Source organism: Hibiscus syriacus, unplaced genomic scaffold (assembly GCF_006381635.1).
Source record: "Hibiscus syriacus cultivar Baekdansim isolate YM2019G1 unplaced genomic scaffold, ASM638163v2 tig00112471_pilon, whole genome shotgun sequence".
Classification (NCBI taxonomy): Eukaryota; Viridiplantae; Streptophyta; class Magnoliopsida; order Malvales; family Malvaceae; genus Hibiscus; species Hibiscus syriacus.
In genome coordinates this window covers 294,856-418,797 of record NW_024063340.1, presented here as the reverse complement: position 1 = coordinate 418,797, position 123,942 = coordinate 294,856, and the positions used below count along the sequence as shown (strand labels likewise).

General features: G+C 33.8%; 9 protein-coding genes, 1 long non-coding RNA gene and 4 pseudogenes across 13 annotated transcripts; 8 read left to right on the top strand and 6 right to left on the bottom strand.

The window, feature by feature from the left end:
* Nucleotides 1–4,187: 4,187 nt before the first annotated feature.
* LOC120179948 (zinc finger protein WIP2-like) lies at nt 4,188–6,196 on the top strand. The gene is made up of 2 exons (XM_039185397.1): nt 4,188–4,699; nt 5,622–6,196. Exons 1-2 carry the CDS (start codon nt 4,241–4,243, stop codon nt 6,069–6,071), a joined length of 909 nt encoding a protein of 302 aa, XP_039041328.1. The 5' UTR covers nt 4,188–4,240; the 3' UTR covers nt 6,072–6,196.
* A 2,182-nt stretch (nt 6,197–8,378) lies between these two features.
* On the top strand, nt 8,379–9,557 carry LOC120179887 (F-box/kelch-repeat protein At1g57790-like). The gene has a single exon (XM_039185351.1). It carries the CDS (start codon nt 8,379–8,381, stop codon nt 9,555–9,557), a length of 1,179 nt encoding a protein of 392 aa, XP_039041282.1.
* A 2,207-nt stretch (nt 9,558–11,764) lies between these two features.
* Nucleotides 11,765–17,707, bottom strand: LOC120179886 (chaperone protein dnaJ GFA2, mitochondrial-like). Its single transcript, XM_039185350.1, has 13 exons — nt 17,531–17,707; nt 17,345–17,428; nt 16,710–16,769; nt 14,614–14,657; nt 14,463–14,515; nt 14,302–14,376; nt 14,124–14,219; nt 13,547–13,638; nt 12,886–12,957; nt 12,478–12,534; nt 12,317–12,365; nt 12,040–12,106; nt 11,765–11,916 (listed from the first exon to the last, which is right to left on the bottom strand). The coding sequence occupies exons 1-13, from the start codon at nt 17,705–17,707 to the stop codon at nt 11,823–11,825; spliced, it is 1,020 nt and encodes a 339-aa protein (XP_039041281.1). The 3' UTR covers nt 11,765–11,822.
* A 147-nt stretch (nt 17,708–17,854) lies between these two features.
* On the top strand, nt 17,855–34,392 carry LOC120179935. Its single transcript, XR_005521655.1, has 3 exons — nt 17,855–17,935; nt 30,811–30,814; nt 34,306–34,392. It is a non-coding gene; the product is annotated as an uncharacterized LOC120179935 (long non-coding RNA).
* Nucleotides 34,393–36,926: 2,534 nt separating this feature from the next.
* LOC120179974 (O-fucosyltransferase 20-like) lies at nt 36,927–39,248 on the bottom strand. Of its 2 annotated transcripts, XM_039185417.1 has the most exons (4): nt 38,503–39,248; nt 38,145–38,403; nt 37,786–38,069; nt 36,927–37,697 (listed from the first exon to the last, which is right to left on the bottom strand). In XM_039185417.1, the coding sequence occupies exons 1-4, from the start codon at nt 39,078–39,080 to the stop codon at nt 37,202–37,204; spliced, it is 1,617 nt and encodes a 538-aa protein (XP_039041348.1). In that variant the 5' UTR covers nt 39,081–39,248; the 3' UTR covers nt 36,927–37,201. The 2 variants fall into 2 exon arrangements, with proteins under 2 accessions (XP_039041348.1, XP_039041347.1); XM_039185416.1 differs by having other exon boundaries at nt 37,786–38,403.
* A 6,145-nt stretch (nt 39,249–45,393) lies between these two features.
* On the top strand, nt 45,394–49,111 carry LOC120180004 (probable serine/threonine-protein kinase DDB_G0280111). 3 transcript variants are annotated; one of them, XM_039185441.1, is made up of 8 exons: nt 45,394–45,599; nt 46,104–46,592; nt 46,837–47,002; nt 47,090–47,140; nt 47,247–47,429; nt 47,561–47,645; nt 47,845–48,512; nt 48,622–49,111. In XM_039185441.1, exons 2-8 carry the CDS (start codon nt 46,129–46,131, stop codon nt 48,985–48,987), a joined length of 1,983 nt encoding a protein of 660 aa, XP_039041372.1. In that variant the 5' UTR covers nt 45,394–45,599; nt 46,104–46,128; the 3' UTR covers nt 48,988–49,111. The 3 variants fall into 3 exon arrangements, with proteins under 3 accessions (XP_039041372.1, XP_039041373.1, XP_039041371.1); XM_039185442.1 differs by having other exon boundaries at nt 47,842–48,512; nt 48,625–49,111; XM_039185440.1 differs by having other exon boundaries at nt 47,842–48,512.
* A 5,994-nt stretch (nt 49,112–55,105) lies between these two features.
* Nucleotides 55,106–56,490, top strand: LOC120179953 ((R,S)-reticuline 7-O-methyltransferase-like). The gene is made up of 2 exons (XM_039185404.1): nt 55,106–55,929; nt 56,003–56,490. Exons 1-2 carry the CDS (start codon nt 55,132–55,134, stop codon nt 56,300–56,302), a joined length of 1,098 nt encoding a protein of 365 aa, XP_039041335.1. The 5' UTR covers nt 55,106–55,131; the 3' UTR covers nt 56,303–56,490.
* A 788-nt stretch (nt 56,491–57,278) lies between these two features.
* On the top strand, nt 57,279–63,768 carry LOC120180003 (annotated as a pseudogene).
* A 588-nt stretch (nt 63,769–64,356) lies between these two features.
* LOC120180002 lies at nt 64,357–73,078 on the bottom strand (annotated as a pseudogene).
* A 1,715-nt stretch (nt 73,079–74,793) lies between these two features.
* Nucleotides 74,794–95,758, bottom strand: LOC120179991 (protease Do-like 7). Its single transcript, XM_039185431.1, is given in 27 exon segments — nt 74,794–75,297; nt 75,432–75,480; nt 75,482–75,541; nt 80,426–80,583; nt 80,778–80,990; nt 81,139–81,370; nt 81,474–81,549; nt 81,635–81,651; nt 81,653–81,803; nt 82,739–82,844; nt 82,912–83,094; nt 83,364–83,828; nt 87,535–87,653; nt 87,656–87,696; nt 88,265–88,317; nt 88,498–88,578; nt 89,618–89,725; nt 90,281–90,346; nt 90,443–90,499; nt 90,594–90,659; nt 91,628–91,717; nt 92,598–92,723; nt 93,486–93,522; nt 94,254–94,312; nt 94,516–94,650; nt 94,951–95,021; nt 95,431–95,758. Coding segments are annotated over 27 exon segments (3,282 nt in total). The 5' UTR covers nt 95,717–95,758; the 3' UTR covers nt 74,794–75,120.
* A 1,986-nt stretch (nt 95,759–97,744) lies between these two features.
* Nucleotides 97,745–99,504, top strand: LOC120179961 (annotated as a pseudogene).
* A 9,718-nt stretch (nt 99,505–109,222) lies between these two features.
* LOC120179957 (transcription factor MYB20-like) lies at nt 109,223–110,415 on the bottom strand. The gene is made up of 3 exons (XM_039185405.1): nt 110,170–110,415; nt 109,929–110,058; nt 109,223–109,839 (listed from the first exon to the last, which is right to left on the bottom strand). Exons 1-3 carry the CDS (start codon nt 110,300–110,302, stop codon nt 109,314–109,316), a joined length of 789 nt encoding a protein of 262 aa, XP_039041336.1. The 5' UTR covers nt 110,303–110,415; the 3' UTR covers nt 109,223–109,313.
* A 1,840-nt stretch (nt 110,416–112,255) lies between these two features.
* Nucleotides 112,256–112,552, top strand: LOC120179885 (protein SOB FIVE-LIKE 3-like). The gene has a single exon (XM_039185349.1). It carries the CDS (start codon nt 112,256–112,258, stop codon nt 112,550–112,552), a length of 297 nt encoding a protein of 98 aa, XP_039041280.1.
* A 974-nt stretch (nt 112,553–113,526) lies between these two features.
* Nucleotides 113,527–115,983, bottom strand: LOC120179992 (annotated as a pseudogene).
* Nucleotides 115,984–123,942: the final 7,959 nt, after the last annotated feature.

Here is a 123,942-nt window from a genome sequence, read left to right as displayed (position 1 = left end):
CTTGTGGAGTCATTGATGTGAGTTGTTTCGAGAGAACCGGTTCAAGTGGTAAGGGCCGCCCTCGAAAGGAACTTCTCGCCGTTGCATCAATACAATATTTGTCCAATAACTCAATAGTGGCTTAGTTACTAATCAACTTTAACTGTTGCGCTGACCCTATTAACCCGGGACTGGAATAACTTTGTTTGTATGGGTCGGTTTTTTTTTTTTTGTTAAAGGAACAAATTTATTCAAGTCGAAACTTAATTTCAGACTCATCCGAAAGATTACCGCAAAAAATCATAAACAATAAAAAGGAGAAGGGGGAGGACAGTCATGAACTGAAGCATGAGAACTTTTAGTTATACTAGTTTTAGTTGTTGTTAAAATATTATATTTTTTGTCTCGATCATAGATGAATTTGACTCTGTAAAAATGAGAGTTCATCTTAATTGATGAAAATATTATATTTTGGATTATGTATTTTTTCTATAAATTTAGTTTTTTTTATAACTTTTAGTTATACTAGTTTTAGTTGTTGTTAAAATTTTAAATTAAGATTATATATGTGAGGTATATTTCTATTAGATTACTTTTTTTATTATATTATATTGACTCAATCAATAATATTTTTTCTGGATTCCCCATTGGTTTATATAACATTTGTATTAACATATCAATGTGTTTATTATTTTTTTTAGAGAAAATTTATAAAAATATTTTCTTTAAAATTTTAAATTTGAAAAGAATTCTTCGCCTTTATATTTATATGCATGGTTAAGTATTCCTTATAATTTGAAAGTATATTGAATGTATATTAATCGATATTATAGGATGATTTTTCTACGTTCGATGAGCAGCGATGAGCATTACTAACGACGAGTACTATCAATTTAATTTTTACAAATTTAAATTTTAAAGGACTAAACGTATACTTATAAATTAGTTAAAAAATTAAATATAAATTATTTAAAATAAAGGATAAACTATACTAGTGACCATCTAACTATTGCCCCTATTCATTTTGACCAATATTTTTGAAATTTTGTCAATAAGGTCACTCAACTATTTAAATGCATTCAATTAAGCCACTTGCCATTAATATTTAATGGAGAAGTTGATGCGACAGTTAAAATATTTGGTATAATTACACATTTGGTCACTACCACTTATATATTCTATCAATTTGGTCCTAATTTTAATAAATTAAAATAAACCTAACCTCAAATCAAATTGTGTCATGTATAATGACTCAAAATTTAACTTTTCATTTTAATTTATTTTAATTTTAAAAGTTATGACATTTTCTATATTTATAACAAACAAAATTTATAACAAAACTTTTTTTCTAAAAAATTGAATAACTCAAGCAATAATTTATGATATTAAATTTAAAGCAAACTAAATTTATCGCCCTTTTGATATAGGTCAATCTATTGGAGCAAAAGTTTCCATGCAAAGTGCATCGAGAATCTTATCAGTATAAACTTTTATTAAAGATATGGACATAAAATTTTATGGTAGAAGATGAATTTTTAAAATTTTAAAAGAAGACTGTGTCAAACATGAAAGAAATATATGTCACATTTTTCTATTAGAAATTTACCGGATAAAAATTTCTTAGTTTTGCAGGTTAGACTATATAACCCTTTTCTAGTAGAATGTCATTTACAAATAGTAGTAGGATAAAAATTTTGTCCATCGAACTTTATGTGCATGGGCTAATCAACTATATTTTCTTTAAAACCAAAAGAGGTTATGGTACCACTGACGGGATGCTTCTGAGAACCATAAATGAAATTTCTAGTAAAAATTTTGTTTTGTTATAAATATAGAATATGTCGTAACTTTTAAAATCCTTTAAAATTAAAGATTTGAGGGTTAAGTTTATTTTAATTTATTAAAATTATGACCAAATTAATAGAATATGTAAGTAACAGTGACCAAATGTATAATTATACCAAATATTTTTAACTGCCACATCAGCTTCTCCATTAAATATTAATGACAAGTAGCTTAATTGAATGCATTTAAATAGTTGAGTGATCTTATTGACAAAATTTTAAAAATATTGGTCAAAATGAAAGAGGCAATAATTAGGTGATCACTAGTATAATTTATCTTTTATTTTAAATAATTTATCTTTAAAAATTTAATTAATTTATAATTATATGTTGAGTTCTTTAAAATTAATTTTTTATAAATTAAAATAATAATAATCAATCATTAGTAATATTCATTGTTGCTCGTCGAGCGCTTTAGAATTTCCTATTCTATTTCCATAACTTCGTCCCTTTTTACTGTCATAGGACACATGGCATACCTTAGCGATTGGTGTAATTTAATTTCTTCACTCTTATACTTGGCTTATTGCATTCTTACCCATTTAATTATTATGAGATTACAAATAAGTCCTGTTTTATTTTAAAAATAATAATTTAATAACTCAATTAAAATATTGTCACTATCGTATTACTTCACCGTCAAAATTAAAACAAAAGTTAGCATAATACAATATAATAATAAATTTAGTCCTTAAAATTTATATATACTGTCAATTCAGTTATAATTTGTAAGAATTTAATAAATTTAAGCTTTCATATTTTAAAAATCTATCAATTTAGTTTTTGTTTGTGCCTCAAAGTGTTTGTTCTTCTCCTAAATTATTATATTACTTTCATGTTGCTTAGAATTACTCGCAATATCTAATATGGTGTTGAATTTTACCAACAGAGTCACCATGTTTATTATTTTGTGACACACAAGGTAGGAGAGTAGACAAAATATTTATGGAATGGCAAAAAGGCATGAGAGGTTTTGGACACTTCTGAAAAAAAATAATGTGGATTTCGTATTATATTTTCTTTTAATGTGACATTCCAACTTAGAAAATAAATTCAATGTGGTCATTTTACCTATGTTTTCCTTAGTTGACCGTCACAATATTGACGTGACGGCCCATAGTGCTAACGTGACAGTTTATATGTATTGTTCGAGTTATCAAAATAGCTTACCTTTCATGTCATCTGCTACATTATCAATCATCGTGGACTGTCACATCAATATCGTGGATTGTCATGTCAACGACGTAAACTGTCGTGTTAGCACCGTAACGATCAATAACGAAAAACGTTGGCCAGGGAATCACATTAAGTTTATTTTCTAAATTAAACGGTTTTATTAAAAAATAATACAAAATCACATTGATTTTCTTTTAAAAGTATATGAGCATCGATCTCATACCTTTTTGCGAAATTTGATTTGTGTTGTACACTTAGAGGATACAATCTTTTACGCTTTATCGCTGCTTTTAGAAGCACTGTATGGGTTATACCCGTTGTTATTTTTTTTAGACATAAGTTTTATTAAGCATGTATTTTGTAAGGTTCCAAGCCCAACTTGTTCAACCATATAATTGAATAATATTCATTGATGGAAAGCTTATATAAATGACGGACTCAATTAATTTGACATATCTCAAAAAATGATTAAAATGATGGATTTTTAAATATATTATTAAATTTATAATTATTCTTTGAATTACTACTATATTGATAAAATATATTTTTTATCTCATTAAATTTATCTATTTTAGATTTTAAAATTGTATCATTCAAAATGTAATATTAAAAAGATCAACAAATAACGACATCGACGTTTTTCTTTTTATCTCTATTTTTCCCATTCTTTTATACTAATCAAAACAAATCTTTCATATCTCTCAATTATTTTCTGAAGATAATTTTGTTATTTCCTTCATTTATACAATTTGACATGTTGTCAAATTTATAAATAAAATTATGTGCATAATCAATGTGAGACAAAATTAATGGGACAAGAAAGTATAAATCTTGGAGACTTAAACCAGGCTGCATTAGACGTCCGTTTTAATTTTATCAATAAAATGATTTATTTATAATAATATTTTAATTAAATTACTAAATTATAATTTTTAAAAAAAATATGATTTGTTTGTAATCAAACTAATAGTTGAACCACCTAAAACCTAGTTTACCCTTTTGGTTTTACCATTCTTTATGGTTGTAGCTTTCACCTAGCTAGCTAGCTAGGTAGCATATTAATGACAAAATTTACTCTTCTCACACAACCATGAAGACTTGAATTTATAAATACGTGTATGTATATATCTTATATATATATATATATATTGAATGCGTGTTTCATCATTCCAGTGGCCAGAGTACAATCAATCCCACTTTATAGATTTCCTTTTTTTTTCTTCTTCAACAATCTTATAACCATGACAGATCCTTGTTCAAACCTCTTCACCGGAGGAGGCTTCAACTTCGTACCTCTAAATCCCCACTACACTGCTTGTTTCATTACTAACAGATCATCTTCCAACATGGAGCCCCAAAGCTCACCTCCTCTCAAACAAGCTCTTCCTCTCATCAATTACCTGAGCAGTGAGACTGAACCTTCAAGCAGTTCCATGGAAGGTGATAAGAGCCTGTTGTTCTCAAACGCTGGTGCGGCCGATGATGAAGCTGAAACTGTAACCCTAAACATAGGGCTGCCTAGCCCTATCTCCGATCGGAGGGTAAGGGAGGTCTCCCCGGCGGCTCGTGGTGCAGTTTCTGGGTTTCCATCAAGCAAGGGACAGTACTGGATCCCTACACCTACTCAGATTCTGGTTGGTCCGACACAGTTTTCATGTCATGTCTGCTGCAAAACCTTTAACAGATACAATAACCTGCAGGTATGCCGCGTTGCATGGGACATGATCCGCAAAAATTTCCTTTATTTCCTTCTTTTGTCATCGTTTTCTTTTGATTGTCATTCATTGCCCTTTTCTTCATATCTCATCTTAATTAAGTGGATTAAAGCCTAGGTTTAACATTAGCTTTCGCTTTTATTAAGTACCCTTTTGCCTTATTTGCAAACTTATCCATCGTGTTGGACCAGGAAATACTTGACTCGACTCAACTCGGTAGGTTTAGGTCATTAGGATAGTCATGTTTCCAGGAAAATGTTACCGTTTGCTTATTGGGAAACTTTGAAGAGTGTGCAAAATATAGTTTAATTGCAGGAGTGAAGAGATTTTCCAGCAGGGTTTCAGACTTAGGTGGTCATTAATCTAAACGCTCCAGTGATTCGTCATTTATCTAGTCTGCAAAATGAAACACCCTAGATTTGCATCCCAAACAGACAAAACGCATTAATCTGACACTCGAGCATCGAAATTAGAGACCTGTAATTATTACATATTGCATTTAGGGTAAATTACATGAACTAAATTGTGTATACTTGATGTTATTAAACTTTCAATTTCATTAGTTATAATATTAAATTTTACTTTTAACTTTAATTATATCTTTCTTTTTTTCATTAAATTTTAACGATACATTCTTAAAATTTATTATCTATACCATCATTTTAAATATCAACGCTCATTGTCTAAACGACATTGTTTTGCCAAAGTCATCATACCGTTTGAATTTTAACAACCCATTAACATAATTGAAGCTAAAATAAAGTTGAAAATTCAATAATATAAACCATATTCCACCTAAAATTCATCATCGATACTTGGTGTATTTGACCTTTGCAATTAACAAAGGCATGTCATGTAAAATTTACCAAAACTTTCGGATAAGCACGCGTATGCACCTATTGTGCAGATGCATATGTGGGGGCATGGATCACAGTACAGAAAGGGACCAGACTCACTAAGAGGAAGCCAGCCAACAGCCATGCTAAGACTCCCATGTTACTGCTGTGCATCGGGCTGCAAGCACCACATCGATCATCCAAGAGCAAGGCCGCTCAAGGATTTCAGAACCCTCCAAACCCACTACAAACGTAAACATGGGGTCAAGCCCTTCGCCTGCCGGAAATGCGACAAGGCGTTCGCTGTGAAAGGCGACTGGAGGACACACGAGAAGAACTGTGGGAAGATCTGGTATTGCACCTGTGGGTCTGATTTCAAGCACAAGAGGTCTTTGAAAGACCATATCAAGGCCTTTGGCCCCGGTCATGGCGCGGTTGGCATCGATTCTTTTGACGATGATGATGAACCGGGGTCCGAATTCGAGCTTGAATGTGAGTCTTCATCATCTTTCATAGGTTAACTGGCTTTTGCTCACATTTTTCTTCCCCGATCCCCTCTTTGCAGACATCACTAGCCATCCCCATGGTGATTTGCTTGTTTGTGTATATACATGCATTGAGTGTGTGTTTACATGTTTGAAGAAAGAGAGACGAATATATATAAAACATGTGTAATTATATATAATTACTAAGTTTTTTTTTAATCCTGTATGTTACTCTCTACTATAGTTGTTATAACACAACGTAATGGTCGCGATGTTTTTTAAGATTGTCGTGATATAATTATTTAGGTTTATATTAACAAATAAATACCTAGAGTATATCATCTTTTTTATTTGGGTACTTAAAGTGTTTTTTAGTTAAAATAAATACTTAAAATTATCTTTTTAGTCAAAATAAGTCCTTAAAGTATTTACTCTTTTCGTCCAAGTATTTAAAGTATTTTCTAATTAATGTCACATGTCAATTTTTTTGAACTTAGATGAAAAGGATTGAATAGTTTAAATATCTATTTTGACATAAAATATCACTGATACATATTTTGACTAAAAAATAATTTTATATATTTATTTTGATTAAAAAATTATTTTTGACACTTAAATAAAAAATATATATTATAAGTACATAAACCAATTATTTATGACATAACACAGTTAACAAATAAAATATTCAGACATCAATTTAAAAAAAAACTTGTAAAATTCAAGGACTATTTTTTCCCTTGTAAGCAAAACAATGTAAATATTTTATCATACCTTAGTTCAGTGGTAAAGTTTATTTTTATTGTCAAGTTTCGTCATTTTAAATATAGATTTTATTTTGACCTAAATCCTATGGATATATATGCAGGGTATGCTTATAATATGTAAAATTAATAAATTCTACATTAATTTATAGTCATCAGATTTAAATAAATAAATGATTAATATTTAATTAAAATTTATAACTCATATATATATATATATATTAATTTACAATAAAATAATCTCTCTCTTTACCCCAATCTTAAAGTCTAAACCTAAACCTCAAAATCTCAAACCTTAAAACTCACATCATAAACCATGAACACTAAATCTTAAACCTTAAAATTCTAAAACTTAAATCTTAAACCTTAAATTGTAACTCTAAAAAATATAATTTTACTGTGAGTTAAAGAAATATTTTAACTATATATATATATATAAAAGTTAGGATGCATTTAGAGATTGAGTATAACTTTTAATTTTACATCTTTTTAGGATTATTAGATAAGGGGAAATCAATGACTGAGATTAATAGTAGAAAATGAAAATATAATCACTGCAAAAAAAAGAGTTAACCTATGTCTTTAATTTAATCTCATCCAATAATCCTAAAAATATGTAATTTTTTTTTAGTTTTACACTATATAATTGGATCCTAACGTGCGCGCGCATGCACATATAATTTTTAGTTTTACACATTTTTTTAGGGAAATTAAAGGCTGAAATCAACTCATTATTTTTTCAATAAATATATTCACATTTTCTATTGTTAATCTCGATATTTGATTTTCCTCATCCAACGATCATAAAAAGGTGTAAAACTAAAAGTTTTACACTGCAAGTGTAACTAGATCATGCCCTTAAATTTAATGTTATAATAAATTCATTTTTTAAAATTAAATGTAATATTATATCATTTTAAATTGAATTAAATTTAATATTATATTATTTTAAGTTTAATTTAATATTATAATATTTTGAAAAATGAAATTTATTTAAAAAATATTAAACTTATTTTTATACATATTGAATTCAATTTTAAAATATTAAATTTATTATTATTTTAAATCTTATATTAATTATATTTTAAAATATATATATGGAATATATTTATTTATAAACCAACAATACAATTTGTTTAAATAATTTCAGTGTTTATATATTCTCTAAAAAAATAAAGGTACCAAAGAGAGTACAAACTAAAATCAACTACAATCCGAGGGCAAAAACCCATATTATTATTATTGTTATATTTACACATTATGCATTATTGATGCTGATGAATATACTGTGATGTTTTTAAAACAATCGTAATTTCGTTGTTGTTAAAGGGAGGATTAATAGTTTTAGAGTTATAGTTATCTTGTACAATTTAACCTTTTTAAAGCAAATAGATTTCTTACCCAATTTGATAATAGACTTCCCAAATGGCTTTGGGAACAGAATTCTTATTTAATTTGATAACGGGCTTCTTAAATTGTTGAAGGCATGAAACTTTGTAAAGTAGGATGGATTTATGTGTGTGTTTTGAGGAACACAATCTATTAAATAGAGTTAAGATCATTGCAGTTGCTGATTAGATCGATGTCCATGGAAGGAGTATCCGTGGATGTTGTTGCTGAGGGGCAAAAAGAAGATGAAGGCAAGGTTTTACAAAACAACAAAGAAGAAAGAGATTGGTCTGAGCTTCCCAATGATATCGTAGAGTACATTGTGGGGAAACTTTATTGGTCGGATCGAATCCGAATTCGAGCAGTTTGCAAGACTTGGCAGCGGGTAACACTTCAGTGCATTCCAACCATTGATAAAGCTGCATGGCTCATGTCATACCGATGGCTGCGATTACACCAAAGTAAGGGATTGATTGGTGAACATAAGCTTAGAGACACATCGTTGGGCAAGGTGGTATACATTGCCAAAGATATCGAGGGAAAAAAGCCGAATAAGTCTTGTGATTATCAATGCGTAACTAGTCGATACGGTTGGGTTCTTTTCCGGAAAAATGAGCTCGGCTTCTTTCAGAGATTCCACTTTTTGTTATACTCCCCCTTCACCTGTGAGGTTATTGAGTTGCCGACGTTGGATGTAGGTTACTCTGTCCACTCTGACTACTTGACGGCCACCTTTTACTTGAGCTCAAAAAGTTCGGAGTGTCTAGTTTTCAGTTTGTATGTAGGTAAAGGAACAATCGGTGTCAGCACTTGTCGGCCCGGAGACGAGGGTTGGAAGACCTACAGCTTCTTAGAAAGTAAACCGATTGATTGGATTCGTTTCCCATTGGGTGCAACTTATTTAGGTGGATGTTTTTATTGTCTCTTTGCTGCTGGTGCTCTAGGTGCATTCTATATTCGTCGTCAAGAATGGAAATTACTCACAAAGTCGTGGTCGGGCTCACCACGTGATGCTCATGCTCGGTATGTTTATGGCGAATTAGTGGCAGTTCCTAGGTTCCCATGTATGCCGCATAAGCGTCGAAGAGTCATGAAGTTCGATTTTTCGGCCAAGCGTTGGGTTGAGGATTTGAATCTTAAAGAGACGGTACACACTGATCTTAGATTCGTATCAAGTTCTGAACCTTTGGGAGAGTCATCAAAAGATCATAATCTCTATGCTTATCTCTATTCAAAAAAGGATCATAATCGATATACTTATTTCTATTCAAGACGCTTTACGTCACACAAATATAATGGGAGGAATATAATATTGATCGAGCCTCCTCTCAAGTGTGTTTGGAGAAGACATCACTTGCTTAATCATATCTAAATGTAAACATGGTATACAAAGTTTTTGTTTTATTAGGTCAGCTCTATTTGCATTCTTTTAAGCTTGTCGTGTTAAACACTGATTTTAAATTTCATTTTTTTAAGGAATTGATTCTGTTATTTTTACAAATTACTTTTAGTTTTCATGTGCATCTGAATGATCAACTTAAATCAAGTTTCCCCCCTGTAACCATTAGTTTTCATCCTATTGATTAACTAATACAAATTAGATATTGTAGAGGTTTAATATGAAGACGATCCTTCAAATTCCCCCCTTCACGACGTTATGATTTAAATCTCTAATTTTATTTAAGGTATTTAGTGTCTCGTCCAACTAGATTAACTAGTTATTAGTTATCTCTCCTGTTTTATTTGGTGATTACGTTAGAAGACCCATCCACTTGGCTCCTATTTAGAACTTTAACCATAATTATAGAGATGACATCCACTTAAGTAAATTAATCTATACAGTTCAATCTTAGCCACTGAAGTAAATTAATCTATATCGTTCATCGTAAGAAGAACTAAATAGAAACTTGGCATTGTCTAATCATTGATCTATACCATTTAAGTGCATTAGACAACCCTTTACTTCTTATTCCTGTCATCGTCTCTTCATTCACAGTTTCTCTCGAAAGTATATTAACATGGAAGACAATAAATTGAGCTGGGTACTTAAGGAGTCGAGTAGACTTCATCTTTGTCAACTTATAACCAGAACAACTATAACAACACAATATATTGTCCTCATAACAGAAATTATGCAAAGTTATTAATCTTCTATTTAATTCAAATGTTTATCAGTTATTGAAAAGATTTAGTATATATATAAAATTTTTATCGGCATATAAATTAAATATTTTTTTTATAAATTTATTAAAATTTAAGTGTTCAATATAAATATATTCACCAAATACTTAAATTAGTCGATATAGGATTGATTATTTCTTTCACAACTCAATTTTGAATTGATTTTTAATCTATGTATTTTTTAGATTTTTTTTAAAATTAGCATATTTGATTTGTAAAATGCTGAAACCATAAGAGACCATTTGCGTAATTAACCCTTCAAACTTCAAAAGAATAAGGAAGGAGGCCAATAAAACTGGCAAGGTTCGAAATGCATACTCATTGCTGTGTACAACGAGCACTTTTCTTGATCATCTCATTCTCGTTTTCATTTGTACAAACAGAAAATGAGCTTAATTGTTGGTTCCTACAGTAATTATCTATTGTTTAGGAATAATTTGAAAAGTTTGGTAAGCCACATCAAAGTTTACATATGATATGAGAGATCTCTCTCAATTCCTACCACTTGTATTAGGTATTGAATTGTTCTTTATTGAAAATATTTTGAGGCTTCTTGAACAATGAGAGGAAACATTACATAAAAGTTATTTTGTGGAAAAACCTGTTGAGAATATTTTTGATGGTTCAAGCACAAAATATCATAATTCAAACAGAAGAAGAGCTTGCTGCAATGACGCGCTTTTCGTCCGACGACAAAAGGTGAGCAATTCAAAGTTTTGGTGACGAATGTAAAAATATACAAAAGATTTATATTTTGCTGCATTAACCATGAATCTCATAAACATGAGACTAAAGGACTATATTGCACAACTTGTCAGCTGCAGATTTGCTTGGTGCATATGTTGTTCTTAGGGTCTTGCCTTATGCATATGATGTTCTGATGGCTAACGTTTGTAATAAAATTAAAAGAAAAATCCAGATTAATGTGCCTTTTAAATGCTTAATTTCCACTATATAGATTAAGCTTTTTAGTTAATTTTAGTCTTTCTCCCGCCTTAAGCTTAGTTCCTGTCAAATGCGTACAGTAGATTCCATCTCCATCTCTCAAATACAAGCTTCCTTTATAAAGGTGCATGCTGGAGGATCACATCTTTATGGTATTCTTCAGTAGATCACTAAGAGAAATTGCTCCATTCAGGTACATAGCTGTTTGTTTTCAATGCTCATTTGCTATACTGTAAAGACCACTAGTAGAACTTAACTGGACAAATCGGATCACATTGTTATATAGCTTCCAAGAGAACAAATGATGCCCTCAACCTATACTTGCAACACTTTGGATGGCTTCACCCAACATATACAGAGGCATTTTCTACCTACTTCAATGTTATACCTAAATAAATCATATACAATTTATCACCCATTAGATTTCAAAATGATGGTTCAATTTCTTTAATCTTTGTGCCAAACCCAGCAAAATAGAAACGACTGTTGGTCATTGTGGTCCTCTTCTTCTTCAGCCAGATGCTCCAGCGGCACGCTTGACATCTTCGCCTTGCTCTTCTCTCGAAAACTCTTCGATTAATTCGCGTTGTCTTGGGGTCAGATTCTTGTACATAAATCAATATTGAGTGATTCGCTTTCAATTTTGAATATGCTCTGGACTCTAGTACAATAAAAACACGGATAGGATGATGGAACAACTTGAGATATATTTGGCATATAACACTTACTTTGGAATGCTAACATTGAAGTGCACATATTGATCACCAAATGAGTACGAGTTCCTTGTTTTAATTCCTGTTACCAATCATACATAAATTGTATCAAAGAGACCGCAAACTAAAATCAACTACATTCAGAGGGCGAAAACCATATTTATTTATAAAATGAGGCCCTTTATGAGGAAGCCATTTTCAGAAAACTAAGTTGAGATTACTGAATAAGTTAACAGATCAATGATATTTTTCTTTTTTCTATATCAACTTAAAAATAAGCATTCTTCCCCACCTTTATTCTTCAAAACCGCCTTCTGGCCAGGTTGAGTGCCAGGGCGAACCTGCAAATTGAAAACAACATAGATTCAGCAAAATAAGCATTCACTATAACTACAAGAAATGAATAAAGATCAGTTACTATGCTTTATATCAATTATACTCGATCCAACAAACCTTAAGCACAACACCACCAGTAAGTGTTGGGACCTGGATGGTTCCTCCCAAGATTGCCTGCAGAAAAAAAACATGGGGAAAATTTCAAACTAAGTCAGCTAAATCAGATGGAAGGACCAGCCTCACCAGGAGGACATATACAAAAGGCATACTGAAGCAAACAACAGTAAGAGGATATGATCCTAGATTTGATAAAATCATTTACTTAGAAACCTCTTAAAAAAGAAACGCACACCGATAAAAGCTAAAATAGTTGTTTGGCACTGTATGAGCATTTAAATCAGAGAAACATCCCATGGAAGACGGGCAATTACGTGAATTGTGCCATCAAATATAGGCATTGTTCAATATCACAACGAGTGTGGAACTTAATAGGTTGGTTGAAGAATAGTAAAATTCCAGTTCTACCTGAGCGACATTCAAAACAGCATCTACTTGAATATTGGCACCTTCTCTACGAAAAACTGGGTCTTGCCGGACCTGCAAATATAAACATGTTCAGTTGAGGGTCTTTAAGAAATGAAAAATAAAGACACTAGGTCATTGCCCAACTGCAAGGGTAAAAGACCAAGAACAGTTGCCCAACAAAAAGACAGTAATTTTAATTCATATTTTCAATCACAACTATCTTAAACGACCTGCCCGCAGCACACAGCATATTGACTGCTTTACCATTGTTGCCAGAATTGAAGCATAGCCAGATTCTATCAATGGCATGAACTAAGGGTTACCATATACTGTGTGACATTTGGTCACGTTTCCTAGTTTTAAAATGTGGTCCCTACCACTGCATTCTTTATCAGTGCACTATTCTTTGTACAAGTGTAACTCCGATCACCAGAACAACCGTCGATGCCAAGTTCATCCACCATTCGCCATTTTTGAAATAAGCAAAGGAAAACACCCTTGAAAAATTCAATATCTTCTATAATTCTATTCCATTTATTAAACAAGCACGTATTGAGATTACAAATAAATTGGTTTTAGAAGGCTCAAATTTTTTCAATTATTTCCTTTGCTTGAAGCTAAGCAAACGGTCAAAATATCAGAAAAGGACTAAACTGGTTACCTTAATGATTACATAAAGATCCCCGGGATGAGTTCCATCGGGATCAGCTCCACCACTTCCATAAACCTTCAATGTTTCATTGTTATCCACACCTGAAAACAGGACATAACCTTGAGTCAATCATATCATAAAACAAAATTCTAGAAGACCATGCATTTCGATAATAAATTTGAAAAATGATCATGATGACACCACTTTGTTGTTTTTATTTCTGACATTGAAAATGAAAATGCAAGTTCCCAATTCACTGTTACAGTCAGCAAGCATGAAAAAGATGAATAAATAAAACATGAAGAAAGTTATCAGTAACTGCAGTTTCTCTGGTATCAAAGGCGAAAAGGAAATGTTATTGAAATTATCGAAGGCAGCATGTTGCATGTTAATTTGCTCAACCTACTCATTAGATGTAAGTTTCCATGCCTTCAGTTCAGGTCCGCATAGGATTTTTTGGCTTAAAAAGTCACATATCCACATTGCATGACACTCGATAGATATCCCCATGAATCATATAATGCAATACATGGCAAGTTAAACCATTACCAAAGCAAACACCAGTAGACATTAGCATTGTAAGTACCTGGCATTACGTCCAATTTGATTGTTTTTTGTCCTTTCACTAATCTAGATCCATTGCATGAATTCCCGTCATGATAATCCCTAGCCAACAGAGGAGCTGAACCCAGAAGATAGAGATCATAGCATGGAAGAGAGAACAATAATGCATCTCTAAGAACAATCATGCACTTGTACAATACCAGTTCCATGAACCGACCGTGTTGCACCCAAGTTCAGGTTAAAAAGTCCAAAACCCAAGCTGTTTCTAGCGTTATCTGTGCATTCACAAGCATGTAATTCATGAATTTTCAACACAAAAGAAAGAAAATAAACTGTGAAAAATGTGAGATTAGTAGATTACCCAATTGATGAGTGTGATTTCTAATAGGATTGCCAAGTTTGGCAGTGAAGCACCTAAAATTCCAGCAATTAGAGTACTCAAACTATACCTCTTTTCCAAAGTAGGCGCCTAAACTATTTTTTGACTCATCAATGTGTCTAACGTTACAAACGTTATCCATTTAGGTGTCTGGACCGTCAACGGTGTTAATTTTCCCTGTTAAGTGACATGTGTCATAATCTAGTGATTTTGAAATTTAATTTTTTTTAAAAAATATTAAAAATATTAGTATATTTATAAAAAAAAATTAATTACTCTTAAACTATGAAATAGCCACAAATCCCTAAAATCCCCAAATCCTAACCTTAACCAGTCGTTGTCGCCTTTTCCGACCACAACAACCGCCGCCGACATAGCCCCTACCATCCTCCTAGTCATATGCCATTGTAGTTGCCGCCGATTGGTCATCGGAATTTGATTTTCAACATAGGGTTCACAAAATATAAAACATCAATTCGTCGTTGATCCATCGTTGTTCAGTCATGATTTCATAGGAGTTTTGGTCGACAGGGGAGAAGATGTCGAGTAGAGCTTCATCAACGGCAAAAGGCGGCGATCGACATAGGTTTAGAGGTTGAAATGAATGTTTTCAAAGTCATGGGTTTATTTCAAATTTTGTGTTTTCTTTTTCTAAAAATACATAATTTTAATTACCATAGTGTGAAACGTGTCACTTAACGGGACAATTAACACTATTGACGACCCGAACACCTAAATGGGTGACGTTTATTACGTTATGCACCTGGATAAGTCAAAGAATAATTTAGGCACATATTTAAGAAAAGCGGTATAGTCTGAACACTTATTTTGGTATTAATCCTATAAAAAAAAACATGCTTCATTTGTGCTTATGTTGTCCTAAAGATTTCCGGTGCAAATTTTTTATGAATCCATTGAATTTCGCTTCACAAAGCAAAGAGTTTAGAAACAAAATGACAGCACATAGATATTTTGTTTGGTGTTGTATACTTTTTATGCCATGTATATTTCCTCTTGGATTTAATAATTTTTTTTTTCAAAAAAATTAATTTGATTATAAAAAATAAATTATTTTTTATATCAAAATCATTATCGGATATTATCTTCTTTAAAATATCAAGAAACTATAAAATTTACCTCTAGTGAATATATATTACTTACTTCAATTTGAATACTTATTGTAAATTGATTTTTTTTATATAAATTTGGGGTGAATATAAGATAATATATATTAAAGACTTTCAATTATTTAACAATGAACACATATATCTCAAACATACGTAATGCTTGAACTTGATACCTCGAGATATAACAACAAGTCCATTAACCATTGAAATCATTTGGTTCGTACTCATAAATAAGATTAAAATATCATAATTTTACTTAATTATATATATATATGTATGTATATATATATATATATATTACAAAAAATATTTTAAAAAATAACATTAATTTACCTCTTATTTAATTCAAGTATGTGAACCAAATACTACACTATTAACCTCAATTGTAATGTTTACGAGTCAATATTTTATTATAGCTTAAAGATCAGTTTGATATTGTTTTTGAAAAGTAACTTTTAAAGATACTATAAAAAAAGTACTTTTAAAAATAATTTTAAAAATACATTTTAAAATTTAATTATTTAAGATTGATGTTTAAAAGTAATTTTAAAAAGATAAAATATCAATCATAGACAACATGTTATTAATTAAAAATATAACATTTATGTTATATTTACACTTATTAATAATATGATATATAAAATATATCAACTTAAATTATAATAAAAATATAAAATTATTTTAAGATAACTCACTTAACATTTGAATTTTAAGATAATATTTTAATTATTCTGATTTACCATAATCATTCATTTAACATTTGAATTTTAAGATAATATTTTAATGATTCTGATTGAATCATAATCATTCATTTAAAATCTAAAAATATAATTTGAAAGATATATATTTATCCTTTTACCCATTTAAAAGAAAATCATGTTTGCTCAAGTCACTCTTCTTTCGCTGTTGTTTAGCGGCTGACGGTGATGGTAAGTCGTTCCCATACTCTGGAGGCGCGTCTAGAGGTCATTTTTCATACTCTCGAGTTCCTTTTCCATTTTCTGGAGGAGCGTTTCAATATTCTGGAGAAAAATGGCATTTGTCATCTTGCCTTCTCTGTTTAATGTGTTGACTAATGACAGAGAGGGTTTATAATTATAACCTGATAATATTCTGGAGGCGCGTTCCCATACTCTGGAGGCGCGTTCCCATCTTTTAAAGCCTACAATAGAACAAACGAAAATTGATTCCATTTCCCCGGAGGTGTAAATTAACCGGGCATTCAATGGACTATTCGTAAATCGTTCGTATAACGATCATTTATTAAGTTAAATAAATTAGTATGAACAAAACTTTTATATTCATTTAATAAACGAATGAACACGAATAAAAATGTGTTCGATTTGTTTATATTTACATATAAGCTCTTTTATAAGCTCGATTATTGACCTATTTATAAGCTCGTTTATCTGGTTCTTCCTTTTTTTTGCATTTTAAATACTGGTGGAGATAAGGATTAAATTGAACACATGATAACCTTTGGAGTACAAAATGTGAAGCCTAAGGAGATTAAGTATCATGTTCACATAAATTAAGCTAACATATTTCTAAATGTTAAACGAGCTAAGTGAGAATATATTAAAAAAATAAACAAACGAATATGAAAATATTTAACAATAAATAAACGAACACAACCTTAGAAGTTCAAACTCTTGATTTACACCCCTGCCTTCAGACTTCAGTCTCGGGAGAGATTAACCATGAAGAACACAACAATCCCAGGAGAGAAAAACTTACCTCATAAGCCTCGTAAACTTGTCGAAATTTCTTCGCAGCATTGGGATCATCTTTATTTACATCCGGATGAATCTTTTTCGCTAGCTACAGAACAAGAGAATATGAATCAAGAAACAAGGATAAACAGATGATAGGATCCTGAAATAGAACCAAGGGTACAAACAAACACAAACGCGTTCAAATTACCTCGAAATAAGCTTTCTTTATTTCAGAGGCAGTAGCATTCTTGCTTACACCAAGCACGTCATGATAATCCCTAGCCAACAGAGGAGCTGAACCCAGAAGATAAAGATCATAGCATGGAAGAGAGAGCAATAATGCATCTCCAAGAACAATCATGCACTTGTACAATACCAGTTCCATGAACCGACCGTGTTGCACCCATGTTCAGGTTAAAGAGTCCAAAACCCAAGCGGTTTCTAGCGTTATCTGTGCATTCACAAGCATGTAATTCATGAATTTTCAACCCAAAAGAAAGAAAGGAAACTGTAAAAATGTGAGATTAGTAGATTACCCAATTGATGAGTGTGATTTCCAATAGGATTGCCAGGTTTGGCAGTGAAGCTCCTCAAATTCCCAGCAATTAGAGTTGTCGTAACCGGTTTTCGTCCGGGCACGAAATTATTTATTTTGGGGGGAAAATCGATGTGAATAAATGGTTTTGAAAATAATTTGGGAGTCGCCATCGGCCTTTTGGGTCAGGTAGGTCGATTACCTAAAAATTATCTTTTAAAAGAGTTTTTAATAAAACATCAGTTAAAAGATGAACTGATCTGCGTTTTAACCAAAAATTCGTTCTTTTTAATAATAAAAGGGGATTCGTGGTCGATTACGTTTAGGGAAGTATTAGCACCCCTACAACGCCCAAAATTGATACTTTTTAATTATAAATTGTCTCTATTATTAAAAATTAAAAAAAATTCAAAATATATTTAATTTAAATTTATATTATTTCAAAATTAAAAAATATTTAAAAATATCGGAAAAGAACTTCTAGGTGCCTTAAGACAGCTCTTTTCTTCAATATTAAAAAATAAATAAATGACAAACATTTTTTATGACAAAAATTTATTTTAATATAGTAAGATATTTATTTATTCAAAAATATCAGAAAATGGCTTCTAGGTATCTTAAGACAGCTCTCTTCTTTGATATTAATAAATAAAAATATATTAAAATTTTAATATTTTAAATAAAACTAAATTATAATTTTTATAATATTTAATTTTTTAAAATACCAGAATAGGACATCCAGTTATATTAGGACTGCCCTTTTCTTTGATATCGAAAATAAATAAACATTATTATTTAAAAAATATATATATATTTATATGACTAAGATAATAATAATAATTAAAGCAATAATTAAAATATAAAAGTAATAACAAAATAATATTGTAATTAAATAATGATCAAAATAAAAGAAATTCAAAAATTATAAAACTAAATATAAAGTATTAAAAATAAAGATAATAATTCGAAATATTATGAAAGATAATGATTAATAGTGTAATTTAACCTAATTAATTAATACGTGATTAAAATAATAATTAATAAATTATGAGGGACTAAATTTGATATTTTCCTAAATATATATAAATACAGTTAATGGTTAAAATATAATAAAATAAAATTTAAACACTAAATTAAAATGATTAAAAATCAATTTCAGTGACTAAATTGCAAAGTTACAAAACTGATGGACTGCGGAAAGGGTTTACCCTTTCTTAAATTACACAGATACTCCTCCCCCTTAAACGACGTCGCATGGATGAGGGTTTATAAACCCTAAACCGGCTGGCCCTTCGGGCCAACCATTCATTTCTTCATTTTATCTTCTTCTCTCAAACAGAGAGAAGATTTCTCTCTGGCTTCTCTCTAAAATTAGAGAGAAGCCGTCCCGGTCAGCCACCGCTGTCGGGCTCCGATTGCCGCCGTGGCCGGAAATTACAAAACCCACCCAAATCAAAGCCCCTATTTTTCTATATCTAGATCTAAGGTTATTTTAGCTTAAAACCTTACCAATCGTCGTAGATCTAGGATATTTCTCTTCGACGTTTCGGTTCTGTGATGACTTGTGGAGGCTATCACGACGGCGATTTCCTCGGTAAGTCTCTTTTTCTCTTCTTTTGATTTGTATTTTCTGGGATCGTTGGTGTAGTTCTTGCTTTGTTGGTTGCTGTGTTCTCTTTCTCTATCTTTTTTTCTTTTTTTTCTGTTCTGTTTTTTGTTGTTCTCTGCCGTCTGTGGCTGTCTGTTCTCTTTCTTGCAGGTGGGGTGGCTTTTATAGCCACCACCGAGGCTCTCGTTGGACCGGTTCCAGAGATGAAAGGCCCGGTGAGTCACCATAGCTATGGTGGTGACTCACCATAGGGCTCAACGTGGGTAGCTTCGTGACGTTCTGGAGTGTCGGCAGCAGCTGTTGGACCACCTGGACTCATCGGAGGCGGCTGGAAGCATCTAGAAACGGCTGGCTGCTAGGGTTAGAAACCCTAGGGTTTCCCATCTGGAACTCTTTTGGGCCGTTGGATCTTGCCAGATCCAACGGCTGATGATGTTGACGGCGGCTGGGGGCTAGGGTTTGAAAACCCTAGCTGAAACCCTAAATCAGTTTAGGGTTTCCATTTGGGTATGGGTCGGTTCTGGTTGGGCCTGGTATTTGGGCTTGTAAATGGGCTTCCAGTTTTGTAATTATTTATTAAATAATAATAATATATAATTATAATAATAATAAATAATAATAATAATATTATTATTATAATAATAATAATACTAATACTAATAATAATACTAATAATAATAATTTTAATAATAATAATTTTAAAAAAAAAATTGATGTCTACAGCTGCCCTCTTTGCTCATCCTTGTGTTAACAAGAATAGAGCAAAGACGAAAAAGACAATAATTTTTCATTTGGCTTCTTTTGAGCAGGATGGAAATGTTGAAAACATCAGGCACTGAAGGGCTTACAGATGACCCGAAGGTTTTTGAAAACATCAAAAAACTCCCGAAGGCTTTTTGGAAACATCATGCACTGAAGGGCTTACAGATGACCCGAAGGTTTTTGAAAACATCAAAAAGCTCCCGAAGGCTTTTTGGAAATATCATGCACTGAAGGACTTACAGATGACCCGAAGGCTTTGAAAACATCAAAAAGCTCCCGAAGGCTTTTTGGAAACATCATGCACTGAAGGGCTTACAGATGACCCGAAGGCTTTGAAAACATCAAAAAGCTCCCGAAGGCTTTTTGGAAATATCATGCACTGAAGGACTTACAGATGACCCGAAGGCTTTGAAAACATCAAAAAGCTCCCGAAGGCTTTTTGGAAATATCATGCACTGAAGGACTTACAGATGACCCGAAGGCTTTGAAAACATCAAAAAGCTCCCGAAGGCTTTTTGAAAACATCATGCACTGAAGGACTTACAGATGACCCTGAGGCTTTGAAAACATCAAAAAGCTCCCGAAGGCTTTTTGAAAACATCATGCACTGAAGGACTTACAGATGACCCTGAGGCTTTGAAAACATCAAAAAGCTCCCGAAGGCTTTTTGAAAACATCATGCACTGAAGGACTTACAGATGACCCGAAGGCTTTGAAAACATCAAAAAGCTCCCGAAGGCTTTTTGGAAACATCATGCACTGAAGGGCTTACAGATGACCCGAAGGATTTGAAAACATCAAAAAGCTCCCGAAGGCTTTTTGGAAACATCATGCACTGAAGGACTTACAGATGTGAGAAATAGTTTACTAAGTAAGAAACTATGGAAATTGTTTTCTTACTATTCAACAATTTCATTTTAAGAAAAGATTGAATGAGAAACTATGGAAATCGTTTTCTTATTATTTTTCAAAATAACATGTTGATTGGGTAACATGCCCCAATCTCAAGATAATGCTCATTTTTGTGGCGTTGAGTCCATCTCTTTTTCAAATGTTTGCATGATTCCTGTATTTACGGTTTTGAATACCTTCTTTTTGTAAGGTATTTCTTACCATGAATCTTCTTGTTATTCCGAAGATTTGTAAAACTTCATGTTTGAATGCACTCAAATGTATCAATGTAATGCATTGTCTATTGTGCAAATGATGTTCTTATGAATGCATGAATTTTGATGCAATCTTCATTTGACTTCAAATTGGTGAACTTGGTCTTCCTTCACTTCATCATTTATTTCCAGGGTTACCTCTGGATATCAGTGTAGCAACTTATGCTATCAAGCTTGCATTTCTGCAGAATCATCTGATCAACTTGTATCGTGGTGCCTTCTTTGCTTCATTTAAGTCTTAGAAGAAATGTTTCATTTGTGGAACTCTTGTCGTAGTCAAAATTATGACCCTGATGCCCCATTTTGTCTTGGATAAAACCAACTTTATTTGCTTGGACTTGTGTAGAAATCCCATAAAGCTTTCATCTTTGAAAAGAGAATCTTTCATCTTTAAAAAGAGAATCTATCATCTTTGAAGAGTGTAGATATAGATATGCCTGACTCAGCAGGGATTAATTAGGAGAGTAGAGCCTGTTCTAATTTGACTCTTGAAACATATCACAAGGAAGATTTATTCCAATTCCTTTCATGTCTCCACATATAATCAGATCTCGAATAAGGCAACTTGGACCATATCATGTCGAGATGCTTAACAACAACTTGTCGTTCAACCTTAGTTGGCTCCACTAGTTTCTTGTTGTCAAAATTTTCAGCTCTCCTTCTGTGGAAAGAAGTCTTCATTATATCTCACTTTTAATCTTGAAGTTGAAGAAGACAAAATTCATCTTGGGTCCATAAATGGAAACCATATGATTGCAACACTGGTTCAACACCATAATCACTGGTTCATAAAACATTTGACAACACATTCATCATCTCATGTGGCTTCTGCTTGGATTGCCGGTCAAGAAACTTCTTTGCATAGTGTTTAAAACTTTTGTATAATGTCACAAGACCATTTGAGAACAAAACTCCATGGGGATTCAAGTGTGATGTGGGTATGACCAAAAAGTTGGTCAATTTCTTAAGATATGCTAGTGTTGAATTGAATAGGAGACACTAACTGATCTTGATATCATCTCAGGTAAAGACAAATGTGATACTGATCACATTTTCTTCTATAATGATCTTTGTAGGAAGTATAAACAAATCAACTGTAGGATCTATGTACAGAAAGATATCCGTGTAATTTTTGCTGCTGGGGATGAGACGCTCATGATAAAACCCAAAATGGAAAATCAATTTATCTTGGCTGGTAATGATGACCCCAGTAATAAAAGGAAAGGGTAATATAATTAAGTCGAGCTTCTCTCTTCAATGTCATCAATTAAGCAAAACTGATGTGAAAAACAGCTTCATAATCCCAGCAGTAATGGTTGAAACAACTGCCAGAAATCTCAAAGAAATATTTTCAATTATCACTGATACAGAGAATGCAAAATTCAAAGCTAAGACCTTGAGGAACTGAACCCTGGATCGAGTAGTCTGCCTGAGGATCATCTTTATTTATGCAACCGTAATGTAGTTTATCAAAGAACACACTGTCATACGGTTAAGAATATTAGGTTTTTGAAAACATACTTGCTGAGTAACATTTGTTCAACAACATGATCATAATGTAACTGCCTGATGAACGAAGCAATTATGTATAGTCAGTTCGACTGTCACTGTTTTACCATTTTCATTCTTCACACCTTTCTGTCTTATTGGAAATATTTTTTTCAAGTCAATGATCTTGACACAGGATGATATAGGCCTTCAGCATGTCCCAACATTGGCTAATACAAGTGTTCAAAATGCATCAACAGTTCTGATTCTGATTGAAATGGGTTTTCAGCATGCCCCAGCATTTTGCTGATAAATATTCAGAATATTTCAACATTTCTGATTCTGTTTGAAAAGGGTTTTCAGCATGCCCCAATATTTGCTTCTTGTTAATATGAGTCTTCAAAATACACCACATGGATCTGTCTGAAGTGAGCTCTAAAATGCCCCAATATTGGCTGATACAGATGTTAAAAGTGTGCTCAACATTACTTCTTGTTGAGATGAGCCTACAAGAATGCCCAAATATTCATATTGCTGTGAGCCTTCAAAATGCCCCAATATTCTATTTCTGGTTGAAATGGGTCCTCAAGATGTCCCACATGAAACATTTCTGTCTGAAATGGGCTTTCGAGATGCCCCAATATTCTGCTTCTGGTTGACTCTCAATGTCTGTTTGACTTGAATATCATGATCCCCACGAGGTCTAATTTTGACAATACACTGTTGTACTTGTGGCTTTATTCATGCCCCAAATCTGTTTATCTTGAATACTCTCATTCTGATGTTACTGAACAGCAATGTTGTCAAGTAACTGGAGAAATTCTCTTTATGTTGTCATAAACTTAAGAAGTACTCAATCATTCTAACAGAAACGTCTGAGATATGTGTCTTCTGAATGAGGTGACCATTTTCTGTATCTGGAGGGATATAGTCAGACAGTGAAGTAAAAATAGCTTGGTAATCCGTTCCAGGCTGACACAGTGGCTTATCATCTTTCAGTGAAGGCCATATCTGAAATATACTTTTCTGTGGGAGAGAAACCAATTTATGCAAACAATAATCTGATGCAATAGCAAGACTACATATACAATGGTACAAGCTCATCAAAAATCCGCACCCATGCAACATGTTGATTCTGATAACAACTCATCTGATTATGAAACGATCTTTCAGGATGATTTCACATATATTGATAGTTCTTCTGATATCGAGGAAATCATGAATTCTGATTCTGATGAGGAGAGTAAACTGTTATACTTGACAAAAATGGGATTCTCAGAGGCTGAAGCTTCAATAACCATGGAGAGATGTGGTTCAAATTCATCAATTGCAGAATTGACAGATTTTATATGTGCTGATCAAATGGCTAAGGTTACTGACGCACTTCTTATGGTAGAAGATAGGAAGCCATTATGCAATGATCCCAATTACAAACAAAGGCGAAACTTGGGCTATGATTTGTGGAAAAAGAAGAAGCAGAGGAAGCTTGAAAAGAAGCTTCTTAATGAAGATGATCATGCAGTTCATCTTTCAATTCCAATGATCGGTTCTGAGGTTCCTACCGAATCAGATCAGATAACTCAAAGAACACTTCCAGAAGATGCTATTGGGTCTCCTTATTTCTACTATGAGCAAAATTCATCTTTCAAATCCAATGATTGATTTTAGAGTTCATACCAAATCATATCAGATAATTCAAAGAACACTTCCAGAAGATGCTATGAGCACATTGTCTTCCAAATTCAATGATTGGTTCTGTGGTTCATACCAAAACAGATCAGATAACTCAAAGAACACTTCCAGAAGATGCTATGAGCACATTCCTCTTCCAAATTCAATAACTGGTTCTGTGGTTCATACCAAACCAAATCAGATAACTCAAAGAACACTTCCAGAAGATGCTATGGGCACATCATTTCTACTATGAGAACGTGGCACTTGCTCCAGTTAATGTTTGGACTGGAATATCACAGTATTTATTTGATGTATAGCCAAAATTTGTAGATTCGAAGCATTTTCATGCTGTTACACTGAAAATAGGCTATATTCATAATCTGCCAATTGAGAACAGATTTCCTCTTATCTTGTTTTCTCCATGCACTATACATGATATTTTTCCATTGACAAAGAAATGATAGTCTTCATGGGATCCAAGAACAAAGTTGAACTGCTTACAAACATGTACAAGAAGTTCCAGATTGGCAGAAAGGATCTGTAAGGCTCTTAAAGCTTTATGACGATGAGCTACCTTCGAGTGTCCAGAAGTATGTTCTTGATGAGTACCGAAAATGGAATCTGGTATGGGTTGGAAGAAATAAAGTTGTTCCACTTGAACCTGATGAGGTAGAAATGCTTCTAGGTTTCCCTAAAAACCATATATAAGGAGCTGCTAGAGACATGTTCTCTGGTGATATCAATGTCCTGTCTCTTTTTTTTCTTCTGGGATCATAATGCAGAGGCTGTCTTCTACTGTCTTGGCATATTTTTGAAAACAGATGTGCAAGAACTGAATGATGATCGGTTGGAGCAATTGATGAGTAGATTTGTCGAATTCGACCTTGTTGTCGGTGACATCCAATGTAACAACCTTACTGGAAGAAATAAACATCATCAGGATAAAATAGAAGATTTTTGCTGATGCATTTTCTTGCAATGACTACCACAATGACTGTCTCTTCTGCTGCTCCAAAATACACACTGTCTTATCCCACTCTTCCCTAACCATGGAAAGGTTTATTTGATGGTAAAACTGGTTATCTCAACTTTTGGAATCCTGCACGGCATACAAATGTAGAATTTGTTCCAATGTCTTATTCTGTGCCATAAGTCCTCAAATTCAAATTCAGCAATCTTCTGAAGGACATAATGGGTATCCTCTTAACAAAGAAAGTGATCGGCATAGAAGAAGTATCAATAATAGATCAAGACTTGAGCCAACATCACGGTATAACTAGAGTGCAAGTATTGACTTGTTCATTCCCATAATACATCTTACTGGGACCTATATCTCTGTGATGTAATCTGCCAGAAACATGGATTAATGGCTAGGGAAAGTAATTTGTCTGGTGATGCTTATCGACCTCAACATGAGATAATCTTTCTTGATGAGTTGATAATAATGTCATAGGGGAGTGTCACAAGTTCAATTATCTAGACTTTCTGGCTTCTTGGACCATTTGCCTTAAAAAATGTGAAGTGATTCATTATTCTGGCCTCGTTCATTCTTTTTCTACTACAGAGGTAAAATAAGCAACAATTGCTTCAAGGACCTTCTTCATTTGAGACTGTCCTGTTTGAAAATGTTTTTTTCCTCCTTTGTTTATTGAAGAATGAAAGACTTTTACAAAGTATTGCCCTTCTTAGGTTCACAATAGAATCAGATCATAAACAATGAGTTTAATAAATATCAAATAAATCAACTACACTTTTAAATCATTCAAAAATCATAGTCCTATGGCAAGTGTCAAAATTATTGACTGATTTGAGGTGTAGGTTGATTTTGGTAAAGTAGGTTCTTTCAAGTTGGTTCAGTATGTCGCTTCGGGCTTCCACTAACTTGAAGAAATGGTTGTTATGCCCATCTTGTAGAGATGCTTCTTGTTTCCCTATTCTCAGGAACGTCTTTGGGATGTGCGGTGCTTTATTAAGAGCTTAAGATCGTCTCTTATGTCATTGTTGCACCATTCATTATTCGAGCCGCCTTTTTTTAGGTTTTCAACTCGAATCCTCCTTTGGTTTCAAGATGTTATTTAAAAATTTACATCTTGAACCCCCCCTTTATCATTTTTCATATCATGCATTAAAGATTTTAAAAAAAAATAATTTTTGCAAATAAAAATCAATCTTGGAAGGCGGAATGAATTCTAAAGATATCATCTTTTACTTAGAAATCCATGTATGATTAGAATGGACTTTTCAGGTACGTAACGTAGGCCATGGCTTATGGTTAAGAAAGAAAGGAATAAAAGGCCCAAATAAGTGTTTAAGGGTAATCAAACCAAGGGTCAATTCATTCTTATGCCATCAATCTTGCCTTGCTTCACTTGGATCTGCTTTGTTGGGGATTTTTCCATCATCTGGATCCCTCTAGACTGTCAAATTTTGGATTCATTTCCAATTTCTCATATCTTCAGCATTTCTTGCTCTTCTTGTTTGTACTTGATCAACCTTGTAACTTGAGGCTCAATAAATCACCCATCTTGATTCAATTTTCCTTTTTTTTTTCTTCTTTCTTTGCTGGATGAGTATAATACTTCAATTGCTTTGAGCACCTCCTTTTCCTTTTGCATTTTGGAGGTTTTCCATTATTCTTGATTGGATTGATCTTCAAGCACTCTGTATTTGACATACTTTGTAGTTCAAAACTTTCATGACTTCATGGAAACTTGTCTTCGTAATAAAACTGTATTGACAATCTTTATTCTTGTGAGCCAATATCTTTTACCTTGCCCCCCAATGTAGAGGGTGATCCTTGGTTAGGGTTGAATTAGAAGAAACATTATTCAGGCTCAAATGGGGATAACAAAGGATCTATATATATATATATATTATATATATATATATATATCTATATATATATATATATATATATATATATAAGGATAAATGAAACAATGTCGTTCATCATCTCATACACAGAAACCTTTGTAAAAAAAGGTATCCACAGGGGGATGAATATTCAAGATTAACTTTATTTACATGAAAAAATGTAATTAATGCATGATATATTTATTTCAATCAATCACTTTCCCCTTCTTCTTTGAGTATGCCCTAATCACTCGAAATTATCATCAATGAGTTGGTCCATGATGCCTCATCTCGTCTCTTCTTGCAGTAAAATTCACGAATAGTTGAAAGTTTGGTTCTTTCGAGGTCTTTTGGTTTATGATGGTTTTGTATTTGGAAGGACAAATGTGTGACTTATAAAGTCATGTATATGGTGGAAGGTTGTATCATCAATCAATCGACTCTACTCGAGAAGGTAAACATCTAGAGTTGGTGTCTCAAAAACAGGTGGAGACATTACTTCAGAATCTTTGTAGTGTCAGGATTTGGTTTTGAGTAATTGGCATTGGATGGGATATTAAAGATATAATTTTACCACTTGCCAATAGATCTATAACTATTGAAAAATTAAAAGAACATTTAATCTACTTGATACTCAATAATCTCAAGATTAAAATTTGATTCCTTGCTCATAACTTTAATAAGCAACACAAATTTATTTATTGCACAAAAGGTGGAGGAAGGAAAAAAAACAAGTTCAAACAAGATGCTGAAAACAGAAAGTACTACAGTGGTAGATAACACTTCCACTTATTTATTTTATCATGCCTCATTATTCCTATAATGTTGGGTATGTAATAGGATCAGGGTTCTTTTCTTCATTCGCCCTCCCATTTTTTGATCATTTCTTTGTGTCAAAACCCCTTTGTCAACAAGCATCTCAATTTCTTTTAACAGTGGCCTACAATTGCCTGTAGAATGCCCCTTTACCCTAAAGTGGAAATTACAAACACTATTTTGATCATAGCTATGAGCAGAAGGGTTTGATGTCACTTTAGTTGGTCTTGGTGTGATATATTGGCCTTTAACCAAATGAGGATACAAGTCTGAAATAGAAGTTTGGAACACTTCCAAAGTTTTTCTTGATCGCTTGACTTTCTTTGGTCGATCCGAACAATTACTTGCTCTTTTTCTTTTGCAGTTGCGGGGATTCTGGATGCGACATACATTCACATCATCAGCTTTCACTTTTTGATTCGTTGGGCTCTTGGATGTGACTTTTGAGTTTTCTTCATTGATTACATTCTCAATTAAATCTCCACTTGTCACTAGATTCTCGAATTCAGTTGTCGGATTTGCCTGCATCAATTCGAAGAAAGGTAATGGAAGGGAATCACGAACATACGTGATATTTCTTCTTCTAACATGGAGGTTGAACTTGTGCTGCCATTCCTCTCCATCTTAGGGCATATTCTTGAAATCTTTCATTGGTTTTCTTCTTTATTCTTCGAAGATCCATACGTGTTGGAGCTAAGCCTTTAACATACCGATATTGTCTCAAAAATGCATCAGCTAAATCTACCCATCTCTTGATCTGTTCTTGGGTCAACTGATTGTACCAGACTATTGTTGGGCCAACAAGACTATCATGGAAAGAGTGAATTAATAGATCATCAGAACTCAAATATCCTTCCATTTTTCTACAAAACATTCTCAAATGGATTAAGGGACAACTGGTGCCATCATATTTCTCAAAATCAGGCATTTTGAATTCATGGGGAATAATCAAATCTGGAACCAAGCTAAGCTCTCTTTCTTCTAATTCTTTGTGGGAAGTATCAACACATTTCATATTTTTGATTGCTTCATCCATCTTCTTGAATATTTCCTCATATTGCGAATAATGAACAAGGCTATTCTTTGGGTTCAATTGGGATGCCCCAGAGGGTTTTACCATTTTTGACTCTTCAATCTGACAGCATGGTTGCTCTTTATAAATTATCTCTTCTTTATCAGATGTCACATACTGAATAATTTGATTTGATCCATCTGGTACTGAATCTGATGTTTCTTTCCTTATATCCGGAGGTAACCCTGTCAATTGTTCTGGCCACTGGTCTTGTAGTCCCTTATAAGATTGCTCCATTGTTTTCATGATGACAGTAAAGTAATATGAATGAATGACCTTGGTTTTACTGTTACAAAACCTTTCATTAATTATTAACACGTTTTTATAATTAAAGTACATGACAGTACTTAAATAAAAATGTGAAAAATGCATAAATGGAAAAATAAGAATGCCAAATGTGCAATTCAAAGATATAAAAAGTAAAAATACAAAATGTAAATGCATGTATGAAAAGGTGTTACTTAAGAGTGATCATTTTAGAACAGATTTCATTGAACACAAAAGCTTCAGTACATCAATCAAAACTTTTATATGTAGGGGACAACTTTCAGTTCTAACTTCAACAAAACTTTACATATAGGGAATAACTTTCCCATTTTCTTCTCTAAAACTAAGTTAGTTTATCAGCTTATGGGCCATATTGCTTGTCTGGACTGCAGCTTCTTCCATGACATTCTGGTGTTCTTTCATCTTCTATGTCAATTCTTGGAGTTGATCATTTTCCTTTGTGAAAGAACATTTGTGTTCAAAAAGTTTTTTGACAAGATCTTCATGTAGGTTGCAACTCTTTTTCAGTTTGGTGACCCCTGCTATCCACTCTTCTGGGGTGTTTCCTATACCAGCATTTTGAAAGGCTTGACTGACCTTCTGGAAGTCTTCATGTATGGTTTCCATTTTGGTGCTCAATTTATCGTTTTCAACCTTCAAATGACGTATTTGAGCTTCAAACCTCAGCAAATCTTCTTCTCTCTGGGCGCCCCTACTGATATTCTTACATTTGAAGACTTTTGGTATTAATCTATCAGGACCCTCGGTTACCCAACTAGGTCGATCATTTACCATAAATTGTAAGGTTCCATGATCCAAAATACTTTGGACTTGACGTTTGAAGGCAAGACAATTCTCGATGGTATGTCCTTGAGCTCCGGCATGATATTCACAATGAACATTGATGTCATACCAATTCGGATATGGAGGTTGGAACGGTTTTATGTAATATGGAGCCACTTCTCGTGCTTCAAGTAACTTTTCATACAACTCTTTATATGATATGGGGATAGTATCAAGATGAGAACCACCTTTTATCTTGGATTGAACCTGAGTTTTAGACATCGGGAGCAGACCAAACTTTGATAATTTCTGATTACATGATTTTTTCTCTTCTCTGGGAGCTTGTACGGTCGTCACCATTTCTTTGGTATCTCCAGACAATTTGTGAATACGAATAATGACTGTCTGTAATTTCTCAAATTGGTTAAGAATCGAAATCCTTTGCATATCTGAAACTGCAGAGTTAGGTTTATTGAGCTCTCTCTCTTTCTGTGCTGGAATCTCTTTTCCTTTGGCCAAAACAGATATTCTATCCATCATCTTGGTCATCTGCTCTCTTATTTCTCGTATCTCTTTTTGCTCTTCAATGGTCATATGATCTTTGGGTGCATAGCTTGCTTCTATCCTCAGAGTTTCCTCAGGATGTCTTTCTTTGGCCGCATCATATTTTGTTTGATCATAAAACTTTTTGTCCATTTACGATTTCTTTCCAATATGGTGAACAGTCTTTCAAGTCAACACCTTTTTTTTATGATCATGCAATGCAAACAAAAAACATGAGAAAAAAATAAACTAGTTAGTACCAACTAATGAAAAAAATCTATCTATCAAGGTATAAATCTTAACCTCATGCTTTCTAGTTCCATGCTTTGTTTGGAAAATTTAACCTAACTGCATGATTTCTAGTTCGCATACATTTATTCAGGGAGAAAAAAATAATAATAAATCAAATAAATTAAAAGCTAGAGCTTATTTCTCCTTTGTGTACACCTATGAACAGAGGTTCAGTACTGTCTTAGTTTAGGTGAATTTCTAGGGTTTATTATATGCAGAGTTTCAGTTCTAGGAGTAAAGGTACTCGAATTGTTCTTGTTGATGCCCCCTTGGGCTGTCAAACCCTCAATCCTAGTCCACTACAGACTTTAGCAGATCGAGTTCAATTCGAGAGGACACATTTCTCTATACCTGACACGGAGAATAAATTCTCACGAAGACATAGAGCATATGAACCCCGAAAGTTACTTGCTAGGTCTGACACGGAGAATAAATTCTCACGAAGACGTCGCTTTCACTTCCACTTAAAAGGGACAAACTCAATTATAGAGCTTTATGTTATGCAATGCAAGTATTGTGTGTGAGGAGAAATGTTCAAACCTTTGACAGAAAAATAAATAACGAAATAAAATACTTACAAGTAAAATGAAACATATAAATATTATGAAAATAATAAGTAAATATAAAAATTTTGAAAAGAAAAAAAATTAAAATTTAAATATATGAACTTTTAATTTTTAATTAATAGAGACAATTTATAATTGATTTTAAAGTTTGACCGGTCCCCAGCGGAGTCGCCAAGCTGTCGTAACCGGTTTTCGTCCGGGCACGAAATTATTTATTTTGGGGGGAAAATCGATGTGAATAAATGGTTTTGAAAATAATTTGGGAGTCGCTATCGGCCTTTTGGGTCAGGTAGGTCGATTACCTAAAAATTATCTTTTAAAAGAGTTTTTAATAAAACATCAGTTAAAAGATGAACTGATCTGCGTTTTAACCAAAAATTCGTTCTTTTTAATAATAAAAGGGGATTCGTGGTCGATTACGTTTAGGGAAGTATTAGCACCCCTACAACGCCCAAAATTGGTACTTTTTAATTATAAATTGTCTCTATTATTAAAAATTAAAAAAAATTCAAAATATATTTAATTTAAATTTATATTATTTCAAAATTAAAAAATATTTAAAAATATCGGAAAAGAACTTCTAGGTGCCTTAAGACAGCTCTTTTCTTCAATATTAAAAAATAAATAAATGACAAACATTTTTTATGACAAAAATTTATTTTAATATAGTAAGATATTTATTTATTCAAAAATATCAGAAAATGGCTTCTAGGTATCTTAAGACAGCTCTCTTCTTTGATATTAATAAATAAAAATATATTAAAATTTTAATATTTTAAATAAAACTAAATAATTTTTATAATATTTAATTTTTTAAAATACCAGAATAGGACATCCAGTTATATTAGGACTGCCCTTTTCTTTGATATCGAAAATAAATAAACATTATTATTTAAAAAATATATATATATTTATATGACTAAGATAATAATAATAATTAAAGCAATAATTAAAATATAAAAGTAATAACAAAATAATATTGTAATTAAATAATGATCAAAATAAAAGAAATTCAAAAATTATAAACTAAATATAAAGTATTAAAAATAAAGATAATAATTCGAAATATTATGAAAGATAATGATTAATAGTGTAATTTAACCTAATTAATTAATACGTGATTAAAATAATAATTAATAAATTATGAGGGACTAAATTTGATATTTTCCTAAATATATATAAATACAGTTAATGGTTAAAATATAATAAAATAAAATTTAAACACTAAATTAAAATGATTAAAAATCAATTTCAGTGACTAAATTGCAAAGTTACAAAACTGATGGACTGCGGAAAGGGTTTACCCTTTCTTAAATTACACAGATACTCCTCCCCCTTAAACGACGTCGCATGGATGAGGGTTTATAAACCCTAAACCGGCTGGCCCTTCGGGCCAACCATTCATTTCTTCATTTTATCTTCTTCTCTCAAACAGAGAGAAGATTTCTCTCTGGCTTCTCTCTAAAATTAGAGAGAAGCCGTCCCGGTCAGCCACCGCTGTCGGGCTCCGATTGCCGCCGTGGCCGGAAATTACAAAACCCACCCAAATCAAAGCCCCTATTTTTCTATATCTAGATCTAAGGTTATTTTAGCTTAAAACCTTACCAATCGTCGTAGATCTAGGATATTTCTCTTCGACGTTTCGGTTCTGTGATGACTTGTGGAGGCTATCACGACGGCGATTTCCTCGGTAAGTCTCTTTTTCTCTTCTTTTGATTTGTATTTTCTGGGATCGTTGGTGTAGTTCTTGCTTTGTTGGTTGCTGTGTTCTCTTTCTCTATCTTTTTTTCTTTTTTTTTCTGTTCTGTTTTTTGTTGTTCTCTGCCGTCTGTGGCTGTCTGTTCTCTTTCTTGCAGGTGGGGTGGCTTTTATAGCCACCACCGAGGCTCTCGTTGGACCGGTTCCAGAGATGAAAGGCCCGGTGAGTCACCATAGCTATGGTGGTGACTCACCATAGGGCTCAACGTGGGTAGCTTCGTGACGTTCTGGAGTGTCGGCAGCAGCTGTTGGACCACCTGGACTCATCGGAGGCGGCTGGAAGCATCTAGAAACGGCTGGCTGCTAGGGTTAGAAACCCTAGGGTTTCCCATCTGGAACTCTTTTGGGCCGTTGGATCTTGCCAGATCCAACGGCTGATGATGTTGACGGCGGCTGGGGGCTAGGGTTTGAAAACCCTAGCTGAAACCCTAAATCAGTTTAGGGTTTCCATTTGGGTATGGGTCGGTTCTGGTTGGGCCTGGTATTTGGGCTTGTAAATGGGCTTCCAGTTTTGTAATTATTTATTAAATAATAATAATATATAATATTAATAATAATAATAATAATAATAATTATTATTATTATTATAATAATAATACTAATACTAATAATAATACTAATAATAATAATTTTAATAATAATAATTTTAAATAAAAAAAATTGATGTCTACAAGAGTCTTCTGTATTCACAGTCGATGAACATATTATTAATGGAAAAGCCAAACTTTAATTACATGATCACGCAAAAGGAGTAGCAAGAATAGATAAAATTAGAATAGAAAAAAAAAGAGAACGTACAGAATTTGGGTGGTGGAAGAGGGAGTGAGAGCGGCGAAGGAAGCAGTGAATAAGCCTAACGCCATTAGACCCAACCATTTGCGACCTTGAAATCTACTCCTCTTCGTCTGTAACAACCCAAGCAAAATAAAACTTAATTTTATTTATAGGAAAAGGAATGACAGATTAATCTTGGCTAAACCCTGAATATGGTTCATAACTTGGGGAGCAAGTTATGTTTTATCCAATTGTCCAGTAAAGTCTTTTAATAAAGTTTTAATTTTAAAACGTTTTCCAAATCATCTCCTTTTTTAACGACGTTTAACCAATCAAGATGAACAATGTTAGCACTCACTACGAATTAAATAAAAATAGTATGATCTTATAAATAAATTTATCATTTTTCGTTTCTTGCGTTCCTTTCTACTTGTTATTCTTTTATTTCTTTCAAGAAGCAATTTTTTTATAAAAAAAAACTCTGGATTCATATACAAGACAACATAAAAATATATTTAATATAATTCGATCTTATTTGCAAATTAAAAAAAACTATAAATCTATCTATAATGTGTGTAACCCTACATTAATTGCTAATCGAGTGTGGATATAACTATGAAGAATATTGACGAGTGTTTTATTTTATTATTATTTTGTTGCTAAGTATTCCTTGTTATCTCTTTGATATTGCTAATTTGAATTATTTATGTTCGATTTTGTGCAGGACTCTATTTTCTAGAAAACAATATTTAAAGAGCGAGTTATATAGTTTTTTTTTCTGGAATCAAGGAGAAGGTTGGACGGATGAAAACTCTTTATCATTTAGGAATTGTAATCGAATTTAGATATTTGAGATTTATTATTTAATTATTTCACTATTATTTAAGATTCTAGTTTGCTATTATTTAGGATTTAAGTAATTGAATACGTTTAGAATTATCTTTAGGTATTTTATTTCCTTCAAGTTATCTCAAGCTATAAATACCCTCGGATTTCTTTCTTCAAGTATCTCGACACCTTCAATCTAAAGAGTGCACATTGGATTGATTGACACTGTGATCTACCGTTGGAAAGAATAGTCGACTTGTAGCAAATTTAATTCCCTAAGAACATGCTTAGCGGTGGTCCACTAAAGGAAATCAAGATCATGTTTGATTTTTATCGAGACACCATAATCCAAGCATGAGATTATTCAATACTAAAACACAACATTGGGGTTAACATCGATTGTGCATGTTAATCCAAATAAGGGCTAAATCCCAAGGATTGACTTTGGAAAATTAATTTACCAGAGAGAATAGTAAGTTACAAGAGTTGTATCTTGTAGACTGTAACCAACATGTATTCGAAGTAAAATCTATTTCAGTGATCGAGACGAATTGAGGCAAAGCGAAGCTAAAGAATATCTTTCATCATAATTTTTTCAATTATTTACTTTTCTTGTTTTTATTATTTTAAATTTATTTAATTTATTTTGTCAAACCCTTTTTATTTTTCTCTTACATTTTTCTTGGTTAAAGATCAATTCAAACCAAAATTGAAAATTTCTAACCCTTTGTGGATCGACCCTTTCTTCTCTATACTACGTTTATAGCTTATTTATCTAAGAATTTTTTTTATTTGAAAATTATGACGCTTGTCAAATATATATATATATATATATATATATATATATATATATATATATGTATATATTGGTTTTAATAATTAATCTACCGAACTGAATTAGTTAGATTAAAACAATTGGTCATTGAATTAATTTGGACGAGAAACAATTAATTTTTTTCAGTATTTGATTAACGGTTAATTTAAATCAAAATCGGTTGATTAACTAAATTAACTAAAAATATTATATATATTATATATATTAAATACATATTTTAAGCTCAAATCTATTAAGAATTAAGACACTATTAATTTTTAACCACACTAGACCCATTAAATTATTAAGACCTTATTAAATTTGAACACAAATAAAAACACTTCTATCAAATTTAAGTTAATATAATTATATATATATATATAAATTTGGTTAATATTTTCAAAAAATAATAATTCAATTAGCTATTTAAAAGATCGATTAATGAAATTTTGGTTTGGTCAGTGGTCGAATTAACAGAATGAACAGGCTTATATATATATATGAGTTAAGATCCACTTACAAAATGTAAAACTTTTTAATTTTACACAGATTTAAGACAGTTGGATGAGTGAAAATAGATAACACATATTGACACCTTATTTTTTTTTCCCTCCCATATTCAAATTCAAACATAGGGTAAAATTAAATTACACAATGAAAAGATTTTTATTTCCTTTATTTTCCCCTCCCATATTCAAATTCAAACATAGGGGAAAATTAAATTAAAATTTTATTTAAATCAAATTCTCAATTCTCGACTTTACAAATGTATTATTGTCTTACAATTATTAACTATCCAAACAAAATAAATATATATTCTTTCCTTCTTATTTTCACTATTCTCCTATTACTTCCCTCTCCTCTTTCTTTTCATTTATTATTATTTATTCAAACATAACATAAAATTAGTAAAAGATTTTGATTTCTTTACTATCTATTATTTGTTTTAACAGAAATTTTAATTTAATTGATGTTATTATTATAATAATATGAAAATCCAATGTGATACATTATATACATAGAATAAGCTGAATTTCATATGTGTATATAAAAGAAAGAAAATAAAAGAATTTTCCCCAAAATGAATAAGAAAAAAAGGATTTATCCTCATATCTACCCTGCCTTGTGTACCACGCAACCACAAACAATGAGTATGCAGATCGCTCTTGAATTAATGCTCTGCTGCTGCTCCAGATTAAAAGAATCATCATGATCCATCATGACCAAGTTTCCAAAAGAGGGTCTCGGTTCTCAGTCGAAGCAATGTGACCATCAATGTTTCATGTCATCACGTGGGAAGCCTTGCTTTTGCACATGCATTCCGGAACCGGGTACTTGGTCACATCCCTTCCGCCTTTGCTACCCCGGAGCTCCGGTTGTCCGAGAGATTCTCGGTGCAGTTCTCTTATGATCCTATTGAACTCTGCTTCCGGGAGAGAAGAGTTCAGAAAATATGGCAGCAGGTGTCTTTTGTTTGGTGTTATGTACTTCTTATGCCCTGCAAATGCTCTATGTCCCTGGATCGCGTGACCCATGTTCCCGCCGTGGGAGGGCATGAAAACGTTGCTTTCCGCGGAAACTATATAGTCGATGGCGGCCATGGAAGAAGCCTTATGAGCAAATGGTTCTAGTTCACCAGGTAAGGCAAGATCTTCTTTGTTATAGAAATGAGGAAATTCTCTTGTTAATGGTGACAAGGCTTCTTTCCCGCCAAGAGGTTCCCCTCCGGCCCAGTATATTCCCGTACTCATCGGAGCCCCCAATGCTTTAAGCAGCCTATAAAGCACACAATGTGACCGGTCGATATACATGAGCATTGTTAAAAAAAACAAAGGAACTAGCTTGCCTGCGGTATAAGTCGTACCTAGTCACTTCGAAAGCATTCAAGGGGCAGAGTCCGGCAAGCTTTCGCTCGTGGTAAGTCATGTTCGATCTCGCAGTAAGAAGCTCGGGGTGTCTTCTCCGTTCATTGTGGATTTTCTCATCAAATTCCTTACTCAAGCCCGGAAGACAACCGGTCCTCACCCATACATCCTTCTCGATTCGAAGATGAAGAGCAAGGTATGGTCCCTTACTCTGCATTCTCCAAGCGAACTTGTTACCAAGCTCGAGTATCGGCGGAGCGAATCTTAATGCTTCAAATGCCACCTGAGATTCAATAATCAACATATTAGAACATGTAAAAATTCTCCAAAACCTCAACAGAAGTGAGGTTTCAAGCACCTTGCAGCGAAGCTTTTGAAGATCAGGAGGAAGATCCTTAGAGAGCCTCGAATCCAGACCTCGTAACAGCAAAACTCCTCCCTTCTTTATCTTTTTGAGATAACTTGCACGAATCCATTGAGGGGAGACATGAAGCGGAGCCAATTTCTCCTCTACAGGCCTCGTCTTTATATGCGTCGAAGGCAACGACGATAGTATCAGCACATCATCGGCGAGAACTCGCTTGAAATGACCGAAATCGAATATATCAGAAAATTCACTGCAACCACAGGTGCATCATATGGATAGTAGGTTAATTGAACCGAAACCGACTCGATACATACATACATATACACACACACGGTTTGCTAATTGTTACCTCTCATCACCCCAGATGAGATTGACTTGCAAAATGGGAACAACTAAGGCAGCTCCAAGGATCCTAGCAATGACAACGGCATCCACAATCTGATTCCTTTGCTGGTTCATGCCACCCGAAACCACCACCAGCAAATACTTTCTTCTGTCATTCATAATAACATTACTTGTTCTTTCATACTCGTCGCTGAACTCCAAACACGGCCGGTATCCCATTCCGTCCGGCTGCTTCCAAAACTCGCTTTCCAATGAGGCGAGACGACGTTGAGTGGCGTTCGAGAAGCCGACTTCGCCGGTGAGATGCGGAATCAATAGAGTTTGGAGACACGGATAAGGAGAGAAAGGGACGAGGGTGTTGACATTCCACCCCAGCCTCAACAAGCTAACGAGGGCAAAGCTGAAGAGAGATAACAACCAAACGCCCGGCCGCCTGCATCGGTGGCCGAGAAAGAAGCCGGTTCTCGGCTTTGTTATCATTTTCTTCGGCGGAACGAGCAGAGATTGAAGAGAAGAGGACGAAAGAGCGGTGACGGAGATGTACGACTGCTTCTTGGCGTTGCATGTCTTTGATTTCGCCATTATAACACACGAAGCTACTAAACCAATCGGCTCGGTTTCTTGTTCTTCTTCTTTATATATTATTGTTTGGTATGAAGAAGAAAAACAAGACCATAAATGTTTTCTTTGGATTCCATTACTACTCTGAAGAATTTGTCAAAGAGATGAGACTAAGAAGAAAGGGAAGGCATTGTGTTTGTATTTGGAGTTGGGGGGTGGGTGGCTGGGAACTTCTCTTATTATATAATTTTACTCACAGGTCTAGTTATCAACTAATATGCTACCCAATCATCATTCATGCCCTGACAACACATTTTTAAGACCATTCTCGTCCCTAATTATTTACTATACTTATACAAATATATACGATTGAAGTCTTAAAATATACATTTTAGTCCATAAACGTTTGAAAAGTTCACATTTTGGTCTGAAATCTTAAAGTTATTATTAGTTGATTTAAATATTTTAGTTTAAATATTCTTTAGGTCTCTCTTAATTTTAAACTAAAACAAATTAATTTCTCCAACATTCTTTTTTTTTTGAATTTTTACATATAAATTTTAAATATTTATAAAAATTAAATGCATTAATTCACATTCTAACTTTAAAATCTATTATTTTTATTTACAATAATACTATCATTACAAGTCCAAATATAAAAAACATTTAAAATATTAATTGAAAAATATATATTATTATTATTTAGAATTTTTAGATTTGGAGTAAGTGTAAGGGTTTGATTAAAACAAATGATGTTAAAATCATTAAAAATATTTAAAATTTCATTAAAATCTTCAATTTTTTGAAAAATATTATAACTTTTATATTTAATTTAAAAATTAGGGTAAATTACACCATTCTTCATTGAACTAAAATATCTCTGTATTTTGCTCACTTTACGTTCAATTGTTATAATTTACTTACTGAACTTTCAAATTGTTTCTATTTTGATCACTCCAAATTATTTTATTATTATTTTTGTATTTCGTGACATTTTTTTATTATTATGTAATATAAAATAAAAACGGAAGGTGACCTAACACCACCGTTGGTCGCCATCTACCGCCATAGATGGTGGTCGTTTGATCTCAAATTTCACGGGTTTCTTCTCCTTGACACCGTAAGTTTGAATATGACATCTATTTTTGTCAGAACTTGATCTAAAGTCCATGAATTAGATATAAAAATGAGGAAACTGAAACATTTCAGTCGAGATTCACATGTTTTGGGATATTTTTGGTGAAACAACCACCAAATTCAAACTTAAGAGATTGAGACGAATTGACCCATGAAATTTGGGACAGAACGACCACCATCTACAATGATTGATTGTGGTCGACGGTGGCGTTCGACCACCTTCTTTTTTATTTTTTATTTTTAATTATTTTATATTAAATAATAATAATATATATCATATTGAAATAATGATAAAATAATTTTAAGTGGACATAATAGGAGAAATTTGAAATTTCAATGAGTAAATTAGAAAAATTGAAAGTATAGTGAGCAAAATAGGAAAAAGAGTATAATTAAGTAAGAAACTATGTAATTTACCCTACAAAATATTCAACCATAATTGGACATGTCTCATGGAGGACGAAACTAGTCCGAAATTATGGGTGGGGCCAAGTTGCTTATCTTTAAAATTAACAAAGTTATAAAAGATAATTAAACCACAAAAAATAAAAGATTAGGACTTAGTTTCACTAATTTTAAAATTGCCATGTACTAAAAAAACAATTAAACCAAAAAAAATAAGAGCTTTAAAGCTGATGATCCCTTAAAAAGTATTTAAACTATAAAATTTTGGGAGAGGTTAGGACTTATTTTTAATAGTTTCAAAACTTTCAAGGACTTAAATTTTTAAAAGTATCTAAGAACGTGGTTCCTCCACTGTGTCTCATGTACTGACATAAAAAGTTAGTATTTAAGGAACTTGTTATTCTTTCTCAAAGTCTCGAACCATCCAGCTTATTTGGTAAAGCACAAGGTTTTTAGTCTTGAGGTCGTGGGATCGAGTTCCACGGAGGGCATTTTATAATTTGGAGGTCTTCCACGAAAACTGCTTTCAACCTGACATTGAGGGCAACCTACTATCTTAGCTATATTTAAACCAAAATATTTAGCTAACTAACTATAACTTTAAAATTTTAGACAGGATACTAACTTTTCAAACCTACAGAGATTAAAATTTTATTTCTATGGTAGATATACCAAAACAAACCTGTTCTTAGATGAATTAAATCAAACTTTTAAATCAATATGGGAAATTCTAATAAAGTTTAACCCAATGTATATTATTAATTAAATAAATAATATTTTTTTAACAATTTTGTTTGTGTTTATTTCAAAAAAATAATTTGATAAAATTGACTTGCCAACGACATACGTATTTTCAATGCAACAAATATTGTTTGTTAGCATTATTAGTATATTAATGTTGAACGAGCATCCGTTGCTAAATTAATTATTATATAATTATTGTTGTTTCTCAACACAAAACATAACAAAAACCAAAAGGGAATCAAAATATTTTGCCGGGGAAATAGATAAATTATTTTATTATTTAAATAAATATTTAAATTATATACTTTTATATAATTATATGTAGTCTCATTCGTTTTATCATATGAAAATAATTTTATTCAAATGAGATATTATAAAATGATTATTCGATGATTAATGAGGATTCTGAATATTGTTGTTTCTAGGTTTAGAAGATCACGGGGCAAAAAAAATGCATAGCGTGTCCAACTACAAATGTATGATTTTATGTTAAATGACGGATCTCTAAAATTTTAACATGAAAAATATATTTTTAATAGAAAATATATAAAAATTATTGGAGGAGAAAGAACCTCTCCCGCTTTTCGTAAACTTATGTCTTCGACTACAACGAATTTTAAGTAATTTTGATCCCGATTCAAAATTTAAGAGTTAATATCTGATTTTGACTCGACTTTAATGTTAATATAATTAAACTTAATTTGATTCCGGTTCGACATAGTGAAAATATAATATGATTTCGACCTGAACTTACTATTAAACAAGTCATATGTAAATATCACTCCAATTGGTCTATGGAGTTAATGACATCCTAAATTGAAATGACTTCAACCATAAACAAATAGATCCATGGTGATGGTTAAATAGTGGTCTACAAAGTCATCATTTGAAGTAAACAGCCTCCCCATGTCTTCAAAGGAAAGAATACATTAATTCTTCTCACCATGGAAACCATGATTACATATTAATTGTGGTAGTTAGGGTATGTATAATCAATGGTGGTAACTAATGTTATTCATCATAATCAAAGGGTCATAATATTGGCTTGAAAATCAAGTCAAATAATAGTTTTTTCCCACCCCTTTCTTTCCCTTTGTGTATCAAACAAGTTACTAGTAGCTTGTGGGTGTTGCAGTTGTGAGTTGTTGTGACTTAACCATCAAAAAACACAAAAAACAAAAAGAATGGAAAGGGGGTGGTTGCAATATTATTGAATATGTATAAAAGGATGAGTGATGATGCATGATGTCCATTTCTAATGTTACATATGTACAAATATATTATGACCAATGGACTTTTAATTCAACCATTGTTTAGTTCCCCCATTTAGTATTTTTAAAAATAATTGTGAGATTATATATATATATTAGGAACTGTGTGTAAAATTAATGTTTTTTAGCATTATATGGATGGATTTATATGGATGCATGACATTAAAAATTTGTGCATTGGTATTGTTCTTCTTCTTTTTAACTTTCACAAAAAGATATTTTAATCTCAAACACCCATTTCAACTCATCCGATGATTAACTTTTTTAGAAATTTAATAAGTTTTACATAATTTACGTAGTTCCTACCTCCTATTTAAAGATATATAAACTAACACGACCATCAAATGATAAAAAAAAATAGTTTTTTACTTGAGTACAGTGACAAATTTAAAAATATTTTTAAATGTGAGAACATATTATATTAACGTAAAAAAATTATGATGTTGACACAAATAAAATTTTAAGGTAAATACATTTAATAAAATAAATACTTATGAAAATTTGAATTTTAGTTACGTTTTTGTGAATTTTTGACTACTTGTTTATACATGGATTAATTTTATTTATTTAGATAAATATACCGAGAGCGTATCTAGGTCTGTTTATACATGGATTAATTTTATTTATTTAGATAAATATACAGAGGGCTTAGACCTACCTAGGCCACGTCCCCTCTATGCTCAAAAAGGGTAAATTTCTTATTAAGTCACCTATTTATTATTTAGTTTCTATTTTAGTCACTAAACTATTATTTATTTTGAATAACATTTAATGTTACATTTTGATTATGTTTTGGTCTATTGTCTTTAAAAAAATTAGCGGTGATGTTGATGTATCATCAAAAGATAATGTCATGTTAACATCATTATTATTTTTTTAACGGTAGATGATTAAAGTATATATATGAATTTTTTAGATAAAATTTTTATTATATTTGTATTGGCCCAACCTATAAAATTTTTCTGGATCCGTAACTGAATGATGTAAAATACTTTATAGTTTTTTGTTGAATAAATAACACAATGAATTTAAATTAAATGAATTACGAAAAAAATACAAAATAAAATTCAATTAAATGAAATGAAGAGGATATTTAAATGTTCAAATGAAACTTATAGAAGAAAAAACTACATGTTTTTGAAAAAAAAATGATTTTGTTTAATCTTTGAAATAGTTATGATTTTTTTTTTGAACAATTTTTAGTTAGGAGGAAGAGAAAAGTGAACGTTGCCTAATAAGTACTAAATTTAATACGTAGAAGGGAAATGAAGTGTCGATTAAGAGTTTTTAATCATATGCTGTAGAAATTATATACCATATAGTTTTGAATTTGAAAATCAACTTTGAAATTGTAATAAATTCACTCAATTTTCAATTAACATTTGCATATATATATATATATATATATATATAAAAGTAATCAATAGAGATATAATATATTATTATTTTGTTCATTATTTTTCCAACGTTAATCACCACTATACATATGCGTAGGACTCACCTAAAAATTCTGTAATAATCAGTGATTAATATTAATTAAATTTGAAATGAATGATAGTAGGTAAAAATAATCTTTGATAGAAGTTTGACTCGATAAGTCATCGGATTCATTATAAAATTATTGTTACTAAAATAATTTTATCTAAAAATAGAAAGCCCACTTAAGCCCAAAGTGATCAGTTAGCAAGAACTAGTTAAGCCTACTGTTACCTATTGGTCACAAGTCATGAGAGCAAATGGCAATGTACTTCGAATACATGGAAGAAAGACTTACAAAATTGTGAAGTAAATAAATTTGTAAAATCTTAACGGATAAAAAATAATTTTTTTTTAAAATATATAAAAATAATAATTAAATTATATAAAATTTTTTGAGGAACAATCTTCTCGTTTTCATCTTCTCGATTCATCCCTGTTAAGATTATATATGATCACATACTCCCGACACCCGTAACCGTAGTAAACGCCTTTGTCGCCGCCACAACACGTCGGAGGGACTCTACAAACAACGGGGAGTATGATGTTCAAGGTTTCTTTATGATGGTAATACTTCAATACTTTCATTATAGCACGTATGATTAGTGAATTAATTATTACTTTTTTAAAAAACAATTCTAAAATATACAATCATGGTTAATTAATTATATAGATTATGAATGAACTGGTAAAGTGATTTCAATAATTAAAGACAACGTTCTTTCTATTAGAGATCTTAAATTTAAGCAATTGTCGGTATGTATGTGAATACTCGTTGTTTCTAGATTAAATATATATATATATATATACTTGTAATCACCTTAAATTATTCAGAGAGAAAAAAAAACATTTTTTAAAAATTATTTATGAAAAATAATATATTATTTTGTCACAATAAGGATATATTTTACGAAACCAAAATATTATAGGAAGCTTTCAATAATCACGAATAAATAATACATATCAATAATAAAATCAAATATATTTTCAAACTTAAAATATTAAAAAATTGTAGTTATAATTTTATTTAAAATTTTAAATATATTCTTAAATTATTAGTTTATTAGTATTATATAAATTTAATTAAATTTAAGTTAAATATATAATTTAAATTAAATATGAAATATATTAATCTATTAAAATTTGGATAATGGAAATTTAAAGTAATTTATTAATAAACATATTCTCATTTTACAAATTAAAATTAACTTCAAACATCTAAATTAATTTTTTGTGCAGATTCAAAGATTTCTACATTTACTCTGATACCTAAAATGATACTTCTATGGAATTATTTGGGAGTATTTTGTTTATATAAAAGTATTTAGGAATTAGGCAGCGCACAAAGACGAAAGGTCACAAGATCAGATCTTTAAGCAAAAGCAAAGCAAAACTTCATCTTCGCTTCTGGTATCTTTGTTCAATCCTAGATCATCTGTTTCTATCGATCAAGTCCTGGTGGAGTACCTTTATATCTCTAATTACCCACTCAGCTTCATCTAACCAGGTACATTCACGATCATCGTCATCGTCTTCTTCTTCCTTTGCTTAAACTAAAATTGATTAGGTATTTCTTGTTCCCTTCTTTAGATTCGTTATTAGATTTACTTATATAGCTGCAAAGTCTCTGTTTTTGCTACCTACTACTCGTGGAAAATAATAATAATCAAAATAAAGAACCCCACCAGGTAATTAATGGCAGTGATCGAAGTATATGGGTTTTGAGTCTGGATGAAAATTGGGATCTTGATTGCAATTTGCTCGTTTTTTGTGCTGCCCCAATATTTAAGTGTATTTAGATCTGCTGCTGTTGTATTGCGTTTGTATCTGCATTCGTTAGTCATTGGTTTCTTAGGTTAGACTATTACAATTATAACTATCATCATCGTCATCTTACTGTTTCATATTAGTCATTCCCAAAATTTAAATTTTACTGCTCTATCTTGGATACCCTTCATTTATCTTTGATTGTGATTTGCAATGTTTTTATTTTATTCCATCACTCGTACAGAGTCTTTTCCGCATTCGTTCTAGCTATGTGGAAGTTCAGGCCATTTATGCAAAAAGATCCTGCAGGGCTCGAGGGTAAAACCCTTGATGTCGGCAATCTTAAAATTCATGTTCGCAATGTGATTGCCGAGGGTGGCTTCTCTTGTGTGTACTTAGCTAAGGATGCTCTACATGCTTCGAAGCAGTATGCCTTGAAGCACATCATATGCAATGATCACGAGTCACTGGAGTTGGTTGTCAAGGAGATCTCTGTCATGAAATCACTTAAAGGACACCCAAATGTGGTCACACTTTATGCCCATACGATCTTGGATATGGGAAGGACCAAGGAAGCCCTTCTTGTCATGGATTATTGTGACAAATCTCTTGTTAATGTCTTAGAGGCTCGAGGAGCTGCCTATTTCGAGGAGAAACAGATTCTTACCATTTTCTTGGATATCTGTAATGCAGTCTTTGCAATGCATTGCCAGTTCCCACCGGTTGCTCACAGGTATGTTGGTCCTCAAGTTTTCAGGTTGCCCTTTTTATTTTTTATTTTTGGTTTATTTGAGCACATGAAAGTTTGATTTAAACTGTCGGAACTTTTTGTTGCTTCTTATTGCTTTGTATTTCTTTTATGCGGTATTTCTGTTTTTCTTTACATGTGAATAAGAGAAATGAAAAGAATTGCCATGATCCCAATTTTATAAGGCCCAAAGTATGTTTCTTACTTCCTGGCATTTTAATTTCTGTAGAGACTTGAAAGCTGAGAACATTCTATTGGGTTCTGATGGATCGTGGAAGTTGTGTGATTTTGGGAGCACATCGACCAATCACAAGCGTTTTGAGAGGCCTGAAGAAATGGGTATAGAAGAAGACAATGTCAGGAAGCACACCACACCTGCCTATAGAGCCCCTGAGGTTGGATGAACAACTATATTTATTTATTTGTTTTTTTTATGGTGGTTAAAATGTTCGTTATATATCCTCATTCTTTTATTGGCATAGATGTGGGATCTGATCAGGAGAGAACTTATCAATGAAAAGGTGGATATATGGGTAAGTCAGCTATACTTTGTAGGTTGTATTGTATCTCTATGTGAAACCTAGAGAGATATTAGATTATACATGCAAAGTACAAACTGCCTACTCTGTAATGTTGCAGGCTCTCGGGTGTCTTCTCTTTCGAATTTGTTACTTCAAGAATGCATTTGATGGTGAATCAAAGTTGCAAATCTTAAATGGGAACTATCGGATTCCAGATTTACCAAAGTACAGCTCTTCAATTACTAACCTAATTAAAGACATGCTTCAAGCATCACCTGCTGACAGACCTGACGTCACACAGGCAAGCACTTTGCTTGATTGGTCATTCATCCTTGAATTTAGGTTAGTTTTAGATAATCTATGTCCATGTATCATTGGCAGATTTCTAACATTCTTTTTAATTGATCTTGGGATCTCTTCCCATGATGGCAGGTCTGGTTTCGTGTTAATGAGCAGTTGCCTGCTGCTCAACAGAAGTCTTTACCTGATCGGCCACCTGAAATGTCATCTACTGAAGGTGAAGATTTATTCCAATTGAAAGTTCAATTCTCCCCTTGAAGGTCTAATACTTGTATTAAATTTAACTGCTTCTTGTTATGGCGGATGCCGATGTTGTTGGATGAGTTATAGAAAGATTAGATAGAAAAAGTTTGAATATTGGAGGCTTAGACATTAGTTTTCATTGAACTTGAATAGATGCTTTGTGAATTTAGCAGGTGTTCCAAAGTCTACAAATCGGTCACCTCAGATTCCTTCTAGAAGCCCTCCACCCCCACCTCACGGGGAACCAGCAAAAAATACACAACAGCTGGGCTCAAGGCCAAGCGGCGGACAGCTTGGTGCTTTCTGGTCTACTCAGCATGCAAAGGACGCAGATATTGCTGAAGAGAAGCCCAGACCCAAATATGATGATGAGCCAACCGGCTATGGCTCAGTAAAACATAACAGGAGTCCTGTAAGAGGGGAAACCGTACAACCTCATTCTACCTCAAGAAGTACGCCTGATAAATCACACAAGCCTGAGGCTGGCCCTTCGAAAGATGTTGAAATAATTTTTTTTGAGGATAAGAATACCAACGTTGCTTTTCAGGATGGGGCATTCAACACCTTTGTTGCTGAATTTGATAGCAATAAGATCAGTTCTGGAATCAGCAATAAAAAAACTGGAACAGAAAAAGCACTGGAAGACGAAATAGGGAAGCTCAAAGAACAGCTAACACAAACCAACATTGAGAAGGCTGAGATGACCTCCAAATTTGAAAAGTTATCTGCAATTTGTCGATCTCAGAGGCAGGAAATACAGGAGCTCAAGCAAGCTCTAGCTGCTAGAACTCCATCTCCTAAAAAAAGTACTTCAAGACATCATAACTCACCTGGAACTCTGGTACACTTTTCTTCGTTTTGTTTCCTATTCGTATTTCATATGCATAACTATTTTCAATCAAATTTCTACTTATTAGTTGTGCTCTTGATTGTACCTAATTGTTTCGTAGCAGGCTGGGCCGACCGAAGGAACATTCCAGCAAGAAAATGTTGCTAATTGGACTACTGCTAGCCCCGAAGCAAAGCCATGGAATGCTTTTTCGGAGGATGCCAAACCGCAGCAACAGCCTCATTCAAAGGCCAATGTACAGTCGGTCAGAACCAGAAACGGTCACTCAAACAAGCATGCTGCCCAAGTGATTTCTGATTCTGAAACATGGGGTTTTGGTACCGATAACTTTACGGCTTCCCCTGCTGCTGGCTCCCAGAGATTGAAAGGACCTGCAAGTGAAGGAAGTAGTTCCCAGCGCTCTGGTGAATCAAAAATAAAGGAGAACCATACAGTTTCCCAACCTGCTGGTTGGGCTGGTTTCTGATTTACGCAATATGGTGAAGTTAAATATATATGAGCGAATTGTATGTCCTCACGTTCACATTGACAAATTTTAATGCTTGTGGTTGGGAAATATGAGAGGAAAGAAGAGAGTAATAATTATGTGACTTGCCAGGCTTGTTTCCTGCTATTGATTGCTTGTCTGTGTGCAGTAGGACAATTTGCACATTTCTCTGCGCTAAGCAGCTAATACAAAGTGTATACCATGATGATCATAATCCATTTGTGAACTTGGATTTTAAATGGGGTGCCCTGATGCGTGTTCATTTTAGGGCAATAAATGAGACAATTCGAGCTTAATTATTGTTAAGTTCGACTCGAATTCAAAAAAGTTTAAAGTTAAGTTAAGTTTAGTTTAAAATTATCAAGCTTGACTTGAACTTGAAAAGTCTTATACTACATTTTTAAAAACAACATACAAATGCTAATATTATTAATAATTTAATTTTAAAATATAAAATTTTAATATGTTAATTTTTTTTGAATTGCTCACAAGTTTTTCGATTTGAGTATCAAGTGGTTCGTTTCAGTTTGTTAAAATCAGAAGTCAAATTCGAGTTCAAGTCGAATTCATTCGGATTGAGTATTAATTTTATTTTGACTGAATCAAATTCGAATAACTTCTAATTTATCTCATCTCATCTCATCAACTTTTAATTATTTTATTTTATTTTCCATGCAGGGGAAAAATTAAACTGAAGCAATCAGAAAACGTTTTTGCAACTATTTTATAATTTATAAAATAAAATTGAAATGACAATGGTTTACAAAGATGAATGAATGATGAATCAAATCACAGATAAATACATTAAGTTCCGATGAAGGAAAAATGGCCTACACCGTTTTCATCATACACTGTTGAACGATGTACAATAAATACATTGCCATTGCTGTACCAAGATGAACTTTTAACCAATCTTCTGAATCATAAGCTTCTGTCAAATCAATGTAAATAAACGTCCATCAGAAGGATTCATGTAAGACCAGAACGAAGTAGACTACTAATAATACGAATAAATAACACAGTTCGACTTAACAACAATCGAAATAATCTGAATGATGAGATGAGAAGCAGGCTGCACCTCTGGTCAAGAGAAGATGATAAGTCCTCGATACACTGATGCACCAAGAAATATGAATGATATCATTCCTCTTCAAGCAGTGTTCGAAAAAGAATGTGAGCGGCTAGACAGAAATAACCATGAAAACAGTCGATGCTTCCTTCAAGTGTCGGTTTCCCACCATATAAATCCCCATCCAACTCCATTGCAGGGGCAAGGACAGATTTCTGCAAACTTCTCCGCGTCACTGGAGTTGACTCTTCGAGATATTAGATCATCGTAGATGTCTGTGAAAATAATATTCAAGTCACTTCAAACTTGATTCTTAACTCTAATAACAACCAATTGGCTTAAGTAAATAAATGAAAGAAAGAAATGTCAAGAGGAAGCAGAAACATTGAGACATACCATAGACTGAAAACAGACTGTTCATGACACCTGCAATTTCCAAAATAAGAAATAAGCAACACTTCTTTTCACGTAAGAGATGAGAGAATGAGATTATTCTTTGCAAATGAGAAGGAAAGTATAACAAGAGAGCCTCTGCCAATGAAGAGAATGACATAGTGGAGAATCCGAACTGTTGTACTTTCTTCCAAAAACCAAATTAGTGCAATGAAAATAATAAATCCTGGGGAATCGAATACGCGGATAACAAAATTGTTAGCACCTCAATTGTTCGACTCATGGTTATAATATTACAAGTCATAACAAGTTTATAAGGGGTACTCACCGATACAAAGTCCCCGAAGTGTCCATTGTTTGAATAATCGTACACATCACAGGTTCAAAGTTTGAAAGTTCTCATTGAAGAAAATAAATTGTAGAAGGAAATAAAGAAAGCAACCTCTCTAATGAATGCTGTTTTTTATCAGGAAATAATCTCCTTGACATCTTACATTTTTAGAATAAAAGAGCACAACAACGAGAGCGGCAAGAAAACAACCAACAGCTATTCTTGCAGTGAGGAGATTTGTCGAAGCAAGAATTAGAGTCATCCCCCAAAATGGTGAGCCAAGATCTGAAAGTAAAAGCAACTGTATACCATAAATGCTACTGAAAAGCAACTTGCATGAGATGAAAGATGGAGATGAATGGTAAACCAATTATAATAGGGGAAAAGGTAAACAAAGCCTGATGATTCAATATTTGTACGTAAAAGCCTTAAATCATGTCCTCATGCATCCATATACTGGTTACATGACTAAAACAAGAACGTCTTCGCTACAGTCTTCTAGCATTTATGTCATGAGACATACCATGACAACAAAGATGTGTTCTGAGACGAAAATACTGACATCCGGCAGGTAAAATCACCCAGTATAAACCACCTCGTGTCTGTGTTGCTCCACCTTCGTTTGCATGAACCTTGATCCCTTCAATCTACATCATAAGTAAAAGGAACATTTATCATTGAGCAGACCACAATCCAAAAACTAAACATCCGCCGGATGAGTTAACATTAACTTAGACCAGCTCAAAAACAAAAGCAAATTGCAATTCATTTCCCATCACTTTGGTAGGGCACCGTTGAACATCTAAAACAACACAAAGCGTATTTTATAGCTACAAAATACATAAAACTGAGTTCATTAATCAAAAGAACTAAAGAAATCCATTTCATACCAACATAATCAAAAGAACTAAAGAAATCCATTTCATACCAACATCACAAAACACACAATTTGAAAGCAGAATAAACATTATTTGTGGTTCGATGTTTTGGAAATAATACGTGCAGGTTTCTTGTAGTGAAAGCCAATTATTGAAGAAGTGATCGGTGCAAAGCTTATCATTTATTTGAAGGGAATGTTGGAGATCAACTGCTGAACGGAAAGTTGACGATCAGTTCTTGGATAGATGATAATGGCAAGTGTTCTTTTCCTAACGATTTTTTTCTGTTATAGAGAATTGTACATATTTGAACATGAACGAAAGAAATATTAATATCAGTTGCGATCGCAAAAAATATATATATAAAACTGCAATCCTTAGGTTGAGTTGTGACGAAGATTGATCTAACTTGTTCAACAAGAAAACGAGTCGATCAGTCTAAAAATTTCTCTTACAAAACTGTGATAGTAGACTCGATAAACATCATCATCTGGAAGAGGGAGGAACTGCTAAATGGTGTAACACTAGTACACTACGAGTGGCTAAGAGAAACACAAAAAGAGTATTTGGTGTTTGTAATCATTTTTGGAACGGAATAAAGATGGTAGATGATGAAGTAAAAGTTACTTCGATTTATAAGCTTGATTGTGAATGTTGTGCGATTTTCCAAAAGTAGAGTTAGATTGCAAACGCTGCAAGAGGCAATTCAAATATGATTTGAGCATGATACGAGGCAATTCAAGCTTGCATCATATTTGAAGTGACTCTTGCAGCGTTAATAATCTCACCCTGCTTCTGGAGAATCGCTTGATGAGGTGCTTTACAATCAAGCTTATAAATCGAATACGTATATTAACAATATAAAATGGGCGAGCGCAAAAAATTTCATAGCGAACACAATCAATAAAATAATTAACTAACATAAGGAAATTCAAATATCAGAATAGACAAGATATAAGGTGGTTAATCCACCACTATTTGTGTGTGGCAAGAGGATCAAATATAGCATACAAGTAATAATCATGCTTAAATTGAATTGAAAAATATTTAGGTGTTCAAGATTTAGAATTTTATTACAAATATTGGATTAATCGAATTGAGGTCAATTAAGTCAGATTTATTGATTAAGGGTCAAATTAGAATCAACTAAGATATTAAAGCCAATCTTATTAACCAAATTTAGGACCTAATCAAAAGATGCTAAATTAACCTGGCTTGATTATTAACTAATTTAATGAGATAAGGATTTAATTGAAAGAAATAAACGTATTAAGCTTGTTTATTAACCAATTTAATGAACTAAGGACCTAATTGAAAGAAACTAAATTTATTGGTCTTGATTATTAACTCTACCATTAAGATTAGGATCGAATTAAAATGAATTATAATTTATTAGTCCAAAATTATGAATTATCAAAATGAAACCTAATTTCCAGATGCTATAACAGTGTAGGACTCAATTCAACTAAACAGAAATCAAAGGGATAGAAAGCAATAAAAACATGCAAAGAGGACTATATTAAAACAAATGTAAAGATGAGAGGGTAAAATCATAATTTATCCAAACTTATGAGAAGGCGTAAGTCTCTTCTGATTTCGGGTCGGGGATGTTTTGTAGTCGTCTAATCATTATCGTTAGTGGTTGTTCAATCTTAAATTTCAATGACAGCCTCCTTTAGATGTCATTAGTTTAATTTTGACATTCATTTTATCGAAAAATGGTCCAAGATTCATAAATTTATAAAAGGTTTTTGTAAAATTTATCTCATTTGATTAAGAGACTTGAAATTAATTACAAGATTATAATAATCACCTAAAAATAAGATTTGAACGAGTTAACCAGAATTGAACGAGTTAGTCGGATAAGACGAAGTTTGAATCCGAATATGAAATTTTGGGTCTAAATTTAAATTTGGTTCAGATTTAGGTAAGTGAAGGGGACTTGGTTTGGTTTACTTCGGCTTGGCGTTAATGACGTGATTATAATAATCACGAGAAAACAAGATTTGATTTTGTCCAATTGCACAAATATCTGTTTGATTGTATAAAATATGCATACGATCTGTTTTAGGAAAATTTTCTTTAAGTAGGTTAGGTAAGACTGCAGGGTCGGGCCTGAGCTGGGGCAGGAGGGGGGACCCATAATATTTTATATAATGTCTATAAATTTAGAACTATAAGATTTTATATAATTAGATGTCCATTTCTTTTATTTCGCCTCGGGTTAAAAAATACTCAGACCCGGCCATGGGTAAGAGTATGTTTGTTTTAAAGTATTTTTCGAAAAATATTTTCAATAAAATTAATTATAACTTTAGAAAAAATCTGAAAAATATTTTACGTTACGTAAAAAAGGTTGTATAAATAATTTTTCACTAGTTAATAATTTTTTTAGAAATTATTAAATTAAAATATAATATTTTATATTACTAAAAATATAATAAATATATTTTAAATATTTTAATGAATAATATATTTGATCAAAATGATATTAAAATATTATATTAACATTAAATATATAAAATAAAATTATTTTGAGTATTTATTATTCGAAGTGAAAAGTTTAGAAAATGACTTACGAAAAATCAGACTGTAAATAATTTTTCAAAAAATACAGAAAAAATTCTATTGATCAGTAAAATGTTTTACATTGACAAACTAATTTTACTTTAACCAAACAATAAAAAAATAAAGAAAACGTATTTCGAAAAATATTTTCCACTAAACATTGCATAAAATACACGTAAGATCCATTTTAGGAAATTTCTTAAAGTATGTTAGGTAAGTTTCTATTACACTGTTTATTTTAATATTATCTGTAATATCTAGGGTCTTAAATTTCAAGGTTTTGAAATTAAAAATTATGCATAAAGTTTAAGATTTAAGAGAGAGAGAGTTTTAGATTTTAAATTTTATAATTAAAATATATATTATTAAAATAAATCTTAAATAATTTAGATATTAAAAATAATTTTTTATTTTAATATCTTTATTATTAAGGCATAATGTTATGAATATACAGCTCTTATGTGTATTGATAAGAATCGAAATTAGCAGTTAAATATGAGAAAATCAAGTAAAGATCATGATATATGCCTTTAATTATTATTTATATACAATATAATAAAATAAAAATTATTGCATGATCTGACCACCGTCCATTAATGCCAACACGACAGTATAATAGTATATCGCAAAATAAAAATTAGAGTATTAGACAGTCCATTATTAGAAAGGCCACATAGCTGTTGAAAAAATAGCAGCACATTGGTCCCTCTCATTATTATACTGCAAATGGAAATAATTTAAAAATATAATCACGCAATGCGATCAAAGTAAAAAAAACATGTGCAAATAGGAGCTCATCATTTAATGAAGCTATTGCCTGATCGCTTTATATCTATATAATGAGGTGAAGATCAGGGCATTAGCAAGCAATTCCAAATTAAATCATGGCTGAGGGGACGAATGGTAGAGTCGATCATGGTGAAGGGGCTACGCCCCGAGGGCAAGCTGAAATACTTCATATCATGGATAGCTTCATCGAAAGCATGGCTCTCAAGTGTGTCGTCGAGCTCGGCATCCCGGATACACTAAACCCGCATCCCGGTGGCGGCAGCTATCCGATGACTCTGTCTCAACTGGCCGCTCGCCTTCCGTTTCCGGACCTCGACATGGACCGTCTTTCTCGTGTAATGGGATTTCTTTCTTGCAGGAAGGTTTTCAGTGCTACCGTCGATAAAGAAAGTGGAGAGATGATGTACGGCCTCACCGATTCCTCGAAATGGCTTCTTACCGATAATAAGTCGGAAAGCCTGGTGCCTACGCTGCTTCTCGCGATGCATCCATGCGCCATGGCTGCATGGAATTGCATGAGTACAAGCATAGCCGAAGGCGGGGTGTGTGGATTTTCGAGAGCCAATGGCTCAAATTTGTACGAATTCCAATCAAGAAACCACGAGTACAAAAGAGTATTCGACGAAGCAATGGCCTGTAACACAAGAGTAGTTATGAAATCGGTTCTTAAGCATTACAAAGACGGGTTCAACAATGTCGGAACACTCGTTGATGTTGGGGGAGGATCGGGGGCTGCAGTGGCCGAGATCGTCGAGGCACATCCTCACATTAAAGGTTTGAACTTTGATCTTCCAAATGTAGTGGCTAGTGCACCCAAGTACCCCAATGTCACTCATGTCGGAGGTAACATGTTTGACACCATTCCCATTGACACTGATGCAATATTTCTCAAGGTATGTATGTTACGGATTAATATTTGATACACCGATAATATATAAACCGGATTTTGACTTTAAATCGATGTAGTGGATATTACACAACTGGAGTGACGAGAAATGCGTGGAGATCCTGAAGAATTGCTGGAAAGCTTTACAGGAGAAAAAGGGGAAGTTGATCATAGTGGAAGCGGTTCTTCGACGGGAAAGCAAAAGCCTTTCCGACGTCGAAGCACATAGGTATGACTTAAAGATGCTGGTTATTTCTCCGAGCGGGAAGGAAAGAAGCGAAGATGAATGGAGGAAGCTACTGAAACTAGGAGGTTTCTCCCATTACAATATCATCAACATCCCTTCTTTTCTTTCCATTATTGAAGCCTTCCCTGGTTAACTAGACTAGACTAGACTAGAATATATATATCACTTGCTGCAGTGGTGATCTATCGATCGCTGTCTATTTTAATCCGTTGCACTATGAGACTTGTGTTTTTCATATGGTTCTGGGGTTTACTGCTGGAACTGGGAAGGAAACCTGTTACCGTATATTTTGGAAATAAGATTTTATGGTTATGAATTTTACGATAAACGTTTAAATATTTTATAAGTGTGGGTGTTTGAATTCGTAATCTTTAAAAACAACAACAATTTTTTAACTATTAAGATCACCTGATTCATACTAACACATCAAGATTTTAATTTGGATAAAAGATACCAACTGAAATGTAAACAAGGTATAAATAACAATGACCAAATGTGTAATTATACTAAAACATCTAACTTTCACATAACTTAATCTGTTAAATGCTAACAACAAGTGACTTGATTGAAAACAATTAAATACTTTAGTAGTCTGTTTAATAAATTTAAAAGATCGATGATAAAAGTAAAATGATTAAATAGTTAAGTGATCAATGATATAGTTTAACTTAATTTTGGATTATTTTAAAAAAAAAAAATTCAGGTTTAAGTAGGGTCAAGTCGATTTTTTAAGGGGTGAGACCGGTTTGGGTGGAGTGTGAAAAAAACTCCAACCCGACCCAAGAATAATAATATAATTTCTTTAATTTTTTTTTATTTTTTAATTAAGTCTTTATTTTATACTAAATCAATTCATACCGATTTATACTCTAAAAATTTAAGTCAAATCGTAGTCGTATGAAAAATATATATTTTTCGAGTTACGTTGAATTAGATTAGAGTGGAAGATATATATTTTTGGATCATATTAACTAAAAACTTAACCTTAACCCAATTCATTATTATCCTTAATAGTACTTTACAAAATTATTTCAATATTATTTTAATTTAAATGAGTCGAGTGAAGTTTGAATGCGAACATAGGTTTGGGTCATGGTTTGGTAGCCATGGGAAAAGGTTGGTTTAATGAAACAGATTTATGATCTCTTCGAGATAGAGTTTATTGCTTATCGTCTTGCATTCAATTCCTCTGATTCCTTTCCCGAATTCATAATCTCTCAGGATTTTTCAGTGGTACGTTCTCTATCCTTTATCCTTTCTTTTGAATAATCAAATTCTCCTGAATCTATCTACTGCTTCTCTTTACTTTCCTTATTGAAATTCGATTGCTTAGATTCTGCCCGATGATATCCCTTTTGTTAACTAAAATAAAATCTTTGTAAGGATTCGCTTTATCGATTATGCTTATCATCATTTTTTAGGTTTAATTAACGATTGATATGCTTCCACGTACGCTGTTTGAAAGGAAATACAACAGTTCAAATTATTTTTACCTTTCTGTTTAGTTTTATGAGGTATGATTTTCGTGTCTGGGATAATAGCGCGGATCTTTTATTTTCTAATATTATAAACATGATGGGTTTTCTGGTTCTGAATCTTTTTTTTTGGTGTTTTCTTTCGCAAAAAAAATTATTTTTGGGCGGAATAAGGTTATAATTTAAGACATTTTGTGTGGGGGTATTCTTGTGTTGACAGTGTGGGGTTATCGTCATGGAGATACAGACGTGTGGTAAGCCGATTGATTCATTGTTGGAGAAGGTGCTTTGTATGAATATACTATCCTCTGATTATTTCAAAGAGCTTTACCGATTAAAGACTTACCATGAAGTCATCGATGAAATCTATAATCAAGTTGATCATGTTGAGCCGTGGATGACTGGGAACTATCGAGGTCCTTCTACTGCATTCTGCCTTCTTTACAAGTTTTTCACCATGAAACTTACCGTCAAGCAAATGCAGGGGCTACTGAAGCACTCTGATTCTCCTTACATTAGAGCAGTAAGTTGAGTATTTCCCGTTTATCTTCTCCTTACAAGTGTACTATTGTAAGCTCAGTATTCTTAGAGTTTTTCCTTGGTTGAGTTGAATGCCACATTTATTCGTCTGACATCCTTGTGGTCATTTTGTCTTGATTTTTATGTCAAAGATGAACAATATATGTCGATTGTTTCTAGACTTATTTTGGACTTGTCATGTTTTGCTTGATTTTGTTTTTTTGTAGTGGGAAAAAAAAGTTGATGCTGATTTTCTTGTTGCAGTACTACTTCGATACTCTTTTCCCCCGAATCCATGTTCCTGTTTTGCGTCAGGTAGTATCCCATCTTGAGAAGATGAAGCTGCCTACTAAAATATCTGATTCAACTGAGAATAATAGTCGTCATGGATCTGATGATACTGCTTGCCGTCCACCCTCTATAAAGCTGCACTTTCAGTCTCTTTTGGTCAGCGAACCCCCCATCGGGCACCATCGAGGGACTCCTCTCCTGTGCTTCTCACTCTACCCCCACCACCTTATGAAAGATCCAATGGTGACGATGGAAGATCTCCCAGCCACCGTCGCAGCCAAAGCCGTGATAGAGAATATTCTGACATGGATGGGGATTGGAATCACAAAAGGATAGGGATAGGGAAAGAGAGAGGGACAGGGATCAAGATCAGGATCGTGACCGTGACCGTGACCGTGATAGGCAACGTGACAGAAGCAGGTATCGAGATCGTGACCGTGATCGTAATAGAGAAAGGGAGAGGGAACGAAGGCATGATTATGATCGAAGGTCAATGTACATGGATAAAAGGGACATTGATGACAGTAGGCGTTACAAGAGAAGAAGCCGGGACATTGATGACAGTAGGTGTAACACCCTTAACTCATATCCGATCCGAATACAAGTCCGAGGTGTCACATTGACTTTTCATGCTTTGACTCTTATAGAAAATCACGGAAATTTTTAAAACTTTCATTAAAATGAAATACATTAATTTACATAAAACTATAAAATACAAAATCGATCTGAGTATTCGTAATTAACACTTATTACATGTCAACACTTTTTAGGAGAGGAAAACCCTACATGCTTAGTTATCATCTAATGATCAAAACCCACTCTTAAAATTAACAAATAATTAACTAACTAGAAGACTCACCTTTGAGCTTGGGGATACGAGAGGAGAGGAAGGAGAAGGAGAAGTTCTGGAGAAATATCTCCCTACATGCTTATCTCTTAATAAAGAGATAAGATAATTATCTTTTAGATAAAAAGATCGTTTTACCCATTAATTCATTCAATAATTATTAAAACTTTTAGGATTTATCTCCAGATAAATCATTAAACTAATCCATTCTTCTATTTTAATCACAATATTCTGAAACTTTACAAATAAGTCACTAACCCATAGTTTGGGATGTTACAACTCTCACTCCCTTAAGAAAATTCGTCCTCGAATTTTCATTGCACAAGAAGATAAGATACTGCCTACACATCCACTATTCTTTTTCCCATATTACCTCTTCAATAATTCTTTCGTGCTATCACAACTTCACTTCATTACTTTAATCATTCCTTTACCTTTTTCCTTTATGTTCTCACATTCTTTTAACTTAATTACTCTTACTATCATACCACTTTATTATTCAACTCATTTATTATATAGTAAATGGTACCTGCTATTATCTCCGGATCATCAAAATCTTCATTTGTCTTGAGATTATACATTCGAGCAGTAGAGCGTATTTCCTGTTGAGTAGAGAATTCAGGTTGACTTCTGTTTCTTTCTCTACCTCGTCCCCTCTGAGATATTGAAACATATCTCTCCGGAAGAACCAGTTCTCCGGCCCTCAAAGGACAATCTCTCTTGAAATGTCCTGTTTCCCCACATCGGAAACAAGCCACTGTTTTAACTCTGCATATCCCGCTATGAGTTCTTCCACAAATCTGACATTGTCTAACTTGACTATGTTGTGTTCTCCCATCACCAGACCCGACAGAATGAGTCTGTTTAGCTCTCACCTGATTTGGTTCCCTTGCAACGGATGCCATCGACTCTGATTGTGCTTGATATTGGAAACTAGAATCTCTATCTCTCTTGGGTAGTGCAAAACTTGATGAAGCCCCAATTCTTTTAGATGGTTGAGTTCTTTGATTCCCATACCTTTCATTTTGAACTCTCTCTAGAGCTTTAGCACGATTTACTACTTCTTGAAACGAGGACAAGTTCAACATTATTAGTATCTCCTTTAACCTTGGGTGCAAACCCTCAACAAACCACTCGCACGAATCCTTCTCTGTCGGAATTAACTCGGCCGCAAAACGACTTAACTTGTTAAATTCACACTCATATTCATATACAGTGAAATCCCATTGCTTCAGATTTAAGAATTTTTGCTTCATTTGCCTGATAAACTGATCTCCTATATACTTGTGTTTGAACTCTTTTAATAACAAAGACCAGGTCACTTGGTCACTTGTCATTCTCAGAGTGACGTTCGTCCACCAAATTCTCGCTTGCCCACGAAGTAAGGAGACCACTCCATTTAATTTCTCCTCATCAGAACAGTGGAGTCCATCTAACATAATTTTCACATCATTGAGCCAAAGGTCTGCAGCAACAGGACCTTCCTCAGCTTCACCTTTGAATTCAGGAGCTCCTAATCTCTTCAACTCTTTCACAACATTCATTTTCGGAGTTGAAATAACAGGAGATTGGAAACGCGTTAATACCGCGTTTAACGTTCTAAAGAATACATCTTGATCATTCACAGGCACTCCAGAGAGTGTCTGTTCTTCACTCTGCCTGGCCAGGGCAGGTGAATCAATGCTTTCAGCGGGTCTATCATTTTCCGCTTCATTCCTAGAACTACCTTGTCCAGACATCTATAAAAATACAACCATATAGTTCTATTAGCAAAACAACATACTTACTATTCCATCAGATCAGAAGTTTTCACTATTTTGTTGGCATGTATACCTTATAAAACACTCTAGACTTCGGTTTATGCCGAGAATCGACTAAACCGTAGCTCTGATACCATTAAATGTAACACCCTTAACTCATATCCGACCCGAATACAAGTCCGATGTGTCACATTGACTTTTCATGCTTTGACTCTTATAGAAAATCACGGGAATTTTTAAAACTTTCATTAAAATGAAATACATTAATTTACATAAAACCATAAAATACAAAATCGATCTGAGTATTCATAATTAACACTTATTACATGCCAACACTCTATACATAACCGAGTACATACTTTGTCAATTACTTCTGATCTGATCTCTTAGTAGTATTGATGTCCGTGCTACTTCTATTTCCACTCTTCTTGATTCTTTGTACCTACGTGTAAATCACTTACACGCTAAGTCATAGACTTAGTGAGGCAATAAATGAATATGAAATAATAACTTATGAATGTTCATACTTACCATTGGATCATGACATTTCAATATGCATATATTTATCACACGATAACATATACAATCATGTAATACACATACGAAACTTACCTTCTTGTATCACTTTCACTTTAAATCGGTATTTCAATTGTATTGCCCATGTATATTATTGAGAATAGAGGTATGTGAGTGCATTGAGGTTGTGCACTAATGCTGTCACCACAGCTCGTATCAATTCCCTCAAGGGGCACCGAACCTTAGTTCAGTATTCGTCCCGAAGGACTACGATCCAGAGGTCACAATATAAACTGTTCATATGTGCCTTTAAACATATGTAAACTATTCATAAGTGCCTTTAAACATATGTAAACTGTTCATATGTGCCTTTAAACATATGTAAACCCTCGACTCTTGACATGCCAACTACACCTATAGTTCTCATATCGTATACTATGGGCATTATTCTTATACCTTTCATATCACTTGTTCTTTCTCTTTTGTCACATACCACATGTATGTGTAATTATATATTTCATATCATATCACATGTATCACAAGTGCATACATTCACGTAGATCATGTAGCTCATATCATGTTCTCATATCACATATCATATCACCATAATTATCATGTATGCATGTTCATAATCATTGTATTATAAAAATTAACATAGAGATTAGACTTATCACAAGTCTTATTCCATTATACTATACATATAGTATGCACTCACCTTAGCTTTGCTCTGATTCGATTCTAATCCTCTGATCGTTCCAGAATAAGCTTACTTTTAGTATCTACATAATCACACATGGATCTATATCAGTATTATAATTAATATATTTTAATGGTTCACTCTTTAGACTAAGAGAAAAGTCAATTTCATTTTTTAATGAAGGTATGCATCGATGCACTACTGATGCATCGGTGCATAAAAGGTATTCGATATAGTATTATTGCTGGGATGCACGATGCACTCCTTATGCATCGATGCACCAATTGCATTCGATGTTTCATTATTAATGGAATGCATCGATGCATGCCTTATGCATCGATGCACTAATTGCATTCGATCTTTTTATTTAAAAAGAGTGCATCGATGCACTACTAATGCATCGATACACATTCAAACAATTTCTGAGTTTTAACCTTGATGCATCGATGCACCATGAATGTGCATCGGTGCACTCTACCCAGAATCCTCTTTTTGAATCCGAAAGTTCATTCATTTTGGATTAAATCCTTCATGTTTCATCCCCTTTTTCATTCTTAACTCTAGTACACATACTTAAACCAATCTATACTCATTTATTTCATCTTAAACCTCAAAATCCTATCTTCCATATGTAATTCAATAATTACATAAATTTTTCAACATGTTACAAATCCAATTCTATTACTTCATATCTCTTTCTTAGATTGATGACAAGTCAAATCCAACTTTCAATTCTAGTTATGAACTTTATTTCAAGATTTCATTTAAGAATTTCAAATCTTAAATCTCTCCTAACTCCATCATCCTTTGATGTTAAGATAACTTAAGCTTTTCTTTAGCTTAGTTATCATCTAATGATCAAAACCCAATCTTAAAATTAACAAATAATTAACTAACTAGAAGACTCACCTTTGAGCTTGGGGATACGAGAGGAGAGGAAGGAGAATGAGAAGTTCTGGAGAAATATCTCCCTACATGCTTATCTCTTAATAAATAGATAAGATAATTATCTTTTAGATAAAAAGACCGTTTTACCCATTAATTCATTCAATAATTACTAAAACTTTTAGGATTTATCTCCAGATAAATCATTAAACTAATCCATTCTTCTATTTTAATCACTAAATTCTGAAACTTTACAATTAAGTCACTAATCCATAGTTTGGGATGTTACAGTAGGCATTACAGGAGCAGAAGCCGAAGTCCTAGTTTGAACGGAAACAAGAGCAGAAATCGGAGTGAGCAAGGTGGCAACAGTCATTAGGAACCACCAAAGTAGGCAAACAAGGCATCCAGCAATTTAGCGAAGCTGAAGGATCTTTACGGCGATATAAGTGATACAAAGGGAGATGGTGCCTATGAAAAGGCTGCAAACAGGGACAGCAGTGGAGAAGAGGTGATCAGACTAGGTGGTTCATGGAGATGTGTTTCTGCATGTATGTAATTTCATTTCATCCATGCAAAGGATCAAAACAATTCAGGCGGAAAAAAAAGAACGCTTTGTGAACATTTGGTTTATGGACATGCTCTGCTATGCCTTGGCTAGGCTGAGAATTGATGGATGGATGGATGCAGTCATGGTCTCGCCTGGCATAAATTCTAACGTTTTGATGCCCACGTCTGTTGAAGGATTTTAGGAAAAAGTCTTTCATTTCTTATTTCATGAGCACCTCCCCACTCTCCTCTCTTGTCTGAAATTAGTATTTATTTAAAATCGAGAATGCTCTTTAAAGAGGATTATTTTATGAAAAAGTATTTGTTAATCGTGATTCAATGTGATGATTTCCTTTGAGAGTATCTTATGTTTAAGATTGCTTTATCGTTGAACTTTAAAACAGACGGTAATATTACTGTTTTATTATAATATAATCACTTCGTTATTCCAATCGCAAAAGGGATAAACGCAAGGCTAATGTTAAGTTTAGAACATTCTCTCTCTTGTTACGAACTCAGGAAAACAGCACTAAATTAAGCACATCTTCATGATCAGTAACAACTTGGTCTTTGCAATATGAAACAAAGATGGAAGTTCACAGTACTGTAGATGATCGATTTACAGAGTTAATTTAAGTATTTTCCCCCCTTTATAGTCTGACCGAACGATATGTAACATAGCCGGTGAGAACTATCGACCTTCACAGCTGTCAGCCTATCTGTATGGTGATGTTGAAGACTGAAGAGTAATGCTGCTGCCTAAACTGTCGTGTGTTCGCTCCCGCCGCTCGACTCTTCCAACATCTCAACCACAGGAGCATACTGCACAAGTCAAAACGGATATGTATGTATTTACGACAGAGAGAGAGATTGAATATTATGGAGATGAAAACATTAGAGAGACCTCAATACCTCATCATCTTCTTCAAAGTAGATTCCGTCGACTTCACTTTCGGTTGGAACCCCCATCCTAAACTGTTTTCAAGCAGCTCTTTTAATTTCCTTGTCTGCAAGTGCACATAGAACGAAACTTAGGATTGAAACAGAGCATAGAAGGCGCAGACTTAGTGCACGTACCCATGAGAGAAGATCTCCATCACAATTGACGCATCTTCCACCAGAGAAAAGAAATCCTGTAATCCCATCATCAAACCACTAATAAATTTTAAGAGTAGGCTAATGTTTCTGAAAAATGGTTACAAAATGACAGAACATGATGAAAAGAGGCAGTTTTCATCTTATCTAGGCGCATAATAATCACGCTAACAATCAGTCAGCACTACATGTATCTGAAAACCATGAAAGTACCTTGCAAAGAAGGTGCAGAAAGCTATCGGAAGAGAACCATGAATCGTCTAATAATGCTGATGCTCCTGCCTCTCCAGCACTGCAATCTTTCTGAAATCCATGTTTTAGTAGATAGTAGAGGACCTTAATGAACTGTCACAATCCTACCATATGTTAGAAATTGATATTAAACTATAAACATCAAATAAGGCAAAAGGCGTAAGTGTGATGGATATCAAGCAGAAAGTTAGAGAGGGAGGGAGAGAGACAATCAATTCAGAAAATTACCTTAGTGAACAACCGACTCCTCGTATGAAAAGGCTGCAAAATATATACAACAGAAAAATCAAGACCAAACAAAATAACAAATTCATTGGCTATAAACAAGCATCAAACAATTTAACAATGAAAACAAGCCAAAAAGTTGAATATACGTGAAGGGAAATGTTAACATTTTGAATGGGGCCGACAAAAGCATTTACGAAGCATACAGAATGTTTGGTGATTAGGTGGAATTTGTGCATCCAAGGTCAGACCTAAGATCTCTTAACCAATAATTTTTTCTTCATAATCAAGGATCCATATTCATATATATTAACGTTCCAGTTGTTGCTTCTATTGTTGCAGCTTCATGTGAAGTAGTTAAGCATTCAAGAGTCTGGGTTAATTCAAATCATCGTGTCAAGCATTGGCTGTCTATTCAGAATGCTAAAAAGACCCAGTAGTGAGCCCCTTCATTCGGTATATATACACCCCTAATTGTTGATAGTGGATCAATTAACTAATCGTCTAATATAAAAAAAAAAACAAGTAAATTAGAGCAAGTGCATATCCTTCATATTCCATGATATCTCATTTTACTCGTCCCAATGCAACAGTAAAAGGTCTAGCAGCATCCATTTCAAATCTATTATGCATTTTACTCTTCAAGTTTGCAAACAATAATCAGACAAGAGTGATCCTAGCACATCTTACGAGCATAAAAAAATCAAAATGCTTTCTGCCTAACGAAGAGACATAAAACAATCACCACAAATCAATAATGCTCTAATATAGTATGATGGAGTAAGATGGATTGGAATGACACATCAGCAAATGCATGGAGGGTCCAGCATAATATGACTATAGAAGTTAAAAAGCACCATTTCAAATACTCTAGTTTGCAAGTTAAGCAAAAATTGGAAGATAAATACTTACAGCCTCAGTACAGCCTAACAGAAGGCTAACCAAAGATTTCCATTGCATGAATGCTTCGAGTGATTGCCCCATCTGCAGGTTCACTAAATGTGTAAAATTCGAACAAAATCTAAAGGTAAAATGCCATGTTATTCTATTTATACCAGAAAAGCTATAAATGCAAATTGCAGCTCCCCAAGAAGTGACTCTTCAGAGCCGCCATAATCCTTCACCAGTACGGTCTCTAATAATTCAGTCTGCATAGAGAAGCAAAAAAGATTACAGTTAAATTAGAAAATTCTATTCAGAAGCTTTTCAAATTTAATTACGCTAACCTCCATGATTTAGCAATTTACCTTGTCGAGATTCAAAGAAGTAAGTTGTTCACTTTCAACTCCCTTGAGCTTTATGATACGGGTATTACTGTATAGTAGCATCCTCTTTCTGGATTTTCCTCAGCAGGCGTAGAGAACTTACTATTCTTCAACTGCTCATCTAAAGCTCTCTCCACAGCACTTTTACAAGTATTCTTCACAATCCCAGATTCACGTGTAACTGTAATTTCTCCTCCAATGGGTTCTGTACATTGGATGCACATGTTAGATCATGGTGAGGTAACTATAATTGGAAAGAATGTTATATCTGTAACCCCGAAAAAGTCATCGTATCACTAAACATAAAAAATGCAACACGGAAGACATGGTAAAGTGAAATCCTAGGCAGCCACAAGTCGAGCACCCATTTCAATAAAACCTAATCTACAAATTTCATGAATCATAAGAGTTTGCTTTCACGAGCCATTGTTTAGGGCAAGTATAACAAGATGGCATATCTAGGTTCCAATCTCAATCATTCGATAAAACCTGTTAATGAACCACTAAAACCTTTTTGCACATTGCTAAAAAATTAATGCAGTACACATTGCCATTCGAAATTATGATGTTAATGAGCAGTTATTAGCCCACAAGTTTCCGATTTAATCTCACTAGATACCCTATAATCCCTGTTAAAACCAAGACAAAATGATAAAACACACACATAAGCTACCCAGGTGGAGTATTAAATTTAAAAGCATGAGCTTCCATACATAAGCAAAGGCATACACATCATAAAAAAGGTGCCATACACATGGAGAAACAAAGGCTGTATCTAAAAAGAGCAAACCTAATCGTTCAATGGTGCCTTTTGTAATGTAATTAGATAATCTCTTCCAATCTGCATACTGGCTTAGATCATAGGGGCCCAGATTCTTGTCGAACTCTAAACTTCTAACTGCTTGTGTGTATCTCTCTTCCTATAAACAGAAATGAGTTCAACTAATTATGTATACATAAAATTGGTAACAACCCAACTTTTGGGGCTAGAATTCCCATTCATAAGTACGACTTGCACAATTCATATCTAGGTGTAGACATAAAATTGTTGATGATTAATGTGTAGAAAATTAACAGGTAAAAAACTTTTGGACAGGGTAACAACCCAACTTTTGGGGCTAGAATTCCCATGTTAAAAAATACTATCATTATCATTATACTAGAAATATCTAGGGCAAGTTAAAATAATTAGGTGGGGCTATGCGTGGAACTCCTGCATAATAATCTTCTCCTCGGAGGAGAGCTTGATGGAGGCTTGGCTGAATAAGAAAGTTGAACTGTACAGGGTAACAACCCAACTTTTGGGGCTAGAATTCCCATGTTAAAAAATACTATCATTATCATTATACTAGAAATATCTAGGGCAAGTTAAAATAATTAGGTGGGGCTATGCGTGGAACTCCTGCATAATAATCTTCTCCTCGGAGGAGAGCTTGATGGAGGCTTGGCTGAATAAGAAAGTTGAACTGTCTTATTGGTTTGAGTGGATTGATCGGTTGGTGATGGGAATTGGTGTTCCAATGGCGTACTGCTCTGTTGAGTTAAATGGAGTCCCTTTAAACTACTGGCATGAATCATTCTCTCATCTCTGGCAAGTGGGTGGGGATTACTGGTTGGCATTCACGATGAACTTTGTGGAGAAAGGACTAGTCGGCTGCAAAGCTGATATTGAGAGTTGTAAGCCTTTTTGATATTCCAAGTTTGGTTACTGTTCTTGCAGATGGGAGGTCGTACAAGATTGGGGTGAAGATTGGATCAGCCTCAGTTAAACCAGAGGTCAATTTTGATTTAATTAGTTCTGACGTTGATTGGAAGAAGGCGGTGACGGCGGGAGTGGTCTGAAGAGGATATCGAACAGTCGTGGAAGAGCCTTTGAATAGAGTTTCTTCGTGGCTTGAGGAAGGGACGACACGTGGCATCTAGGGAACCTTGAATCAGCATTACTGCAGCAGACAAAAGAGAAGGATGTTATTGATGAGATGGAGACAGAACCCCTTGGTAATAGGGGAGTTTTAATGGGGAGTATGCGGGGTTGGGATTGAGAGATCTCGGTAGTAAATTTTCTGATGGGCAGGCCCAATCAGAGGATGTAATGAGCCCGTTTCCCTATTAAGAGGATTCATCCTTCTGGCCAGCTGTTAACATTGCCAATTATATTCTGGGGAAAGAAATGGAGAAAACGAGACAACTTATTGTGGAACAGTAAAAGAAGGGATAGTTGAAGATGAGAGAAGGAGGATCGAATTTAAGAGTGGAGATGGAGTCAACATTAATTCCAATCAGATATCGTCGTTGAAAGAATGTGGGGCGAGAGAAGGTAATCAGGAGTCACGATCAAGGGACCTTTTTTGGAGGAGATCGCCGTCCCGTTTCCAAGTCGATTATCTATCAGGAGCGCACCGGTTGGTAGGATGGAGAGAAGGTTTTTTAACGGAGTATATAGCAGATCGAGAGAGTGAAGGATTTGGTTTCGATCGGAGGCAGGAGGTGAATCCGTTCAGGCGGTAGAGGAGACCGGTTTGATTGTGAACAATCTGTTGGGCCCAGCGGAATTTGTGGGCCATGATAGTGAGAAGAATAAAAGGCTGAGGCTGCGATTAAATTATCTTAGAAGGGGCAGATTGGGTCAATTTCCAAGGAACATGATAGTGAGAAGAATAAAAGGCTGAGGCTGCGATTAAATTATCTTAGAAGGGGCAGATTGGTCAATTTCCAAGGAACAATTGTTGGGAGGGAATATAATGGTGGGCAAATTAATAACCCGCTGGAAGACAAATGGCTGGTCAGACAGCTGGTGCTCTTGAGATGGAAAATGTGGGAGCCGAGACACGCGGAATCTTGCATGGGAAAAGCTAATCAGGGTCAGAAGGGGTACAACACTTTGAGAATAGTTGCTCTAGCGAAAATCAGAGGATCGAATCAGGGAATAATCAATCTTCGATGGCTGACAATCACCGGGTTCAATCTCGCAAGGGTTTTCGAAGACTGTTTAGGAAAACCAAAAGGAATTTGTTGATTGAAGCACTAGAGCGGGTGAGTTCATCTACAACCACTTCTTCTACTTTCTCGGAATATCTTGAAGAAGCGCTGGCCACCTGGGAAGTTTGTAATATGTTGGGGGCGTCATTTGAAGGTGGGAAACAGACCTTCTTGAAAAAAGTAATCAGTTTGGAGAGGGAGAGGGTGGAGTCCACTAATCCCTCTTTTCATTGTTGGGATTTCCTGTGATCGTTTTAATGATTAATTTCTCAGCAATAACGTGGAACATAAGAGGTTTAGGGAGGAAGGAGAAATCGAGAGCAGTCGGGAGTTTGGTAATTGTTAAGAAGCCTGTCATTGTGTTTTTACAAGAAATGGAACTGCCGAAAATAAGTCTTTCAATGTTAAGAAGGTTATCCGAAATCTGTTACATGGGTATTGCATTGCACCGGCGAATGGAGCAGCTGGAGGTCTTTTAAGTTTATGGAACGAAAGTCGTTTTGAGGTAACCAGCAGAATAGTGAATAACAGGTTTATTGCGTTATTGGGGAAGGTAAAAGATAATCAACTTAAGTGTGCTTTTATTAATGTATGCGGTCCAGCTGTTGATGAATTATCGTCCTTTTGCCAAGGACTGGGCATTCATGTGTGCTTAGGTGGTGATTTCAACGTCTACCTATCACCAGAGGAGAAAATAGGGGCATATCAGAATATGCAAAGCATGGAATTACTTGGGGATTTCATTCATCAAGTTGATTTCGTTGATTTACCTCCTGTAGGGGGAGATTTACTTGGTGCAATAACAGAGACGAACCTACTTTTGTTAGGCTGGACCGGTTCCTAGCAAACGTTTCTTTCCCTGATATTAAGCAAGTTCTTCTTCCGAGGTCAATAGTGGATCACAATGCTATTGAATTGGCAAATGAAAGAATTACTTGGGGTCCCAAACCATTCAGAATTTACAACTACTAGCTGGAGGAGAAAGGCTTTGTGGAAATGGTAGATTCGACTATTTTAATGTTGACAGAAAAGAATAAGGGGAAGAACATTTTATGCATTATCAGAGGAACTAAAACTGAGATTAAAAAGTGGCCTGGCAGCAAGCTTGACGAACTTTCAGTGGCTATTCGTGTTTTAGAGAAGAAGACTCATGAAATGGAAAGCTCACAGGTGCAAGGGACTCTTTCTACAAGCAATTGGGAGGAAGTTATTAAAAGCAGGGAAGTTCTGTGGAATCTTTACAGAATTGAGGAGAGCATCTGGCACCAAAATTAGAGGATGAAATGGATTCAATATGGAGATAGGAATTCAAAGTATTTTCATTCCTGTGCGTCGGCAAGGAAAAGAGTTAATTCCATTAAATGCTTGAAGATTGATGGAGAAAACATCACTGATCCGATCAGAGAAGGACAGTGTCAGGGATTTTTTTAAGGAAGCATTCAGCAAGGTGTCTTCTTTAGCTGTCGATGAGCTTAGTTTGAATTTTCCTAGGCTGTCCGCGCCTAGGCCAGATGGTTCAAATATGGGGTTCTTTAAAAAGTTCTGGCCGAGTTTAAAAGTGATTGTTCAGTAGCTTTAGAGGATTAAGAACTCTTCTTGCCCTTCATGTTATGATTCCTTCATGTTATGATTCTATTGCTAGGGAGATTAGTTCCTGGTTGCATCAATAATGTTGTATGTCGTTTTGATTTTAAGAAGTGCTAATGGGAAGCCTACGAATTGGCGAAAAAAGGAATTGGGTGAGGGAAGGTTAGGGATGTAGAGAAAGGGGTTTTATCACTGTAATGGGTGTGAATTTTCAGTTTGTCATGTTGGGTATTCAAGCCCTTATTTAATTAATAAAATTGAGGCACTCTTTTTCCTTCTTCCGCTGATTGTTTGTTCTCTTGGGGAATGGACAGTTATAAAGGGGTTTTAACGAGGCCTCCCTTCTTATAAAAAAATCACTATACTAGGAATTGATACGTAAATGATCATCAAAACATAAGCAGCAGAATTAACAAGAATATGAACCTCTTCCTCTGGAACTCTGATCAACCGTTCCTGTTGTTTGATCCACATACGAACATCCACCTGCCAATGGTAGGATATATTCATAAAAGTTATGTATTACTCCCAATATGAGATGAATAAAAAGAACTCGTGTTTACTCGAGTCCATATTCTTGAAAGATTCTAACATACCAGTGAGGAACAAGAAAATGGCTAAACTAAAACACTAATCAGCCTGCATTTCTACTCAGAAAAGAAGATGCATAACGATGGCTGCATCTCAACTATTGTCGTTTAGATAATATAATTGCTCCAAACATCATAATTAGAAAAGTAAAAAATACAGCAGTATACAATAAATATCAAAATCAATAGACTGGAGCATGACATGTGTTTTCCATTTCTACACCAAAAATTTCTGTAACATTTCGGAGGAGCTCAACCTGAGAGTGGCCAGCATCGATAAAGAAGCCAATAATTGGTGAAAACTCTTTGCCATCTCTGCAGTCAATGATGGTCGTGATATTCATCTCTAAATGAAAGTATAGAAGCAAATAATGAAATGTGTGATTTCTTTTAGAGGAAGCACGTTATGCTAATTTGATCTAGTGGTGCATCTTGTGTCAGGTGATGGGCTAAGATCCTATCAGGTAATTACCAAGAAAAATAACAACAAATTACGCTTCTTCATTCCAGTTACATGTGATTGGTTATACGGATAAATTTGAACCACTTCTAATTTACAAGTAAAACTCATTAAAAATGTGTTTCTTGAGTTCCATCTCCTCCTCTTGACATGAGCATCGAACACATATTTTCAAAGACCTCATCTTTACATACGAAAACCACCACAAATTTGCTCCAATCATTAATCACAAAAAGTGCAACACCGACATTTCCCAATCTCTTGAGCATTCACTCCAAAATCTTATCCTTCTGTAAATTCCAAACGTCAGCATAGCATCTTCATCAAAGCCAGACTCTTTTTCTCTTGTTATAACATGATAACTTCAGTTACCCAATGTTCATTCACGTAGAAGAACAGCATCAAACCAACAATACGTTAAAACTTAATTCATAGTTATCATAATGATATAAGAATAATCATTTGAATTCCTTTAAAAGCAGGAACCAACGACTAATTCAGCTGACAAAGTACTAAACTTTTAGCTGATGACTTTGCAACTATTGCGTAGAGAAAGACAAGTTTTTTTTATATATAAATAACCTGGTAGAAGAGCTGTAGAAGACGAAATGAACCCCAGGAGGAATCATTTTAATTCCTTTAAAAGCAGGCCCACATAAAATACCTACATATAATACCCCAAAAATGGTGGAACGATTATAATTTGAGAAATTGTGAGAAACAAAGAGAGAAGAAGGAGGGGAAGTACTTGAGTGTCGATGCCGATAAGAGTGTACTGAGGAACGTCAAGGAGGAGAAGCGTAGCTCCGCTCTTTACCAGCTCCAATGCCTTTTCTGGGTCCATCGTTTTCCCTTCGGTTTAATTTCCACTTCCAAGTTTTGCTCTTTAAACTAGAAAGGAGGTTAGGTACCTTCGAGTCGAGAGAAGAGAGTAGGGGTAGTTTCTGGAGTAAATTCAGGGTCTGGTCTGGACATTGAAGATTGGTTGGTTTATTTTGGGCTTCGATACAAGGACAATCATGAGTCCAAGTTAAATTTAAGATAATTTCAGTCCATTTGATTTTTATTGTTTTAGTTAAATTTGAAATTCAGTGTTTAAAAATAGTTAAATTCGCACGAATAAATTTATCTCAGTGGCTAAAGGAATTGTTGTTATTCGTAGAGGTCATGAGTTCAGGCATCAACGACTACAGCAGGGTGATTGAGTATTTATTGACAAATGATTGAGAGTATTTATAACATATATTGTTTTATAATCACCTTGCTTAATAAAAAAATTAGTTAATTCTTTCTTCATATAAAATGTTAAATGAAATATTAAATTTGTAATGATTTTTACATAATGATTTATATCTTAATTTACGTGTAATTTATGCTGATATGAGTTATCTCCTTGAGTTGAATATTTTTAATTGGCTTAATACCAAAATAAGTGCCTAAACTATACTCTAAAACCCAAATAGGTGCCTAAACTAATTTTATCTCATCCAGTGCTTAATGTAACAAACGTACCATTTAGGTGCGTTGGCCGGTAACAAATGTTAAGCGACATGTTTCATAACTGGTAATTTTGAAAATTTTATTTAAAATTAACAATTAAAATTATATATTTTTTAAAAAAACAAAAAACCCAAAATTTGAAATAAGCCCAAAACTTTGAAAACCTTCATTTCAACCCCTAAACCCATGTCGACCGCCACCTTTTTCCATCGACGAGCCTCCACTCGACCTCCCTCCCCTGGCGACCAAAACCCCCATGAAATTATGACCTATCGATGGTCGATCGACGACGAATCAACGTTTTAAACCGTTCGAACCCTAGGATTAAAATCATGATTTCACGCGATTCCAATGGCCAATTGAGGTGGTAGCGACGGATTAAGGTTTGGATTTTGGATTTTGGGGCTATTTTATAATATAGGAAAGTTGTGTTTTTTATAAATATCATAATTTTTAATATTTTGTTTTTAAAAATACATTTAAATCATCATATTGTGACGTGTCACTTAAAGGCAGAAATTAACGCCGTTGAAGACTCAGACACCTAAACGGGTAACAATTATAATGTTAGACACCTGGATGAGACGAAAATTAGTTTAGACACCCATTTGAGTTTTAGGGTATATTTTGGGCACTTATTCTGATATTAATCCTTGTTCATTCTGCATGCAAGATTTCCTTCACAAAAATGGAATCCAACGGCCAACCACATTCTCCCATCGTACTTGCCTTCCTCCAAACAGATTTTTAATTACCTCATGCATTTCAAGATTCCTTTTCATGTTTGACTGACGCTTGTTTGTGAGGATATTATATAATTTGTCACTTACGTTTACATATATTCATTATTTTTTCCCCTCTAATATTTGGAAACTTACAATAAGATCACTATGTATCGGTGAATTCCTTGCTTTTGTTTGAACAAAGAAGAAAGAATCTCGGCATTAAAATTAGATCGATCATCCTTAAGAATTGGGTTTTACTATAATAAAAAGCATTTTAATATCATGTTTCATCGAACTCCAGTATTATTACTTATCGAATGTTGGGAAGCTTAGATTCTTCATCGTGAATTATAACATCCATGTTCATGTCAACTTCAATGGAATAAAGAGGGGGGATGAGAATCCAATTAAAGTGTTAAATCTCTGCCAGTACTATATTTATAAAACCCAACTGTACTTGAATACAACTAAAGGTTTGCTCTCTTTATTTCGTGCATATGTCCTATTTATCACACCATATGAAAATCTAAATAGCTGAATAAAATAAATTTAGGCCTCACCGGATTGATTCTCGATAACTAACTCGTGTCCTTCAAACTTGAACCTCACCAATCGGTAATGGCAATGGCAATGGATAGTAGGTAGAAGCCAATGCCATCACCAGCTCTCTACTCTGCCCAAATTGCCAATTTCAGCTTCCTGAAGAAAACAAGTATGTGACCATGTATCCAGGTTCACAAGTTGTGACAATCTAAAGTCTTGATCATCCTTCTTTTCCAGATTGCGGTTTCAGGATCGAATCTCAACTCCCATGTAGGCCAGTAGTGCAAATCCTGCTTCAACGTTAAAACTCGAGGCTTCCCATTCAGATGGACCGTCCTTACACGAACAAACTCCCCATGTTCTAATTCCTGTTCACATAGTTAGAGCATTTATTTATCATTCAACTAACGATGCTAGACGGCTTGGGAATAAATATTAAAAAAAGAGAAAAAAGTCTACTAATTGAATCGTGTCTGGCAAAGGAAATGAGAACTAGCGTTACCTTTGTTACATTAACAAAAGCATCTAAATCAGGAGTTGGTTTTCCGTTACTTCAACAATCCATTGTAGGCATATAACCCATACCGATGAACAGGACTACCGTGACACCACCTGAGAAAAGAACAGATTGTTACAAGAAATACACAAGAACTTTTAAACAATGTAACTTCAGCTAAAAAAGGTATGGTCATCCTTAAAAAAAAACTAAAAGATATACTTACAGTAAAAGGTCATTTATTAACAATAGAAATGTGTTTTCATGAGTGGGTTTTAAACTGCCTATGCGGTAAAGAAATATTTATATAAAACAACAGAATTTACTGGATTTGTGATGTAATACTCAACAGATTAGCTGAAATAACCTGAACTAGAGTATCATAAAATCCCCTTACTAGAATATAGGTCCCTAATTCAAAAGAGAAACATGTGAAAACAGGCTCAGCTTAATTGAAATTATAATTTGAAATATTATAGAATGACCTTTAAGATTGGTTCATGCTGGTGCCTATGGTTCTCTTACAGAAGGAGACCATTAACGAAGTAAAATTTTACCTATTAACTCGTTATCTTAGAACTTTAGAAAGTGAGATAAATATGTACTAATTATTTGTCAAATGCCAGCTACAATCAGCAAAAGGCTCCTGAGAACCAGACTGCCGTGTTGCAGTTGGTGATATCCCCCTGGAGCCTGCCAAGGAATTAGAAGCGAAAGTGAAGGCTCTTAAGCATTAGTGGCAGAGTTGAATAAGCGGGTTAACGATTTAAAAATGAGGAAATGCAGTTCCACGAGGCAGTCTTCTCAAGAAATCTGGATCCGCTGGTGCAGCCTCTTCATCTTACTCCGGTAAGGGACAATCGTAAATTGAGAATGAAAGGAGAGGACAAGGTTACGGAAACCGCAAAGAGAGTTTTTACCAGACGCTTGTTGGCGGATTGAGACAGTTGGTAACTTCTCTATTCCACCGAATGCTGCTAAGAACGATGTTTTGGCAGCCTTGGCACGTGAGGCGGGTTGGATAGTTGAGTCGACGGCACCACTTACAGACACTCTCCTTCAACCCAAATCAACAAAATTCGGGATCATTTTCGGCGAGGTCGGTGAAAATCCACTATCATCCAGTCCTTTGAAGAAATGCTCACAAGAAGGGAAACATAGGACGGAAAGCTGTCTTTTGTTCATGCAACACCACGCTTCCAGTCGCTAATGTTGATCATGGTGGAGCCAAGGGATCTATTCGAAAGGGTATTCCGATGCAAAATTTTCCGAAGTGGTGGGAAGAGAAGAAATGGGTTTTATAATCGGTCGAAAGAAGGCCAACCAGATTTTCGCAATGGGTCCATAAAGGATTGTTACACGATTTTTATCGAAAAACCTTCCAGAGAAGATCCATTGGAAGAAACTTGGATCCATATTTGGCTCACATGGTCAAGTTATTGATGCCTTCATTCCCAAAAAAAGAAACTCGAATGGGGTTCGTTTTGGGTTATTCGCTTTGCTACAATTGAAGAAGCAAGGACATCGATTTCTAAGATGAATGGTTATCATATTTACGGCAACAAAATTAGAGTCTCTTTGGCTAAACATAAACCCCGACAGTCTTATGGCGAAAGTCCTCGAAAGTTGTTCATAGTAAGTCGGGGCTGGAAGTTTTTCCGACAATTAAACACTGTGAAGTTGAGGGTGTGGACGCAGATAAACTTCATGTGTTGTCTAACTGTCTTGTGGGGTGGTGCAAGAACTTTATCAAGATTGGTAATCTTGCTAACCAAATACAAGCCAAAGGACTAGCGGGTTTCACGCTTATGAGAGCTGCTGGAAATGTAGTTCTAATGGTTTTTGAAGATTCTAATTCGTTGAGATGCGTGAAGGATGAAAGTTAGAAACTCTTGCAGAATGGTTTTCCAGAGTGAAACTTGGTCTGAGAGCCTTGTGGTGGAGAGCCGGCGCGTTTGGCTAGTTTGCGAAGGTATTCCTTTTCACGCTTGGAATTGGGTACTTTCAAAAACATAGCTACTAAGTGGGGCAAGTTAATAGCATCGATAACAGTTGTGAGTTCCCTTCGTCTTTTGATCGGGCTAAAATCCAATACTCACAAACGCTCAAGTGAGAATTAATGAGTTGTTGGAGTTGAAGGTCGGGGATCATTATTCAAAATCTTGGTGCATGAAGTGATCCTTCCTTCAAACCTAATTCTTGGGTTCCTGAAGATTGCGATATTTCTTTAGATCTTGATCCTCCAATTGGGTTGTGATTGTTCGGTGCTGTATTCAGAGGCGTTTTAAGTTTGGTTGTAATTTTTTTGTTGTTGTTATGTTATTACATCTTGAGGTGATTTAGGGGCTTTTGGTTGACGATGTAAGATTTCTAGGTGATATGGGTTGTATTGGTGTTATTCCCGTATGGGTTTGGTGTTACCTCATGTACTTAGTATTATATTTAATAAAATGAGGCACTCTTTTCTCCCTTCCTTGTTCTTCAACATACTTCTAAGTATGTGGAAGATGTGGAAGAATACGAAGGGAGTTTTTAATGAGACCTCCAACTTCTATCAAAAAAAAAAAGGCTCCTGAGAATAATCAAAAAGAGATCAGCAAAAGGCTCCTGAGAATAATCAAAAAGAGATCCAACAAATTCCAAAAGGTATTTGGTTGTCGCTCCCTCGAAATTAGCAATTAAAGATGGCAATTATTAATACACGCCAGATTTTAAAGCCACGAATCCATGAAAACAAGGGTTTATAAAAAGCTTCAAATCATACAAGTTCGATAATTAGGTTTAAATTCAGATGCTAATCACAGCCTTGAGCAAAAAACTAGCAAGCATTTTCTACCTTCAGGTATGTTCATAAATTGGTTAAGGAATTCAATTATGTTATGATTGGTAGGAATGCTATTTTTTTCCTTGTTTTTTGTGTACACGGGTTAGCCATAAACTAACAACAATTAGGGATGGTGAAAAAGCCCGAACCCGACGGGTCCCGACCCTACATGGGCTTTTTTTTAAGAGAAAAAGCGTCAGTGACCGAAAATGTCTTATAATATACGATTTTAATCAACTTTTTTTGATTTGCCAAAATGACCAACAAAATCGCAACGCGATATCAAACCGCAACGCGATTTAGAAAAAGCGCAACGTTGAAAAGAAGATCGCAACGCGATCTTCCAAGAATCGCAACGCGATTAAAATCGCAACGATTCCAAGAATCGCAACGCGATTAAGAAAATCGCAACGCGATTCCAAGAATCGCAACGCGATTCCAAGAATCGCAACGCGATTCAGAAAATGAGTAAATTCTTTCAAAAGCTGTTGCATTTGTTTCTTTCTTAAGAATTTTCTCTAAAAAGATAGTATCCGCGCGGACGTGTCGAAACACGTATTACCACGACCACGACCACGACCACGACCCGACCCGACCCGACCCGAGACGAGACGGCGGCGCGCGAGAGTCCCCCTTGTTCTCTTTCACTCAACAAGGAAATGGGAAATCCAAGCCTTAAATACACTTCCCAATAGTGTTTCCAATACTATGTGGGATTGAGCATTACTCAACACTTCAAAGAAATATAGCAATTTTTGTAGCATGTTTCCCGCTTAATCCATATTTAAAAATATTAAAACATTTTATCATATTAAAACTATATGTATAAGTTTGAATTGAAATGTAGATATCTACAACTCTTTTAATTCTCTTGATAAAATGTTTTAATATATGGATTAAGTGGGAAAATACTACAAAAATTGCTATATTTTCTTTGAAGTGTTGAGTAATGCTCAATCCCACATAGTATTGGAAACTATTGGAAGTGTATTTAAGGCTTGGATTTCCATTTCCTTGTTGAGTGAAAGAGAACAAGGGGACTCTCGCGCGCCGCCGCGCCGTCTCGTCTCGGTTCGGGTCGTGGTCGTGGTCGTGGTCGTGGTCGTGGTCGTGGTCGTAATACGTGTCTTCGACACGTCCGCGCGGATACTATCTTTTTAGAGAAAATTCTTAAGAAAGAAACAAATGCAACGCTTTTGAAAGAATTTACTCATTTTCTTAATCGCATTGCGATTTTTCTTAATCGCGTTGCGATTCTTGGAATCGCGTTGCGATTTTCTGAATCGCGTTGCGATTCTTGGAATATCGCGTTGCGATTTTCTTTTGATCGTTGCGATTTCTTTTCAACGTTGCGATTTCTAATCGCGTTGCGATTTGTTGGTCATTTCGCAAATCACAAAAAGTTGATTAAAATCGTATATTATAAGTCATTTTCGGTCACTGACGCTTTTCTCTTTTTTTAAATTTTGGGGTTCGAGGCAGGGCCGGGTTTAAGGGAAAAAACCGACCCGACCCGGTTAAATTATTAATTTCTTTTATATTTATATAATATATTTAAGATTTTAAGGATTTTTACTTTAGGTTAAAATATATTCTTTAATTATTAAAAATATAAAAAGTATTATAATATATTATTTTAATAATTTAAAATAATAAATAATTATAAATATTATTATAAAATAAATTTTTAAAAAATTAATATATTCGGGTGGGGTCGGGGTCTGTTTTTTAATCTAAAAATCGGGGCGGGTTTGAATAATACAATTTTGGGTCAGGGTCAGGGCGGCCAAAAACCCGCCCCGCCCCCATCCCTAACAATAATTTGTAATTTTAACCACTCACATGACTAAGTTTGAACAAAAAGAAAGAATATACATTGCTTATTTTGAATAGGTATTACTTTTTAGTTGAGTTTTTACATCTTTTCAATCTCAAGTTTATTTGTATTAATTCTTCTTTATGTTATGATAAACTATTTAAAACTCATGTACTAATTAAAATTTTCCTTGTATCAATATTTATGTAACCAAACGTAGCATTAGTTCAGTAGCAGGTTATAATGTATTATCAAGGCTAGAAAGGTTTCAAGGCTTTGCTACCACCTGTTAAGTTCTCATCATTACTTCCAACTAAAAGAATATGAAAACTTTTCTACTACGAGGAAAGAGACCCTTACCGTGCCACATAAACACCATGCCCTTCGTCAGGAAGATATCCAAGAGCACGCACAGCTGGATGAGGATCCTGAACAATACAACCACACCAATTAATAACTCGTGTTGTTCCATTCCCATCCCTAACATCTGTACCCACAAGAAGATCAATTTCGCGTCCCTGGAAAACAAGACAATTAGAAAGGAAATCAGGCAAATATTTCTACATTTACATATTGTATTAATATAACTTTTAAGTACAAAATACAATACATTACATAGTACTGGAGTTTATGAAAATTCTTTTACTCAAACTAATAATGTAATAATTACAATGAGGAATCGATAACCTTTCTGCCATTATCTATTGCTTACCTGCCGAAAAATGGTCATGTTAAGGTTTCCATCATTGTCCCCATCGTCCAATGCTTGACAAGCATCTTCTATGTCACGAAAGCAAGTAACAGGCTCTTTATTTACTGCTAAAACCATATCACCTTGTTCTATTAAATTTTCAGCTTTCGATCCCGCCGAACAACCTTTAACACGTAAAACTTGGCGTCGAACTGGATCTTTCTTAGCAAGAGCCTAAGAAGCATACGGAACTGAAACAAGTACACAAAGAAAACTGCAAAGAGGTTATTCTCCCTAGCATGTCCTAAGTAATGGCAAAATCTTGTTTTGAAAACAAAATTTGCTATAAAAATTTGATAGAAAAAAGAAATAAAAAGAATACTTGTATCCATTCATCGCTCAATCCAAAGCTTCTGGCCTTCGAAAGCAGAGTAGGATAAAATTCAACCTCTAGAATCCTCACAAGTGGCATCGGCCTTTTGACACCATTTATGAGAAGAGGTGGTCCATTTGTACCAGCTATGATCTTGTCAAGAACTTGACTTACTGCAAAAACTGGGATGCCCCTCACAAATTGATGATCTTCTGATGTATTACATCCAAATTTCAGCTGAAATCATTGATAGCAAGCATCAGAATACTTGGGCATGATACAGATGATTCAAAATATAGGAAAAGTTCACTTTTTATATTTTTCGGTCAGAGTTGAAACCTGCGTTGAAAAAGCTTCCCCAGATTGCTTTAACTCTTCCATGCTCATCTGTTAGCACACCTGAAAATGAACTGCCAAAATCTGCGCGAGACAGATGAATATGTATATTGAAACCTAGCAAGTGGTTAAATTAGAATACTCCGCAAGTAATGACAAGCAAACATACCAGTATCAAGCTCATTACTTCCATATTGTTGCTCTGTACCGTGGACAGTCAGCAGAGCCAATGTTTAGAGCAGCACATGGATTGGTCACAACTGATTTCCTAGATGTCGCTTGTAAGCTTCTACTTAAACCCACAAGATAGACGGAATCACCTCGACATAATGCAGGCTCTGTCTCAAATAGAACACAATGTTTGTTTCACCAACAAAATTAAAAGAAAACACAAAAAAGGAAAACAATATCAACTGTCCACCCCCAGCTCCTTTTCCATGGCAGAAATAAGGAAAAAAACTTGCTTTTTATGTATTACCACAATCTGTTTCCAACAATGTAAAAAAACGGATTGGTGATTGAACCGGTCTAACATCCGGTTCCTGGTTCAACCAGTTAAACAGACAGTTCAATTAAAATGTATCTTTAGTCATATATACTTTGGGCCTTTACTTTAATTTTAAACACTATATTAGCCGTTCAGACCCACAATAAAATCCAACAATGAAATAAACCCACCTTAAGGGCATTTTTTTTCTTTGTAACTTGCCTATCCAATCTTCATCCTTTCCGCTTTCACATAATCACAGTTTCACTCTTTCACTATCTCACTCTTCACGAACAAAAAATGTCTCACTTATCTTCTCTTCAGACTTCACTTTCACTTGTAAAAGCCCAAAGGATGAGGATTTAGATTTATAACTCACACACATCCCATCCATCATTGTGCCACAGCCACAGCCACCATCCAAAGGGTCTTTTTTAATGAGATGTTTTAGCTGGATTTCTAGGATTTTTTATGATTTCTTAGAATTTACAGTTTAACTGGTTTTTTCACAGGTTTTCTAGTTCTGGTTTCTTTACTGGTTTGAAATGATTCCATCTAATTCTAGTTGGATGAACAGCTGCTAAATACTCATTAAACTGGCCAGTCTGGTCTGTTTAACCATTGGTTTCTAAGAACATAAAACTATGATCTTTTTATCCTTTTCTCATCAATTGCCAAACCAATTTTTTAAGGACAAAATGAAGCATACAGTATATTCACACAAAAAAAAGGGAAACCTAGAAGCATAGGACAAATATATAGAATAATTGCAAATGTCGAACCTACCAGGAAGCAGTTCTGCTGCACGGACAACAGAAGCACCAGCCAGCCCTAGAGCCGAGGGATCATATGCAACTAGAGCATAGTTGTGAACAGGGTGAAGAAATACAACCTACAGTAAAAAAATTAACTCAATAGAATATGCTAGTTTTCTAATATGTTTAATTTAAATAGCACACCTCTCCAGGAATTTCAATTGGATAAGCAGCAAATGACAGCATCACATCTGACGAAGAAATTGCAACTGTATTCTTGTCAACAGCAACCAAGCCCATACTTCGAGAATGATGTATAATGACACCAGTCCCAAAAAAATGCTGTGAATGGACACCATCAAGCATGCATGATGGTGGCACGTGAACCTGAAACCAATAAGTCAACTTAGGTAGTTCTAATAAAAAAGGGAAGGAGCAACAATTAACATCATATCAATCTCAACAACAATCATAAAAGCAGCAAGAATTCATACAATATAATGATCAAAGAAGAATGATTAATGACTTAAAAGACAATGCCAACATTGTCATTTACCATGATAATTATGTTGTGACCAAAAAAATCATTAACAAAAGGAGAAGGTCAAACTGTGTAGTTCACAAAAAACGAACTATGTCAATCGACAGATATGTACCTCAAACATTACAAGAGTAGGCTCTATTACTCGTTCAGCAATTGAAGCATTAGCTGCTGCAGCAGTTGGACATGTATAATCACTTAACACAGGATTTTCCATGGCAATATTGTTCGCCAACTTAACTTCACCAGTTTCACTTAACAAACCATCAGCTACAACTCCATCAGAAGGCATACCTCTTACTCGTCTTTTCTTTGAACAAATACCCGCTTCATTCTCAGAATGCAATTCTGCAGAAGCATGCTCATAACAGGTTTCCATACTAGAAACACCATCAGTCAACTCTTGGTTAATTTGAAGTATGTGTTCCATATGAGTAGCCTCGCCATTAACACTAGATGATGGCATCATGGACTCTGGTTGAAAGGCGGGCTTTGCAGTCCATAGTCCAGAGCTGTCATCACGAGTGTATATCTGTGGAGGTGCATACCATTCATGGCGATCAACCGTGACCAAGACAGACTGTATCCATCAACAAAATAACAAAGTTCAACAAATAACACAGATATTCTTGATAATGATAAATCAAAAAAGTTAAACAAATAAGAGAGACTGCATATTTGGTTCAATTTACCTAAAATATAACCATTCAAACCAACCAGCAACACTTGTAAAATGTCACATTATTCGAATCAGAAAAATTAAAACTGAATTGAGGTTTGACCAGATCCCATGACCCTGATCAAGACACTACCATGATCCATCTACAATTCTAGACAGAATTTGGATGTTCACATTGGGTTTCTTTTAATGCCTTACTCTTTTATCTTATGCATAATATTTACAATTGACAGAGATGGTTATGTGCTATCAAGAATAGAAAAAAGGGACGTTGCACATTTATAACTACTTTCAGATTAAGAATGAATACAGCTAGAATTTGGTGATGGCTTTTAGTAAATCTATAGAACATTAAGACAAGGAATGGAGACCAGTTAAGAATATATAAATTATTTTATCAAAATATATATATATATATATATAATTAAGTTTACTGGTTAAAAGATAGACAATTCTTTTTTCACAAACCATTTATGAATCTGTTTATAGTTAGCCCCCTGCATCGCCAGAGAGGATATAAGATCACTCAAGATCCTAAAGTCATGCTTCAAACCAGTAGTTATGTTGTGCGGCAGAGAAACTTAAGGCTAGTTTGCGGCGGTTTTAACCTAAAATGTTACCATGTCTAACTCTAAAATGTTGCACAATTTGTAATAATTTGGTTACAACTTACAACCAATAATGTTACATTGCAGCGAGTTTTAACCTAAAATGTTACCTTGTCTACTCTTATTTATGCTGACGTGCGGGCCTGATCAAACTCTTTGTAAACATGATTGATAGAAGGCAACTTTTTAGGTTGCAACTTGAAAAGTTATACAATTTAAATGATTTATTAGGGAGAACGTAATATTTTCGGTTTCAACCTAAAATGTTACCCACTTTACTCTAAAGAGTTGCGCACTTGGTAAGTTTTTCAATTACAACCGGTTGCAGCCTTTTTTTAGCCTTATATTAGCCATTTGTATTTTAGACTCTCACTGCTTCTAACATTTTAAGCACTAGTCTAATCTTTTCTCCAAGCTCCTTCAAAAGGATGTCTACTATTTTAAAATCCTCAAGCAAATTACTGAAACAGTCATGTGATGGTTTCATTTTCTTTTGTAAATCAGATTTGATCTAAATTCACCACCATCCAACCACTACCTTAATACTCAAGTCAATGCCTATGAAGTCAAATTTATGTAGACTTGTTGCCTTCTATCAATCATGTTTACAAAGTGTTTGATCAGGCCTGCACGTCAGCATAAATAAGCCAAACTCACCTCTGTTAAGATTTGTTTCGTTTATTTATAAGCTTTAAATTTTCATTCAAATTTATTTGACACAAAATGAGTTTACTTACTCTGATTCATTTTTTACCCCTAATCTCTCTCAACAATTGCAGTAAAATGAACATTGGTTTTGTTGATAATAGCAAGCGAAAAGTCAGTTCAAGGTTCTCTCCCCACTGGGCCCCTTGGTCTGCTTTTGTTGATAATCTGAGTAAAAGAGTCTCTAGGAGAGCTTTGTGGGATCGTTTCAAGCTCCATGGCAAGGTTGTTAAGGTGTTTATTCACATTGTTAACAAGAGACCGAAGTATAGAGATTCTACTTTTGCCTTTGTTCACTTTGAGAGTCATGAGGATCTTTTGCAAGCAGTAGCAAAGGTTGACAATGCGATGATTGATGGGAAGAGAGTTTCAGTCAGGGAGGCGAAGTATCAGAAGTCGGCAAGAGGGAAGTCGGCAAGAGGGAAGAATTTGATTGGTTCAGATGTTGAAGGGGTTAAGAAGAGGGTTGAGACTCAAACAAAGAGCCTTGAAGGTAAAGGTATGGTGTTTAATAAGTTTCATGATGGGAGCTCTTATCGTGATAAGCTGGTGGGAAATACGAGGTTGCCAGTAGGGGCATGTAATAGGTTGACAAGTGGCGGAGTTGTTTTGAAGAATCCCTACTATGTCTTCATCCCTGTGGAGGAGCGATGTTGATTAAAGAGGTCGCTGACTGACATTCATAAACAATCATATGATGTGGAACCAATCCAGAAAGCTCTACAGTGATGGAATAAATGCAAAAGTGGCGTGTTGGGGGTATGCCAGGAACTCATGTTTAGTCACTTTTCTGTCTGAAGAAGAGAAAATGAAAGCTGGAGTTAAATTCTGGTTCGATTGGTTAAGGCCAGGTTCCTCGGATGGGCGTGTTCCTTTAGCGTTTTGCGAAGTGTCGTTTGGTGTGCCCCTGAATTGTTGGAATGAAGTCTTTTTTCTCAGGTCTGGCTTCAAGGTTGGGGGAGTTAGTGGAGATCAAGAAGGAAACACTGCTGAAGTTGGATTGCTGAGTAGCTCAGATGGTTGTTAGGGCGGATAGTCCTTTTGATTTCCCGGAATCGATCTCCATCAACACTAACAGTAGGTTGTATGTGATAAAGATTAAAGTAGAGATATCGAATGATGGTTCTCCTGAGATATTGAATGGAAAGAGTGATGGAGAGTCTTCTGATGATTGGGAGGAAGGATCATCGGAGACCAGTACGATGATGGAGGGGTCTTGAGGGATCGGGAAGTCCAAGAGGCAGGAGTGTTGTCCAGAGAGAATGGAGACTTGGGCTCAAGAGATTTCGACAGGTGGCATGGAGGTTTTCGTTCTTGGAGTTAATGATGCAACTGATACAAGGCAAACTAATTCGTTGGGGTTGATAAAGGGAGGCAGGATGATAGTTTAGTTCCTATGCAACAGATTTTGTCAAGGGTAAATGACGTGAGTTATGGGTTGGCTAGGGGAATTAATAGCGGGTCAGATAGGCCCAATTTTGTTAGGGAGAATGTGGAGATTATTGGGGCTAATCCAGGAACCAGTAAAGGTGGACCTTTTCAACTAGGGTCTCATAGGAGATCCAATTCTTTGGACTCTCTAAGTAGTAACGGAAATCATATAAGGGGTTCAGGTGGTTCTCGAAACAATAATATTAGATTGGGCGAAGATTCAATTTCTCCTTCAAGGTCCTCTTCTCAGATAATGGGTCCTTCTCCAAATCGTGGTCGCACTTTAAAAAGAAGTGTTTCAATGGGTAGAACTGGGTGCAAATTCATTTTTTACGCCTAATCTCTCTCAACAATTGTAGTAAAATACTAATATAAGAGGCTTTTGGGAACCAATCCAAAAGAAGGCTCCACCAAAGGTTACCTGCATGTTCACACCATAAATTTGAACAAAAACATCCTATGCCTCATAAAAAGCCTAGTAATAGTTGGATAAATACCATGCAAAAATTATATCCTAATGAAAGGTAAGAACTCTTTACTACACTGCTTGTTACTCACACGACCTCAATTCATTATGTATTCCATTTGTTGTTAGAAATAATGATCGGATCAAAGTAAACCTTAACCATTCGGTTTTCCAAAAGAATCCAAAATTCATCAATGGCTTATATGCACAATTTTCAACCACCACAGTTTTTACATATATCAACATTAGGTGAAACCGCCTAATCAACAATAAAATACCTTTTTTCGATGACGATCCTGGTAGCTTATATTCAATGGCTTATATGCACAATTTTCAACCACCACAGTTTTTACATACATCAACATTAGGTGAAACCGCCTAATCAACAATAAAATACCTTTTTTCGATGACGATCCTGGTAGCTTATATATTCTAAAGGAACCCGAGCACCCCGAGAAAGCTTAGATAAAACAGAGATTAGATCCTCAAGTTTTGATATCTCCTCACCAGCAAATTCTTGATGATAGCATGTCGAGGAACAGAAGCTCTAAATAGCATACCTACACCATACAGAAATCTAGCTATCAAACAACCAATGAAAGCCCACAACAATACGGAAGCAACCTCATGATGGAAACAGATTGAAGTACATCTAACTGTCATACATGACTTCAATATTCTCACTTCGGCCAAAAAAGATAGCAATCAATGATTTTAGTAGATAAATGTGATGACTTGTTGAAAGTAACATTATGTATATATCATCTTTCAACCTCCAAAATCGATGATGCAATCCCAGTATGCCAGGCATAGGGAAGGAAAAAATAATTTCTTAAATGATATTATGATATAGGTAGAGTTCAAATCCTATATCATGGATTATGGCCAAAAATCAAGTTCTACTTATTTGATAAATTAGTAATGAAAAGAGTTATAAAGATAATGATTGCAATGAAATGCATCTTACGCAAGCTAGTGCATTCAACAAAAAAGTGATTTTCATTACCAAATGGTAGCCCATGAAAGTAGGCACCGAAACATATGCATGCACCAAGTATTTTTCCCCTTTCAAGATGCATTTTGAGTACTTAGGTATGACAATATCCGTAAATATAATCAAGTAGACTAACCCAGGTTCTGAGACATATACAAGACCGCATTGGAAACGGAAGTTTCTTGCCTGTTCAAAGAAACAGAAAAATAAGCCAAATTATCAGCCAACAACAGCAGTACTATCCTCAAACAGCATAAGATAAAAGCAACTAAATAATCATATTCATGGAACAACGTACGGAAAATCAGAGCAAAAAAGAGGCAAGAAATTCCAACTTCCAAGTGCTAAGCAAATTTTGCAACCTACCTGCTGGTAAGACAGAGGATGTATCACTGCACCACTTACTTCTAAGAAGTGAGCAGGAGTTATCGAGTGTAAATCCTGAACCTGAAAGGGGAGAAAAACAAAGGAGGTCATCATTAGCTTCTGCAATCATAGTCGACATAAAGCAAGTTGAAAAACTAGAAAAAGCCTCTTGCAATTTAGTCAATAGCTACCGCCAAAATGTTCTACATCACATTCAAACAAACTTATTCAAAACATAATTGGCATTAGTATCGCACAAAACAACTGAGACTGAATACCACAAACAACCATTATCGGAGATAACACTCATTTAGAGCTGTTTGTCCCTGAAATAATGTTCTTTTACTGTGGGATGTGGATGGAAATTTAGGGTTCATAATTCAAAGCACGAAAATGGAATAGCAAACAGTCTTTTACCAGCCAATGATATACTCTTAATCTTCTCCAGAAATTGGGAACAAAAACAGAAACACATTAATTTCCTCCCAAAAATATAATACAAGGACGTAGAGTTTATGGAAAGCACTGCAATCTGAGTTCAAATCCCTTTCCTAAAGAAGTAAAGACCATGTGAGAGTTATACTTTAAAGCGAATGAGAACAATGCAGAACAGAGCTGATCTTCTCTAATACCCATTCTTTTAGAGTTAGAAAATAGCAGACTGCCTCATTTGAAAAAATGTGAATCAAAAAACAAAAATAATGAACATTCAGATTCTGTAAATGATATTAAGTTCATCATTTTCTAAATATTTAATAGTGAGTCAGAAACATACACATACACTTTCTAAATTTATGAGCATTAATTTGGAAAAAAATTTGTTTTAATTGGTGATCCTAATTTTTATCATTTACCAGGACTACTTCAGGCAGAATATTTTTACAACTAAATTAGCCAATCACAAAGATAAAAGTAACTTGACTATCAAAATTTATATGCACATGCAGACTACTCCTAAAACTATTCCCAAGATTAGGCTAATTAGAAATGGTACATGGGTCACACTGCCACAATCAAAATCACAATTAACCCAAACTAAATAACATGCAATCTAATTTAAACCTCAAGGCCTCAAATAATGGTGAGCTAAATAGACATAAATGAGAGAGAGAAGTTTTACCGTTAACTGCACACTCATTGGTGTGCCACCTCTTTCCATCTGTAACTCTATCTTCTGCTCAACACTGTCATCAACTAAAGTTTCCAACTTCAAAAATTGAGTAATTACCTGCAATACATTTTCAATAACATATTAAAGCCTATAACATGTTAAGAAAATTCTATAAAAATTAAAGTTGCTACAGTAAGTTTATTTTTAAAAAATGAAAAAGTGATGTATCAAAAATCCTAATTGAACAAGTACTAGAAAAGGGTTCTGTTAGCACCCAGAAATCAAGTATCCACCTTAAAATCATTGAAAGCACCAAATCACAATACGTCACCTATTAAAACTAGGTAGGAAGTCCTCCAGAGTTCCATATAAATCATACACATAAAGACTAGGTTCTCATCTGAGAGAGGGAGGGGGCAAATCAATTATTAACATAGTTCATCACAAAGAATTAAGTATATGATCTAAAATCCATTTCATGACTATTCTTGAAGAAGTTCATACATAAATTGATGCATAATATTTATATTCCATATAGAAATTTAGCAAAGCCAGAGACAGAGCTGGTCTTCCTCTAAATGCTTAATCATATAGGGTCATGGATAAAAAGAGAGGATCCAAACCAAAATAAGAAATAGAACATCTTCTTCAATGAATGAGTGCACAACTAACCTCCCCATTCACCCGAATAAGCACATCACCTGGCTCCAAGTGATTATGAGCGGGACCACCCGGCACCTACAGGTATGTTTGGATTTAGAAGACGGTAGAACTAAAAGTAAACAGAGAAAATTTAAAGAAGATTTTGAAAAATGAAAACTGAAGTTTGCTCACCACAGAGTCAACAACAAGCATTCCTGTTTCACCTTGTGCAGAAGCAAGACGTACCATCTAAATTAAGAAACGGAAATTAAATGAGGTTACACTTTTTTCTAATATAAGCCATGGGAAAGCTAGCAGAAAGTTGACAACAAAGGACTAGCACCTGCTCTGTTTCACTTTGGAGACCAAGCCGGCGAATTTCGTCAAACCCCTTATGGACAAATGTAGTCTATGAAAAAGAAATCTTACATTAAATTTGTATTAAAGCATGTTCCCAAATATTGACAGAAATGTCAAAAGGCAAAAACACAAACAAAACTATCTAAAACTGTGGTTGTTGATCAACTATGCTGTGTGTTGCGGTGATGACTGGAATTAGCAGTGTTTTCTAGAGCTTGAATGATCACGGCTCCAAAAAGGATTTTTGCTGAGCCTCAGTTAAAGGAAGATCAGAAGCTGAGATTAGGATCTATGAACAGTTAAGCTATATATAGTTGGCTTCAGGAATTTATGGGGAACTTAGGCATCATAGAATTTGTCGATATCTTGAATCATTGCAATTGAATATTCAATCCACTTCTTTCTCACTTTTTTCTCATATCCTTTTATCCCATCTAATCTCCAGCTCTCTGTTTTCTCCATGTTTCTCTGTCTCTCCTCCATATTGTCTCTTTCACTCCAGGACCACAGAGCATTTACTGTTCCATCTATAAGTTGATATTCATGGCATTTCATGTTTGTTAATGGAAGGTAGGTGCAAGCATACCAAGTCCATTTTTAAAAAAAATGCAAAACACCAAGATCTAGAGGGCCATCATAGCATATCCACTCTAAAAGAAATAAACTAATCAACAGATGCTCTAGTTTTCATTTTCATATGACCACTTGTGAACACAGAAAAGTGAAAGCAAATTTTCAAACCGTTAAACGCAACAATGAACCTTTTTTTTTTATAAGAAGTTAGGCCTCGTTAAAAACCTCCTTCATGATTAATGGAACAGAAAATGTTCCTTAGTCAGCAGAAGGAGGAAAAGAGTGCCTTAATAACCATAAATAATCAAAAGTTACATAATGTTTAACAACAAAACTCTCCCTTACAATAATAAACCCAAAGGCTAATAGAATCTTACATTATTGAGTAAGAAAGAGGATGAAAAACAGAAGTGAAGCTCTGCAAGGATGAAATCAACAACAAACCTGAAGCGTACCACGAGGAATAGAAATTGCTTCCCACTTACTCTTATATGAATCTCCTCCTTTCTGGAGAAACTTTAACGCCCTTACTACCTGAAAAGCAAATAATTTTTCAATATCTGATTTTTCATTGAAAGTAGAGACTAAGAATAAAGGTTCTGCCTGTTCAGAGATTGATTGAAAGGGCTATTCGTGCAAATAAAACTCTAGTAGTATGAGTTGCACATAGCAATTTTCAGAAGCATGTATAATTTATCTTAAGTACATTGAAATACATCAGAAAAAGGAAAATGAGCTAGTTCTGACCCAATATTACAAGCGGAGAAACATGGCATGAACAAAGAACCTACAAAAAAAATCTTGAGCAGGTCAATATGGTTTATAAGGCTCCCCGGATACTGATCTAGTTAACAATTAACTTGCTGGAGTAACATCAAGATTGCTATTCCAGCAATCAAGAAATCTTCTTTATTTTTAAATGATTATTTTCAGAAAAAAAGGAAAGAAAACAGTCTACCTTATGCAGAGAATAAATACATATCTCTTAAGTTATAAATTTTGAATTTCAACCCACAGTGCATAACCAGACAAGGACCAACTTTTATGAGTTCCACAATTGCTGATGCAAATCTCACTATATGCAACTCAAGAATACTTGGATAGAAGGCATGCAACCAAAATTTATTAATACATAAATAATACAATTTTTATTAATGATTAGAAGGCTTTTCCAGCCGTAACAACATAAATGGTTTCAAATGTATAGATCCAGGGCTTTAGTCATTTCCTAAGGTTGCCAAGCCAAGTCTAAGAAATCATAGAAAGTATTGAGTTACTTTTTTTTTTGATAGAAAGAAAGTATTGAGTTACATGAGCCATAATGTTTAAATCTATCAATTAAGTTAAAGGAAAAAAAACTTGGATAATATAAGAAGCATGGCATAGAAGGCCAAGCAAGTAAAATACAACTCACTCGTTCTAGAGGAAGGAAAAAGGCAGATGCACTAGATGACTTGCTACCAGCATTCAAGGCCACTGCCCTCCCTTGCCAATCAATCACTGGGGATCCACTTGAACCACCTTTAGTCCCTGATGCTGCCTGAAGTTATGCAAAAGTGTAAAATGATACAATCAGCCTAGACAAGCATGAATGTTAAAAGCAAACGATCGGAGGTGCTCCAAAAATAATACAACAGCCAACAGAATTATCAAAAACAATACAATAATTAGACATCTTAACATGTCACGTTGTTTGAAAAATTGAAGAAATACTTTTCAGAATGATGCAGATCAAGCTAATTGCTGTTCATGTTAAAAGCATTTAATACCGCCTACAGTTGTTTTCTTATTCTGAGTCTCTTAGACATCATGTCCACTAGATTGCATTATATAAATTCATTTGTGGAGAGAAAAAATGTTAAATAACTTTCCAATGACTTATCACAGACTTCTAACTGAGACCTACACAATTAGATGATTCCTCGTTTCCAGCATTAATGTTTATCTTTTTCATTTGGGCCATTTGTATATTGCCTTTTCATTTTTTTTGGTACACCTTGCCCTTTTTCCTTCTTGATTCTTTATATTACACATTTTGGGCTTTTGGCATTAAAACCATTATATATCAAATATCTAAAAAATTGAAATTTTAATATAAGAAATCTTAAAATCAAATTTGCATGTCAAACATGGGTGTTAAAATATGGAAACTAGCGAGTACATAGTTTTCAAAATACATGTTACTTGAGATATGTTTTAATACATTCCAATATAAAACCATGTTTTTGCTCATATTCAAAGAACAATAGAGGAAAAAGTTAATAATTTAAACCAATGGATCCACGAAGAATATAATACATACTTGCATGTAGAAAGTGTTGAAGTCATTATAGCCATCCCTGTAACAAATAAGCATGTCAACAACCATGTCACAAATTACAACTTTAAAAGAATCAATAAAAATTCAAAAGGTTATAGAAATCTTAAGCTAGACAGAATGGGTCAAATTACTGACCAGAAGTCATGACTATAATGTAAAATACAGTGTACGTCATCAAACATTGCTTACAATATAATATTGTCAAAGAAAAATGTTATTTAAGATTATTTTAAAACCAACTAGAAAAATGTGCGGCACAAAATGACCACCTAAAATGAAAAGCATTACATGCAGTGCGCATGTAAAACCTATATGGCATGCACCACCAGGTATAAAGCATTAAAATGATGATTGCCAAAGTCAAGATAGAGGGGGTTACTATGTCTTCTACTGGTAGAAAAGCTAAAAATCATCTAAGTATGGTTCAGTACAAACTGTATTTGAGAAGTTACATAATGGATGATAAAACAAACAGCACCCGAAAGCAATATCCAATAAAGGTCGTGTTGCCACGATAAATTTTGGAACAACAGGTCTCTGAAATGCTGATGAAAATATGTATAAACATTCATCATGATTGCATGGCATAAGAAGAAAAATAACAACTGTACAAACCAGTTTAATAGGACAAAAGCATGTGGTTATCTAAGAGTTTTGATAGAGATGATAATTTGTCAAAAGAACAATGCTAGTAAATCAATTGCAAAAGTAGATGATTCACAAGAAAACCATTAATGAAGTACTACATACTTTTTATAATGAGGGGCATCTCTATCCAAACGAGCAAGAGTTCCAGCCAATATGGAAACCTACAAATTTCGATTCAAACCAGAACAATATCAGTTAGGTATGTTTTTATGTTCACAGCCATGTTTTTTTCTCAAAAGCCAACTTAAAGGACTCCTTTCACTCAAAAGCCAACATAAAAATAAACATCAGTGCACAATGTTAACAAACTAAAAGTGTGAAATTAACAAAAGTATAGCAAAGACGACCAATATGATTAAACTACCTTCTCTCCACTATCATTACCAACAACCCTGATTTCTAAGCCAACACAAGCTGCTTCTGGGGCAAGCGGAATCTCCTCATAGTCTAAAAATTGAATGGCATCGGGATCGTAACGAAAGAAGCCAAAATCATGAACCTAAAACATAAAGTTTTTCAGTTAGCAGGATGCACAAATAACAGGTGACGTTCAAAGAACATAGAAGAAAAATTGACTTCAACGCAAGGCATGTGAAGCAACAGACGATCTAAATACAACCACATCAAGTAATTCCAATCAATATAGGCTCACAAATCAAGCCTTCCATGGAAAACAACCATATTATACAGATAGGCAATACCATTACATTTCAGAAGTCACGTCAAGAAATCCTAGTGCATAAAAATGAACTGAATAATACCAACAAAATATAAATGTTATGAAGCAGAGTTCACTCACCGGATCTCTATATATTGGATGCACAGTTATTTCTTCTCGATTTACAAACATTGCTTCGGCAACAACAGGTCCTAAAAACAGACAAAACAGTCATTTTCTCAATTTACAAACATTGTTTCCAACATTATAAAGACACAGAAAACACCATTCAGTTATTGCCTTTTTTTCTATTATTTGCTTCCTTCTTCAAAAAGAAGCTCAAAAGTAAAAACTACAGTAGTAAAAATAAAATCATAATCAAGAATAAAAATGAGCATATAGCTAAAAAATGAAAGGGACTATAAACGAAGTGATCCATTGATTCGTGCAACAACAAAATCATTCATTTAATTACTTAAAAGTCAAAACAATTAAATTTTACAATATTGTTTACAATTACCAATAAGTAACGAACAAGCAAAAGAGGAAATAGCAAAATCATCCAGCCAAGCCAACAAAAGAACAATTAAATAAATAAATTAAGTGCTGACGGAAGTCGACCTGGTTTGACCACATGGCGATTAGTGAGAATGATGCCCCTTCGCTTATCAACGACAAAACCAGTAGCATAACTAGTACCGGCAGGCTCGGTATCAAAAGCACGGCAAGCAGTAGTACGGAGGACGAGGACAGCTGGAACAACTTTATTGAGAGCATTCCGCCAATCATCGGCAGTAGCGAGGTTCTCTCTGAGCGGAGGATCGATGTCCATGGAAAGCTTTTCCTTGATCGTTGATTCTAATCCCATGGCTGTCTCCGACCCTAACCTCTCCAATGGATCTCCCATCTAATGTTAGGGCTCCGAATTCAGAGAATTATTGAAAGCTAATTTTTGTTATGCCATTGTTTTTGAGGGGTTTAAATCAGAAATATTATTTTGATAAATTATAGGGTTAAGTACACAAATGGTCTCCCAACTATAGGTATTGTTTTATTAAGTCCCTAAACTACTAAAGGTTAGAAAATGGTCCTTTAACTATAGAGTGTTATTTTGTTGAGTCCCTCAACTATTAAAAGTTACAAAATTATCATCCGCCTATTCATTATGTTCCAAAATCGTCTTGTTCTATTAAAAAAAGTGGTGATATTCTCAGTTGAATGTTAACCTACTGACTGTGATATGATAAAATATGATCTCAAAATCTCAAACAACTATCATATATTAGTCATCATGTTAACGTCTAACTTAGACAAGTTTGAAATATATGAATAGTCGAATGACGATATTGTAACTTTTAATAGTTTAAGGACTTAATAAAGTATTATTCTATAGTTGGAGGATTATTTTGTAGTTTTTAAAAGTCGATGGACTTAATAAAGCAGTACCATATAGTCGATAGACCATTCGTGTTCGTTACCTAAATTTTAATATGTTTTAAATTTTTATTAAAATAATAATTTGTTTCCACATCTAATTTCATTTAAATAAAAATTTGTTTTTATTTATTAAGGTATCGACTTCGAACACTAAAAATGCATCAATAATAAATAATTGAGAGCTATTTTTAAATATATATTACCATGTACGTAATCAAAATTAACCAATAAAATATAAAAAAATGAATATCGTCAAGAAATATACATTCGACAATTTATTCATAAAGAGAAAATGCTTAACTGAAAAAAAAAGTATGGTACTTTTAGATGGATTGCAATAATTGAATCCTAAATCTTAAACTTTAAACGATTATTTTTTAATATTTTTTTAATAATGGTAACTGAATTTTATTAATAATAGAATGAATAAATTACAATTTATCAAAATATAAAGAGAAAATTAGAGATAATAATCACTAAAAATACTCGTATAAAAGAAACAATTAAAACTAAAGTTACGAAATCAAAACTCAATAATCTTCGTAAAAACTCTTTTTCTCTATCAAACGAGACACTTGACGAAGTAATAAAGGAATGGAGAACGAATTAAATAATTTGACGGATTATTTTGCTACACAATCTTATTACAACGACAAACAATATTTTACAAAAGAGTAGATCTTACTATATTTGACCATCTTTTACTTTAAATTCTTAGTATTTATGTATATCTATAATTATTTGATTATAAAAAAAATACTTACACAATGAAAATTTTACTTAAACTATTTTTTATTCCTAGTCGACGTACAGTGATAGAAATGAAGTCATGTAACTAATTAAAGATGTCGACAAACTCCGTACGTATAAATTACTTTCTTAGGGATTGTTTGTTTGGCTCTGAATAGAATTATTCAGCAACGCGTTTGTTTCGCAACTCTGAATGATTCAGTGCTGACTGATTCAGCACAGAAGTACATTCTGAATTATTCATAGCCATTATCAAACTGCATGTCACATTCGAAGCTAATTCATTCAGAATCTCTAAATTATTCAATATTTGAATCATTCCGTGCTTAATCATTATGAAGTAAACAAACGCCCCTTAAATAATAGTATAGCATGAATGGCTTCTCTTGCTTGAGAAATATTAAGCGCTTTCCCACCTTGAACGGGCCAAAACTCATTTGTTGCCAATACCTTGACTTGCAATTGAAGAATCCTACAAACACGGATGAATCGAGGGTAGGCTTAATTAAAATTTTTAAATTCATATATTTTAGATATTTTTATTTTTATTAAAAATATTTTTATACTCTAGAATTTTATAAATACATCATCTTTTAAAATTTTATAAATTTTACCCTAACATAAAATTTTAGGTAATCGCTAAATGAAAACCACGTAACTGAACACTGAGAGCAATTTTCAATCACTGATAAATCCCAGCAATGGTAAGAAAGTAATACCTAACAAAAACTAACCGTGACGACTTGAGAGATCAACAGAGTTGGCCAACTACTAAAAACAAAGAACCGGAGACCCTGATTCGCCACGGCCTTTACTTATTGTTTAGAGGTTTTGAAATTAATCACCTAATTTGTTCGAACTTGGAGAAATGGGCATGACCAACAAGTAACTAAATTGCCTGCAGACTTGCTATAAATCCAAGCCAACCACCAACGAATTCCGAAGCATTCGAAAAACGATCAGTTTCAGTAAGATGGCAAAGCGGTGTCCGGTTTTCGTAGCAGTAGTCGTAATCGTTTCAGTATTAGGAGCTTTAGTCTCAGCTGGAACTGCTGCATCAACGGTCATATTTGTCTTTGGTGATTCGTTAGCAGAAGTTGGAAACAACAATCATCTGCAGTATTCGTTAGTGAGGTCTGATTATCCATGGTACGGCATCGATTTTACCGGCAGGAAAGCTACGGACTGTTCACCAACGGAAGAACCATAGGTGATATCCTATGTACTTGTCGATTTAATCTTTGATTTTTGGAAATTATTGAGTCTTCTGTTACATGACATTATTTTGTTGTGCTTTGTAGCTGAAAAGCTTGGGGTTTCATCACCACCACCTTACCTTTCCCTGTCACAAAATGATGATGCAATCCTCCAAGGGTTAATTATGCTTCCGGTGGAGCTGGAATGAAACCGGCCAATATTTCGTAATTTCTCTCTGGTTTTTGTTCGATATCGTCTCGTTTAAATCGATCTAGAATTGATTCTATTCTCTTTGTGTTTGCAGATACAGAGATTGACATTTGACGATCAGATAAATTACTTTAAAAAGGCCAAAGAAAGAATCCGGGCTAAAATTGGTGAAGCTGTAGCAAACAAGCTTTGCAATGAGGCCACCTACTTCGTCGGAATAGGTAAAGCTCTGCCCTTTGTCGGATATTTCGAGCCGAATAGGATGCCTTTGACACACTTGATTTTGTTTTTGATGTTATGCAGGAAGTAATGACTATGTGAACAACTTCTTGCAGCCCTTTCTAGAAGATGGACAACAGTATACACACGATGAATTCGTAGAACTCTTGACGTCGAAGTTGGAGCAACAGTTTTCGGTATGAATAGTCTTTTGTCATGATCCATGACTTCTGTTTTTGAGATAAAGCTTAAACCAACAATGGGGCTGAATAACAGAGGCTTTACTGGCTCGGTGCACGGAGGATATTGTACCACGGGATAGGGCCATTAGGCTGCATTCCGTCTCAGAGAGTAAAATCGAAAACGGGGCAATGCTTGAAGAGAGTGAATGAATGGGTGATGGAGTTTAATTCCAAGGTGCAAAAGCTGATACATACACTAAATAAACGCCTCCTGAGTGCCCAGATGATGTTTGCCGATAATTATTTCTGCCGTTTTCGATTTGATCGACAACCCCAAGGCCTATGGTACAACACATAATCTTCTCTCCGTTATCATTTCCGATACGTTAAAACGAACACGTCGTGTTGCAATGTCGATATGAGCATCGGCGGCTTATGCTTGCCAAACTCCAAGTTGTGCAACAAACGCAAAGATTATGTGTTCTGAGATGCCTTCCAACCATCGGATGCAGCAAATGAAGTGCTGTCTCAGAAGCTTGTCGACTCATTACCGTCTTCGGCTTGTGCTCCTCCTTCGCTTCCACCGACGCCGCACTGATTCCTTTCTCGGTACAATGTTCAGAGGAGACTGCACCATTCCGGAACCAAAGCCAAGACATGTAGCACACATGATGTACTATTGTCTAAAGATTTTTTTTTTTATTAAGCTAAGGTGATTGCAAAATAATATATATATTCTAAATACTTTCAATCATTTGGCGACAATTAACGCTCAATCATCCTACTGCAACTGCTGGTGCTCGAACACGTAACCTCTAAAAATAACAATAATTCGTTTGACCACTGAAGTAAGTTGTTCCATACATCATTTTCTAAACCCACTTTATAAACATATAGGTGAGGATTTTCATAATTTATATATATAAACATAATGTTTAAAAGTAGTTCCTAATAGTATTAAAAAAAATGTAGTTCTTAACATTTAGTTAAATACTTATTTCATTTTTTATTTTTTTAATATTTTAATAGTCAAAAATTTAATTTTAAAATTCTAAATCATAAATCCTGATCTATAACATAGTATATCATTTTTCATATATCATCATTATGTCTAGAAACTTTAGCATTAATAGGTCCAGATTAGTGTGAGGGAGCAAAAGAAAAAGAAACTAAAAAGGAAATGTTTATTGATTACTTTGTGTGTGCGCGAGCATATATATATATATATATATCGAGCTTAAATAAATAAAGTTATATTTGTACTATAAATAAATTGAATACATATTTATTCATATTTATTCATTTGTTAAATAAACATAAAAAATTGTTTATATTCGTTTATTTAGTTTAATAAGTGAACGTTATGCAAACGATTCATAAATAATTCGTCAAAGGCTCTGATCACTTACACTCTTATTTATATAATCTTTTTAATATAGGATAAATTACAAAATTCCTCATTAAACTTTATTGTAACACTCTAATCCAATTCGACCAAAAAATTATTGAATTATGATGTCACACGGAATCATGTAATTGACTAACCATTTTCTTTTGAAAATGTTTCATGAAAGTACCATTCATAAAATTCCAATACTGACAAATACAAAATATAAATATTTAATACGGGATCTCCCAACATAAGTCTAAAAAATATATCAATAATTTAAAATACAAAGTTTACGACTCAAGATACAAATAAGGGTCTATGACAGTACATGCCCTTTAAAACTCTCGAAACGTACTCTGAAGAAGTCGAGTCTGGAATCCAAGTATGGCGAAGAGCTCCTAAGCTGGCACCTACTGACCTGCGCATGGAAACACATTCTATACGCTGAGCTCACAAGCTCAGTGCCACCAAAAATAACCAAGCTATACTACATGCATCAAATATATAAGCATGATACAATATAGTCATGACCAATGCAACACTCAAGGAAACAATAAGTATCATAGTGTAGTTCGGGGTCACATAGCATCACGGAACTCACACCACTATTTACTTACAACACTTAAGGAATACCTAAGTCACACAACATCAATGTCTTCTTAACACTCGGATCAAGTTTGGGTCATGAAGCATCGACACTTGCCCGACTAGCCTACTCCTCAAGAGTACTCGAGATGTGTCCGGATCATGTAGTATCGGCACGATATCCAACTAGCATTTTAAGTTCCTAAGCACTAGGTTAAATATATCCTTATATTTTATACACATAAACGCTCACATTGTTAAGTAACTCGAGTGTCCTCGTCGTTTCCTCGACTATCAAACAAGGCTAGTTTTATGTCATTTTTTTTCGTTGCGTTATTAGTCGAGCTTGATAATTATCATTACTTTTTGGATTTAGGGTTTAAATAATTGGGTAAATCAATCAATGGACTAAACTGAACTCATTCAAACATGTTGAGGTCAAAACAACATTTCATTACACTTTAGACCTCTATTGAATGAAATTCCACCTTTTTCTATTGGCAAAACAAGGAAGGGATCGATCCTTTATTTAGAGGGATCAATCATTTTCTCGAGGGATTGATCATTTCTCTCGAGGGATCGATCCATTGCACAACAAAGAGTTTGGGATTGATCCTTTCGGTGAGGGATCGATCCTTTTTGGTAAAGGATCGATCCTTTCCCCTAAGGGATCGATCCTTTTTGGAAAAAATCACTAGTTTGTTGGGACATGCCTATTTGAGTCACCAAGTTCCATACAATTATTTCTAGGGACAAGATGAAAGTTTGGGTGTTATAATATCACTACCTATATTTAAAATACACAACAAAACCCCTTTAATGTCTTAAACCCATTCCAAGTGTAAACAAAGGCTTATACACACAACATACATCAAAGCTTAACATTTTGATCTACAAGCAGTACGAGAAGGTTAGAAATGTGTTACCTCACTCCTAAAGTTGTAAAAATGACCACAAAATCACCCACGCACTTCCTTCTCCTTGCCTTTGCCCTTAGAGCTTTCACGTTATTCTCTCACTAAGACATAAAAAATGAGTTATAAACTCATTTAAGGATCTAAGAAGGTTGGAAATAGGGTTTTAAGATTCCAAAATGGATTCGGAGTCCTAAGGGGTTCTAGAACTCAAAACCCCACTCAACTCTCACTCAAGTTTCCATGGTCAAACTATCAAGTTAAGAGCTTAAAATGAAGCTCTTGGAGAGGTGATTTCATATCTTACCTTCACAATTTCAGAGTGGAGATGTTGAGCAACAAGTTCCTACCTTTGACTTGGGCTCAAGGAGAAAAATGAGAGGGTTTAAAAGGGAGGAAGAAGACAAGGTGGAAGATGAAGACAAAGGAAATTAAAAGGATGAATGAGAGAGTGGTCGATCGCATCACCAACCTTAATTGATATTCAACCTTTGAAATAGTTTAGGGTTAATTGCACTCCTAGTCCTTCTCTTATGTTACTCACTCAAAACACCCTTTTTAAGCTTTGTTGGACTCAAGCCCTAACCAAAACTTAACAATCGACTAGCCTAACACTCTTGAATAGTTCCTTAGCCCATTCACAACTCATTTGAGTTTTACCCAAAACTACTAACCAAAAACCGGGGTGTTACATTTACTCTCCCTTATTTTACTCATTATACTTTCAATTTGCTCCTGTTTTGATCACTCTGAATTATTTTATTATTATTTCATAAGAGGTGACATTTATTATTATTATTATTTAATATACAATAATTTAAAAATATAAAATAAAAAAGAAGGTGGCCGGACACCACCGCTAATCGCTGTCGACCGTCGTAGATAGTAGTCGTTTGATCCTATATTTCATGGGTCGCTTAACCTTGGCACACTGAGTCCAAATTCGACCTTCATTTTGTCAGAACTTACTCTGAAGTCCACAAAATGGAGATCGAAATAGAGGAAGCCAAAATGTTTCATTTGAGATTCACAAGTTTTGGGGCATTTTCTGATGAATCAAACACTATATTTAGACTCAGGGATCGAAAGGAATCGACCCATGAAATTTGGGACCGATCAATCACCATCTACGGCAGTCGACGGTAGCATCTGACCACTTTCTATTTTTATTTTATATTTTAAATTATTTTTATATTAAATAATACACCATACAAAAATAATAATAAAATAATTTAGAGTGATCAAAAGATGAACAATTCAAAAGGTTTCTCTTCATTCTCCATGCATAAAAGGTTTCTCATCTGGGATTTGGAGCCTGGAGAGAGCAGTTCAATCCTTTGAATAAGCAAAGCCGACAGTGATGATGATATTTTGTCAATGGAGTCTTGAGACCTCTTTGTCGATTTAAGGAGCTTCATGGAATAAATGGTGGAAGCTAACGAGTTGAAAGACTGGGAAAAGCTTGAAGTGCTTTTGTGTCGGTATGAAAGCAAATGGAAAAAACCAACCATGGCTACTTCGTTGCTGCCTTTGTTGATTTACTTGTGAAACTCGACTGGATTACTCCTTTATCTTTCTACACTTCAGCTTCCTCGTCATGTTCATCATCATCTAATTTTCAATTCCATTCCATTCCCATTTTCAAATTTCATGAATGAAATCCCACTTCTATTCCCATTTCCAATTTTTATGTTTATTCATTCCAAAAGAAAAATTCATGTTTATCTGCTAGGATTTGGGGTTAGGGTTTCGTATAGGATGTTTTTCTAATTAATTTTTATTTTATTAAATAAATCTTATATAGCATCTTATGTGGCTGAGTTTTAATATTAAAATAAGTCACGTCAACGAGATGCTAGTGATATAACGGTAGAGTGACAAAAATATTTAATATAAAAGTTTAGTGAGTAATTTGAAAATTTTGAAAGTATTGTGAGTAAAATAGGAATAGTATGAAATTTTAAATGTCAAATTTGTAGTTTACCCTAAATAAAATAAGAAAACGAGTAAAATTAGGCGAGGAAAGTTGTATTTACCCTTTAATACAAGGTAAAGTACGTCGAAAATGAATCATTTTGGCGTGGGCATTGCGATTTTAGAAACAATAAAACTACGATCTCCTACGACCACGTCTACTGAAATCACTCCAAAATGTACTCGACTTTAATCTTACATAGATTAACGAGAAGCTGACACCTGGCAATAAATTCAGCTCCATCAAGTCACCGTCAAACAGACAGTTGCGGTTGGTAGGAAATTATCAAGTAATCATAGGTTATTTACTTCGCTATGACTTTTCCATCTTTTATTTCTTCTCTATCTCTCGTATATATTTTAAGATAAAATATATTAGATATAGTTACATTATATTTAAATAATCTTTTAACTAAATTTTAAGAAAATATAATATGATTATTAAATTAATATAAAACGATCACTATAAAGTTACAATAAGTGTAAAAAGTTTGTATAATAATTTATTAAATTTAATAATTATTTTATATATTTTTTAAAAAAGTTTAATGATCATAATTCAGTCAAATCTAATAAGTATATTTTACCTTATATTTTAACGGTTTCTATTTATTTTCTGTATAAAATAACTAAACTAATAGTGTAACTAATGATAATATTTATATAATGATTCTCGCTGATTATTTCAACTTTGATGATATCATACTTTGTTGTGTTTTCTTCTCGTAAATAAGATATATATGGAGATTTCCAGCTCTTAGCTATTAATTTACATTTTCTTCAATTTTCCATATGTTAATTTTTAATATAATTGTTGGAATCATTCCATGAAAGTTTTTAAATATTATCAACATGCAAGGACATAACACACACACATATGACAACAAAAACATCATATTCAATTAGTTCACATACATCTGATTGAAAAACAGGGTGGTCTCGAATATTTTCGAGATCCTGAGCAAAAACTAAAAAAAAAAGTCTTTATAGAACGAAAATATATTTTATTACTTTGAATAATTAATTTAATATTACATTAATAATCATAAAAATTATTAAATTTTGTCGAACATTATTTTCATTATTTTGTTAAGAAAATACCTTAAATATAACTAAGAGAAAAAAAATTGAATGTGGGTATGAATTACGATATGGAGCTTGATTTTGAACAATAAATTTAAAAGTAAAGAATAACATATATTTTATCGTTAGGTTGATGTTAGAGAAGACTAAGAGTTAAAAATAATAATTGGTAAATTGAAGATTGAGATTTGTATAAAAATGATTATAATTAATTTAAAATTAAATGAACTAATGAGAGAGATAGAGAAAGTGATGAGAAATTGAGAATTTTATGAAATTAAAAAACTAGGGCCCTCTATTATAAAGATAGAAAGTGAGTTTGAAAAAACTTAGGGCCTCAATTATAAAGGTAAAAAGTGAGATTAAAAATTAACGGCTTCAATTATAAAGGTAGAAAGTGAGATTGAAAAAACTTAGAGGCCTCAATCATAATGGTAAAAAATGTGATTAAAAAAATTAGAGGCCTCAATTATAAAGGTAAAAAGTGTGATTAAAAAATTAGAGGCATCAATTACAAAGATAAAAAGTGAGATTGAAAAATTAAGGGCATCGATTAGAAAGGTAAAAGATAGAATTGAAAAAAATAAAGACTTTAATTATAAAGATAAAAGACAAGATTAAAAAAAAACTCAATTATAAAGGTTAAAGAAATAGATTTTAAAAATTAAAACCCTAATTATAAAGAAAAAAATAAGGGTCCTAATTACAAATATGAAAAAAAATGTGGGCCTGAACAATCGCTCAGGCGCTCCATACTAGCCGGCTTTGTTGACAAAGAAGCTATGTAGTTGAGATATTTATATGTACTGACGATTGGACAAAATGTCAGCGTCACTATAAATCTTCGTTTTTTGCTAACACGACAAAGCTATCTTCTCTACTATTGGTTGCCAATTACTAAAGCCAAAGTGTGTCAATTAAAAACAAATTTAATTAAAAGTTTACATTGTTACTTAGGCCACTCTAGCCCTCATCTCTATTCTACAATTTTCTCTATCTCTACTTTAGAAATGAAATAATAATTCATCTTTAGTATTATCTCTATATTATCAACAATTCTACTTTATTCATAATATTTAATTATTATAATATTGATTTATAATATAAAATAAAACATATACATTTCTAAAAAAATATCAAGATAAAAAGTATAAATAAAATATTCATAAATAACATTGTGAAAATACAAATAAATAAGAAAATTACAATTAATAATAATAATGTGAAAAACATAAATTACATAATTATTTATTATTTGAGTTTTATCAGTATTTTCTATGTTTTTATGTTTGTTGTAGTTTTTATGTTTCAAGAAATTAATATGTTTATTTATCTAATTTAAATATATTTTTATCTATATTGCAATTTAATCAACTTGAATATATTATATTATGTTTAATTTTTATTTTATTGTGAAGAAATTACAATTAAAAAGATAAAAGATATAATAAGATAAAATAATTTAAAAAAATGAAATTAAAAAGAAAAAAAATAAAAAATCATGAATTTTTTTGTATAGTTGCTACATGTAGCGTTACATGTAGTGTCCAGCTCCAATTGCTCTTCAGAGTAGAGATGCATCTAGCGTAGGGCTAGAGACTCTACAGTGCTTCTCCAACTCCACTCCAACGCAACACTGGAGTTGCTCAAAATGCACCTTCAATTTGGGGGGGAAATATAATACTATTGTTAGTAGAATATGTATTCTAGTTATGTTTGAGAAAAATTACAATCTTTTAGATAATGTTGTGTAAAAAAATGATTTAAGTATAACGTGGAAAATTTATTTTCTTAATTAGTATATTTATTACTATATCAATAGAAAAATCTGAAGAATACATGACGCTTTTGGAAAGACGTGGAGAACATCTAACGTTTTTAAGAAGCATTTTCGGGAATCTCCGTTACATAGATAGTTTAGTAAAACTGTACACGAGGATTTTAGGATGCAATTAAATTCTAAGATATATATATTAAGTTATAAAATAGATGAAATTCTATTTATTTGCGCTCTTTGTATTATCTATCTTTATAATGGATCATTTTTATTTTATCTATAATATAGATAAAACTAAATCGTGTTAAATTTCGTCTTTTATATACAATTTATTTTATGTTGATCTTCTATTATTTGTTTCTATAAATTTCTAACATAAATTAAGTTATGTATTTATACAGTAGGGATAACTTATTATTATTATTATTATTATTATAATTACAAGTGTTATTTTTATCTTACAATAATTTGAGTAGTTGCTACTAGCTTACCCCTGATATGAAGCGGGTTTAACGAGGCCAACCTTCTTATAATTTTTTTGAGTAGTTGTCATTATCAGAAACACTTATAATGAAAATAATAAATAATATTGACCACTATTATTTGGTTTTATTTTGGTCACTCACCGTATTTTGGCCGCTCACAGTTAAAAAATTAACATAACTGTTGACATATAATTTTTTATTTTTCAACGACGACATGACATTACCTTATATTGATACTTCAGAATCACCATTAATTTATTAACAATAGGTGACAATAATGAAATTAAAACTAAATATTAAGTATAATTTTAAAAAATAAATAATTTACTGACCAAAACAGAATAAAGGTGATAATTGGAGTACTAAACCATTAGTTTAGGTTATTTTTTTATAATGGTTTTAGCTTATTATTTCATCTTTAATTATGATCCCACCGTTACGTTTTCTTCTCTGATTTTTATTAAATAAGATAAAAGTATGGAGATTTTCAACTCTCACTTAGCTATTAGTTTATACTAATCAATTTTAATAAGTCAATTTTTAATTTAATTGTTGGACTGTAGATTATTTCAATTTCAGAATAAGTGGAAATAGTTGGTAGGATTCGATTAAGTCAATTGGAATCTTTACATGGAAATTTTAAAAAATTATCAATATGCAAGGATATAACATAAAAAATTATATATTAAACAAATAAAAATAGAAACAATACGTGCATGGAACATTAAAAAAATCAGATTCAATCAGTTCACATACACGAGGTTGACGAACAAGCTGTGCAGTTGAGATATTTATATGTGGTGACGATTGGGCCAAATGCAACTTAAACTATAGATTTTAGGTTTTCGTTAACAAAAGTTAATACATCTTAATTTTTTTAGTTTTTTATGTTACATAAATTATAATTATGTCAACGAGTGATGGTACAAGTGGTTGAGATTCAGAAATTTGAGCTTATAAGGTCAAGTTCGAATCCTACCACCGTCACTCTTACCGGACAATATGTAAATTCTTACGTACAAAAATTTTAGGTCAATGGTGGCTCCCTCAGTCCATGATCAAGACATACCTAAGACCTAATTGAGATTTACATAGGAATTTATAGATTGTCCACCAAGAGTGACGCTGGTAGAATTCGAACTTAGCAATTTATTTGTGCCAACACTCGTTGACATATAAATTTAATTCTAAATAATATTAATAATTACTATAAAAAATTAACTTTAAATCCAAAAACATTTTGTAAATTAACTCAAACAATAAAATTATAATAGACGTCGAATTATAATGATTTCTGATATGTAAATTAGTACTACTACTAATAATATCTATACAAAATAAAGAGGATAATTAAAATTTCTAATTACATAAAATTTGATTTTATATAAATCAAGTTCCTTCTCATTTCTTCCCTTTTTTTTCTTTTCCTTTTCTATGTAATTTGTGTTATTTTCTATAAATCAAATCAATTTTTTTTAATTTTGTTTAGTCGGTAGTTACATCGGTTTTGATGTTGATTACCGAATGCAGTTTATCTTTTCTATTTGTATTTTTAGTTTTGTTAATAAAAATAAGTATGTCTTTGTGACACGTTTATCTCTGTCTTTTGATAGTTTTTAGTAGTTTGACCGTTATGTTCGTTTATATTTTTTTCTCAAGATTGGATTTGACATCGTCACGACTGATCAAGATTGTGTTTATTTGTTATCATGCATATCTTCCCTACTTTAGACCATCAGATTGATTTGGATACGCGTTTTGCGTTCGTGAATAGTTTTCTCACGTCGCTTAACTCTGAGTTACGATTTGTCAGTGATCTTTCAATACCCTTTTGTGGTTTGTTTTGTCGATGCAATCAGATTTGGTTAGGTTTTTGTTCGCGTTTTGTGATTTTTAACTAATTCACACAATTGACTAGTTTTTGTGTCAATAATTATAAGAAGATGTCTTAATTATAATTTGGTTAAAGTTTACAATTATGTTTGTGAATCTTCATAGCAGTTATGTATATTTTTAATAAAATTAACGGTTTTTTATCAAAAAAAAATTAATACTATTTAAAAATATTTTTTTTAATTAAATAAGATCAAACTGGACCCACAAGACGTTGAATTCTTCTCTTTTATTCATCATATATGTACAAATCGAAAACAAAAGACCACACAAAGGAAAAGAAACTAAACTCGTGGTGATTTTTTCCCACTTATTGTTCTTCACAACTTATTATCCTTTCTCTAATGTTACACCAAATGACTGTCAATCTAAAAATAAAGCCACATTTAAAAGAAAAAGAAATCAAAATCATATATATGTCCAGGAATACTGTAGATCAAAAGGCATTCTCAATGGACACTGAATCTGGGGAGATGAAAATGATTCATCATCATCCCCCCAAACATTGAACTCACCATCATCCCATAATCCGACATTGTCATCGTATCTGCTAGTATTGCAATCAATTGGCCATTCAAAATCCGGGAACTCTAATTCTTTGAGCAGCTTCGAAGAATCGCAGGAAGAAGACGTCGATGGCGGCGCGTAATCAGTGACAGGGACCAAAATCTCATGCGGTTCGATCAACGGAACCTCGTCGGTGCAAAAATCGTCGATGTCGTTCATCGTCATCGTCTCCATTGTGGGATTCAAGGATGTTTGAGACAGGTCCTTGGGATTTTTGTCTATCTTCTGCTCTTGGGGTTCACTTAGTGGATTGTGGGTGAGAGGGTCCATGCCCATTTTCTTTAGTTTCTTCTTGATGTGAGTATTCCAATGATTCTTTATCTCGTTATCGGTTCGTCCAGGGAGATGAGAAGCTATCTTAGACCATCTGCACACACAAATAAATAATCAATTCGAGTCGTTTTTATGATTCATATTCAAAGTTTTCGATATAATTTTATTTAAAAATATTTCAACCTGTTGCCAAGTTGAGCATGGAGATCAATCACCATTTTCTCTTCATACTCAGATAAAAGTCCTCTTTTCAGGTCTGGCCTAAGATAATTTGTCCATCTCAATCTGCAACTTTTCCCACACCTCAACAATCCTGGTGACACGTCCAAAAACAAAAACATCACTGAAAATGGTCATAATGTTCTCCCTGGCGAATAATCTCCTGATTTATAAATAATAGACTAACACTAAAAAAGTTATTGACCTGCCAGCTTAGGAAGAGCCCTCCAGCAACATTGGCCATTGGTGAGGATGAAGCTAATAAGCTTCTGGTCTTCATCAGTGGTCCATGGTCCTTTCTTCAACCCTACTTTGTCACAGCATGGTTTTCTTCCCATATTTTTTTTCAATAATTCCCCAGAAGTATGAATTTTATTCAATTCAATCCCAGTTGAGAATCGATACACATTAAAGGTAGAGAAGAAGAGAAAAATGGACTGTATATAGATCACGGACAGAACACACACTTCAAAGTTCTTGAGGCACAAAAACAAGTTCCCATAATCATATATAACTGAAGGGATTAACCCCACAAGCTTCCGGCCACTAGTTTTATTTTACTTGCTGAAAATGTCGTTATTTTTAGTATTTTCGGGAAAATTGCATCATTAGTCATCAATCTATTGTTTATTTCTTAATTTTAGTCATCAAACTATTGTTTTTAGTAGAGGGACCACTAATACCTTTTTTGCCCTTTTCCCCCCTCATTTTCTTAAGTACGTACTAATTAATTTTTGGTCCAGATCCGTCCAAACCGAAGTTCTTTGTCCAAAATTTACAGGCTGATCTCATGATCTTCTTCCTCAAATTGTTTAATATGTGAGAACGCCGGTTAAAATGAAGAACCAGTCTACATTCAAATACACATGCAACTTTGATGAATTTAAATGCTACTTTTTTATCATTTTAATTTTGGAAGTAAGCAATGTCTAATTTCACATAGTGAAATGGAGAAAAAAAATATCGAAATAAATATCTTGTACATTGAAAGCAAAGTAAGCTATTTATATAACAACATGTTGAGGATGTAATAATGCAATTGGCTGAGGAAGATAAGGTGACTGGTCTCTTAAGCCGCCACTTGAAATGAAAGAACCGGTCTATATTGACATGATTCACAGCTTCGACCGAACTTGAACGAATAAGGTTACGTTTATGTTCATTTCTTTATTTTAGAATATGTTCATGTTTGATTCATGTTCGTTATTTTTGAATATGTTCGTGTTCGATTTGTTTAATATACATAAATATTTTTTTAACGTTCACTAATATGTTCGTTTAGCGCATATGAATATGTTTGTTTATCGTTTGTCAATACGTGATGTTTGTTTAGCTAGTATTCGTTTTAAAAAATGGTGAAATTATATCACTGGTCCTTAAGTTTTTTATGCTACAATTTGAACTCTAAAATTTGTCATGTACTCAATTTAGTTTCTATCTTCAAAAAAAAAAAGGAAAATGAGAATCAGGTAAAGTTTATAAATGAGTTTATAGATGAGACACTAAACGAGTTTCGAAACGAGTTTATTAGTGAACATAAACAAACCTAACACACATCTATTCGTGTTCGTTCGCTTATTAAATGAACATAATTTTTTTTTCATATCCGTTTATTTAGCTTAATAAATGAACAAAACAATTTATAGAATGATCTGTTCATTTACCCCTTAGTTTTAATGGACTTTGGATTTGCAATCTTTCCTGTGATGAGCACCCATGTCATGGGACGTCTCTTCCATTCCACAATGTATTGTTTTCCGCAATTTCCACAGAGAAGATCTGTGAGCAGGACAAAATTAGAATGAAACAATAATGGCAAGGCCACCACATGCCACAGTTTATTTCAATAAGAAACAAGACACAGGTCATCTTTCTTACCAGACAAACAACAACAACAAACAAAGACAGGCCGAAAGCATAAAGTTCTTAGGTAAACCATGCACGTTTAATCCAGGAAAGCTCGCTTTTTTGTTTATGTCAAAACGCAGGCAAATTAAAGGAACAAAATGACATGAAAAAGCATAGTGGGGACTCCGTGCTCTAATATAATTGGTTCATCTGCACCATTGTGCAAGTACAGACAATTTTTAGTGTAAAGATACACGTGTGTGTTGTGTTTTTTATATATATACTATCATTCTATGTTTCTTCATACACAATAGGCCAGTTTCTTGCCTATATACCTCTCTATACAGATTTTAACCTCTTATAATGGATCCTTTCAGACAGTTCTTCAGCCCTGAAGAATGTAGTAGCAGTGAATCCGGGTGGACGAGCACTTGGCTTCTCTGATGGAGGAAGATTACGAATGCAGTGAAGAGAATTATAACAGCAATCGCAATACCAAAGATTATGTCCATGACTGTGAGGGAAACAGTGACGATTCGATGGTATCTGATGCCTCTTCGGCCCCAAGTCACCATCATCATCAGCAGAATAAACAAAAGGATGGTCAAGGTAGTCATGGCAAGTATAATTCTAGCAAGCATTCTACGCGCAAGGAGGCGAAGAAAGAAACAAGAAAAAGTTCTGAAAACAGCAGTAAATCCAAAAAGGGACTCGGCGGTCAAGCCAAGTCTCGAAAGTAGAGTCCGGTCGAGAGCCTGAAACACTTTTTTCTTTCTTTCTTCCCGAGGTCTCTCTTCCAAGAATATATATGTATGACCACAAATTCACAATATGTTGCTTTCTTTGTTTCAGTACTGAGATGATATTTGGTTTGCAATGTGTTTTGATTCCAACAACAGAATGTTATACCTTCGATATCAATGCACAAAAAAGATAACTAAATCTTTAGCATTTAATTTGTTTCGCTAATGAATCAAAACACTGCATTTCGATTTCGGTTATCGGATCAGTCATGGGGTAATAGCTGCAATGACAGACCATTCATGTGTCTGTAAGTGCAAAACCATGAACAAAAAGAGTATGATGTGCTGGAAAGAGGATGTATCCAGAGGGACAAATGACAACTATGAGGATCAAAAGAAGACATTTTTTAATGACAGACCATTTATAACTGATCCTATACCAAGAAATGCAAGTGCAAAAAAATGTAAAATTATATATATATACATACATATATATATATATATATATTATTTTATGAGTCCTAGTAGGCTAATTAAATATGACCTAAAAAGAAACATAAAAAACAGACAGTTCATCCTATATGGAAATGTAAACTTCTATTTTATTGTTATAAGAGCAATAATTCATATGAAAAATGAACCTAAAAAGCTTTTACTTTTGTTCATCTGCGTAAAGAACACTGCTAATAGATAACAGAAATTGAACAAACAGGTTTAGAAATTTGTCACTAATCTACATAACCGAATATGCGAACTGAATGATCCGTTGTTAGTTTCCCTTAACCTACGAGTGATGCAAGAGAAGGCAGTAGCAAAATTAACAAAATCAAAACACGAGTTAGTACGAGAACTGTGAGGACCTGTCGAAAATGTTGATATCTAACAGTGACCCACATCTGGTAAATATCACATTTAAGTGAAAAAGGCAAGCCATCGGCTTGATTCATATTCAAATCTGGAAAAAGCAGTACAACATTCAACACACAAACACTCGAAGTTGGATTTGAGAAGTGAAATTAATAAATTTTTTAAAGAAATAACCATAGTAGTAGCTCTGTGTAGCATAAACTCCAGATCAGATGTTTATTACACCATTGGGAGTTCTGAAGTAGTACCACTAGAGTAAATCTTAATCTTTTAGATTTTTGTGCAATCTTGAACCATTCAGTGTGAAAAGATCCGTCCATATCGACCCTTTCATAAGTATGGGCGCCGAAATAGTCTCGCTGAGCTTGAACCAAATTAACCGGTACTCTTTCCCTCCTATAAGTGTCGAAATAAGCAAGACTGGATGACATGCCCGGAGTGCTAATACCTGAGTTGATAGCAAGACAAACAACTCTTCTCCAAGCAGATTGCCTGTCAATGATTTCCTTTGCAAACTAGGGATCAACAAGAAGGTTTGCAAGTTCAGGATTTCTATCATAAGCCTTCTTGATTCTGTCGAGGAAAATAGCTCGGATAATGCAGCCTCCCTTCCATATCCTAGCCAATTCCCCAACTTCAAGTCCCAACCCTTCTTGATGCTTTTTGTACGAATGAGATTCATGCCCTGAGCATAACTGCAAATCTTGGATGCATAAAGTGCTTGCCTCACATCATCAATTAAGTTTGCCTTGCCCACAACTTGATCAGTCAAGATATCACCAAATCCTCCTGATTTGAAGATTTTGGCGGCTTCGACTCTTTCTTCCTTCAACCCACTAAGGAACCTTGAATCCAAAGAAGCTGCGATTGTTGGAGCCGCAACAGACAAATCTGCAGCTTGTTGTACAGTCCATTTACCGGTACCCTTCATGCCAGTTTTGTCCAAAACCTTATCAACTAAATAACCATCTGCCTAGTCATCCTTAATTCCAAATATATCAGCAATGATTTCAATCAAGAAGCTCAAGAGCTCGCCTTTGTTCCATTCTGAGAAAACACTATGTAGTTATTCATTTGATAATCTCCCGACAGACTTCAGCACATCATAAGCCTGTGCAATCAGCTGCATATCACCGTATTCAATTCCATTATGGATCATCTTGACAAAGTTACCATATCCACCTTTGCCGATGTAAGTCACACATGGACCACTATCTGGAACTTGAGCCGCAACCTTAAGAAGAATGTCTTCAATGTATTTGTAAACCTCAAAGACCCTCCAGGCATTAAAGAGGGACCATTTCGTGCGCCTTCTTCACCACCAGAGACTCCCATCCCGAGGTATAACAAACCAAGTTCCGACATCTCTTTCTCTTGTCTCTCGGTGTTTTCATACCACTCATTGCCACCATCGATGATACAATCGCCTTTCTCCATATATGCAGAAAGAGTCTTGATGGTTTGGTCAACAGGCATGATCGCCACTCTAGGTTTCTGGATTGACTGAATGAAAGATTCAGGATTATGGAAACCGTATACAGGAAGATCTCCTTCCTGCTTAGCTCTTTCGACAGTCTCATCGACTTTAGAGGTAGTTTGGTTATAAACAGAAATGGGGAAGCCTTTCTCAGCAATGTTAAGTGCAAGATTTTGGCCCATAACAGCCAAACCAGCAAGTCCTATTCTCGTAGGTGGAGCCATGTTTCTCCCTGTTAAATTTTGCCAAAATCAATGAGATTCCAAAAGAAAAAGATTTGACAACAAAGAAAAGAACTTTTTATACATATAAACCATCAATGACTAGGTGCAAAACTAAAAGTAATCATGCCTGCGCCGACCTGTGCGATACCAAAACGTTCAAGATAAACTTAACCGGTAAATGGTGAGCCTCACATTATAAAAGCTCTGTTCATCATGTTTTGCCCAATGAAAGAGCTATAAAAAGTTCCAGGTCCATGATAAACCATCAAAATCCTTAACTAAATAAGCTAACTGGAACCTTATATGAACTCTTACATGCAAAATGTACCACTTTGATTCACAATTTAAGATCTGTTAAACACAAACTTTACTGTTTGTATAAAAGAAGAATCAATTAAATGCCCAAAAATGATGGTGTTGGAATTACTTCTAAAGTTAACAGATTCATAGCTAGAATGAAATATAAGTGCTAGCAATTCTTGCGAGTCAAACGCATTCGACACGAAACCGAAATAACTTGTTATAGCAGATTAAGCAAAAATGAATTAAACACTTCTTGTTCAATCAAAGGTATTCGATCTATAACTTACTGTAAGACATTCAAATTGCAAGAGTCAACCAACCGAGAGCAGTCTACAAAATGAGATCAGCTCATGAACGACAAAAAATTTCAAAAAAAGAAATTGAACTATTGCATGCAGAAATTGTTAGCCAAAAGCAATCATGCAGGATCAAACCAACAGATAAAAAAGATTCAAACTTATTGAGATTTCAACATGAGAAAAAGAACCCCAATATTTGAATCTTTCCTTGTTTTGATAGAAAAAGGAACCAGGATGTATCGTGGTACTCAGAATTGAGCAGATATATTGTATAAAAAAGAAGAAAGAAGGAATCAAATTTCAGAGAACCGGTTGGTATTGGTCAAATTTGGCCAATCTCAACTACTTTGGTAGGTGAAACAACCTCCTGCACAGTGGCAATTTACCATTTCACATGGACCCCGCTAATTTAACTCAAAAACTCAAAATTCAATAACTACTTTTCCTTTCAAAGACCTGTAATTTATGTACACAATGATATTATCTGTTTTTTAAGGCAAAACCATGGTTGATGTTCTTTTAAAAGAACTGCAAGATAAATCACTTATTATTGTTGTTTCATTGAATTTTGTATTATAAAAGATATTATTTTAACGTTGATGATATTAGATTCTGATTTTTTTTTTTAATAATTTAAAATAATTATAAGATAAATATTTTTTTTAACTTTTAATCATTGACACCTCGTACATACACTACATACATAATTACCATAACTATTAATGTTTAATTATTAAATAGTTTATTCTTTTATAATCTCCACATTTATAATAATTTTATCCATGAAAATGGCGTTAATTACATAAATTCGTTAGGGATGGCAAAAAAATTCGAACCCGACGGGAAAAACCGAAAATTCAATTAATGGAAAGGGAAAAACCGTTTATGCTAAATGGGATGGGGACGGGACGGAAAAAACCGTTTATGTTAAACAGGGACGGGGACGGGTTTAATAATCCCCGCTTCAATTACCCGCCCCGGTACCCGGCGATAAATATTAAAAATAATTATTATATATATAATATTTAAATTAATTTAATTAAAATATATATATTTATATTTTTAATTTAAATATATATTCCGGCCCGATACCCTTTAAATAACCGTTTATGCTAAACGGGATACCCGTTTCCCTGCGGTTTCCCCCGATTATCCGATGGGGATCCCCGTTTAAATCCCCACAATTTTTTAAGCGAGGACGGATACGGATTTTTTAAACGGGGACGGAGGACCAATACCCGATCCGAACCCGGCCCGTTGCCATCCCTAAAACTCATCCAATATTTTTTGTCCTTAAGTTCCAATGATTTGTTTTGACTAATCTGGATCGATCCGAGTCGCATACTTGATTTTGGTGGGCGAGTCTCTCAGCGAAAATTTTCTACATACACAGAGACTCAAACCTGAGACCTTAAATAATATTAATCTACTTATCACTCGAACTAACCCCGTTAATAACTCGTTGAATATTCTGCAGGCTATAAAACTATCATAATTTAAATATACTAACCCCTACCACTTAAGCGAATCATAATATAACTTGAAAGATGTAAATGTAACTCTTAAAAAAATATCAGAACCCTACGACATTGAAACTTCCTTACAGAAAATCAAGCAACCGCCCTAAACTTAAAACTAGAGCCTAATATTTATCTAACCTTGTATTTCACACTGATGTGTTTGATTATTTAATTGACGGTAACTCTTCAATGATTTTTGCGTTTTTTAAATTAACAACTTCAGTCAAACATGTTCGTAATAATAATTAGGGTTAATTACACAGTGATCTTATATTTTATCTATTTTGGTCACTAATTTCAAAATATAATGTACCTAATTTAAAAGAGAGAGTGAAAAAGGAAGTGGAGTGGGAGCAGTAACCGTGGACTCAGTTTTGAATATTGAAAATAAATAAGAATAGAAAAAAAGTGGCCAATAACGGAAAATGAACAAAGCCCACGCGCTTTCACATTTGCTGAATATTCCAATATATATATATATACCATCCTAACTCATTTACATACAACTCACTCGACAAAAATGAGGGTTAATTACACAGTGATCTTATATTTTATCTATTTTGGTCACTAATTTCAAAATATAATGTACCTAATTTAAAAGAGAGAGTGAAAAAGGAAGTGGAGTGGAGCAGTAACCGGTGGACTCAGTTTGAACTATTGAAAATAAATAAGAATAGAAAAAAAGTGGCCAATAACGGAAAATGAACAAAGCCCACGCGCTTTCACATTTGCTGAATATTCCAATATATATATATATATACCATCCTAACTCATTTACATACAACTCACTCGACAAAAATGGGATATTACAATAAAAAAAGAGGTTTACTTTTAGCAATTCTGGTGGCGGTAGTGATGGTGGCGACCACCGCTCGATGATTTACAGCGGCTGCTTCTGAGGAGGTCGATGGAGCCTTAAATTTGCGTCGGATTAGTGGAGTCGGAAACAACTCGGTTATTTCCCGATGAAGCAAGCGGAGTTAATTTTTTGAACGATCAAAATATATTTGAAGTTCTTGCGGTCACAATATGCGGACGAAATGGTTCGCCCCCAGTGCACGCCACCGGGCAACCGGCCGATAAGACCTCCAAACTGCTACCCGCGCAACCGTGAGTGCAGAGGGTGACGTAATGTTTTCCGGCCAATCATCTCTTATGTTACTATGTTATTACAATAGCACCTGATCGACGTTCAAGATTGTTAGAAATTGTTAGTTCGTGTACTGAAAAAGGATATAATAAAAGAATTACATTATTATTTCCATTTAATCTTAGTTTTAGTTTGACTTTGAAGTATTTTTACTGTGATAATAATTTAAGGGTAAACTACACGGGTGACCACCAACTATAGTCAAAAAGTATTTTAACTACTGATATTTTAATTTGATTAAACATACCAACCAACTATTTAAATGTTTCAATCAAGCCACCTGCCATTAACAGTTAACGGAACAAGTGACGTGATAGTTAAAAACATTTTGGTATAATTACACAATCGGTCCATGTTACTTATATATTCTTTCAATTTGGACATCATTTTAATAAATTAAAATAATCACACGAGTCATAAGAACCAAACCATTGGGCTAAGGCATCCCTTTGATTATCTTTATACAGCAAACAATATATATATTGTAGTTTACTAATTTTTTTCTTTAGATAACAAATAATATAATTAATAAATAAAAATTATTAATATTTTGAAATATGAATATATAAAATATATTAAAATAATACGAACATATTTTTTAAAATATATTAAATTAAAAATACAAATTATATAAAATATATTTTTAATACGAATATAATACAAATATATATTTCAAAATATATTAACTAAAAAATACAAATTATGTAAACTATTTTTTAATACGAATATATAGTTCAAATTCCATATCCTCCTAATATTGGAGGAAAGTAAATCTTTAAATTAAAAATAAATTAAATAAATATAGTCATCCAATCGAATGATGACAATGTATTATTTTAATTATTAAAAAATGATCTTATAAGTAACATTGACTAATGTATAATTATACCAAAATATTTTAACTACCACATCACCTTTCTATTTGATCAAATTGAAACATAGGTGGTCAAATGATTTTGACCATAGTTGGGTGATCACTTGTAACACCCCAACCCGTACCCGACTTGAATACGGGTCCGAGATGTCCATTGACATTTTCAAAACCTTTACTCTTGTAAAAGTACTGAACATTTGAATTTATATTAAGAAAATACAGTCAAATATATTCAATTGTGTGTTGTATAAAAATTTGAGATAAAAACGTTTTTATGAACGGTGGAAATACGATATGAACAGTAATACAGTAACCTGCTACCGTGATTTTCGTAAATTGTACATAACACTCGTAAAAATTTAAAGTTCATTCTTTGCATTGTACTTATATATATATGTTTAAAAGATTACAAAACTCGATCAGAGCATAATACCTAATTACCTACTTTAATTACATGCCAACCTATTTATCATAATAATACATACTGTATTTACTTCTGATCTGGTCTTTGGGCAGAGATATGTTGTTACTTTGAACTTAGCTTTGATCCTTCTGCTTCTCAGTACCTACGTGTAAATCACTTACACGCTAAGTCAAGACTTAGTGAAGCAAAAACATAATAACAATAATGCATTTCTCATAAATATAAACATTCAATCTATGAATCAATCGAGTCGCTATAATTCAGTATACATGATAACCTGAGATAATATAATACTTTTAGTACCTCTTTATCGTATAACTACATATATCGAACATTTCTCTACATACCATGGAAACATATACTACTTCACAACAAAACATACCTAGTCCATTTACTCTCTGTAAAGACCATGTATTAGCCCATGTATACTTTTGAGAACTCAAGGTATGTGAGTACATTGAGGTTGTGCACCACTATGCTGTCACAACAGCTCGACAATGTCCCGAAGGACCAGTCCATAGATTCCGAAGAACCTAGGTAACAGTCCATATGTCCCGAAGAACATAGGTAACAGTCCATATGTCCCGAAGAACATAGGTAAACAGTCCATATGTCCCGAAGAACTAGGTAAACAGTCCATGTCCCGAAGAACATAGGTAACCCGACCCTTGGCATGCCAACTATACCCCTAGCTCTCATATCACATAACATGGGCATTATCATTATGACCGTTCACATTACTTATTCATATTCTTACTCTTATAAACACATACCGTTTCTTTTCAGTCACGTATCACATATACGTGTAATCCTTGATCTCATAATCACATGTTCCTTCTCTTCTTATCACATACCAAATGTATGTGTAAACAATATCTAATATCATATGTTGCATTTTCATGTAAGCATGTAAATCATGTACATATAAACATAACATCCATTTCTATGTACTAATGCATACAGAGTAATCACATAACATTATATAAGTTACTTCTTACCATAGTAACTCTATCATTGACTCATCGCAAGCCAATGTTTGATCAATCACATAAGTACAATTTAAATTGCACTCACCTTAGCCTTGCTTTGATTCGATTATTCCAGAACTTGTTTAGGCTCAATATCTACATAAATATCATTTCAAAACTATCAGAAGCCAAACTTTAAACTTGATGTTAAACTTAACCGGTTTAATAAATTGAATTTGAATTTTTATTTAGGGGGGAATCGATACCCCCCCAGGGAATCGGTACCCCCTTAACATTCTGGAAATTTTTTCGTTCAAGAAGGGGAATCGATTCCCATTCATAGGGTATCGGTTCCCTCTACCCAGAAATTGCATTCTAAGCTCGAAAATCATCAATTTTCACTCAAACCTTCCTATTTTACTTCCTTTAATACTCCTAACTTTAATACACATACTTAAACTTATTCTATTCCATAATCACTCTTAACTTCAAATCTAGTATTCCATGTAATTACAAAAATTCTACTAGTTTGCAACATGTTCAAATTCCTATTCTAACACTTCCTAACCCTTAATTAACTTGATTACAAGTCAAATTCAACTTTCAATTCTCAATATACACTTTATTTCAATATTTCATTCCAAAACTCCTAATCTTTAAATCCTCAAACTCTTCATTTTGTTGTTTTAAAGCAAATTAATCCTTCCTTAATTACTTAGCATCTAATAATCAAAACTAAACTTAAATTTCAGCACATAATCAACTCAAGAGACAACTTACCTTTTGCTTGGCTTCACAGTGAAGAGAAAAAAATGAAGAAGGAAAAGAGAGAAGAGATTTTTCTGGAAAATCTCCATCCTTATCCATATATATATATCATTTAATTATATTTCAAGTCTAATGACCAATTTGCCCTTTAACTCTTTAGATAATTACAATAAACTTTTAGGAAATATTTCTGACAAATCATTAAACTATTAAACTATTATACTTTAATCACCATATTATGAATTTTACAATTTTGGTCACTTACCCGTATTTTGGGATGTTACAAATCTTCCCCCCTTAGAAAATTCGTCCTCGAATTTTCCTTACACCAGGAGATAAGATATTGTCTACACATCTCCAATGCATTTTACTTTAACCTTTCTTAAAATCCATATAATGTAACTCATTATATAGACAGTAACCTCTAGTCTCATCACTCCATACCAATAATCCATCTATAATGTAAATCACTGACGTACATTCTTAAACTTTCCTATAACAATATTCTGCATCATTCGATCTTTTAATATTCTCCTTATAAGAATCATCCCTCTATACCATATTTATCAATGCAGCAAAGAAACTATTCTATTTCGAACGATATAAATTCTCTAACATTATACTACTGGTTTATTTCCAATCTTACTTCAAATTCATTGAATAACAATTCATCAATTTAGTAAGAAATTAAATTCTCCGAATTATAATGGGACACTTTCAATATATCTTACTTATCCACACACTGTACCCTAATATTTGTCACTGTCATATTACTATAAATAACTTCTAATTGAATTCTCAATTCTTTCACCAATTTACTACTAATATATAAACATGCAAGCCTAAATCAATCATTATCGTAATGTATTTATTTCACACTAGAAAGATACCTGCTATATCTCCGGATCATCAAAATCTTCATGGTATTGATATTATACATTCGAGCAGTGGAGCGTATTTCTTGTTGAGTAGAGATTCAGATTGGCTCCTACCTCTTCTCTCCTCTTCCCTCTCCCAGGTATCATAACAGATCGTTCCGACTGTACTGGTTCTCCTTTCCCCAATGGGCAATCTCTCACAAAATGTCCCATTTCACATCGGAAACAAGCTCCGGATTCTACCCTACATTCCACCATGATTTTCCACAAGTCTGACAATGTCTCTGTTGGGTTCTGTCCTCACCAAATCCTACTGATTGGGTCTGTCTAACTTTCCCCTGATTTGATTCTCTAACGGAGGATTCTACCCTCCAGACCTTGCCTGAGACTGAGTACCAGAATCTCTACCCCTCTTGGGTGGTGCAGAACTCGATAAAGCCCCAGTTCTTTTAGATGATTGGGTTCTTGATCCCCAAACCTTTCATTCTGAGCTCTCTCTAGAGCTTAGCACGATTTACTATTTCTTGAAATGAGGACAAGTTCAATACTATTAGCATTTCTTTCAACCTTGGGTGCAAGCCCTCTACAAACCATCACACACATCCTTCTCTGTTGGAATCAACTCAGCCGCAAAACGACTTAACTATTAAACTCGCACTCGTACTCATACACTGTGGATTCATCTGTTTCAGATTCAAAAATTCTTGCTTCATTTGACGGATAAATGATCCCCTATATACTTATGCTTAAATTCTTCTAAGAACAAAGACCATGTCACTTGATCATTGGTCATTCTCAAAGTGACATTTGTCCACCAAATTCTCGCTTGCCCACGAAGCAAGGAGACCACTCCATCTAACTTCTCTACATTAGAACAGCGGAGTCCATCTAACATAATTTTTACATCATTAAGCCAAAGGTCCGCAGCAACAGGACCTTCTTCGGCTTCACCTTTAAACTCTGTAGCTCCTAAACCCTTCAACTCCTTTGCAACATTCATTCTTGGAGTTGAAGTAACAGGAGGTTGATAACGCGTCAATACCGCATCTAATGTTCTAAAGAACACATCTTGATCAGTTACAGGCACTCCAGAAGGTGTCTGTTCTTCACCTTGCCTGGCCAGGGCAGGTGAATTACTGCTCTCAGCGGGCCGATCATCTCCCGCTTGACTTCTATAACTATCATGTCCGGACATCTATTAAGAATAAACATATCGTTCTATTAGCAAAACAACTACTCATTATATACCAGATCAGAAGTTTTCACTATTTTGTTGGCATGTATACATTATAAGACACCCTAGACTCTTGTTTATGCCGAGAATCGGCTAAACCGTAGCTCTGATACCATTAAATGTAAACACCCCAACCCGTACCCGACTTGAATACGGGTCCGAGATGTCACATTGACATTTTCAAACCTTTACTCTTGTAAAAGTACTGAACATTTGAATTTATATTAAGAAAATACAGTCAAATATTATTCAATTGTGTGTTGTATAAAAATTTGAGATAAAAACGTTTTATGAACGGGTGAAATACGATATGAACGTAATACAGTAACCTGCTACCGTGATTTTTCGTAAATTGTACATAACACTCGTAAAAATTTAACAGTTCATTTCTTTGCATTGTA

Coding starts and splice junctions, on each gene's coding strand:
- LOC120179953 (XM_039185404.1), top strand. CDS start 55,132: ATGGCTGAGGGGACGAATGGTAGAGTCGATCATGGTGAAGGGGCTACG. Junction 55,930..56,002: donor CTGATGCAATATTTCTCAAG/GTATGTATGTTA, acceptor AAATCGATGTAG/TGGATATTACACAACTGGAG.
- LOC120179957 (XM_039185405.1), bottom strand. CDS start 110,302: ATGGGAAGAAAACCATGCTGTGACAAAGTAGGGTTGAAGAAAGGACCA. Junction 110,059..110,169: donor GGCTCTTCCTAAGCTGGCAG/GTCAATAACTTT, acceptor ACGTGTCACCAG/GATTGTTGAGGTGTGGGAAA. Junction 109,840..109,928: donor CATGCTCAACTTGGCAACAG/GTTGAAATATTT, acceptor TTGTGTGTGCAG/ATGGTCTAAGATAGCTTCTC.
- LOC120179885 (XM_039185349.1), top strand. CDS start 112,256: ATGGAGGAAGATTACGAATGCAGTGAAGAGAATTATAACAGCAATCGC.
- LOC120180004 (XM_039185440.1), top strand. CDS start 46,129: ATGTGGAAGTTCAGGCCATTTATGCAAAAAGATCCTGCAGGGCTCGAG. Junction 47,430..47,560: donor ACAGACCTGACGTCACACAG/GCAAGCACTTTG, acceptor CCATGATGGCAG/GTCTGGTTTCGTGTTAATGA. Junction 48,513..48,621: donor ATAACTCACCTGGAACTCTG/GTACACTTTTCT, acceptor ATTGTTTCGTAG/CAGGCTGGGCCGACCGAAGG.
- LOC120179887 (XM_039185351.1), top strand. CDS start 8,379: ATGTCCATGGAAGGAGTATCCGTGGATGTTGTTGCTGAGGGGCAAAAA.
- LOC120179974 (XM_039185416.1), bottom strand. CDS start 39,080: ATGGCGAAATCAAAGACATGCAACGCCAAGAAGCAGTCGTACATCTCC. Junction 38,404..38,502: donor CTCATCTGGGGTGATGAGAG/GTAACAATTAGC, acceptor CTGTGGTTGCAG/TGAATTTTCTGATATATTCG. Junction 37,698..37,785: donor AATGCTTTCGAAGTGACTAG/GTACGACTTATA, acceptor TGTGCTTTATAG/GCTGCTTAAAGCATTGGGGG.
- LOC120179886 (XM_039185350.1), bottom strand. CDS start 17,707: ATGGAACTGGTATTGTACAAGTGCATGATTGTTCTTGGAGATGCATTA. Junction 14,220..14,301: donor ACGGTCGGTTCATGGAACTG/GTATTGTACAAG, acceptor TTCTGGGTTCAG/CTCCTCTGTTGGCTAGGGAT. Junction 12,366..12,477: donor CTGGTGGTGTTGTGCTTAAG/GTTTGTTGGATC, acceptor TTCAATTTGCAG/GTTCGCCCTGGCACTCAACC.
- LOC120179948 (XM_039185397.1), top strand. CDS start 4,241: ATGACAGATCCTTGTTCAAACCTCTTCACCGGAGGAGGCTTCAACTTC. Junction 4,700..5,621: donor ACAGATACAATAACCTGCAG/GTATGCCGCGTT, acceptor CCTATTGTGCAG/ATGCATATGTGGGGGCATGG.